Source organism: Pezoporus flaviventris, unplaced genomic scaffold (genome assembly GCF_033815535.1).
Source record: "Pezoporus flaviventris isolate CSIRO_AGI_PZ_B2104156 unplaced genomic scaffold, CSIRO_AGI_Pfla_v1 ptg000063l, whole genome shotgun sequence".
Classification (NCBI taxonomy): domain Eukaryota; kingdom Metazoa; phylum Chordata; class Aves; order Psittaciformes; family Psittacidae; genus Pezoporus; species Pezoporus flaviventris.
Window position 1 is genome coordinate 11,976,245 of NW_026892611.1, and position 139,007 is coordinate 12,115,251.

General features: G+C 54.0%; 4 protein-coding genes and 1 pseudogene across 15 annotated transcripts; 3 read left to right on the top strand and 2 right to left on the bottom strand.

The window, feature by feature from the left end:
• The first annotated feature begins 16,098 nt into the window (after positions 1-16,098).
• Positions 16,099-38,635, top strand: ELN (elastin). Of its 7 annotated transcripts, none has more exons than XM_061470664.1 (32): positions 16,100-16,291; positions 22,135-22,188; positions 22,611-22,637; positions 22,799-22,831; positions 24,216-24,260; positions 24,805-24,897; positions 25,280-25,339; positions 25,454-25,519; positions 25,610-25,657; positions 26,727-26,798; positions 27,041-27,067; positions 27,264-27,335; positions 30,288-30,314; positions 30,776-30,844; positions 31,121-31,165; positions 31,290-31,364; positions 31,446-31,505; positions 32,351-32,449; positions 32,536-32,583; positions 33,752-33,901; positions 33,982-34,041; positions 34,190-34,327; positions 34,433-34,492; positions 34,941-35,063; positions 35,238-35,291; positions 35,493-35,627; positions 35,811-35,858; positions 36,270-36,311; positions 37,136-37,473; positions 37,685-37,714; positions 37,833-37,883; positions 38,031-38,635. In XM_061470664.1, the coding sequence occupies exons 1-32, from the start codon at positions 16,213-16,215 to the stop codon at positions 38,106-38,108; spliced, it is 2,406 nt and encodes an 801-aa protein (XP_061326648.1). In that variant the 5' UTR covers positions 16,100-16,212; the 3' UTR covers positions 38,109-38,635. The 7 variants fall into 7 exon arrangements, with proteins under 7 accessions (XP_061326645.1, XP_061326646.1, XP_061326647.1 ...); XM_061470667.1 differs by having other exon boundaries at positions 37,432-37,473; XM_061470661.1 differs by lacking the exons at positions 37,685-37,714; positions 37,833-37,883; positions 38,031-38,635 and having other exon boundaries at positions 16,099-16,291; positions 37,136-37,652.
• A 729-nt stretch (positions 38,636-39,364) lies between these two features.
• LIMK1 (LIM domain kinase 1) lies at positions 39,365-48,620 on the top strand. 2 transcript variants are annotated; one of them, XM_061470669.1, is made up of 16 exons: positions 39,365-39,607; positions 41,480-41,576; positions 43,364-43,502; positions 43,876-43,985; positions 44,069-44,260; positions 45,195-45,300; positions 45,376-45,560; positions 45,645-45,828; positions 45,944-46,030; positions 46,259-46,390; positions 46,490-46,549; positions 46,633-46,698; positions 46,796-46,952; positions 47,065-47,120; positions 47,254-47,411; positions 47,499-48,620. In XM_061470669.1, exons 1-16 carry the CDS (start codon positions 39,550-39,552, stop codon positions 47,650-47,652), a joined length of 1,941 nt encoding a protein of 646 aa, XP_061326653.1. In that variant the 5' UTR covers positions 39,365-39,549; the 3' UTR covers positions 47,653-48,620. The 2 variants fall into 2 exon arrangements, with proteins under 2 accessions (XP_061326653.1, XP_061326654.1); XM_061470670.1 differs by lacking the exons at positions 39,365-39,607; positions 41,480-41,576 and adding an exon at positions 41,958-42,090.
• A 4,243-nt stretch (positions 48,621-52,863) lies between these two features.
• LOC133278158 (septin-4-like) lies at positions 52,864-68,735 on the top strand. Of its 5 annotated transcripts, none has more exons than XM_061470673.1 (12): positions 52,864-52,974; positions 61,813-62,106; positions 62,352-62,445; positions 62,574-62,660; positions 64,220-64,343; positions 64,493-64,627; positions 64,716-64,833; positions 65,147-65,248; positions 65,626-65,722; positions 65,860-66,022; positions 68,185-68,284; positions 68,555-68,735. In XM_061470673.1, the coding sequence occupies exons 1-12, from the start codon at positions 52,879-52,881 to the stop codon at positions 68,612-68,614; spliced, it is 1,470 nt and encodes a 489-aa protein (XP_061326657.1). In that variant the 5' UTR covers positions 52,864-52,878; the 3' UTR covers positions 68,615-68,735. The 5 variants fall into 5 exon arrangements, with proteins under 5 accessions (XP_061326657.1, XP_061326660.1, XP_061326659.1 ...); XM_061470676.1 differs by lacking the exon at positions 52,864-52,974 and adding an exon at positions 56,228-56,354; XM_061470675.1 differs by lacking the exon at positions 52,864-52,974 and adding an exon at positions 56,897-57,042.
• Positions 68,736-73,430: 4,695 nt separating this feature from the next.
• LOC133278214 (coiled-coil domain-containing protein 183-like) lies at positions 73,431-78,260 on the bottom strand. Its single transcript, XM_061470740.1, has 14 exons — positions 78,194-78,260; positions 77,971-78,092; positions 77,607-77,804; positions 77,199-77,360; positions 76,971-77,075; positions 76,669-76,791; positions 76,140-76,268; positions 75,939-75,999; positions 75,758-75,858; positions 75,407-75,471; positions 74,761-74,920; positions 74,351-74,620; positions 74,156-74,252; positions 73,431-73,540 (listed from the first exon to the last, which is right to left on the bottom strand). The coding sequence occupies exons 1-14, from the start codon at positions 78,258-78,260 to the stop codon at positions 73,431-73,433; spliced, it is 1,770 nt and encodes a 589-aa protein (XP_061326724.1).
• Positions 78,261-85,193: 6,933 nt separating this feature from the next.
• On the bottom strand, positions 85,194-86,890 carry LOC133277769 (olfactory receptor 14A16-like; annotated as a pseudogene).
• Positions 86,891-139,007: the final 52,117 nt, after the last annotated feature.

Here is a 139,007-nt window from a genome sequence, read left to right on the forward strand (position 1 = left end):
GGCTCATCAGCCACCCCCAGCTCTGAGACAGGTCTCCCTGGAGGTCTAGGAGCTTCCCATCACTGTGAGAAGCACCTTCTGCAGGTGGTGCAAAGAGCACCACTGCATGGTGCAAAGGGCAGAATTCTCACTGGGAGAAGAGCAGGGAGGATTTTTAACATATTTTCTCAGTTGAGAAAGGCAATTAGGGGAAAAGTTGGGGCAGGAGAGCAGCACAGTGGGATGTTGGCTAATTGCACATGACTACGTGACAGCAGCAGGTACAGGAAGAATTAGGGCAGAGGGAAACAGCAGTGAATTGTATCAGGGGTTTGTGTGGAGCTGTTCCGGAAGGTGTGATGTCTGACTTAAGAGCTCTGCACTCCATCAGACATGGATGGGACCACCAAGAAAGAGATTGCTCCCCGCAAAGACTTGGGAGACTGGGGGATCATGGCTTATTGCAGAGGATAGGGGAGATCAGGCTCCAATCTGATCACAGCAGCAAGCAGGTGGGCTCTGCAGCACCTAGAGGATGCTGGTGGAGGGGGCAGAGAAGGGTTGAAGCTGGTGAAGGACACCTCTCTGCTGCCTCAGGACTAGGGGCAAGGAGTGGAACAGACCTTCCAGGAGAGCAGTGGAAATAGGGAGGACCGTAAGATGGAGTGAGCGTGGTTTACGAGATACTGATGCTGCTGGGAGTCAGCAAGCTCTGCGCCATGAGACTGTGGTCCTTATAGTGTGAATAAAGCCACAGGTGCTACAGTTTTTAGAGGTTTTAGTAGTGTGGATTTTCCCCATAGGTCACATGGAGGAGCCATTCTGAAGGAGCCAGCCAGTAATGAGTTTTAACTGTTAAGGCAATAAACAGGGATACTTGCACGTCCTCTGGAAATTCAGGCATTGCCAGGAGCAATGTACATGCTGGGAGGAGGAAATCTCTTTTCATTGTGCAGCACGAGGCTGAATCCTTGCTCTAGTTGTAAAGGAGGAGGACCAGGAGGTGAATCTGCCCCTTCTCCTCTTGGACCAGGCTCAGCTTAGCTCTGTCCCCAGCTCTCAGCTCTGTCCTTCCAGCACACCAGCAGGGCTTTTCAGTTTAGCAAGACCGTCACTGCTCTCCTACCACAGCTCTGCTGTGGGACTTGGCCCTGAAGTCTTCAGCCCTTAGCAGAGCAGAGCTTGCACCAGGGTCCAGGCTTAGTCCCATGTGGCCCTGTACACATGCACATTGCCTCCAAGGAATGTGCTTGCTGAGTGGAAACTGTGTCATCGGAGAACTATTCCATATTTTTGTTCATTCGCATTCCCCAAATGAAAAATGAATCGTAATGTCTCATAAATAAGGGGCCAAGTTTCTCATTTACATATTTCTGTGGTTGTTGGAGCAGGGGTGGCTGTGGCCCTGCCAACCATGTCCTAAGCCTTCCTCTCATGCACCTTCACTCCTGCTGGCAGCTGCCTGCACTGCCTGGAACACGGTGCCCTGAGATCTGTGTGCTCAGATGGGCTCTGCATCTCTTAGGTCACCCTGACTCCTGCCAAGCACCTTGTGCAGCTACAGGCTGCTGGCACAAGCATGATGGGGAAAGCATGGGTATGTGGGAGCTTCAGGGGAATCCCAGCCCCAAGAAGGTTTTGGGGATTCAAAGAGGGGTTTGCAGAGGCCTGGAAGGTGTGATGGAGAGGGGAAACCCCACAGCCTGACTCTGGAGCCACGGCACTGGGATGATGACAGACAGCAGATATGGAAGGGGTGGCTGGAGAAGCACAAGTGGAAGAGGGTAGGAAACTGTAGGGGAGAAGGAGGTGAGTGAAGGGAAAAGGGAAGATGGGACAGTCAGGCACAGTCCAAAGCAGGAGGCAGATAAGCACAGGCTGATGTGGCTCTGCCTTCGCACTGGAAACATATGGCTGTCCCATGGCTCCCTCCTGGGGCACAGCCAGCCACTCTGCCCTTGCTCACTATGTCCAGCTACACCAAGTCTCTATCTTCGCCCCTCACTCTGACCCTTTCCATGCTTCATGGCCAGGGCCAATTTGCAATTTGCCTTCTCCCTCCTTCTTGCCTTCCCAGTGGGGACCCTGCACCCTTAGGGTCAGATGTGGCACCCTTGCCAAGTGCCTTCTCTTGAGGCACTTGACATGAGTAGAGTGGAGAGAGGAGCAGGATCTTTGGGTATCCCTTGTGGATCTCCTAAAAGTGTTCGTAGCCAGGTGTGTTGGGACTTATATTGGGGGCATGTTTTCCTTTCAGTTCCTCCAAAGAGATCTGTAGGTTCTCAAGGGGGTCCAGTTGGTGCAGGGCACCAGGACCTCTTCTGGGTGCTCAGCGGGACCATCCCAGGGCATGCCAGGGCTGAGAGCCCTTCTGGACTGGGAAATGCATCTCTCCTTTGGGATGCTGCTGTCAGCAAGCTGTGCACTCCAGTGGCCTGACCTTGTCTTGGTGCACACTTGGGCTCGGGCATGGATGGGTTTGATAGGTGGAGATGCTGCACAGATGCTAGCTGTGGCCATAGCTGTCTTCTGGACCTGGTTTGGGGTTTCAGGTGGGACACTGTTTGCCAGGGGGGAAGGGTCTGGTTTGTGCCACCCAAGGGTTAATGGTTATAAACTGTGCTGCTAAAGCCATCTTCTGGTTTCAATTTAACTTTGCATTTGCGTGTGGATTAGTCTCAGGGATGTTCATGTTCACTTAATAATCTCCTCACTTAGGCACTGCAGAGATGAGCACTTAGCTGCCGGAGCCAGGGGAGGAAGTGGAATGTTTTACCCTTTTCTCCCTGAAGGTGACCCCACTTTCCCAGGCCTCAGCAAGCAAAGACTGCCAGACACCTGGCCATTAAGATATTAACAGTGATCAAGGGGCAGACATGAACTTGGCAGACCCCTCATGCAAGAGTTCAGGAGAGATGCACCCTTGAGCTCTCCATCTCACTCTTCCAAGGGTGCATCAAGAGTAAGGGACATGGGGTGGCCACAGTCTCCCTGTCCTCCTGCAGACCTCCATCCAGCAGATCACGATAGGATTCCCTGAGCCCTGGCAATGCCATGTGCGAGGTGGTGATTATCCAAATCCACTGGGAGAGGATCAAGCCAACCCTACTAAGCCCAGGGCAGCCCAATGCCAGCATTGCTTATGCTGTCTGCCTGGCCCAGGCACACAGAGCCCAGGACTTTGCTTTGGCTTCTGGCTGCTCCTCTCTTGTCAGACTTCAGAGTTGTGCTGGAAAAAGATGTTTTTTGGAAAGGGAGCTAGTGTGTCCTGCAAAGTTGTCTAAACATAGCACAGGGAAACAGGAATGCAGGGCAAGGCTCTGAGCACAGCAAAAAAGCCACGGGGCTCACTGCTTGCAGTTCAGCATCCTTGACTTTTCTGCAGCCAGCTCCCAGGGATGCTGAAGGGGCAAAGCATGTCAGGGCTGTCCTGCAGTGAGAAAGCATGCCAGGTGCCCAAAAGAGCAGGGTCATAGTCTACAGCTCTCCCCAAGCCTCCTCTGCTGTGCTGGGGCTGAGGACACCACTGTGGATTCGGAAATCCATATCAAAAGGGTTTGCAATGACATCAGGAATGTGCTGGGGCTCTGCTTGGCTCCTTGTCTCTCTGCACATCTTCCCAGCAGGACTGGTGCTGTCACTGACCCTGTCACTGGAGGAGGGCAACTGGTAAACCCACTTGTCCAGAGTCCTCCCCAGCAGACCTGTACTAGGGACATTCTTGTAGACACCGATCATGGTCCTCATGCTACATCAAAGGGAAGTCTTGGTGCCAGAGGATGTTGTCCTGGCCTTTCTGAAGTATCCCATGCTACAGCTCCTCTCCACTATCCATCTTAGCATTGGAACCTGGACATTTTCCAAGTCATGGACACAGAACAATGGACACAGTCTGTGGACAACTTCTGCTAGGTGACCTTCATTAAGCAGGAGGTTGGACAAGAATCATAGGATGGCTTGGGTTTGAAGGGAACTTAAATATCACCTTTGTTCCCAAATAAGGCCTGGAGAATGGCATATGGGCAAATCTGATGTGAAAGGAGATCAGGACATGCTCCTTATTGGGACTCTTCACAGACTCACAGAGTGGTTTGTGCTGGCAAGGACCTTAAAGCTCATCCAGCTCCAACCCCGGCCACAGGCAGGGACACCTTCCACTTGAGCAGCTTGCTCCAAGCCCCCGTGTCCAACCTGGCCTTGAACACTGCCAGGGATGGGGCAGCCACAGCTTCTCTGGGCACCCTGTGCCAGCGCCTCAGCACCCTCACAGGGAAGAAGCTAGGACCTATAGAGGTCCCTGAAACCTCAACCAGCCTGTGATTCAGTCTTTCCCTCTCTTCAGCTATTGAACATGATCTTCTTGGCTCTATCTTCATCGTTCAAGACCAAGTTCCTGACCAGCAGGTGGTTCCTATCTCCCCATCCCTCAGTGATTGCTCAGAGGACACAGGGGCTATGTGGCCTGTGGGCCAAGGCAGCCCTGCTGTTGAGCTCGGCATAATACAGGTGAATATCCACAAGTCTGGGCTTCTTGGAGCAGCACATTGGCTTTCAGGATGATGCAGGGTCTCCTTCTGCAGCCCCATAGCTCTCCTGCTCATTAGTCATGCACAACCCCGTGGCTCCTTGCCAACAGCTGAACTCCATCTCCTGTTCAAATCTGGGCTTGATGGCAGCCTGGATACACCCTGTGCCAAAAAGCACCTGATCAGATTAGGTGGTCCTCACCTCCCTGTTTGAGACTCTTTAAAGAAAGTGAAAAGAAGAAAAAGGGAGCTTTTAACATAAAACATCTGGCATGTTATTCTGTCTTGCACATTAGGATGCGAAAGAAACGTCCTCCAGGCAGAAGGGAGGAAACAGGAGGTCTCTGGGTCTATGCAGTAACTGGTACAAGAGCAGCTGGACCTACCACCTCCAAGTGGGCACTGCCCTGCTCCTGCATCCCCCCAGGATGTGGTCAAAGCTGCAGTTCAGGAACTTGCCCACCACCTCACATGCCTCAGGGGAGGGCAGGCTGCAGGGTTCACAGCCATCTGGAAGAACCTGAAACCATCTTAAGACCAAAACCAGGGACAGACCTCCTCACCACTACCACAAGCCGACATCAGGCAAGGTCCCAAATTTCCTCTGGGAGATGGAAACTTAGTGCCTGGAGAAGGCGGGAGCCTGGATTGTTAAGCAGGGACAGGCAGGCTGTAGGAGGGTGTTAGAGAACAAGCCATGGCTGAGAGAGTGCTGTAAAATACTTGGGAGTCTGTCAAGCAGGCTGGTGAGAAAGTGATTTTAACATCACTTCCACCTGGTCTGAGCATGGCCCAGAAGAGCGAGGAAGTATTTGAAGCTGAGCTGAGATCAGAGCCTCACAGTGACCCAGACCAATGCTGCCATTTATCACCCGGCTTTAAACACCCACTTTTATGATGTGTGAGAAAGGGGAATCTGGTTCTCTAATTAATTCAGGAGTGATGAGTTGTGAAGTGCTGCAAGAAAAAACAGCTACCACAGAGATAGCAGAGTGCACCATGCCAGCACAGCCCGCTCCTGCTGCTAGGCAGCCCCGCTCAGCGTGGGGCAAGATGACTTCGCCTGAGGGCACTGCCTGCTCCAGTACTGCCTGCTCCAGCTCTGGGCACTGCCTGCTCCAGCTCTGGGCACTGCCTGCTCCAGTACTGCCTGCTCCAGCTCTGGGCACTGCCTGCTTCATCACTGCCTGCTCTGGCTCTGGGCACTGCCTGCTCTGGGCACTGCCTGCTCCATCGTGGCCTGCTCCAGGCACTGCCTGCTCTGTGCACTGGCTGCTCCAGCACTGCCTTCTCCAGCACTGCCTGCTTGGGCACTGCCTTCTCCATCACTGCCTGCTCCAGCTCTGGGCACTGGCTGCTCCAGCACTGGCTGCTCCAGCACTGGCTGAATTTGGGTTTGAAGTGCCTGCTTGGGCACTGCCTGCTTGGGCACTGCCTGCTCCAGCTCTGGGCACTGGCTGCTGTGGCACTGCCTGCTCGGGCACTGCCTGCTCTGGGCACTGCCTGCTGTGTCACTGCCTGCTCCCGCACTGCCTGCCCTGGGCACTGCCTGCTGCTGGCAGTTCGTATCCAGAGGGTCTCAGCTAGCCATTCCCCAAGTGAAACATTTGCCTTCGAATGTACCACCTGAAAACCTCTGTCTGATGAAGATGGTTGGGGTCGGAGCAATCCCAGGCACTGCTACAGGTTGGGCAGAGAAGAGATTCAGAGCTTCACTGCGAAGAAGGACTTGAGGGTGTTGGTTGATGAGAAATGAACATGAGGCGGCTTCAGTGTGTGTTCGCAGCCCAGAAAGGCAACCATGTCCTGGGCTGCATCAAAAGGAGTGTGACCAGCAGGTCGAAGGAGATGATCCTGCCCCTCTACTCTGCTCTTGTGAGACCTCACTTGCAGCACTGGGTGCAGTTCTGGTGTCCTCAACATAAGAAGGACATGGAACTGTTGGAGCAAGTCCAGAGGAGGCCACGAGGATGCTCAGGGGCTGGAGCACCTCCCATTTGGACACAGGTGAAGAAAGTTGGGGCTGTTCAGCCTGGAGAAGAGAAGGCTGCGTGGAGACCTCAAAGCAGCTTCCAGTGTCTGAAGGCGTCTACAAGGATGCTGGAGAGGGACTCTTCATCAGGGCCTGTAGGGACAGGACAAGAGGTGATGGGTTCAAACTGAAACGGGGGAAGTTTAGCTTAGATATAATGAAGAAGTTCTTCCTTGTGAGGGTGCTGAGGAACTGGCACAGGGTGTCCAAAGAAGTGGCAAATGCTCCATTTCTGGCAGCCTTCAAGGCCAGGTGGGACAGAGTCTTTGGTGACATCGTTTAGTGTGAGGTGTCCCTGCCCATGTCGGGGGTGGTTAGAACTTGATGATCGTAGGTCCTTTCCTAACTATTCTATGATTCTATGATGTTGACACAGAGGATGTTCTAACACAGTAGGGCCCTGGGAATTTCACAGTATGGCTGTTTCTTCCTTTGTCTCATTTTGCTGGGACTTTGCTCTTCCCTTTTGCATTTGGATGCTTATTGGACTTGCATGATCTTGTTAACACACAACAGCAGCTGGCCCTATGGCATCTGCTCTGGTGGCCTCTCACTCATCACATCAGCAGGCGTGGTGCTGGTCGGCACCTTCCTGAACCCACTGCAGAATTCACCTGCTCATGCTGGGGCTCCCCATACCAGGCACTGGGGCACCTCTGGGACTGGAAAACACCTTTGGCATTTCCAAGAGAGCTAAAAGCCCGATGTTAATCTGTTTTACCTAAAGACAGTACTTCTGTGCTTTCTATTCCTGAAATCAAAACTAAATCCTTAATGAATTTGGATTCAAAGCAAAATGCCTGTTTCAGTCTGAAATGTGATATCTGGGTTTGCTTTGTATGTTCAGCCATGAAATATAACCCAGTCCCATGCTAGAGTGAAAAATGCTCCAAATTTTGCATTGAAGTTGTGAAAGATTTGTCAGTGTTCTCTTTGAAACCCCTTCAGTGAGCAGCTCACCTGGCCTGAGGCAATGCTCTGCAGTAGAACCACAGAATGGTTAGGGTTGGAAAGGACCTTCAGGTCATCCAGTTCCAACCCCCTGCCATGGCAGGGACGTTAATTAAACTGAAGTGCTATCCAAGTGCTGGTTACAAATGATGTCTTATTTGGCCAAGTTAAGCTAGAGCAATACTATGAGCAATGGGATCTGGGTGGCAGAGCAGAAGTAATCTTAAAAGCCATTCAAGAGCTTCAACAATGCACATCCCTGAGGCAAATGGCCCCTGGCATGTGGCTGACGCCTGGGCAGTGGTGCCATTGGGAGCGAGTGTACCAATCAGCTCTCAGGAGCACATGGCAGGAAGAATTGTCTCTGTTCAGACCCTGCTCCTGGGAATGAAAGAGATGAAGACAGTGAAGCCCCTGTTGGCTCAATGGAAGTTAAAGACTTGAGGAATGGAGACACCAATGCTTGAAGTGACAGGTGAAACTTTGAGGCTGGGAGGAAAATTTAGTAATGGTTGTGACCCTGAGCAGAGGGAGAGTTGGGAGCTAATGCATTGTTTGTAGCTGAAAGTGAGGAAATTTTGTCCCTAGAATAAAGCCCCAAACCCCAGGGGCTGCTGATGGATGCTGGTGAATGACCAAGGCACAGATCCCAAAATCTGGAGGAGGAGATGAGCCACATGGTCAGCACCAGGACCCACTGGCATCAGTTCCCACTCATGTTTGGTGAGGGTTATCACTGGCATTTTCCAGCTGCCGAAGCCAGCCCAGTGCCCTCCATTACTCCTCTTCCCCTGCACTGCCTGCGCTGCCGGCTCCTCTCATGTCCTCATCTGACTCTTTTTGGCCAGCCTGCCGGGAGGAAACAGCGTGCATTGGTGGAGGGCCAGCGCTCCACTTGTGCTGGAGCTCGCTGCCAGACTGCAGTGATCGGCTGATGCCCCTGGGGGGCTGCGCTCTGGGGCTCACTCCTCAGCCCAGACAGGCCAATGAGAACCAAAGGATGCTGCGACCTGCCAGGTCTGGGCAGCAGCTCACAGGGCTTTCAGCAGGGGAGCCAAACCCCAACAGTCAGACAAAATCATGGCTTCCCCTGGGAAGCCGAGACCTGTAGTGGGGCTTGTTGGAAAGAGAGAAGCAATTCATACAAACAGCCCCCCAAAAATGCAATGAGTGCTGCCCAAGCTGCCCGTCACTCCAAACCAGGGGTCTAGTAGTGTTTCTCACCACCATCTCCAGGAGAAGGTAGCAAGAGGAAGCTCTAGATTATCCTTCATACATCCCTGGGAGAGATTCAGGGGCAGCATCTCAGTGTGATCCCTTCCAGGTGTGCCAGGCATCAGTGGTGGTCTGGAGACATGGGGGTCTGCAGGTTGATGGTAAACTGGCTGGGCTCCCCCTTCCCATCCCGACACTCAGAGGGAAGCATGGGTTGGGGACCTCTGGGAAGGAATGTTTCCAGCATGGTCACTGGCTGGAGAAGAGTGGAACCATTGCACAGCAATAGGGAATGGCAGCCAGGCTGGGCTAGGCAGAGCCTGTCTGCAGGAAGATCTGATTACTGCTGTTGCTGCTCAGAAAGACTGAAGAACAGCATTGAATGGGCCAGAGAATGGCCAGGAATGCTCTAGAAGAGTCTACAGGGATGTAGTTCTGGCGAAGCCACAGGTGAGAAGCCCTCACGCCTTTCCAGGAGGTGTGAGGAAGTCCTGGCTGGTACTGGATTGAAGCATACCCCTGGTCCCAGCAGGGACTTCCATACCTCCTCTGCCCTCTCGCAGCTCCCATCCCTGATATCTTTAAACCCAGCTCAGCTCTTGCAGGAACTGCTGGGCCCCCTTCCCACCATCACCTTGGTGTCACCAGCTCTCGCTCAGACCCTGACCCTACTGCTGTCTCTGGCACATTGCCTCCTTATGGAAAGGTCTGAGCCCTTCTTGCTCCCCCCAGAGCTGGACCCTTTCATCCTTCATGGTGTTTGTCCTCTCCTCTTCACCCTTCACTCTTCATCTTGGGCCAGACCCCTATCTCCTCCTTGGCCACTGCTCTGCCACACTGGACCATAAATCTCTCTTCTCATCCCTTCATAGTGGTCTCCATCTTTCCCCTAATTTTGGCCCCTGGTTGCCCTCAGACACCTTCTCATCCCACCCATTGGTCCCTTCTGTCCTCTCCTCTTGCCCCCCACAGCTATATCGTTGTGGAACCCCCCAGCATGACTGTCCCATAGACCCATGGCCTCCTCCATCACTTCTCCAGGTTCCTCAGTGTGTTATTTTGATAGAGCCATCAAACCCCAGACACATTTCCAGTTGCCCAGGCAGAGGTGGACCAGCTGTGGGTGACCACCCTGCACAGCAGCAGGAGCTTTCCAAAGGGAAAAATGATGGGAAACCCTCCATGGGGGAGCTACAGATTCTTGAGCAGCCCAGGGAGGGTGGCAGAGGGACCAAGTCACCAGCCTGCACATACAGAGCCAGATGCAGCCCTGCTGGAAAGCATACTTTTAGCTTTTTGGAGGAGCTCTGCAATTTCCCAGCAAGGAGATTATGAAATGCCAGATCTCAGGATCGCAGGGCTTTTAATCACACATGTGTAGCCTCTCTGGGAGTCAGACAAGAAGGCTGGAGATTACTGCTGAACCAAATCCCCCCCTTTGTCAAGTGTTTTGGCATGGGGAACTTATCCCAAGGTCACCCCATGGCTGAGCTCGTCTGTCCCAGCGCTCAGGTCACCTCGAAGCAGGACAGACCGGTGTCATCCAGACTCTGGGGGGAGGTACAGTCCCTTCAAGGGGACATTCTGCGAAAGGAAATCCCCAGGCACTGACTCTGTGGGTCCATCAGCAAATTCATCACTCACCTTGCAGGTTTTTTAAACCCCACCTCCCAGAGATATGAGCCTGAGGGATATTCAGATTTCACTTTGCTAAAAGGTAAATGCTAAGCCCTTCTGGATGCATGGAAAAGCTGGAGGCTTAAACCTCATGGTTTAAAAAGCAGAACACAAGAAACTATACCCAGTATGTGTTTTTTGGTTTTGTTGTTTTTTTTTAATAATTTCCTAATTCGAAGCTCTGCTCTTGATTTTTGGGCTCTGACTCATGCTCAGAATTATCAAGGCTCAGGGAGCCATGGACTGGCATTTGCAGGATACATTGGGAGGGGAGGGATACAGCCTAGCCCTGCCTGCTATGTTTCCCCTGAACACCACAAGTATCTGGCTGCAAGGTAATAGAGCTCCACCGCCTTTTCCTTAGGGCCCCTCTGTGCTACAGACACAAAGTGGAGCACAGGCAGTATCTAAAGTTCATGTTCTGGCTGAGTGTTACCAGTTACATCTCTGTGCTCAGCTGCCCACAACTTGCTTCAGCTTTCCCCTCTCTGGGTCGATATTTTCCAAACTCGTTCTTTGCACAAAGGCGATTTGAAAGTCTCTTTGAACACTCTTTGGCCATTTCAGAGTACACAGGCAGTGAAAAGCAGTATCTCCATAATAAACATGCTCCCTCTTCTTTTTTTCTTTGAAGAATACAAAACAATCTTCAAATTTTTAAGCGGCTCTACTGCTGAAACTGCTGGGGGTCAGAGCTGACATCTGGCAGGGAATCAGTCCTGGCCGAAAACAACCATGGTGCATTCCTGTAAACACTGAGTTTCAGTTGTTGAAAGCTATGTCCACCCAGGCACAGCACATTTTGCAGTGATGGTACCTTTTAATCAACACTTGGAATGCTCGCAAGCAGTCTGGAGAACAAAAACAGACTCTTGAATGATGTGACTGAAAGTTGAAGGCAGTGGGGATGGACGGATGGATGCAGGCAGAGGACAGGTTTCACACCCAAGGTGGGAGTGGGACAACAGCACAGCCTGGGGTTACCTACAGGCAGCAGATGAGCAGCTGTCCTTGAGAAGAGCAACATGAATGAGATGTGTGCAGTCAGGACCACTAAATCCCACCTTGGCCAGAATCAGGCTATAATGGTTCAGTGATACATCACTGAAGGCTTCCCAGAACTACATAAATACCATAGAGAATTTGATATAAATTACGAAAGGATTTATGTTGGGAGGGATGTCTGTAGGTGTCCAGACCAGCCCCTGAGCAGGTTAGCACTCCAAAGCTGGGTCAGGCTGCTCAGGGCCTTGTCCAGACATGTTCTGAACATGTCCAAGGATAGAGATCCCACCTTGCTGTCCCAAGGTTGTGCCAAAGATGCAATCCAAGCCTCACAGATGCTGCACATCCATGTATCCTCAGCACAAGGAGAGCTGGTTAGCTGCAGAGGAAGGGAAGAGAAGAGGATGAGAAAGAAAGGCAAAGCCTGCAGAGAAGACACCATCACAAACACCACCTGGCTTATGCATGGCAGAAACCAGAAAACTGGGTTGGGTGTCTATAAACTAGGGGCTGGTGATGGCGTCACCCCTTCTCTCCCTGAAGGGACTCCAGTGACACATATTCCCCAGAGATCTTGAGGTCCCTCTGTGGCCATGGAACAACGACACTGTTTCTGTCAGTCATGCCAAGAAGAGCATTCCACCACTGCATGTGGCTGCAGCTCTAGCACTGGTCCCACTGAGCAGCATCCTTGTGTTGGCAAAACCTCTTCCCATAACAACTAGGAGAAGGGACTGACAGAGAAGGAAGAGCTGATGGAAAGTTAAGATTGGGAGGGGGTACAGCTGGGGTCACACTCAAACCCAACAGACACACGTACAATGGGACCTGACAGTGCTCTGTGGCTGGCCAGGAGAGGCTGCCTAAGCCCCTGTGGTCTCCAAAGAGTCCCTGCAATGCTGCCAACCCCCCTCCGGCTTCGAGAAACATTCCAGCACCAAGCGTACAGAGACAGCTGAGAAGATCTTGACCACGATGCTGAGTTTGGTTTCTGTGGTGGCTTCCAGACTCGTGCCAGGGACAGAATGGCTGCCTCAGCTGCCAAAGGGATGTCCTGTGGAGCTGTGCCATGGACTACAAGCAGGGTGGTTCAATGTTTGTCCAAGGAAATGTGCATGGCTGCAGCAATGGGATGCATGGATGGAGACCACCTCTGCCAGCCATGCGCAGAGGACCCAGCAGTCCTCAAAATCCCTTTCAATGTTTTAGCAGCCACCCATCCGGCCCTGTCTCAGCACCAAATCTGTGACCCTTGTGTGGTTGATATGAGCAGGGGGTTGATGCTCCCCTGCTCCAGAGCTCCGACCGTGCACCAGCCCAAGCACATGCTCCAGTCTGGACTCCCACTGGTGCCCTCCTGTTGGGCTGTCCAAGGGATTGTCCAGAGTTTTGGCAAGAAAACACGAGAGCTACAACCGCAGCCACATGCTGGGGTGTTGCCTTGTCACCTCGCTGCTACCCACTGCTTGGACCTGGCTGCAGATGTCAGAGCTAGCTCAGCAGGGAGCCATGGAAACAACTGAGAGATGGTGAAAATGCCTCTGAATACAGGACTTGACAAGCCTGAAGGTTTTGCTTGCAAAAAGTAAGACTGAGAAGAGACTTGACTTGATTCCCAGGTACTATGAGCCCCATCTGTGACTCATAACCTACCTCTCCCCCACCCCATGCCCTGGAAGGCATTTATCTGGGATTCTGTAGCAGGCAGACCTACAGAGGTCTCTATTTCAGACAGCCTCTTCAGTGCTTTTTTCTTTTGCAGCATCTACAGGGGTGATAATGCATCAGTTAACAATGAACTGCTGCTGAACAAAGGCAGGAAGACATAAGGATGTTCAACCATGGGAAGGAGCAGCTTGCCTGTCCCTTGGTGCTTTGGATGAAAGGCTGTGAGCCAATCTGGAAGACGCACTGTAGCCAAACATGAGGCACTTGCACAGCAGGTGACATGAGAAGTTTAGCTCACATGCTGCCCAGTCACCAACCCCCAGAGCAGCCTCAGCTTCCCCGAGACCATGACAAGCTCGAGCCCTCCCTGTGACCTGCCCCTCACACATATCTTTCTTCTGAGCCCACGCCACACAGGCACCATAAAGCCCCATCACACCCTGTTAGCATTGGTCTCCTATGACAATGCTGTCAACAGTGCATGGGGCAGGGTTGGGGTCCCAGCCTGGGACATGTAGCTATAGCAAAGGGGTGTTTACTTGTGTGTTTTGTGTGTGAGTGATACCCGTGGGACAGCTCTGTGTGTGTGGCACAGGGGGTACGTATCTGGCATCTCCCCCAGCAACTATGTCAGCATTGAGGGGAACTGTGTGCCACCTGCACCTGCCGGTCACCACAATGGGAGCCGTGCTGGGGATTGGCTGCTGGGACCCTCCTCCATGGAGCTGCCACAGCCTCCAGGAAAGCCCCCAGGCCCTTCACCCTCTGCACCGGTGCTGGATGTAGTCCCTGGTGGTCTCGCTCCTGCCTTCGTTGTGGGTTTCCTCACCTCGGTATTGCACTGTGCAGCAAACACATAGGGCCTCTCATTTTCTACCTTCTCCCTTTCTTGTCGGGCCTTACCCAGATCCGTGCCTTCCCAGCACTGGCCAAATAGCACAGCTTTTCCCCAACACTTTGCAAACTTCAGGGAATGCTTCCAGCTCTTTCCCATGGGCAGCTCATGAAGAGCTTGGCTCTGCCCTGGCCAAATCACAAAGGGCTTGGATCCTGTTCCCCGTCGCAAGTGCCAGGGGTGGGGAGATCTTGCCTCACATATATTCTTTCTAGGTACAAAACATGCTTTCAGAAGTCAGAGCCATTTCTCTGGCAAGGGGCAGAAGCTGCTAGAGACAGTCAGCTGCCCGTTATGATTCCCAGCAAGGTCATTTTCCCAGCCCTGCCCTCTGCATGTTTTGCAGACACACGCACTGAGGATGCATTGCCTGGACACCCAGCCAGACCTGACTGGAGGTCCTCATCCCACGGGCCACAGCATGGCCCTGAGGCCGCTGGAACTGCTGCAAAGCTGCTGGAGCCTTCATCCACGTCGCTCCTCTCAAGCACAGAGCTTGTGTTTAATGACTGCGTGTGTTTTTGCTCAAGCATTACATCATTCAGCAATGCCAGCTGGGCAGATGGGCCAGCTCGGCTGCTCTGCCCTGATGATGCTCACCCCCTCTCCACACCCAGGGGTGCTCTGTGCCCCACAGCCCTCAGTCTTTTGCAAGGATGCAGGTGAGCAGAAAATCAGCATCCACGCAAAAAGCCTACTGAGGAGCTCAGTGCCCCCTCCATCTCTTTGATGTGTCCCAGCGCTAGGTGCAGAGGGCAAAACTCTGTAATTTCCACCTCCCAGATTTCCTGCTCTGTAGCCATTGACACCTTCCCTAAAATAAAGTGGGAGCTGAGTTAAGCCAGACAGCCAGGCTCCGAAATGACTGTCCTGAGCATGGATTTAGCTCACACTTAATTAAGTGGGCGTTCAGGTTTGGGACCTTGCACCTCTTGCAGGCAGAGAGAAACTGACTGGGTGGATTTGCGGATAATCTGCTGCCGATTTCTGTAGCCACGGAAGGAGCATGGGGGGAGCTGCTCACAGAAAGGGGGTTCAGGCAGTGCATGTCCTTGCATGTGATCTCATTCCTTGGGCTGTGGGCCGGGGCTCACAGGAATAGAGCACTGGGATGAGCAGTGAGTTGGTGCCTGGCAGAGTGGAACCCCCCATGTCATAGCTGAAGTGATGGGCTGCAGCGCCGGAGCACGGCCAGTGCCGCAGTGACAAGGGTATTTTGGTCTTGCTTCTCCTTTCCACACACCCCACTCCCCATCCCTCTACCTCCCCCGTTTAACGCGCTGCCTGCTCCAGCAGCTCACCGACACTTGTCCAGAGACACCCGGTGGGAAGGGGGACGAGATGGCATGTGGGGATGCACGGAGCCTAAATTTGCACAAGCATCTGGTTCTGCACTCAGAGCTGACAGGGGGTTGGAGCCCCTGCGGCCCCAAATGAACTGGGGCTGGAAAGAGTGGAACAGCCCAGCACGGCTGCAGGAAGCTCCCCGGGCTCTGGAGGTGGCCAGGGGACGCGGTGGCTGGGCGCTGCGTGTCCCCAGGACACCCCAAGGTCGGGGCCGGGACGCGGACGCACGCTCCCGGGCCCCAGCCGCAGATTTTCCTGCGGGCCGGCCGGCTCTCGCACCGTGCACCCCGCTCCCGCCACCTAACGGCCGCCGCCGGTGGTGCCCCGCTACACCGGGCACCGGCACCGCTACCAGGACCATTCCTTCCCCCACAACCCGGGTGGAGCGGCTCCCCCTTGGCACCTGCCTGCACTCCGGACACCCCCGTTCCTTCTCACCCCCTTCCGCTCGGTGCCACCGGGGATGCGACCCCCCCGGTGTGGGACACACATCCGGAGCACTGCCTCCCCGGCACCACCGGGGACGGGGGGTCCCATCGGGGTGGGCGCAGCGCCCCATTCCCGCTCCCCGGCCCCGCCCCCCCGCAGGCTGCCTTGGCAGATCCCCCCATTCCAGCTTTTTTGGCAGAGGCGAACTCAGATTGGAGAAAGAGGAATTAAACCAGGAAAAAAAAAAAAGGAAAAAGGGAAAAAAAAAACCTCAGCCAGCCCAATCGGCTGGAGAGGCTGGTGTGTGTTTGCCCTTTCCTCATGACGTAGTGTCCTGTGCCTCTCTCCCCCCTTCTCCCTCTCCTTTTCCCCTCCCTCCTTACACACATTCCCCCCTCCTCTTCCCCTCGCATCCTTGGAAGCAACAATTAAGCAGCTCTGGGATAAAACACACAGCCTGCGGGAGCACGAGGGCATTGCTTCAAGAGATGGCAAGGCAGGCAGCTGCACCCCTCCTTCCAGGAGTCCTCCTCCTCTTCTCCATCCTCCCGGCTTCTCAGCAAGGAGGTAAGGAAAGAAAAGACTCCTTCCTCTTTCCCCAGCTCCCTCTTTACACTCCCTCTGCACGGACTCTCCTCGGCTGCTGCCTCCTACAGCCCCCCCAGGTAGCCCCCGCCTGCCCTGGGTGCGTGTCCCCAAGCAGGGACAAGTGCCCCCTGCCCAGCCCTGGGCACCTCCCTGGAGGACTTTCTGTCCCCCAGCCCACCCGGGTGGGGCAGAATGTCCCCAGGGATGGTGGCAGGGCAGCCCAGGAATGGCATCACTGTGCAAAGCACTTGTTGGGAGAAGGCTGCGAGGTGCTATGTCCTAGTGAGAGCCCCTGGGGACACGAGAGGCTAGGGGATACAAGAAACTGAGACCCATGAGGCTCAGGGACCCGCAGGCAGTGTGCAGAGCAGGGCAGCCAAGGGTGTCCTCTAAGCGCCCATGGAGCTTACAAGTGTGAGGGGCCCAGGGGAGCTGGCACCAGTCACCCACCCGGTGTGATGTCGTTGTGAGCTGGAGGGGCAGGGGGGGGTCAGCGTGTTGCATCCTACAGCTGATGTGGGCGAGTGTGTGCAGTGTGTGGCTGCTGCACAGCTGGCTGGACTGGTGCAGCTGCAGAGGGCTCAGCCTGCCTGAACCTGGGCTCTGAGTGCCTGGGGTGTCCCCTTGCACTGTATCACCGGCGCTGGCTCCATCCACCCGTGCATTGCACAGGTCATGGCTCACTGGCTGGTGCCTTGGTTGAAGAGGGGCTGTGCAACACCCCAGCACATGCGCATGCACGTGCAGCAAACACGCTGCTGGTGCAGAGAGGCAAAGCCCGCGTGGACTGCACATCCCACCACGCCGTGGGATGCAGCTTGAGCTGCCAGCGCAGCAGGTGCTGGCTGGCTGGCTGGACGCTTGTGTCTCGTGGTCAGGCCATGACATGCACAGCGAGTAGCTCTGAACACTGAGTTTCAGCCTGCTGTGATGGCCAGACTGGGCAAAGGGCTGCGAGGTGGGGACAGCCTGGTTAGGTATAGGACAGCCCCCTCTGGAGACCTCTCCTGTGTCACACTGTGGAGACTGTGTGGGGGGCAGAGCCACCATCAGTGATGGTGTCAGCGCCAAAGTTGTTGCATGAGGCTTCTCGACCAAAGAGGACTGAGGACCAGAGGAGAGGAGAGGGCAGGGGTTAGGCAGTGCCAGGGCTGTGTATGGCACTTGGCAGCTGCAGCCTGGGCCACCCCTCGCCACAGGCAGAGCACTTAGGGGTCTGCAGGCAGCAGCTCCATCTGCCAGAGCCCTGCAGCTCCCTGCTCTGCCCTGTTTTGGTGGTGGACTCCAGCCAGGGGATGGTCTGCCTCTGTCTGTGCAGGGAGCATGACCCAGAGGGGTGCCCAGCCATACAGCACCTGTAAAGCCGAGCCACGGTCAGTGACTGATCCTGGGTAACTGCTGCTCAGGGTCAAGGTGCTTGATGGGATGCAGCTCAGTAGTGGGCAGTCTCCAACACCAGCAGTGATGCTCCATGCTGCTTGCTGCTACAGTGGCTTTGTGCCCCAGGTCTCAAGCAGTGGCCAGCTGGGACTGTCTTTGGAGGACATTGGTCCCCTGGTGAGATCCTGCAGCAGTTTCTGAGCAGTTTGTGACTGTTGACTGTGACTCAACCTCCAGAGGTGTCTGCTGATTTGGGAAGTAGCTCATAGAGGAGATAGCCATGGCCCAGTGCTGATGGGGACACCGGAGGACGCTTCTCCATAGAGGAATGAGCAGTGTCTCTGCAGCTTGGTGTGCTGTGTGGCACCAGGCAGGTTCAGCCATACCCTTTGCCCTGCCAGCCCTTGTGAACTGTGCTGGGACAGAGGCACAGACAGTGGCATGGGGGGCGGGGCTACCAGCCAGCATCCTCCTCCAGCACCCACTGCCAGTGTGGCTCCAAACCAGCCTGGCAGGAGAGGGACACTTGAGAGATCTCAGGGTCAAGGGGGAAATTGCACACAAATTGCGCACAAATTACACACAAAGCAGTGCTGAGGAGCTGAGTCCCAGGCTTGCAGCAGATGGTGGTACTTGGGAAACTCTCAGTGGCAGGTCAGAATCATCCCCTGCTGCTCTGCACCCTGACAGCAGAGTTGTACTGGGCACTGTGGGAAGGTGTATGGCTGGATCCCATGGGGAACCTGCTGTGTGTTTCCCTAAAGTTGCCAAGTGCAGCGTGTCCCAGCATTTGGAGCAGGGTGTCTGTCCCACAGTGCTTCCATCCATCCATCCATCCATCCATCCATCCATCCATCCATCCATCCATCCATCCATCCATCCATCCATCCATCCCTTATTGCTTCCCATGGTGGAGTACAGGGCAGAAGGAACCAAGAGGACTCTCAGCCCTGCAGTTCTCTGGGACCGCAGGGTGAAGTTTGGGAGGTGCAGGGTACTGGCATCCCAGCATGGGGACACCCAAAGTCCCCGGGGTGCCCCAGGGCCAGCTGTGGGACTCAGGTGGTATTTCCCCCTCCCAGCCAGGCACCTCCCCAGGGCACCATCCTGCTGGGGCTACTCCCTCTGCAAACAACTTGCAGGGTGCAGCTTGTCTGCCAGCACTCTGAGATGAAAGCTAGAGTCTCAGGGGGCTGCAGAGGAAGCTAGGCTGTTGGCAGCAGCCTCCCTGCTCTTCCCGAGCTGCTGCCAGCGAGCTGTGCCAGGGCGTAGTGCAGCTTCAACATTGCTTGGACACTGCATATTTCCAAAACCCATTTTCCCAAGAAAACGCAAGCAGTGGCGTGAGGGAAGAGGGGAAATGCTATAGAAATTCTATGAAATATCAGCGGAGGTTATGTGCTGAGCCTGCCCCAGGAGCCCACAGGCATGTGAAGGGTGGCGATGTACAAGGTTTGGCTGCACAGTGAGGGTCTGAGCTCGCATCCTGTGGTGGATGCTCCAGCCTGGTCTTGGTCATGAAAGCTGTAGAATAGAGAAAACATCTGTACTTCTGGCTTGTAAAGAAAGCTGCAATCAGTGGTACAGGTAGAAATGGTACAGATGACACTGGCTTATCTGTGGGGTGGGTGCTGGGGGCCAGCCCAGTGCTCTGCAGGCTTACAACCAGCCTCGGCTCAGAGATAAGCTGCAAGATAGGAGAAACCCCCCTTCCTGGAGTCTCAGCAGGCTGGGACCAGGGGCAGAGGCAGCACAGAGCTCCTCCTGTACTAAGGGGCTGGTGACTCAGTTTGCTCTTCCCAATGTGCCAGAGGAATGCAGGATGGAGAGGTCAAAGAGGGGCATGCTATGCTGGGGTTATGGGCACTGTCTTCCCACTGGGATGAGCACAGCTCTGCCAGCACCAACACAGTCCAGAAAAGAGCTTCAAGAGAAGTGCAGAGCGGGCTGCCTTTGGCAACATGGTCAGAGAGAGAGCAGCCAGGGGGAGCAGCCTCCTGCAATGCTCCTGAGTGAAAGCCTTGGCTCCCCAAAGTCTCATGGCATCCCCATTTCTGCTATTCTGCTGCCCCCAGCCGTCCAGGCTCCTGCCAGGACTTGGTGACATCCTCCACCTACTGATGTGGGCATGGAGAGGATTGATAAACTGACACATGCCCTGTAATCCTCCAGAAGGTGCAGACCTTCTGTGAGCCACTGGGATGAGCACAGTGCCTTGGCCATGGTATGGTGTCTGGGGGAAGCAGGACCTCCCTTTCAGGGTCCACAGGAGGGTAACAATGCTGAAGGGTGGAGAATAGCAGCATGGCTGTGGGCAGAGGTCTCCAAGCACCCCAGGAAGGCTGTGAGCCATCCAGCCTTGTCCCAGCTTCCTCAGGGGTAGGAGAGCTCAGCCCAGGTTGCCGGGTGCTTAGCATCACCCAGCACGAGGGACCTTGCCTTGGCCATGGGGTCTGAGGCATCACCCTGGGGCTGAGCACTGCAGGGATCCCCCTGCTTGGTGGGGGATGGTCACTAGCCCCAGGCATGGGGGGACCCAGATGAATCTTGGCTGGATCCAGCAGGGCGGGGGGGGGGGGGGGCAGGAGATGTGTGGATGCTTGGAGTCTGTTTAGAAACAGGCAAGAAGCTGAGATTTATTTTTCCAAGCTGGGGGGTGGGGGTGGGGGGGTGGGAGGGGTGGCATGGGTAGGGTTGTGGATAGGGGAGTGTGCAGGGAAAAGAGCCACCCCATAAACCCCTGGCTGGCAGCTGGGCTGGGCTGTGCCATGCTATGCCATGACAGAGGCGTGAGCGGCCGGAGCTATGGCCCAGTGCATGTCCCCAACATTGCAAGAGACACCAGCTGCTCCAGGGCCAGATTTGTCCCCCAGCCCCAGCAGGGCCCTGGGGTTGGCTTTGGGGGCACAGTACTGTGTGACAGGACTTGGCACAGGTCCTCTGTTTGTGTCCCAATGGGTTGGTAGGTGCATGTCTGCCGGTGCGTGTGTCCTGACATCTGTGTGTGCACAGTCTGGCACCCCTCTTGCGCACGTGTGTGTCCTGACACACATGTGGTTGCATCCCAGTACCTGCTCTCTCTGTGGCTGGGCTGAAGTGTCTGTCCTGGCGACATGTGAGCAGGGTTCAGGGAACACCCTCATTCCTGCTGTGTCACAGCAAGCAGCTGTTGGGGTGAAGCAGGGGGCTGTGGGCACAATGAGGGGGGACCCCCAGAGTTTGCACCTCATCTGAAACGGAGATGTGCAGCACAGTGTACCTCTCACCATGGCTGCCAGCTCTGTCCGACACCTGTCTGTGCTGTCCCTGGGTACTGTGCAGCTTGTGGTGCATGCACCCAGCTCCTGGGGGTGCATGGGAGGCCAATGCAGCCTTGGAGCAGGACAGCAGGTCCTCAGGTCCCAGCCATGCCACTGAAGGGTCCACAGTGCCATCCAGCCTGAACTCCATCCCCTCTGTCCAGAGCTGAGTGCAGCTTTGCCGCAGGGATGCTGGCCATGGCAGCCCTGCTCTTGCCTCCAGCAATCCCCAGATCCTCCTGCCAGCCTCGCTGCAAATCCCACTGCAAACCCCATGGCAGCTGCCCTAGTGCCAAAAACATGCTCCAGCCAAAAGCGGAGCATCCCCCAGCACTGCAACCTCCCTGTGCCACCAACCCACCTGCAGGCCCCAGCCATGGCCCTGATGGAGCAGGGTGACCACCCATGGGCCGGCTGCCTGGTGGTATGCAGGACACAGCCCTTTGACAGAGTCCAAACCAGATGGACAGCACTGTGGGGTTGTCTGAGCACAGGCTCCACATGCCCTGGAAAGCAATGAGATCTGTGTGGTTAGATGCTCAGCTCAGCTTCGCAGAGGTGGGCACAGGGGTGCAGGTGGTTTCAGTGGATCATGCCACTGTCCCCCCCAACATCTCAGTACTGTGCCTGAGCTGGCTCTTTCACTGGCAGCGAGGCAGAGCAAGGCAGGGCAGGCAGCATGGGCAGGTGGCAGCCACAGCCAGGCTTGGCTGGGATCAGCATTGCCTGCAGGGTTGAACAGGGACAGCCCCACCCCACCATGACATGGCTGGACAGGTACCCCAGAGCCATGTGGAGCCGGAGATGATGGAGACAGCACTGGTTGTGGTACAGGACAGCCGAGCTGGACACCAACCAGAACTGCTTCACAGTAGCCCCATGTCCTTCCTTCCCATGCAGGACCTGCTGCAACCTCCACCAAGATGCCCCCCCAGCTCCTGTCTGGGGTACCTCCAAGCCCTGTCACCACTGTCACAGTGGGGAAACTGAGGTGTACAAGGACAGGCAGGGGCCTGCCCCAGGGCTCTGCTTCCCACCTCATCTGCAGGGAGCATCTTCCCATCCAAGGAGGTGTTCCCTCCCACCCCACCAGACAGACTTGGATCCCTGGGGGAATTTTAATGAGGGTCTCTTCTCTTGCAGGGGTCCCTGGTGCTATCCCAGGAGGGGGAGTTCCCGGAGGAGGCTTTTTCCCAGGTAAGGGGGTCCAGGCTTGGGTATCACCATGGGGTGCAGGTGCCTGGGGAGGTGCCTGGGGAGCCCCTCGTGCCTGTGAGCCAGCACAGAGGGCTGGGGATCTGCCAACTGGGAGCAGGGGACATGGGGACAGCCTATATGGCTGCTCAGCCCTGGGTGGCTTCCTGGCAGTGTCCACTCTCCAGGGCTGGCACTTAGGGCCTGCCCAGCCCTGGCCACAGGACTTGGTCATAGGTCACAGCCTGTCCCTGTTGTTTCCTCCAAAAGCCTGGGGACATCCCAGGGGGGATGCCCCATCCCCTGGCACCCTTGTGACCCTCTCTGTTTCCCCATGGACACTCTGGGTAGCCTGGCATGGGTGGGTGGGTGGGTGAGTGGGGGATGCTCACTGGGATGGGTGCTAAGACTGTTGCTGCTTGCAGGTGCTGGGATTGGAGGTTTGGGAGCAGGTGAGTGCTGGCACCAATTTGTCCATGGGGGTGCTGGGATGGGGACCCCTAGCAAAGCTGCTTGTGAGGGGAAGGGCATCCCCATCCTGCACCATATCCCCCCTTTGGGGGATGCTTGGAGGAAGGATGGCTCTGATCCCTCTCCACTCACTCTCCCCCAGGACTCGGAGCTGCAGGAAAACCTCTCAAACCAGGTAAGAAGCCTTTCCCTGGTGCTCTTGCCATTGCCAGCCATGCCAGGGGACAAGATATTTCCTGACCCCTGTTGCCCTCTTGTTTATTTCACATAGCCAAGGGATTCCCTGACCCTGGGCACGTCCATGGCCAAGGCACAGAGTGCTTTCTGCCCTGCCCTGGTACACTGACCCCCGCCAAGTCCCAATAGCGGCAAGGGAGCCTTCCTCCTTGTACCCTGCTTTGGCACACTACCCTGTCCCCTCCAGCCTCCCCAGACCACCTTTTCAGGGTGCTTGCTGCTTGCAAACCTGTGCCAAAGCTCCTCGGGAAGATGCCAGCTAACACTTGCCCTGCCCTGCCAGACACAGTGCCAGTGGGAAGCTGGCAGCTCTGCTGTTTGTGGCCAAGTAGCTTTTGCTGAGCCTCCTGCAGCCCATGCTGGGGTTTCACTGAGCTAGAAATAATGCAGTGAGAGGGTGCTTCACTGGGAGAGTGAGGAGAGGAGGCAGGAGGATGCACAGCCTGAGGGCACAGAGCCTGAGGCATGATGAGGAAGTGCTGGGGCAACAGGTACTGAACGTGCAGGGGCAAAAGTGGTGCCAATGGAGATACACGGTGCTCATCGAGGCACAGGAAGAGATCACAGTATCACAGAATCCCAGACTGGTTTGCGCTGGAAGGAATCTTAAAGCTCATCCAGTTCCAACCCCTGCCACAGACAGGGACCCCTTCCACTAGAGCAGCTTGCTCCAAGCCCCTGTGTCCAACCTGGCTTTGAACACTGCCAGGGATGGGGCAGCCACAGCTTCTCTGGGCACCCTGTGCCAATGCCTCACCCACCAAAGCTCTGCCTGCCCAGGCAGGGGTGCACAGGGGCGCACCGAGCCTCCGGCTCCTGCGCTGGCCTGTCTGTGCGGTGGGAGCGCCAGCCCAAGGCGGGGGCCACAACCTCCGTTTGCTCAGATTTCAGCTCGTGGAAAGGAAAACAAGGCCCTTTATTTCGGCGTAATTAAAACCAAATGTGGGGCGGCTGCGAAAACCCAGCCCCAGCCGTGCAGTGTCCGCGCCCCGAGCCAAAGGCACTGGAATTTATGCCTAGAGGGAACGAGGTCTTGATTAGCCCCAGATGTTGGAAGGCAGCGCTGGCCGCAGACCGGAGACGGAGGGACTCGTTCCTCAGCCATAAACATTACAGCTCCGTCCCCTCGTGGCCTGGTGGGGTGGGGGCAGGCAAAGCAGAAAGTGATGGGGTGGGGAGCCCAGACACTGGCAGCACATTTGCCACCTGTCCTTGTGCCTGTCCCTGGGGCACGCTCTCATCCTGTGGGGATGGGGCAATGGGATGTTTCTGCTTCTCTGGCCCTGGCAGTTCCCCGCAGCTCAACCCACTTCTCTTCCCAGGGGTCGGAGGCCTTGGGGGACTTGGCCCACTCGGCCTACAACCAGGTGAGCACTGACCACTGGCCACCCTTTTCCAGACTGTCCCCAGAGACCCACCCTGGAGACAGCAAGGGGCTTTGTCCCAGTACAGTGCACTCCCTTGGCTCTCTGGTGGGTCTCATCTGGGCTGGGTGCTCTGCGCAGACCTGAGGGACTGGCAGCCACCAACAGGCATCCCTGTGGTCCCACAGCATCATGGCATTGATCCATGGCAGGGTGACCCCAAGGAGTGATAGCTGAGGAAAGACCTGCAGCAGGGGAACCTGGTGTGTGCAGCAGCCAGTGACACTGCCGTGGGCCCTGGGTGGCTGGCAGAGCTGGTGATGCGTGGGATGCAGATGGGAGCATGTGTCTGGGGGGGATGCAGGGAGAAGCTGGTGCAGTACAGGGCAGTGCCTGCTAACCACCACCTTGCCCAGCCTCATTCCAGCCCCTGGCATCACGCTGCAGCCCTGCATGGCTCATCACCTCCTGTGCCCACAGTGGCCAGCATGGAGGGCAGGACCAGGACATGTTTTGGGGATACTCATGCTGGTTATTCTCCCTGCAGGTGCTGCAGGTGTCTTCCCTGGAGGTGCCTTCCCTGGGGCAGCCTTCCCTGGTGCTGCCTCTGCAGCTGCACTCAAGGCAGCTGCAAAAGCTGGTGAGTGCTGGGGGTACCCAACAATGCCAGGCAAGGAGACGCTGGGGCTCCTGGTATCCCCTGAGGTCCTGGGTTGGAAAAGCTTTCCCCGTGGAGCTAGGGGGATGCAAGTGGGGATCGCTGACAGTTCAGAGGCACTCTGTACATGTTGGTGTGCTGGCAAAGGGGTATTGGCCAAACCCAAGCCCCAAGGAGAAAAGACCATCAAGCCACTGGGTCCTTGTGCCCAGCTCTAGGGGACTCATCCGTGGTACTGCCTTAGAGTGTCCCTTGTCTCCTAAGAGCTGCCTTTTGCTTGTCCTTTCCTTTGGCACCACTCCGGCCAACCCTAGCTCAGCAGTGGCATCTCACACTGGTTCATTCCTTTTCCCAATGCCCCCAGGTGCTGGCATTGGTGGCGTGCCTGGAGTTGGTGGTCCTGGTGGCCTCGGGGTCTCTACAGGTAAGGAAATAACCCTCATCCCAAGCATAGCTGAGCCTGGGGCAGACCTGTCCCCATGCCTGCCATGGTGTGCAGGAGCTGATGAGGGGCTCAAGGGATGTCTGCTGCCTGCAGGTGCAGTGGTACCTGGTGTGGTGCAGCCTGGGGCTGGCGCAGCAGTGAAACCCCCAAAAGTACCAGGTAGGTCCATGGCCCCAGAGCTGGGGGCTGGGGAGTGGGGGGGAATGGCTCCTGCCGGCTGCTCATTGTCGCCTTTCTCTTGCCTGGCAGGCGCTGGGATTCCTGGAGCTTTCCCAGGTGGTGTGCTCCCTGGTGCAGGTGAGCTGGGGATCCCCAACCTACCAGCAGCACCCCAACTCCTGAGGGGGTCCCCACCCAGTGCCAGCATTCCAGTTTGAGTCGACAGCCTTGTGGCCAGATGGCCATTGCAGCACATCCCCTGCCTGCCCGGCAGCAGGCTTCCTGCAGCCCCTTGCTGCCCGCATGCTGAGCTCCCTCCCTGCCCCATCACTGCTGCCTGTACTTTCCAAACCCTTTTGCTGGGGCCATAGTGACATTTCCACCGTGCCAAAGGCAGGGGAACCCAGCATCTCCAGTGGTCTCATGTCAAGCTCCATGGGAGGAGGTGGCATCAGCACCGGGAGAGGAGCGGGCACAGCCCATGCCAGGACTGGCTTGCCCAGCAAAAGACTGTGTGGAAAGAAGGGGGAAGTAGGGGGAGGAGGGGGAGGAATTCCTCACTGCAAAGTAATTCGAGGGAGGAAAACTTGTGAAAACAAGATGTTTCAACATTGTCAGAAGAACTGTGTTGCTGGTCAGGAATGTCTTTTCCATGTCTGAAAATGCAAGAGTTATAATGAAAGACATTTGTGAAAGGGGAAAAAAAAACCCACACACCACAAAAAAAAAAAAAAAACAAACCCCAAAGCCCAAACCCCAATCCAAGTGACTGCAAGGCCAAAGCACTGCCTGTTGCCCCTGGAGGCCTGGGGCTTCCTGTGCCCCAAAGAGCCCCAGCTTGCACAAAGGCACTGCAAATCACTGGGCAATGAGCAATGCCCAGGCTTGGCTATACCACAGCATGGGCTAGTGCTTTGCTGTCATGAGTGGGACCTTCTCACAGGTGCCATGTATCCTGCAGGCACCTTGAGCTCCTGTCCAGGCTGCCTGGCCCTACAAAGGAAAGGCAACACCAGGGCTGGAGCAAACCCTTCCTTGGCAGCTCTGCCCTGGGGCTGGCACAGGGGGGGCAGCAAGCCCTTAGTGTATGGGGGTGCCCTGTCTCAGGGTACAAGGGTTGGTGCTGAGCCATGGATGGGTAACAAGGGTTTGGGAGCTGGGTGCAGGGGTCTTGGTTACAAGCAATGCTCTCTGGTCTCTTCCACAGGCGTCCGCTTCCCTGGCGTCGGGGTGCTGCCCGGAGTACCCACTGGTGCTGGAGTCAAGCCAAAAGTTCCAGGTAAGTTCCCTAGATCGCCTGGGGACACTGGGGTGGAGGGTGGGTCCAGGGCTGGCTCCAGCTCTGCCTTCATCCCCATCCTGCCAGGGCTGGCTCCAGCCCATCATTTGGCTCACAGCCCCACAGGGCACATGGGCAAGTGAAGCCAACCTTTGGCTGAGCCTATGTAATCCACGCAGACTAGTTTGGACCACAAGGAACAGCCCAGATGCTCACATGGGTGCTTTTGTGTTTCTGCCTAGGAGCAGGAGCCTTTGCAGGAATCCCTGGTGAGTGTCCTGTCTGTCTCGCCTATCCTTCTCTTCCTTCCCAAGCCTGTTCATCACAGCCATGGCCTTCCCCCGCCAGAAGATGCCTCAGGGCTTCCTGAGCCACCCACTCTCTTCTACCAGGGTGCCCTGGGGCACTCCCCTCTTGCAGTGACTGGTGCGGGCTCCAGGTGAGAGTCTGCTGTTGGCTTTGCAGGACTAGGAGGTTTTGGAGGTCAACAGCCCGGTGTCCCCCTGGGGTATCCCATCAAAGCTCCTAAGCTCCCAGGTAAGCTGCCACAGCCAAAGGGGCTAGGGGTGATAGACCCCCAGCAGTGCCAGGAGGACCCGCCATTCCCCAGGACTGAGCCTGGTGCCACCAGGTCCCCTGGACCTGCTGCTGGTGGTGGCTCTGGGACAGCAGGATAGAGCAAGGGGCAGGTGAGTCCAGCAGCAGCTCCTGCCTATGAGCAGCTGCTTGGATCCTGCTGCTGGTCTTGCCACAGCCCATGAGGATGATGCTGTGCCTCTCTGTGGTTGTTATAAGGTAGGAAAGAGCATGTTCTGGGGACCTGCTTTGGGGTAGACCACCCCAGGCTGTCCTTGGCATGAGATACAGCCCTTGCAAGAGCTGTATAGCTTTCTGTGGCTTGCGGGATTGCACCAGGTATCACTGAGCATTCACCTGGGCTGAATATCCTGGCTTGAGGAGCTATAGCCAAGGCCACCAGCAGCAGGCAGGTGATGGAGATGGAGCTCCAGGAAGGTCTCACCCCCCACTGCCCACCCAGATGAGGATCTGCTCCAGCCCAGGGAAACCTGTGGGTGCTCAGCCCCCATGTGGGGCTGCTCCAGGAACCTTCAACACCCAGCCCTGGGCTGGGTGCCAGCTCTGCCTGCCCCCAGCCAGCCATGCCCAGGCAAGGACAGTGGAGGACAGGCAGTCCTAGGCAGCCAGCACCAGCTGCTGTGCCCTCCAAGGGCCATGCTGCCAGCTTACTGGTCCCAAGATCATTGCCGAAGAGGGGATGCTGGCAGCATGGCCCTGGAGGGCACAACACCCAGTGCTGGCTGGGACCAATAAGCATAAGATCTGGGCAGGCTCCTGCATCCCTGGGGTGTTCAGTAGATCCATGGGCATTTTCCCACTGGCCAAAACAGGTTGGTGCAGGCAGGAAAGCCTTGGTGGGGGGAGCCCATCTGTGGGGAGTGGGTCCCATCCTGGCCCTGGCAGCTCTGCCGACTTCCCCCTGCTGGGGCCCATCACCGCAAATGGCAGCAGAATACTTGGCCTGCTCTAGCTTCCTCCTGTGGAGGCAGTTACGCTCCTTGGGGCGACTTGGCCTTGCTGCCATTGGATACTGCCTGGCTCTGGACGCAGCCCATCCCCAGATCGCCTTTCATGGGGTGCCTGGTGTGGAGAGCAAACAGCCGGTGCATGGAGCAGCCGTGCCTGGCTCCATCCTGCTACAGCCCTGCCAGGGGCCTGCAGCCCAGCCTGATACAGCTGCAGGCTGACCCACTTCATGGGGAGCCTTTGTGAAATAAACCAGGGGAGGTCACTCATTCCCCTGGCCAGGGAGCGCCATCAGTGCATCACATCTTTCACGGGGACCAACAGGACAGAGGTGGTGTCCCCAGCTGTGGTTTCAGCTGCTGGGTGCTACCTGGTGCCCCAGTCCTTCCCAGGACACTGGGGAATGCCAGTTTGTCACCTCTGAGGGCTCAGGACTGGCAGCATCGGGACACTGGGCTGGCTGGCACCCTTCAATGGTGCAGACAGATGCAGGGGCTGCCACACATCCCCATGTCCCCTGTGCTGTGTCACAGCTGAGTTGAGATGGGATGAGGGGACAGTGGGGAAAACATTTTCAGCGGATAGTCTCCTTTTTGGAGAGCTCCTGCTCTGTGCTGTCCCCACTTAACAGGCAGCCCCAGGGCCAGCCTGCTCACTGGGGGCTCAGCCTGAAGCTGCGGCTGAAATCAGGGTCCCAGCTCATGCCATAGGGATGGGGACTGCTCCCCACTACCCAGCCATGCTGGGATGGCACTGATTAGTGCAAAACCCTTTTCACGCCAGTGAGTGTGCCCATTCACCCTGAGCCCCCCCCCCAGCGGTGCTGGTAGCATCCTCATGCTGGTGCAGGAAGGGTGCAGACAGCCCTGGGGTGGGGGCTGCTCTCACATTTGGCTGGGGGTGGTGGGGAGCTGAACTTGGACCCGGCAAAACCCTTGGAGACTTATGACCCTTGGAGTCACCTCCACATGTGTCACCCAGTGCTGGACCTTTCCGCAGCTTTGGGGTGAGTGAGGTACTTAAGAGGATGGCGCAAGGGAGGTTGCCAAGGTGGGGGACACCCAGCACAACTCACAGCTACTACAGCCTGCAATGCATCTGCCACTGTGCTGGCATGGGACATGATGGGACAGCCTGGCAGAGTGGAGGGAAATCTGGAACCACATGCTTGCTGGCTGTAGGGGACAGTGTCCCACACTCAAAGAGACACTTTGCCATGAGCAATACTGTCCTGGCTGCAGACAGCTGCATCCCTCCTATCCCACAAACCCCTCAGCAGGAAGACTGTGTGTGAGACACCCTGCACCCTAAGTGCTGCTCGAGGTGCCCCCACTGGGGTTGTGACAGCCCATCACTCCTCCTCAGGCCACTGCCAGCTGTAATGGGAGCTTGGTGCTGCCCATCCCAAGCACATATTCCCCACTGAGTCACGGGCATCCCTGTGCCATCCTGAGCAGTGGGATCATGCTCTTTCAAAAGGAGACATTTCCCTGGCTCAACATTGCTGCTCATAATCCCTCCCTGTCCCTTCACACCGACCTCCTAAAGAGGTCACATTTCAGCAGAGGCTCCCAAACTGTCATTCCAATAAACCCCCTTCATTTGGAGCTGGCCATGGTGCAGGCAGCTGGGCACAGCTCTTGCCGCAGGGCTCCCAGGGGACCTCCTGCCAAAGTGGGATCATAGAAGGCTCCTGCAAAACTGGCTGAGTGCCACAGCCTTAGCCCCTGACAGTGAGTGGCTGTTTTTAGAGATGCTGCTTCCAAGGTGATGGAGAAAAGCATCTCCTGGCCTGGCTTCATCATGGGAGTCGTATCTTGGAGGATTTACTATCCTGATGGAAGGTGCCCCAAGGGCTGGTGCTGCAGAGAGGGGCTACACTGCGGGGCAGAGGGGTTGCAGCCACTGGCAGACAAGTACTAACCTATCACCTTCTCTCTCCAGGTGGCTATGGATTGCCCTACAGTACTGGTAAGCTGCCCTATGGTGAGTGCTTGTAGCCCTCACTCTGCAGTCATAGTTCTTCAAAGCCCCACTGGCTGCCACCATGGCTTTGTGGTCACCAACCCTCTGGGTGGTATGAGTAGAATCCTGCTCCCAGGGTGAGGTGGTCCCTCCAGGGACCTGTGCCTTGCCCTGCTGTGCTACCTGTGGGCCTAGCTGGGAGCAGCCCAGCTCTCCTGGCATTCCACGGCATGGGGGACACTGGCAGCGGTCAGCTGGCTCTGCCAGGATATGTCTTGAGCTGCAGCCAGCTCCAGGCAGGGATGTTAGAACTGACATCTCAGCTGCAGCAAAGTAGGTTCCAGCACACCACCCACATCCCTGGGCACCGAAGGCAGGGAGATCCTTTGGGCTGAGGGAGCTGTTTCATTGCCCCCTTCCTAGGGCCAGTGCCTGACTCATCTTTGCCTTTCTGTTTGTGATTGCAGGCTTCGGGCCAGGCGGGATAGGAGCTGGCATTGGAGCAGGAGGAAAGGCAGGGTACCCCACCGGGACAGGTATGCTCCCTTTCCAGGCAGCCCTGGGGTGGGGGCCTGGCATGGCCATGGTGGGGGAACTGGGAACTCCAGTCACTTTGCTGGTCCTTAGACAGGGCATTGGACTCTGCCAGTGACAGTGTCACCCCAGGCACAGCCTGGAGGGATCCAATGCCTCCCAAAGGAGAGCGGGGTGGGTGATAACAGGAGGGGCTAGTCCCCAAAGTCCCTGTGGGGTGGGGGAGCTGAGGTGGGAATGGTCTTGGGACCTTAGTGGCTGCCCATGTCCTTCCCCAGGAGTTGGCGCACAGGCAGCAGCAGCGAAAGCAGCAGCAAAATACGGTGAGTCACCCTCCGAGGGCACATCCATCACTCATCTCCCCAGTGGGGTCCCTCCCTCCCAGGCCTGGGGGATGCTGGTGGTGTCCCTGCATCATCAAGCTGATAGTGCCCTTCTCTGTGGCAGGAGCTGGTGTCCTGCCAGGGGCTGGTGGCATCCCAGGAGTGGTACCGGGTGCTGGTATTGTTCCAGGGGTTGGAGGTGAGGCAATGCAGGTTCTGGGGTTCCCTGGGTCACCTCCACCCATCCCACACCCCTGACTCTCTCCCACTACCCTGGCAGTTGGAGGTCCTGCAGCGGCAGCGGCAGCAGCGAAGGCAGCAGCAAAGGCAGGAGCTTTTGGTGAGTTCCCCACTGCCAGGGACAGATCCTGCTGCTGACTGTGCGGCCATGCACTGGGGCCAGGGCTGCTTGGAACCACAACCGGCCACATCACCCCCTGTGCCATCTCCTGGGACGCTCTCCCAGGCACAGACCCCTTCCATGGCTCCAGGGCTGCTTGTTAGAGCTTAGGCAAGGTGAAGCCACTGTGCTGAGCCAGAAGCTTTGGCTGGGGAAGTCAAAAGCTGGTGAAACCTCCCACAAGGCTGCAGAAGGGCTTGACCCCTTTGGGGGCAGGCTCCAGAAGCCTGTTGGGAGAGCACGGCTTGGGCGTCGAAAAGCCTGGATTACAAAACACAGATTTTCCTGCTGCCTGAAACGGTGGTGTGTCCCCATCAGTCATGGTTTCTCCACAAGAGATGTGGTTTTGCTCTGACATGGTGTAGGGACAGGCGGAGTCTGTAACGAGCCTTTAATTGTGAGCAGAGGGACATACCTGGTGATGTAGAGCTCATGTTCACTGCCTTGTTGGCTGCTTTGTGGGGGGAAACTGAGTAGCAAACAAGTGCTCATTCCAATGTATCCAGAAGAAACATGTCAGCCCTGAGAGCAGCTGGAATTTATGACCATGGCCATGGGGGACCCCAGAGGTCTCCAAGCTCCTGGGTGGTCTTGTGGGCTCCAGACCCCTCGGCTGGGGGTAGGAAGCTGGGAATCCCAATCCTGGGAACATTCCAGATCCCCTGAGCAGCTGAGGTGCTCAAAGCCAGGTGCCACGGAACCTCCTGTGACACTGGGAGAAACCACGTCCACACCAGTGGCAGTGGGTGTTTTGGGGGGTGTCTCACAGCTCTGCTTCCCTCCAGGTCCAGGGGTTGGTGGTGTCCCTGGCCTTGTGCCTGGCGTTGGTGGTGTCCCCGGCTTGGTGCCTGGTGTCGGAGGTGTCCCCGGGGTGGCAGGTGACTGTACCCAAGAGCCCTGTACCCATCCCCCGGCTCTGCGGGTTGTGGGGGCTGGTGGCTGAGGGTCCTTCTCTCCCTTATTCCAGGAGTCGGGGGGCCAGCAGCAGCAGCAGCAGCAGCAAAGGCAGCTAAGTACGGTACGTGCTGCATGGTGCAGGGGGCTCCCAGCAGCTCCCTGGGGACCCTGCTGACCCTCTCCACCCTGGCTCTCTGGGTCAGTCTGGTGCCTGCAGGCTCAGCCTCACTGCCTGGGTGGGCAGACATCCCAGGGTCACCACCTTCCAAAAACCTGGCGAGATCTAGCAAATGCATCCAACCTGGCTAGCAAAACCCAGGTACTCAGCAGTCATAACCTCTCCCAGGGGAGCTCGAGCGAGCAGGATCCCGGAGGGGATGAGGGGTGTGGCAAAATAACAGGGAAGCTGTGAGCCCAGGCACAGAGAGGAAGCAAAGCAGCCCCAAAGCTCCACATAGGGGTGTCGGATCCCTATGCTGCTCCAGAAGGCAGTGCCAGAGGTCACATGGGTGGGTCCCAGGACCTTCTCCTGCATTATCACTGCCAAGCCCTGTGAGTCCCCTTGGAGCAGCCATGCTCAATGGCAGCTTTCACAGAATCATAGGATAGTATGTATTGGAAGGAGCCTTAAAAATCATCTAGTTCCATTGCTGGCCATTGCTTCCATTTCTCTTCTGCATCATGTAGAAAAAAATCCTGCCATGCGCCCAGGGAAAGATGGGATTTAGGAAGATACCTGGTATTGACAAGTTAATGGGAATGTGTTCTGCACTGGGTGCCAGGCATGGGCCAAGCAGGAGACCACGACACCAGCCCCTCTATCAGCCCTTCCAGAAGTGACGCATTGCCTGTCCCTGTGGCAGTAACGAGTGCCAGTGACTCAGGACTGTCACTGCCCTGGGAAACTTCCCAGCCTGGCCAGTGTGCAGAGTACCCAGCCCTTCCCAGCAGCTACTGGGGACTACCAGCCACATCTCCTATGTGGCTTGTTTGGCTGCAAGGCTTGATGTCCACATGATGAGGACCATCTGGAGCCCCCCATGATGATGGATCATCACAGTCCCCTGTGCTGGTGACTTCCCAGCCACTCTTTTACAACTGCAGATTTACCATCCTCACTGGGGCCTCTTGGGACAAATGGGACCAGTCCCGCCCTTACAGCACTGTGGAAGAGGTGGTGGGGTGCTCTTCCAACCACAGCATGACAATGAGAGCAGACCTATGACAAGGTCCCACCTTTCAACTGTTGCTGAAATGAGATCTAGCTCCCCCTCTCTCATTGCCTGCAGGAGCTGGGGTCGGCGTTCCCGGCATTGGTGGTGTTCCTGGCGTTCCTGGCGTTCCTGGTGTCCCTGGTGTCCCTGGTGTCCCTGGCGTCCCTGGTGTGCCCGGTGTGCCCGGTGTGGCTGGGGTTCCTGGTGTGGTGCCTGGTGTTGGAGGTGAGCAGATGGGCTGGCACTAGCTGATGGGTGGTGCGAGCCTCACTGGTCCCATGACTCTCTTCCTTCTCTCAATGCAGTGGGTGGCCCAGAAGCTGCTGCGGCCGCAGCAAAGGCTGCAGCGAAAGCCGCAGCATTTGGTGAGTGACCATCATCCTTCTCCAGGGAAAGAGGAGGAACAAGGGGTGCTCACAATGAGCAGAATGGGGGGCACCTCCAGCACTGTGGGTGGCAGAAGGCCAGTGCATACAGAGCCTGCTCAGCCACATCCTGAACCTCTCTCTGCAGGAGCAGGGCGTGTGCCTGGTGTTGGTGTCCCCGGTGTTGGTGTGCCCGGTGTCGGCGTGCCCGGTGTCGGCGTGCCTGGAGTTGGCGTCCCTGGAGTTGGTGTGCCTGGTCTGGTGCCTGGGGTGGGAGGCATTCCAGGTGAGGTGGTGTCTAAGGGATGCTTGGCATGTCTCCAGAGGCTGAGGGGTGCTGGTGTGACCACCATGGCCCATCACTGCTCCTCACGCTTCCCCTCTCCCCCAGGAGTTGGAGCCCCAGCAGCTGCCGCTGCTGCCAAAGCAGCCGCCAAAGCAGCCAAGTATGGTAAGATGGGATCTCTCCAGGGTTATCCCACATGTACTGTCTCCTGGCACTTCCTCACCCCAGGTTACTGCCTTTGTTGGAGTTGAGGCCCAGCACTGAACAGGGTCCCTGTGGGTCGGGATGAGGGATGAGCTCTCCACAGGGATGAGGAGATGAGGATGTGGGATGAAGTCATGGCTGTGTCAGCGGGTGCTCTCCAGAAAGCTGGTCTGCATGAAGGTTCCTAGGTTCACCATCCTTACACCTCATACATTAGTCCATCCACCCTCCCTTCTACTCACCCATCCACACCACCAGCCAGCCAACCACCTCAGTATCCTTCTGTCCACTCATCTGTCCATCCATGTGCTCAGCCCAGCCTGCCATGGCTTTTCAGCCAGTTCCTTCCACCACCTCTCTTCCTGAGCTCCTCTTCCACCACCCCTCTTCCTTCCCTCTCTCCTTGCAGGAGCAGGTGGTCTGGCTCCTGGTGTGGGTGGACTTGCACCTGGTGTAGGTGGACTGGCTCCCGGTGTAGGTGGCCTTGCTCCTGGAGTTGGTGGCCTGGTCCCTGGTGTTGGAGGTATCCCAGGTGAGGAGGAGGATGGCAGGTGATGGTGGCAGCCTGTCTGGGGAGGAGAGGCACAAGGAGGACCTCAGTGGTCTCTGTCAGCTCATGGCCACTCCTTGGAGGGATAGGCTCTGCCCAGCATTGCTGGAGAGGACGCCCCAGGGACACTAATGCCCTCTTGATGTCTCTGCTCAGGGGTCGGAGTTCCAGCTGCAGCAGCCAAAGCAGCAGCAAAGGCAGCCAAATTCGGTGAGTCGGCCAGAGGAGCCCATTGCTGGCAGCTCTCGCCACTTGGTGGGCAGCCAAGCTCTCCCCGAGCCCTGCTGTGGCACAGCCTGGCCCCGGGGGAGCCCAGAGGCTTCTGGATGGGCACCGCATGTTGAGCAGATCATGGGAGCATGGGGATCACACGGTGACCTCCCCACGCCACCTCACCCCCTCTCTCTGCAGGTGCTGGCGTTGGAGGGGTGCCTGGTGCAGTGCCTGGTGTTGCTGGGGTGCCAGGAGTGACGCCTGGTGTCGGTGGTGTGCCTGGGCTAGTGCCGGGTGTGGGGGTACCTGGTACTGGCATCCTCCCCGGGGCAGGTACGTGCTTCCTCACACCCCCATGGGGACCTGCCTGGGGGCAGGGGTGGCCAGGGATGCTAAAAGCCACCAAGTCACATTGCAGGGTGGCCGGGGGGGATGCAGGCGGGATGGGGGATGGTGGCATGTGGGAGGGGCACAGGGGGGACCGGCCTAACTGTGGTGTCCTCATTTGCTTTGCAGGCATCCCCCAATTAGGGGTGCAGCCTGGTGCTAAACCTCCGAAATTGGGTAGGTATCTCTGCCACCCGGCCCCAAGGTCCACCCCAGACGGTCACTGGGTACCCTTCTCATGTGGCCATTCAGGGTGCTGTCCTCACTTTGTGTGCCCTGGTGCCACAGTGGAAGGTGGCCCAGGCACTGGAGGTGGCATGCTGGCACCTATGGGTGCAATGTGCCATCTGTGCCCCCTCCCCGTGACTCACTAGGGACATTTTTAACCTCCTTTGCACTGCTTGCAGTGATGCATTACACAGGGGTGAACCCCCTCCAGGTCTTCTTGCTCTGGGTACTGTGATATGGGTGTTGGGGCCACCTAGGATGGGTGTTAGGGCCACCTCAGTGGGTTTAGCACTGTCTGAGGTGCCCAGAGTTGTGGGTGCTGAGCTGTGGGGGGACGAGTTAATGGTGTCTTTCTGGCAGGTGTTCCCGGGGTTGGAGTCCCAGGGATCAGCGGTGTCCCAGGTAGGTGCTAGCAGGAGCTGAACCCAGGCAGTGAGGATGGGGCGGCAGGGGGATGCCCCCCCAGAGGGATAAGAGGGGAGGGATGCTTCCCTACGGCATAGGTGGCTGTCTGATGAAGGACAGGCACACATCAGGCTAGGCCTGTCCCTGCTGGCACTCACTCAGGGTCCCCATTATAGGTGGCCTTGGAGTCGGTGGCCTTGGAGCTGGTGGCCTCGGAGTTGGTGGGCTTGGTGCTGGTGAGTGATGCTGGCCCCTGGCATCAGGGCTCTTCAGGGCTGGGGTCCAGGGAGAGGAGCAGCAGCAGCATGCTGGCAGAGTGCTGGAAAAGGAAGGGTTTGTATGGGATGCAGGGTTTGCAGGGTCACTTTTGTCCCCTCTGGGTCACACCACACACAGTCACTGTGCCCTGTGCCCCATCTTGTGTCTGCTGCCTGCCCTGCTCCCGGGCATCAGAAAGGAATGCTATCACCAATCAGGTACCAAGGGTCATAGCACCAGCGTTGCCATTCCGTGGGGACAGGGGCAGGTACTGCACCGTGTCCCCAATATGCAGAGATGCGGGTCACTGCCCGGTGACCCTCTGGTCTCATAGCAGGGTCTGGCTGCACCACAGCAGCAGGGAGCCCCAGTGAGGGCTGCACTGATGCCCTTCTCTGACACAGGGCTCTTGTATCCAGGAGCTGCTGGGAAACCTCCCAAGCCAGGTAAGAAACAGGAGCTGCTCTGGCCGGGGGGGGTTAAAGTGTGACCCTCATCTCTGTCCCCATCCCCACCCTTGTCCCTACACTCCCCACCCTCAACAGGGTTCTCTCATCCCACAGGTTTTGGTGTCGGGGGGCTGCAGCCAGGTGAGTGCCCATGTTTGGGGTGGGGCGGGAGTATGTTCCCTGCCACATCACACTTGTCCCGACTTGCTGTCCTCACCTGCTGCCATCCCCTGCTGTGCACAGTACTGCCTGGGAGAGCACCTCAAACCCAGATAGGTGCCATGGTGGGGATAGGGGCTTTTGTAGCCGCTTCCGTCCCTCCAAGTGACCCCAGCCAGGGTGCCCCAGTCAGGCAAGGCTGGGGTGGCACTGTTGTCATAACCTGTCACTGGCTATTGCTTTTTCCCCAGGGGTTGGAGTTCCCGGCTTCGGTGTGTCACCAATACTTCCAGGTACCATTCCCAGCTCTGTGCCTCGGCACCTCCCAGGGCACATTTTGTGACAGCTCATGGAGACACGCACAGCCCACGGAACAGGGGGACATGGCCACAGCCTGGGGAGGGATGCAGGGTGGTGGACTGAGCTGGGGGCCCTTGGCTGGGGGGTGTGGGGCAAAGCAATAGGGGTGCCTGGTGACTGCTGAAGGCTCCACTCTCCTTTCAGGTGGGGTTGCTGGTCAGCTGGGATTTGGTGGTGAGTGTCCATCCCCCATATGGGGTATTTTTAGGGTGGAGGGGGTTTATCTATCCCCTGCACCCAGCGGCCGAGCAGGTTGGAGGTCCCACTCACCCCACTCCTCTCCTCCCTGCAGGGAAGCCCCCCAAGACCTATGGAGGAGCCCTCGGTGCCCTGGGCTTTAGAGGTGAGCGCTGCCACTGGTGACCCCCACCACAATGGGGCCGGCTCCTGCACCCGTGCCCTTCACCCCCACCCCCCCACCCCCCGGGGTTGGAGGGTGCAGAGGAAGCCTGACCCTGCGCACATCCCCCTCCCCGCCCCCCACCCCCAGGCGGCGTGGGCTGCGCACAAGGGAAGTACTGCGGGAGGAAGCGGAAGTAACCGCACGTCGTCACCCATGACCTCATGAACTTTGGTGCTACTGCATGGTCCAGAATGTAAATCCCAAGCGAAGCTGAGACACCCCCACCACCCCCCACCCCCCAAAACCCCGGACCCAACGTTCCCAGGAGGGGCCCCGTGCCTCCGGCAGCGCTTGTCCCACCCCCAGCCCCTCCATCCCGGTGGGGAGCGCGGAATAAACTGCGGCGAGCAGCCGTCCCCCTTGGTGCTATTGCTCCCTGCGGGATTTGAGGGGCTCTTGGGGTGTCGCCACCCTACCAGCCTCAGCCCTGTCCCCGGAGGGGGGAGGGCAGGATGAGGGGCACCTCACATTGGAGGGAGGGAAGGAGGGAAGGGGGTCCCAGCAGCGGGGAGCTGCTCGGGGAGGGATGTCCCTGACAGCCCTGGGCTCCCCCCGGTCCCCGCGCTCCAGGGGGGCCGCGGCCAGGAGGGGCTCTGTCCCTTCATGTTACTCACTTTGCTATAACCGGGTGGGACGCCCTATGCAGAGGAACTCACTTCCGACAGACAAATAAAAGACAAGTTTTTAAATGACTCTGGCTCTGTCCTGTGTCCTAGTTCCCCTCCCTGTGGTGGTGGCAGCGGTGGATGCCACCGCCCCATCTCTGTGCCTGTGGCTCTGCCTAAGCCTGGGGACTAGCTGGGTCCGTGGTCGGGGGGATGCCGTGTGCCCCACTCTGTGGTCACAGACCTAGGACACAGCGGGTAGGTGAGGGGAGAGCCTGGGGACGCAGGGGTGTGCCCATGTTTCCACGGTGGCAGCTTGGGGATGGAGGGACATCCATGCCCTGTCCCACAGTGACATCCCCAGGGATGATGGTTGCTCTGCCCCATGGTGACAGCTGAGGGGTGCAGGGACACGTGCATGCCCCGTCCCATGCGGACAGCCTGAGGACCAAGGGGTATGTCCATGCCCCTTGGTGTCAGCCCAGGGGACGAGAACACATCCATGCGCTGCGCCATGGTGACAGCCCGGGGGATAAAGGGGACACCCGTGCCCTCCCCATGGTGACATCCCCAGGAGGATGGGGACGTCCTCCCCCTACCCCGCAGTGGCAGCTGGGGTCCCAGGCCTGCGCCCCGCGGCACGGTGACAGCCGGGCCAGCGCACGGGGCTCCCACGTTGCCCGCCGCGACTGCACGGGCTGCACGGCTCCCACGCCTCCCACGTCAGAGAGCAGAGCTCGCCGGCCCCGCCCCCTTTGGCCCCACCCCCCCCCCCCGACCACGCCCCTCCCGCGGCCGCGCCGGCGCCGTGCTCCCGCCGGGCCATCCCCGCGCGCCGGAGCCGCAGCGGCAGCGGTAGGGCCGGGGCCCGATCGGGCCGGGACCGGAACCGGAACCGGAACCGGAACCGGACCGGACCGGACCCGACCCCGACCGGACCCGACCCGACCCGGGGCGAGGGCGAGGGCAGGGCCTGGCGCGGCGCCGGGCAGTGCGGCTGCATGAGGTTGATGCTGCTGTGCTGCACCTGGAGGGACGAGCCTATGGGAGAGGACGAAGGTGCGTGACCCCCCGCTCTCCCCTCCCCCGCCTGACTCAGCGCTTCCGTCGCCGCTTGGGCCCTGCGACCCCCCCCCCGCCCAGCCTTCGGCCCCGCGCATCCCCTGCTCTCACCGCCCAGACTGCACCCCCTGCACCCTCCTCTGCACTCTCCATCCAGCTTGCACCCCCCCACACCCCCTCCACAATCTTCAGCCAGCCAACGTGCCCCTGCACCCACAGATCACCCTCTGCACTACCCATCCAGCCCGCATTGCACCCTGCCATCCCCCCTGCACCCCTTTTCTAGCCTGCAACTGTCTTGCCCCCCTGCATCTCCCATGCACCCCCTGTTCGGCCTGCATCTGTCCCCTGCTCTACCCATCTAGCCTGCATCCCACCTGCACCCCCACATCCACCCTGCACCCCTCATCCAGCCCACATTGCACCCTGCATCCCCCTGCACCCCCTTTTCAGCCTGAATCCTCAAATCTCCTCCTGCACCCCCTATTTATTCAACCTGTATCCCCACCTTGCATCCCCTTGGTCAACCTGCATCTGCCCTGCACTCTCAAATTTCCCCTTGCACTTCAGCCTTCATCCCCCATGTACCCCCAGATCTCCTTCTGTACCACTTCTTTAGGCTGTAACCCTACTGCATCCCTGCCCACACCCTCCATCCAGCCTGCATCCATCCCTGTACCACAACATCCCCCTACTGCATCCCATCCAACCGGCATCCCTTCTGCAGCATACAAACACCTTGCACCCCCCACATCCCCTCCAGCCTGCATCCCTCCCTGCAGCATACAAACACCTTGCACCTTCCTTCCTGCACCCCAATATCCCTACCCCCCTATGCCTCATGCCTCCTTCCCTGCACCACCACATCCCTGCTGTGCCTTCCATGCACTCTGCACCCTTAGCACATCTCACCCTCCTCACACCCTGAGGATCTCTGCAGCCCCCCCATCTCTCACCTCTTTCCATTCTGCAGACCACCCCCAACACCCATCCTGCACCCCTTGGTGTCTCTGCACTGATCATATACTCCATCCATGCTGCATCCCTCTCTGCCACCCCAGCACCCATCCTGAACCCCTCTGCTGTCCCCCCCCGCACACCGTGCATCCCCCAGCACACATCCTGCACCCCTCTGTCGTCCATTCCCCATTCACTCTACATCCCACAGCACACATCCTGCACCCCTCTGTGTCTCCCCCATGTGCTTTATGTCCCACTGGATCCCTCCTTCACATCCCTTCCAGTCTGACAGTCTTTATCTCCCCCTACACCCATCCTGCATCCCTCCTCTGCCCCCTTCCTGCCGCCTGTCATCCCTCCCGCACCCATCCTGCATCTCAGTATGTGCTCCCGCTCCCATCCCACCCCTCCTGCATGTCCAGCCGCAAGCACTAAGCACCCCTCCCTCCATCTGCTATGTCTCAGTGCACCCCAAGCATCTGTCCTGCTGTCCCCAGCCCCCCATCACCCCTGCACCCCCTTACTTGCCTGTTCCCTATGATGGCTAAGCCCTTGCCTCCCCTTCAGCACCTCTGTGTTGCACCCCTAGGTCCCCGATCCTACCCCGTGCCCCTCAACCACTCTGTGTCCCCCCATCCTATGGGCACCCACGATTAGGTCCCCAGGGTACAGGGGTGGCCTGGCACAGCGGGACCTGACTGGCACTGAGGCCCTGCCCTGTCCCCAGCTCTGGGGACATCGTCACCACGACCTTGTCCCCGTTACAAGATTGATGGGTGGGGGCCAGGGGGGGTGAAATTCATCACCCTGAATGGAGCGACAAGGACAGAGGGACATCCTGGGGGCTGTGCCTGTGGGTAGCTGGCAGGGTGACAGCCGTGTCCCCATTATGTTCCCCCCTCCACGCAGGGACCGACCTCCCGGTGTGTGCGAGCTGCAGGCAGGGCATCTATGATGGGCAGTACCTGCAGGCGCTGAACGTGGATTGGCATGCCGACTGCTTCCGGTAGGAGCGCGCGGTGCAGCCAGGACAGCAGCGGGGACACCGGGATGCTGCCGGGGACAGGAGCAGCAGATCCCACTCCTGCCCTGACGACCACACACAGGAGGCTGTCACATGCACCCGGATGCTGGCGGGAGCGCAGCTGCAGGGTGCAGGCAGGCCTGGCTGGGGGATGCAAAGCCTGGCAGAGGGCCCCACTGCCTGCACCCCACTGCTGTCCCTTCCTGCCCAATGACCCGTGACGGGACGTGTGGGGCTGATGTCACCCATCCTCCTCCCTCCCTCTCTTGTTTCCTCTTTCACTCCCAGTAGCTCAAGCTGTGGGAGCTCTGCAGAGGACGAGGAGGAAGGTCCCAGGTTTGGGGGGCACAAGGGGTGGCTGGGACCTTGCAGGTGTCCCAGTGGGGGTGGGGGTGTCGAGCACAGCAGGGCACGGGGGTGGTCCCCTCCATCACGTCCCGTGGAGGATGCTGGTAGCAGCACTGAGGAAGAGCCACATCCTGAGCTCCGGAGCCAAGTGAGTGGGTCGGGATGGATGCTGCACCCCTATGGCCCTCTGGGAGATGCTTGAGTCCACCCTCCATGGGCTGTCAGTGCAGTGAAACCGCTGTGGGGCCATAGCTGTATCCAGCCCCCCACAACTCCCCGGCTGCCCCATGGGAGACCAGCTTCCGGCAGCACGGGGCTCACTGGTGCAAAAACCTTTCTCCTCTCCTCTCCTTCTCCTCCTCCTCCTCCTCCTCCTCCTCCTCCTCCTCCTCCTCCTCCTCCTCCTCCTCCTCCTCCTCCTCCTCCTCCTCCTCCTGTGCCCACCACCCCGTGGAAGGAAGTGTGGGCCCCAGCCCCATGTCACTCATCATGGGGGGATACGGCTCCTCATCGGGGCACTCGGCAGCGTGGGGGTTAAGAGGGCGGGGCCCAACAGCCGCACCCCTCCCCCATTGCGCCTCTGCTCCGACTCCTGGCGCGGGGGAGGCCTGGATCTGGCGGTAGAGTCCTCTTGCGATGATGTCATGGGGTGGGGAAATTCCCTGTCCTGACGTCACGCCTGATTGGTTGGATACCACCTGAGCGCGGCACCCGCCCCCGCCTGCGGCAGTCCCCGTACACCCCCCCTGCACCCCCCGACTGCCCCCTCTGCACGCCCTGTGCAACCCCTGTGCACCCCCCGACAGCCCCCCCTGCACCCTCCCCTGCACCCCCCAGCGCCTCTAGTCCCCCAGCAAATCCCCTTGAGCACCCCCTTGTACCCCCGATGCAACACAACACTCCTGCACCTGCCTGTGCACTCCCAAAGCTCACAGCCCCCTCTGCATGCCTGGATGCACCCTCCCATCACACAGCCCTGTGCACTCCTGCACCCCCAAGTCGTGGCCCCAGTGCAGCTTCTGCATCCTCACTGTGCATCCCCCTCCATCATGCTAGTAACACGCAGAGTGCTGCACCCTCAAGGCTGGCACATCCCTCTGTCTGTAGCCAGGGTGGCCCATCCCTCTGTGTCTCTATGACCAGGCTGGCACTTTGTTGCAGGGCTGGCATCTCCCTCCCCACACATGTCCCTGCTCCACGTCCTCTGTCCTGTTCAACCCTGTGTCTCTGCAGTGCCAGTCTGCGCTGCTAGTGACACATGGATGTGGTGGCCCTGCAGCAGGGAAAGAAGTGGGAAACAGCTTGCCCAGGGAGCTGTAGGGCTGGTGGGCAGGGGGACACTGGCTTTTCCCTGGGGTGACAATGGAGATATAGTGACAAGGGGGACATGGTGACTAGGGGGTCCTTGTCCCTTGCCACAGGTGCTGTGAGTGTGGGGCCTCCCTGTCCCACCAGTACTACGAGAAGGATGGACGCCTGTACTGTAAGAAGGATTACTGGGTGCGCTTCGGGGAGCTCTGCCATGGCTGTTCTGAACAGATCACCAAGGGGCTTGTCATGGTGAGCGTCAGTGGGGACATCGGGGAGACAGACACAGAGTCCTGACCCACGACTCAGCTCCAGGAAGGGGATGAGGTGGGAAGGATGTGCAGGTTTAGAGGGACCCTGGAGGGTGTGCCACCATGCTGGGGCTGCGGGATGCAGGGTGGAAGGCCCACAGATGGTGGGGAGATGTCCTTGTAGCTGTCCCCAGCCTGGTGGCATAGCCATCCCCAACCTGATGGTACATCTGTCCCCACCACTCCACGGCTCAGCCTGCCCTTCCCTTGGCATGGGTGCAGCCATGGGTGCTGCTAGCACTATCCAAGCCCTGGCATGCACACTGGGTGCCCCAGATACCTGGAATCCCGGGGCTGATGGTGTCTGCTCTCAGGTGGCCGGGGAGCAAAAGTACCACCCCGAGTGCTTCAGCTGCCTCAACTGCCACGTATTCATCGGTGATGGGGACACCTATGCGCTGGTGGAGCGCTCCAAGCTCTACTGGTATGTCCCAGCCTGGGAGGGTGGCTTGGGGGACACACGTCCCCTCACAATCCCCACCCACCGGCCTCCTCTTGGCCCCACAGTGGGCACTGCTACTACCAGATGGTGGTGACACCAGTCATCGAGCAGATCCTGCCAGATTCGCCGGCTTCCCGCATCCCACACACCGTCACGCTCGTCTCCATCCCTGCCTGCTCTGACGGCAAACGTGGATTCTCCGTCTCCATCGACCAAGGCTGTGGCACTGAGCACCCCCACACTGTCCGTGTCCGAGAGTGCGTCTGTGTCCCCTCTGCCACTGTCCCCTCCCCAGGGCTGGGGGTATCCTGTGCCCCTTCTGCTGGTGGGATCCACCCTGCAGAGGTCTTTCGGGGTTGGAGGGTGAGGGATGGGGCTGGAGTGTCCCCATTGGCCAGGGGTGGCCAGTGGGGACCATGGTGGCATGTCCCCAGCTACTGGGCTTGGTTTGTGGGGACTGTGCTGGTGTGTCCCTGACCATCAGGGTGGTTTGGGGTTATGTGCTAGAATTGCTCTGTCTACCAGGGTGACTGTGAGTAGAGGGGTGGCAAATCCCTGTGTCCTTGGGATGGCTTGGAGGTACTCCTGCAGGAGTGGCTCATGGGCGTCATGCCTGCAAGTCCCCATAGAATCAACCAGGCTGGTAAAGACCTTTAGGATCATCAAGTCCAACCGTTAGCCAGCGCTGCCAAGGCCACCACTAAACCATGTCACTAATGGCCTCATCTACTACTGCCCATCTCTCGGGGGTGACTTGTGGGTGCCGTGACTGTGTGTCCCAATCCCAGAGGGGTGATACATGGGTACTGTGACAGCATGACCCCATCAAGCAAGGGTGGTTTGTGGGCAGTGTGCCTGTATTTCCCTTTTTAGCAGGGGTGGCTCATGGGTACTGTGACAGTAATGAATCATAAAATCAGACTGATTTGGGCTGAAGGGACCTTAAAGCTCATCCAGCTCCAGCTCCTGCCATGGGCAGGGACACCTTCCACTAGAGCAGCTTGCTCCAAGCCCCTGTGTCCAGCCTGGCCTTGAACACTGCCGCAAGTGCTCACATCTCACATAAAGTGACTTGCAGAGGATGTGGCAGCTTGTCCCCATTCCCTGGGGGTGGCTCATGGGCTGTGTCCCAGCACATCCCCACCCATGACAGTGTTGGGGGCTGAGCCCTGCTGCCTGTTGGCCCTGCAGGGTGGATCCAGACTGCATCAGCCCTGACATGAAGAACTCCATCCATGTGGGCGACCGCATCCTGGAGATCAATGGCACTCCCATTGGCCATGTGCCCCTGGATGAAGTATGCTCTCCCTTGCCCCAAGCCAGCCCCCCTCCCCGGTGCAAAACTACCACCGCAATCATTCTTTGCCCCCAGATCGACGTGCTGATCCAGGAGACCACGCGCTTGCTCCAGCTGACCATTGAGCATGACCCCCACGAGCCTCCTGCCCGCGAGCCGGGGCTTGCCTGCAGCCCCCTGACTGCCCCATGCAGCCCTCTGCGCTCCCTGGTCCCCCCAGCCTGCGGGGAGCCTGGTGCCATGCGCCAGCGGGCTGTCACGTAAGGCCACCAGTTTGCCCGCCTCTCCTGTTGGGGTACGTCCTTAAAGTTCACCCTCTGACCGTCTGTCCATCCATCCTGCAGGAGGAGCTGCAGCACAGACAAGTCTCCAGGCTCCGGCTCGGTAGGTTCGCCCGCGTCCCAGCACAAGGACATCGGTCGCTCTGAGTCATTGCGCGTCGTCTCCCGCACCCATCGCATCTTCCGCCCTTCTGACCTGATCCATGGCGAGGTGCTAGGCAAGGGCTGCTTCGGCCAGGCCATCAAGGTGGGGCTGGATGGCCAGAAGTGTCATGAGCATGAGGGTCTCGGCTCCCCAGGGATGGAGGGGAGGTATCTTCTCCAGCTTTTCCCCAGTGACTCAGCCCCCATGCGCCCTTCAGGTAACTCATCGGGAGACGGGCGAAGTGATGGTCATGAAGGAGCTGATCCGCTTCGATGAGGAGACGCAAAGGACCTTCCTCAAAGAAGTGAGTGTTCCCTTTCTTTGATCCCCCTAGTCTTGGGGGGACACGGGGGATGAGGCTGTCCCATGTTCTCACCCACCCTGGCACAGGATTCTGGACACACCACCTGAAGCAGGGGTAGCCAGGCACAATGAGGTGCAGGCAGCCCTGCCTGTTCAGTGGAGAACATGTGAGCAGTGGGTCTGTCTGGGTGGGTGCTTGGGGTGTCACAGGATTGGGGTGGTCCTGCAGGTGAAGGTGATGCGCTGCCTGGAGCACCCAAACGTCCTCAAGTTCATCGGGGTGCTGTACAAGGAGAAGAGGCTCAACTTTATCACAGAGTACATCAAGGGGGGCACCTTGAGGGGACTCATTAAGAGCATGGTGAGCACTGTGGGGGCAGGTCAGCCCACCACCACCCCACAGCCCCAGTGGGGCTTGGGAACTCCTTTCTCTTTGGCAAATTCCCCCTCCTGCCCCCAGGACAGCCACTACCCCTGGAGCCAGCGGGTCAGCTTCGCCAAGGACATTGCTGCTGGCATGGTGGGTGCCACCAAGGGATGGGTGGGTGGGTGGGGGAACACAGGGTGGGGATGCGTCCCAGTCTCAGCCCATTCTTTCCACAGGCCTACCTCCACTCCATGAACATCATCCACCGTGACCTCAACTCTCACAATTGCCTTGTGCGGGAGGTGAGTCTTGCCTCAGCAGTGTCATCCCCAGGCCCAGGTGGGGGTCTTGGCCCCCTGTGTGGCTCCCCCCGTGCCTCACCCCTCTCCTTCCACCCAGGACAAGAGTGTGGTAGTGGCTGATTTTGGGCTGGCGCGGCTGATGGTGGATGAGAAGAACCAGCCTGAGCATCTCAAGAACCTGAAGAAACCGGACCGTAAGAAGCGGTATACAGTGGTGGGGAACCCGTACTGGATGGCCCCAGAGATGATCAATGGTGAGGCTGGCAACATGAGGGGACATATGGCCAGCCAGGGCTCTGTCCCCAAGCAGGGGACAGAGGTGCAGGCACAGGACATGCAGCATGGCCTGACCCATCTACCCAACAGGGAGGAGCTACGATGAGAAGGTGGACATCTTCTCTTTTGGCATTGTCCTGTGTGAGGCAAGTACCCCTGGGGCTGGGGTACTCACTTGGGGTTGAGTTCATCCCTTGGGTTGGGAGCCTTATGTTTGGGGTCCCTCCCTTCTTGGAGTTAGGGTGCCCCCTTGGGGCTGAGCCAGCTCCTCTTCCCCAGATCATTGGCCGGGTGAGCGCTGACCCCGACTACCTGCCCCGCACCACTGACTTCGGCCTCAATGTCAGGGGCTTCCTGGACCGCTACTGTCCCCCAGCTTGTCCCCCCAGTTTCTTCCCCATCGCCGTCTGCTGCTGCGATCTGGACCCTGAGAAGCGGTGAGTCCTTGAGGACCTCCCCTGGGGCTAGTGAAGGGTGGGGAACAGACACAGCACGGCTGCGATGTGTCCCCTCTTCTTGCTCAGGCCGTCTTTCAGCAAGCTGGAGCAGTGGCTGGAAACCCTCCATATGCATCTGGAGATCCACCTTCCGCTGAGCTCCCAGCTGGAGCAGCTGGACCGAGCCTTTGGGGAGATGCACCGGCGGAGCGAGGGCGGGCTGCCTGCACCCCCTCGATAGACCCCTGCATCCCCTCTGGAACCACAGGACAAGGAGCTGTGCCCGCCGCCAGCATCTCCTCTGGCTGTCACCATCCCCAGGGCTGGATCCCTGGGGCTCCCCGGATGAGCCCCCCAAGCCTATCTCTGCACGGGCTGCCTGCTGCTGCCCACACTGTCCCTGGGAGCTGGCTCTCCCCGGGGCTGCATGGCCCCTGCACGCTGTAGCTGATACCCCTGGAGAAGCCTGGCCACACCATGGGGACCATCCTTGCGTCTCCCTGGCTTGCTTTGCCTTCGCCCCGCAGGGCTGTGTGGCCATTGGCCCCGCACATGCCCCGTGGGCTGCCCCGAACAGAGCCGCGGCCTCGCGGTGGTGCCTTGGCTTTCCATGAACTTGCACTGCAACACAGGAGGGGACCTCCAAAGGGTTCCTTTGGTGGGGGTACATGGCCCCTTGCCTCCCAGGCTTGTAGCAATGCCCTTGTCCTCGGCCAGCTCCTCTAACGCTGCTCCTTGCTGGCACCCGAGGCTTGGGGGACTGCCAGCACCCTCGGCTGAGCAAGGGACCCATGAGGGATGGGGGGCACCCATCTGGTCGCCACTGCCCTCATGTCCCTGCTACCCATGCTAATCCATGACTGCACATCCCTGGGGACAGCACCAAGTGGTCCAGAGGGGTGCAGGGATGTGGATGCCCTTGACCTGGGGTGGTGGGGGGCTGTACCATGCGGTGCTTTTCATGCTCTTTATTCAGGTTCATTTTTCTGTAAGATATTTAAAGAGAAGAGTTTGTATTATTTTTTCATACGATGTAGCGTTTACCATTTGTCACTGCCTCGGTTCTGCTTTCCCAAAGGGATGAAACTGTGAAGCCTCTCCGTGCACTTTTGCCCGGGAAGTCAAAGGCGATGTCCTCTCCAGAGGCGGGAAGGGAGCTCAAACTGTGATGTACCCCGAGCCGTGAGTCAATAAATCCTTCCCCACTCACTGCCCAGCCTGCTTGGGTATCGCTCGCCTCTGCAGGGGGCTGGGAGCTCTTGGGGAAGTTGAGGCAGGAGGGGACAGTCCCTCTGCTTGGGCTGGTGCAGGGGTACTGGGCTTGGTGGTATCCCCCAGCTTCGTCTCTTCTGTGCTGGCAGCACTGTTGTCCCCCTTTATGCTTTTCCCACCCCTTTGTGAGTCACCTTAAAAACCTGGGGCTGATACCATCCCCACCTGGCCAGCCCCCCCCAGACCCCAAAGCCCTGTGTCCCCTCCCTGGGCCCCATGCGACCATGCTGACTGTCACACCACGCAATGGCAGAGCCTATGGTGGCAACTGGCAGGTTATGGAGCTGCATAACTGTGGAAGCAGCTTTGCCATCGATGTAAAACAAGCCCCAGGGAACAGTGGTGGCCCATGGCTGTCCCATGCTGTCCCTCCACCCTTCTCACCTTCCTAAACCAAACTGGGGTCCGCAGGGTGGGGGATCTCCATTCTTGGGGTGGGGGAGGGAGGTGGTGGTGGAGGGGATTGAGCTTCAGGTAGAAAAACTTGGACCCCAAGGAGCTCATGGAGGGGGTGACATAGAAGGGACTGGGGGTTGTCCCTGAGGATGTCCCTAGCGATGCTGCAGCTAGGAGAGGAAGGGGGGAGACTGCATCCCGAAGGGGTTCCAGGATCTGGGGAACTCTCATGGTTTATTGCTCTGAGGATGCCCGGTCTCAGTGCAGGAGGGGCCAGGACAGGGGGAGGTTGTTAAAGGAGGTGACAGTGGTTCCATTCCCACCCCGGGGTGGCCCCTTTGCCTGTTCCATGTTACTCGGGTGAAGGGACAAGGGCAAACACCCTGCCAGTGTCACAATGCTGCCAATGCGCCCTTGGTGACACCATGCCACGCCGGGTGTGGACACTTGCTCTCCAGAACACCAGGGCAGCGGGAGTCCCCTGTGGCCATTACCCCTTGGATCGTCATGGACCCCAGTACCCTGCCACTACAAGACCCCGGGGGACCCCCATCCCCACAGTGGGAGCCCCCAGCCCCACAGGATCCTCAGTGTCGCTTCAGCCCTGTGCCCAGCTGGGTGGAGCTGCAGAGCAGGGTGTGCATGGTGCACCCCGTGTCATCGGACCGCTTGCTGGTGACCCTGCAGCAGCCTTGTGGTGGTGGGCAGGCGAAGAGCCAGGTGAGAGCTGGCAGCCAGCCACAGCAGGACCTGAGCGGTGGCCACTCTGTCACTCCTGTGACTAACAACGTGCCCGATATTGAGCCACCGGCCGGGAGCTGCCCCTCACCAGGCAGGGGGGTGGCCCCCGCACAGCCCTCGTGGTCCTGCGTGAAACCAAAGCCCCCCAAGGAAGCAGTGCCCAAGTACGACTTTCACTACCACCACCTGCTGCGCTTGCCCCACCAATGTTCCTCCAGGCAGCTGATGGCAGCCTGGCAGAATCCCTCAGCCCCACTGCACCCTTCAGCCCAGCCTGACACCGACACGAGTGGCTCAGTTCCACCAGTCTCAGCGCCCAGCTGTCCCCATTGGTTGTCACCTTTGAGGCAGGTCGTGTTCACCCAGACAAAGCCACAGGTTGCTGACATCTATGTCTGCACCCCATGTGCCTCTTTGGGTCCCACGCCATCCCCAGCTGAAGGGGTCCTGAGGGATGGTCCTGGTGAAGTTCTGACCAAGCTCAAGCCTGGCTTGGCACAGAGGCCCTTGCTGCAGGCAGAGAGCTGGGAGAGCCTATGTCCATCCCCTCTGCTGGCGGGCCAGCAAAGTGCCACCAAGGTGGGGGCCAGTGGCACTGGTGGCTTTGCCAAAGACGTGGCTGAGCCAGTGCTGCTTGGCAGAGCCTCCCCCTGCTCCACCCTCATGCACAAGGCCCAGACAAAGACATCTCGCTGTGACCGCAATGATGAGGATGAGCCGTCGGCCTCTGAGTTTATCTTCATCTGCATGGGTAAATTTTGGGGACAGGGCGGGAAGGACACGGCTTCTCCCCACATATTGGCAGGGTGGGCACTGGTGCCAGAGGGACCCTTCCTGTGGGCAGGGGTGACAGGCAGTGGGGTCCCTATGAGGCTTGAGGAGATACGCAAAGAGAGGAGGCGCTGGTGTCCAGTCAGGGCAACCCAGCTCCATAGGGTTATGTGGAGCTGGGGAAGGGATGCTGGGGTCCCACCAGCTTGCCCAGCTGTAGGGGAAGATGGGGAGCTGGAGTAGGGTCATTGTGGTCTGGCGGGGCCATCCAACTCCACTGGGATATGGGGGACAGGTCTTAATGCTTGGGTGCAGGAAGTCTTGCCCACACTGGAGGATTTCCTGGCAGTAAACGGGAGGTGGGACCTCAGGAGCCCTTCCCAGCAGCATTTCTATGTCTCTGCTCATCCATACTCCAGGGCTGGAGGCTGGATTGGAGATGTCCTGAGATCTCTTCTTTCCTATGTCCATCTGATCCACCATCCTGCTCCCAACTCTGTAGGATCTCTGTCATAGTTGGCACTGCTCCCGGAGTCATTCTGTTGTCCCCTGTGCACAGCATCGATCCTACCAGCTCAGGACTGGGCACTTTGCGTGGTTCGGGAGCAGTTTGAACTGTCTTTCCATGATTTGGGCAGGGAAGTGTTACTGTCACAGCCCCATGTGTCCCTCCAGCAGCCTGGGCTGGAAAGAAGCCACCTCCTTGGGTCATGCATGTGACGAAGTCACCACAGAAACCCTTGCGAGGAGCTGAAGCCAAAGCTAGCGGGTTGGTACCCGCCTGCCTCAGTTTCCCCTTTTCCCAGGGACGCAGGATGGGAGGGTGGGAAGAAGGGGCTGTTGCTCCAGCTCCCTCTCCCCTTGTGGACGGGGCTGGTGAGAGGTACGTGGACAAACTCTGGTCCCGGCCAGGTGAGGCTCCCCTGAGTTAAAGCCATGCAGGGAATCCCATCGGCCACCCAGCCCCACCTCACTTGCAGCTGCTTCTGTTGGATCTACGTAAACATGGCATTTTTAAACCCAGCACCAGGGATATATGGCTTTGCTGTGCTTCCTGCAGCATCATGTCCTTCCCTCATCACCCTCTGTCCCAGCCCCACTCTGCCAACCAGGGACACAAGGCTCCCCTCCCTGGGCCCCATGCGACCATGCTGACTGTCACACCACGCGATGGCAGAGCCTATGGTGGCAACTGGCAGGTTATGGAGCTGCATAACTGTGGAAGCAGCTTTGCCATCGATGTAAAACAAGCCCCAGGGAACAGTGGTGGCCCATGGCTGTCCCATGCTGTCCCTCCACCCTTCTCACCTTCCTAAACCAAACTGGGGTCCGCAGGGTGGGGGATCTCCATTCTTGGGGTGGGGGAGGGAGGTGGTGGTGGAGGGGATTGAGCTTCAGGTAGAAAAACTTGGACCCCAAGGAGCTCATGGAGGGGGTGACATAGAAGGGACTGGGGGTTGTCCCTGAGGATGTCCCTAGTGATGCTGCAGCTAGGAGAGGAAGGGGGGAGACTGCATCCCGAAGGGGTTCCAGGAACTGGGGAACTCTCATGGTTTATTGCTCTGGGGATGCCCGGTCTCAGTGCAGGAGGGGCCAGGACAGGGGGAGGTTGTTAAAGGAGGTGACAGTGGTTCCATTCCCACCCCGGGGTGGCCCCTTTGCCTGTTCCATGTTACTCGGGTGAAGGGACAAGGGCAAACACCCTGCCAGTGTCACAATGCTGCCAATGCGCCCTTGGTGACACCATGCCACGCCGGGTGTGGACACTGTTGCTCTCCAGAACACCAGGGCAACGGGAGTCCCCTGTGGCCATTACCCCTTGGATCGTCATGGACCCCAGTACCCTGCCACTACAAGACCCCGGGGGACCCCCATCCCCACAGTGGGAGCCCCCAGCCCCACAGGATCCTCAGTGTCGCTTCAGCCCTGTGCCCAGCTGGGTGGAGCTGCAGAGCAGGGTGTGCATGGTGCACCCCGTGTCATCGGACCGCTTGCTGGTGACCCTGCAGCAGCCTTGTGGTGGTGCGCATGCACAAGGCCCAGACCAAGACATCTCGCTGTGGCCACAATGATGAGGATGAGCCATCGGCCTCTGGGTTTATCTTCGTCTGCATCGTTACATTTGGGAGACCGGCTGGGAAGAAGAACGCGTCTTCTGCCCACATCTTGGCAGGGTGGGCACCAGTGCTGTGGGGTCCCTCCCTGAGTGACAGTAGCTGCCTGCTGGCAGGGATCCAACGGGGAACAGCCAAGGCTTTGTGGGGTCCCTGGAAAACCTCAGCTTCTAATGGGAAAACTTCTTTCTTCAGATAATTCTTTCTTCTGCTGCTCTCCTCCTCCAGCTCCAGTGCAACCCTTTCCCAGAGAGGCTTCAGAGAAGATGGTAAGCAATGGGCTGGGGCTGTGTGGTGGGAGCTTGGGGAGACACTGGGAAGCTTCTAATTCCCCAGTTCCACCAGGTCCCCAGGCTTGGCACTGAAGATGGGCAGCATGGGCTGGTGAATCCTTTGTAAGTGGTTTGGGGGGAGCTGGTGACGTGATGAGTTGTGGGACAGCTCAGCCAGGGGGGGTCGGTGGACACAGGCAGGGGGCCTGTGAGGGCTTAGGCTGGGACCACCTGGGCTTGTGCATTTGGATGGCTGTGACTCTGTCCCCACTGGTGTGCCACCATCCCATCTCTTAGGGGCTGGCACCAGCCAGACATGGAGACTGTGGCCCCTCACAGTCCCCAGACCTCCCCTGTCCTGCTCAGGGACCAGAGCTGCCTGCAGAGATCCAGCACAAGGATGGGGAGACCCTGGCAAATGGGTTTGGGGTTGCTGGGAGACCCTGGTGAGTGGATTTAGGATTTGGGAGACTCCAGCCCATGAGTCTGGGGATTATTTGCTGCCCTGAAGGGGTCAAGCACAGGGCCCGACCCAGACATGGGCAGCCTGTAAGGCTCTGATCAAGGGAAAGAAGGTAAAAGGCAGGCGTTAAAGCCCAGGTTTTTGGGGTGCATCTTGAGAACAGCCCCTCAGCCCACCTTGACACCATACTCAAGAGGGATGGAGCAGAGCAGAACTCGGGGGGCACTGTGAGCATGCAGGATGTGGCTCATTCTCTCTATGAAATCTTGAGTTTATCTCGAGCTTGGAGGTTGTTTGGCTGCTTCAGAGACTGGGAAGTGCAACCTCCCTGCCTGACTGTCACCTCTGCGTGTCCTTTGGGGTGACTTTTGTGATGGACCCTTCAGGGATTTCTTCCTGGGACATGTATGTGGAGCAGCAGTGAGGTGCTCCCCTCTGGCTGGCATTCCTTGCCCCAGCCACTGCACTGGGGAGGACCCAAAACTGGACCCACTGCAACTGGAATAGCTAAAAATAAGCAGTTTCTCACATTGATGCAGAAAAGCATCCAAACATGTGGCCTCTGAACCCGCCAGCAGCTGAGGACAGGACTGACCCTCAGCCCCATCCCATGTCTGGCAGACACTCTGCGACCTCTACAACACCAAGTCTTCCCCTACTGAACCTCCCCTTTGAAGCTCCCCTGGTGCAAGCAAAGCCACAAGGACTACCTTGATGCTGGGGTGATGCAGGCTGCAGGCTGGGAGTGCAGGCAGTCCCCCCACTGCGGGCAGCAAGGAGGCAAGGGGTTAACCTTCCTCCACCCAGATGCAGCATCCTGGGCTGGGTTATTTCCATCTTGTTTTGGTTTGGAGGAATAACAGCTTTGGCAGCAGCATAGTGGCTTCCCAAAATAACTCAGCCTCCAATGGTAATTACAGAGCTCTGGTCCCTGGTAGTGGATTGTGGTGGCTTTCCGGCCTGTCCATGCTGTGCTGGGACCCGCTAACGTTGCTGCCAGCCAGGGTAAGGGAGACTGAGGTGCCTCAGGGACCTTGGGACCTCTCAAGCAGCACCAGCCTCCCTCAGTGTCATCCCTGCTCCCCTTGTGTCATCCCCTGGCCAAGGAAATGCAGCCCCTTGCATTCCCCCCTCCCGCTTCACAGCTCATCCCTTCAGCTTTTAATGTTCTAAAGCCTGGGTTGCAGCTTGCCAGCCTCAAAGTGACTGTGCTACTGGAGCAAGCTGGTGGCAGCTCCAGGTTTTGCTGCTGGCATGGCTGAGAACGCCCACAGCTCATCACAGCGATGTTCAGTCTGCCCTGAGGGGCTCAGCTCTGCTCTTGAAGGGCAGGGAAAGATGGGGCTGAGCACCTGAGCCTGTAATCCCTAATAATCCTGGAGAAAAGCACTCTCTGTGGTGACTGGAGATGCAAACAACAGCCCTCCCCTGCCTGCCCCTGGCTTGCTGCCTGGCCACCCCAGATGGATGGGGTCTGAGTGGCCACTGGGACTTTGCTGTGTTCTGCTTGCTAATCCTGCATTGGTTGTTTATGGGAATGAAGGGAACACAAAGCCATCTGGCAGCACCCTGACCCTGTAGCAGGGTGGGGAACAAGGCCCTGGGCAGTGACAAAGTTGGGGACCACGCTGAGATGGTCCCTGTGGAGCCACCCAGACTTGGTGGGAATCTTAGATTTGGTTTTTCCTGCTGGGAAGTTACCACCAGTTTTGTTTTAGGGGTAAGGAAACTGAGGCAGGAAGAGCTGCCCATGAGAGGAATGCTCTGGGAGTGCTTGTGGCCTTGTCACCTCCCCAGCATGGGGTGTGATGAAGGGGATGAGGACAGCCCCGGTGGGCAGCTGAAACAGGAGGCTGAAATTCGGGGATGGCTAAGCCGCTGCCAGCTACACACCATAGGAACGGCCACAACTGGCCAGTACTCCCCCAGCCCCTTTCATGGCCAGGAACACAAGCACCCCATGTTGCCCCAGCCGCTGTGCCAGTGTCCTCTCCTGCCCTTGCTGGGAACAAGGGGCTACAGCCGCTTGCCACTGGCACTCACTGCTTGTGAAAGCATGGGCCTGGGGCCAGGGCATCCCGGGAAGGGGCTGAAATCCCTGGCATGGGATAGGGATGGGGGCAGGGTGACAGCCTGCGGGGTTCCCCCTGCCAGATTTCCAGCCTGCCAGCCGGTCGCAACCAAGTCAAGGCAGGGCCACTGGCAGAATTGCCTGACATCAGCCCTGGGAAAGGCTCAGAAGGCTGGGATTTTGCAGGGAGACCACGGGGGAAGGCTAGGATCTGGTGCCTCATGCCCAGTGCAGGGCCTGGTCCCTGGTACCCAATATGTGAGGTGCATTGCCAGCGTGTTTGCTTGGTGCTCAGTTCCTGGCACACTGTTTCCGGTACTCAACTCTGTTAAAGTGCTCCGCATACCCTGTGGCTGGTGTGCAGCATCTGGTGCCTCCTGGTAGCCACTGTGCAGTGCCAGGGGCTGCTGCTCACTGCCCGGGAGTCACTCCCTGCTGCACTGGGTACAAGGGTAGCCAACGCCAGGAGCTGAAGCCTTGTACCTGGGGCAGGACCCTGCCCCTAGTGCACAGTGGGTGCAGGTCCTGGTACCCAGTGCCAATGCCCAGTCCTGGGTGCAGGTACTCGGTGCCAAAGCCTTCTCTCCAATGCCCTGTCCCTGCTGCAGATCCCGGTACCCAAAGCTCTGCACCAAGGCCCTGGTGCTGGTGCCTTGTCCCAGCGCGTCAGACCCGCCGGGCACTGCCCGGTGCTGGTGGTGCCGAGTGCCGCGCCCCGCCCCGCCCCGCCCCGGGCCGCCCCCGCCCCCGCCCCCGCCGGCTTCTATTTCTGCTAATCCCGGCGGCGGGGCCCGGCCGCTCGGCAGCCGCCGCTCCCGGACGGTGCCCGGCTCCGCAACCATGGTAAGGCCGAAAGGCGGCGGGGCGGGGCAGGCCAGGCCGGGCTGCCCGGCATCGCCCCGCGCCTCCACGGGGAGCTGGGCCCGCTCCCGCATCCCGGTGCCCTCTGTGAAGGTGACGGCGCGGCGTGCGCGGAGCGGGCCGGGGCTCGCCGGTGCCGCAGATGGGCGGAAGGGGGGTGGTGTCCGTATGTCAGCGAGGCAGCACCTGCCCGCAACCGGCCACGGGGAAAGATGAAGGGGGAAACGAGACCGCCTACTGACACCGACCCTCAGTGTGGCATCGCCACGGGCGGCCCCCCACCTCCTTCCGGAAAGGCGACGCTGCTTCTGAGCGGCACCTGCAACTGTCCCCGAGACCTGTGAGTGTCCCTGCGTAGAGGCGGGGGCTGTCCTCGGCTGGCTCCGAGCTCAGCAGCCGTCACACAGCTGTACCTTTGCCAGGTCCCCAGGCTGCGGTCCCACCGGTGGTGCCAGGCTGGACTGGCCTTGCTCTGGGGACTGTCATGCACCCGGAGCCCAACTGCACTTTGGAGCCATTTCTGCAGGTACCTGCAAGGTCCGGAGCTGCCGCCAGCCTTCCTCCCTTGGCAGGAGCATCACTTGTCCTGCCTCGATTGTGGCAGGTCCCCAGGAGCTGCTCGCTGGAGCCACATCCTCACAGGGACCTTGAGGTGTTGGTCATGACCAGGGTGAATGGTGATGGAGAGTTGTGGCTGTGGTTCACATGGCACCAGGGTTGTGGCCACTGGAACAGTTGCCCTTGTTGGGGACCATCCTGGCCATCCTTCCCTGGCAGCTGCCGTGGGAGTGGGACAGGTACATTCCTCTGGAGTGGAGCAGGATGCAGTGAAACCAGATAGGAGGGTGGCTGGCGGCGTGTGTTGTGTCACAACTGGCTCCCTTGAGTGCCTTCCCCAAAGGCTCCAAACTGTGGCTTTGGGGATAGATAGATCTGGGCTTAGAAACATCTGTTGGGTGAGGACAGCAGCCACAGCCAGGTTTGAGAGGGGAGTTGAGCTCCCTTCTCCATTCACGTGGGGTTAGCTGGGGCTGGAGATGGGTGTGGATACTACCAGAATGACTGGTGGAGATGAAGCTGGTGCCCCTGACACCGGTGCTGCATCCTTCTGTCCCCAAAGGAGTCCACAGATTATCCAGAGAAGTGCCTGTTCCCATGTGACCCTGCTTCCAGCATGGGCAGGCCCTGTTGTCACTTCCCAGCTGTGAAAAGCCACTGTACATTGTTCCATATCAGGGTCCCTGTGCAAGAGCTCGGAGGTCTTCCAAGCTGGAGGATTCCCTCCAGGAATGGGTCTGGAGCTGCTGTGCAGAGGGCTGTGTTGGGAAGGCTCTTGTCCCACATGCTCACCTGCTTGGTGCTGCCACCCTGCCTAGCCTGAGAACCTGCACTGCTGCCTGGCCCTGCATTCATTGGGTGCCCAGCACCCTGCTCCTGTTAAAGTTGTTGGTAGACTCAGTTTCCCAATTGGGATGCTTTTGATGGCGTGGGAGGGGAGAGCTGTTTGTAAGAAACTCTGATTGTAGCATGTTGGCATGAGCATCCCATGTATCTGGGGGCAGGTTGGAGCAGGAACAGCCCTGGGGAAGAGCTGGGCTCCCCAGGCTGATCCTGGCAGAGTTGGGCTTTGATGGGGGCCACTGTGCCCTTGCCCCCTATGGAGTTTGTTCCTTTGGGACAGGGTGTTTGTGCTTGGTTTACCCAGCCGTTACACTACAGTAGAGCCACACTGTATTGTGGGTGGCACATCTAGACAGAAATCACAAGATGATTTGGATTGGAAGGGAACTTAAAGACCACGTAGTTCCAGCCCTCTTGCCAAGGATGTCACCTTTAAGTGAGTTTGGGGATGCCTTGGCCAGCCTAAATACAAGAACAGCCCCTCTCTGCGATGTTCCCTTCCTTTTCCTGTAGAAACAGGCTGGGAAAACCAACCCCATGGGAATGTGGTGCCAGGCAGAAAGATGCTAAAGGGGAGCCAGTGGCTTTCCTAGCTCAGACTTCTGTCTCTTGCTGCCTCTGCCACAGCCCTGGGTCTGGCATTGTGTGGGAAGTTGTGATGCAGTGTGACAAGGCAGCGTGTGTGTCACCTTGCTGGAGCTGCTGGGCCGGTGAGAGCTGAGTGCCAGCGTGTATGCAGCCAGGCGCATAATCTGCTTATGGGAGCACCAGCGCAGCCTCAGCCTCCTGCTGTGGTAAATCCCCGCTCCTGCTGGGAGCATGGAGTGGGATGGTTGGAAAATGGTGGGTGTTGTAGGAGAGCTGTGCTATACCAGGCAAGGGGAATTGGAGGGGCACTGCTGATGGAGTGCAGGGCCTGGTCAGGCTGGTGGGATTGTGGTGGGGTGCTGCAGACTGTGATGGGTGGGGAAAGGGGCTGCAAGGCCTTGGGGAAGCTCCTTAGGGAGGTGCAGTGTCAGCTGGGAATGGTGACCTTGCTCCCCTGGGACTAGGCTGCGCAGGGACAGCTGAGGCTGGTGGAAACAGCATAGTCTCCACTGCTAGTGTTGAGTGGCCTCAAAGCTGTGTGAGGGGAGACCTAGCGCTGGGGTGAGGAACTTGGCTGGGACCTAGGGATGCTGGGGATGGACACAGAAGGATCCAAGCCCTGCTTTCTGCCTGGTAGTCCTGTGGTTCATCACGCCTGTCCCAGCACTAGCCGATGCTTCAGTACTCTTCAGCGTTCTCCTGGCAAATGCAGCCCTTCCACAGCTGAGCAGCTGCAGTTCTGTGCCTGAGCTGCTCTGATTCATTTTGACATATATCAAGGTGAATTACCATTCCTGGTGACCCCTGACATCGAGAGCTGGGGACTCTGCTGGCACCCGAAGCTCCTCTTGAGGCACTGTTAACCCTTTGCTTCCCTAAAGATGAGCTGGGGAGGCCAAGGCAGGACTGCTGAAGCTTCTGCCAGATATCCTGTGGTGGGCATCATCCTTGCTTCTCCCAGCCCAGAGCTGGGCCCTTCCCAGCCAGACCCATCATGCCCAGCCAAAACAACAACATGGAGCTGTGCAGGGAAGCTTTGATTGTGAGGCACAAAAGTGTTTTGCTTTCAAAGAGTGTTTCATGGAAAACTGGGTTTCTCCCATCAAAGAGGCTGTGGAGCCCTGCTGGGGTGGCTCTAGGGTAGGAAGCAGGAGAGGACTGGTGTGCACTGGGATGAAGAAGGTTTTTGTCCTAGGGTGGAGGTGTTTCCATGGGCTGAACATCCCCCTGGGCTGCAGCCAAGATCTGCCCAGGGGGGCTGCTGGTGATGATGATAATGGTCATGGTGATGCAGCCCTCCAAGGACTTACCTTGCCATCTCCTTGGCTAATGATGGTCCTTGACATCTTGACAACTTGGCAGAAGCTGGACTTGGCTGTGCCCTGGGGCTCCCTCTCCTCTCCTTTGACCCCCTCTCTGGTCCCGCCCCAAAGGGGCTGTGCCTGGGTGCTGTGGGAGCCCCAGCCGTGGTGCCTGCCCAGGGTGGAGTTATGCTAATGCTACTCCCCATCCCTCTGCACAGCTGGTGCCACTTAGCATCCTCTCCTGGACCCGGGTGACATCAGCTCTGCCATGGCCACCTGCCCAGATCTGCAGCCTGGGCAAGAGGTACGGAGACAGTGTCCCCCCTCCCCAGCGGAGCGAGAGGGGACACATGGGGATGGGGGACCCAGAGCACCCAGAATTATGGGAAGGTGCCACAGCAGTGCTCCATTCCTGGGACAGCCTTCCTGGGGGATGCACTTGCTGCAGGACTCCTGAGGATGTGGTGCAAATGCTATCCATGCCACAGCATTGCCGAGGTCATCGGTTTCTCTGGGGGTGGAGAACAAGGGACAGCCCCAAAGGGCTGGAGCACCGAGGGATGGAGCAACAACAGAGCTGGGAGTGCTTGGTGGTGATGGTGGCATTATCTCCCATCTCTGTGTGGCCCATGGCTGGGCTGTGCTGTGGTGGGGGCTGATGCTGAGCCCCCCAGGTCAAGGTCAGTGGGAAAGAGGATGCTGTGATCACAGAGTCCCACTGCTGCTATCAACCTGCTGAGGGAGAGGAGGGTATAGAGGCACCGGTTGCCCTGCAAGCCTGTCCTCATGGCCTCTGTGCTGCTGGGTGCACCTTGGGGGGGGGGGGGGGGGGGGGGGGGGGGGGAGGAGGGGGGCAGGCGTGTGAGCACACAGCCCCTGCAGTGCCCTGACCTTGTTTCCAGCCCAGTAATTCAGTGCATCTTGCCTTGCCGCAGGCACTGCTGCCCGCCCCACCAATGGAGCAGGGATACGGAACAGGAGAGGACGTGTCCCCATGGAGGGCTCTTACTTTGAGGCGCTGACTGACGGGGCACTGGCCCCTGGGCGTGAGCCTGCAGCGTTGTGCCCCCCACCCCGACTCTGTGTGCCGTCCATTTGAGGATCTCCCTGCTCACGAGGCTAGGGTTTCCTGGCAGTTGCTGCGGTGGGGTGTCGGGGACCCTGTTGCCTACTGGCAGGAGGGCTTGTTCCCACAGGAGCTGCTGCCAGACATGCCTCCTCCCGTCAGCGCTTGTAAACAGGATGTGGAGCTGTCCTAGTCCCAGCATCCCTGTCTCTTGTCCCAGCCCCACTACCTCATGGGGCCTTCAGCTCGGACACCACTGTGCCCAGCCCCTGCCTGGCTTTGCTGCTGGCACCAGCTGCAGCATGGGCAGATCTGGGTCAAGGCGATGTTGGGGTCCTGGTGCATGCGAGGGGACAGCCTGAGTGGGTGTCCTGGGTTTAGCTGTAGCAGTCATTTTTTTTCCTTCTTAATAGCTGGTGTAGTGCTGTGGTTTTGACTTTAGCCTGAGAACAGTGCTGTTTCGTAGTCCCTTTGCACAACAGGTTGTGCTGCCCCGACCCTTTTGAATGTGGGCTTGGTGACAGCTGTGGGTCAGGCCCCCTGCCCTTGCTGTCTCCTGGGATTCAGGGATGGGAGCCCCTTGTGCCATTATGTGTACTGAGTGGGCAGGCAGGGGGCACAGGCAGACCCCTGCCACCATCTGCCTCCCCCCTGGGTGCAGCCCCACTGCCAGTTCCTCAGCCACCACTGTTCATCTCTTCTTGGTGTCTCTTCCTCCTCCCCGTCCTCCCGGCAGGCCATGGGGTGTGTGGGGCTCCTGGTTATCCCAGAAGACACCAAGGAGCAGCAGGGTGCTCAGGGGGAATGTCCCCATCCCTGTTCCCAGGAGTGCCAGGAGCTAGCTGCTGTCCCGGTGCCACAAGCTGTAAGCGCCTGGATGCATGGGAGCATGGCTGTCCTCACTGCCATCCCCATGGCTGTCCCCAGGGTGGTGGCCATGTTCCCATTCTCCTCCTATCCCTTTCATTCTTAGGTGCATGTGTATGGCTGCTGCAGCCTAGGGGCTCATGTTGCCAAGCTGGGTGATGCCACCTTGGGCTGGCAATGCCACCCCAGTGTCACCTGCTCTCTTGGTCCACAGATAAAGCGTTTCCTGAAGGAGGACTCTGAGGAGGCTGAGCTGAGCCAGCTCCTGCAGGATTGCCCACCGGTTGACAGCCCCAGGAAGGTGGAGCCCCCGGAGAGCTGGCAGGAGCCCGGCCGCCCCCTCTGTGGCATGGGCAGGCTCCCCCCTGACATCGATGAGAGGGATGCCAGGATCTTCTCCCGATCTCAGCCCCTGGATGTCCAGCAGCACATCGCAGCTCCCGCACCCCTGAGCCCCAACCGGCCCCGGAGCCCTTGGGGGCAGCTCGACCCCTATGACTCCTCTGAGGTGCAGGACACGTCGGGGGGGGGAGGGGGGGGGGGGGGGGACGGGGACAAAGGGCTGCAGGAGTCACAATGGAGGACATCCTCACTTTCCACAGCCAAAGGGTTTGGGCAGGCATGGCCTTATCCCACAGTGCTCCAACCCTGGGGGGCCTACTGGGGGGACAGGAGGAAGGGGGTGTCGTGCTGGGGTGGGGAAGAGGGGGTAGGATGGTGGTATCCCCTGTACCACGTCCCCTCTGCCTGCAGGATGACAAGGAGTACGTGGGCTTTGCCACACTGCCCAATCAGGTTCATAGGAAGTCAGTGAAGAAAGGCTTTGACTTCACCCTCATGGTGACAGGTATGGGGGGCAGGGGGTGTCCAAGCCTGAAAGCTGACCCTGCTCTGCATCCCAAAAGCCATGAAGTGGGTGGGAGGGAGTGTGGGAGCATACCAGCTGCCCCCCTTACCCTTGTCCCTCTTTCCCAGGGGAATCTGGACTGGGCAAGTCTACCCTAATCAACAGCCTCTTCCTGATGGACATGTACAGAGACCGCAAGCTGCTAAATGCTGAAGGTGAGGATAGGAGCAGTCCAGAGATGGGGTATTCTGAGTCTTTTGTGGGGGGGGGGGTGGGGGGGTGGCAGAGCCCTGTGCCACTCCTGGGGAGCTGCAGCCCCTCCCCCTACCCATCAGGGCTCCTCCAGGTCTCCAATGCTGCCTGCAGCACGCTGCCAGCTGCCCATTGATGCTGGGGATGACTCCATGGCAGCAGGGACCCCCCTGCCTGGCACAGGCACCCCCACAGGGGCTTTGTCCTCACTGGGGAAACAAGCACCAGCTTCTATGGACTGGCTGGAACTGCAGTAAATCCAGGAGCTGTGGACAGTCGGGGTCCAGGGCACGGGGCCATTTCAGCTGCAGCCAGTCTTTGGCATAAAATTGCCCAAACTTGCCCAAATCCACAGGGGTTCGAGGGGGTTGTTTGATTTGTTTCCATTGCTTGGAGTGAAAACCAAAATGCATGTGGCTACAAAATGCAACAGCAACATCCTTTGGGACGCAGCGACATGGAAGGGTCCTAGGAGTAGAGAGGCATAGAATCATAGAATCTCTCAATTTGGAAAAGACCATTAAGATCATGAAGTCCAACCATTAATCCAGGACTGCCAAGTTCACCATTAAACCATGTCCCCTAAATGCCACACAGAATCATAGGATCACAGAATCAGACTGCTTTGGGTTGGAAGGGATCTTAAATCTCATCCAGTTCCAATGCCTGCCATGGGCAGGGACACTAGAGCAGCTTGCTCCAAGCCCCTGTGTCCAGCCTGGCCTTGAACACTGCCAGGGATGGGGCAGCCACAGCTTCTCTGGGCACCCTGTGCCTGCGCCTCAGCACCCTCACAGGGAAGAGCTTCTGCCTAGGAGCTCATCTCAGTCTCCCCTCTGGCAGGTTAAAGCCATTCCCCATGGCCTGTCCCTGCAGGCCATTGTCCAAAGCCACTCTCCAGGTTTCCTGCAGCCCCTTCAGGCACTGGAGCTGCTCTGAGGTCTCCCCTTGAGGAGCCTTCTCTTCTCCAGGCTGACCCAGCCCAGCTCTCTCAGCCTGGCTCCAGAGCAGAGCTGCTCCAGCCTTTGCAGCACCTCTGTGGCCTCCTCTGACCTTGCACCAGCAGCTCCACATGCCTCTTGTGTTGGGGGCCCATTTACACATCTTTAAAACACATCCAGGGACAGTGACTCCACCACTGCCCTGGATAGCCTGTTCCAATGCTATGCACAGTCCTGAAACTGTGGGGTCATGCATAGGGGTTACAGGGAGCTAAAAATGCTCCCATAGTGATGCCTGGACCCAGCAGTCCCCTCTGCTTATGGAACTGGGGTGTCGAGATGGCACAGCCACCATGGGGTGGGTATACATTCATATGGATGCCAGGGGCCATGGCATGGTGCATCAAATCTTGGCTATGTCCCCCGGTGCACATAAGGGCTGATCCTGCAAAGCTGTCCCTGACTTACAGGGTGAGGGGTGACACCCGAGGGGCTGCAGCATCTCCCTGCATCACCCCCATTGCCTCTCACCCGAGGTGCCCTCCCCACTACCACTGTTCATGTGTCTCCTGCTGCTGCAGAGCGCATCACACAGACAGTGGAGATCATCAAGCACATAGTGGACATTGAGGAGAAGGGTGTCAAGCTGCGCCTGACCATTGTGGACACGCCAGGCTTTGGTGATGCCGTCAACAACACTGAGTGGTACGTGCTGTGGTGGGTCTCCCCAGGGATTGCCTCTGAACGTGGGATGCCCAAGGGTCATCAGGCTGCAATGTTTGAGCCATGGGATGCATTGAGCTGGGGGTTAAGGGAACCCTGAAGATCCCATGGTCACCTCCATGTCCCTACAGCTGGAAGCCGGTGGCTGACTACATTGACCAGCAGTTTGAGCAGTATTTCCGTGATGAAAGTGGCCTCAACAGGAAGAACATCCAGGACAATCGTGTCCACTGCTGCATCTACTTCATCTCACCCTATGGCCATGGGTACAAGCAGCCCCTGCCCACGCAGATGAGGTAGGGGTGCTCGGGAAGGGACTTGGTGGAATGGTGCTCACTTAATTCCTCCCCACAGGCTTCGGCCCCTGGATGTGGAGTTCATGAGAGCCCTGCACCAACGGGTGAACATTGTGCCTGTGCTGGCCAAGGCTGACACCCTGACTCCAACAGAGGTGCAGCGCATGAAGAACAAGGTGAGGGGAGGTCAGCCCAACAGGTCCCTGGGGAAGGGGCTGCACTGGGGCTGGTGGCCCTGCCTCGCTCAGCTGGGGTCTTTCTTAGTCCCCTGCCCAGACGTTGACATGGAGGATCCTCCATGCTCGCAGCATTGTAGAGGACTCTGTTGCCCATATGGCCATCAAGGACACATCTCCTTGGAGCTCAGCTGCAGGCTGGAAGGGTTTGGGTGGAACAGGGTCTTATATTTGCTTGTGGGACACTGGTGGTGCTTCTCACACTGTTTCCGAGGGCCAGAGCCTTGCCCTCAGCAGGGCTGTCTGCCTCCAGATCCGTGAGGACACTGAACACTATGGCATCCAACTCTACCAGTTCCCCGAGTGTGACTCGGATGAGGATGAGGAATTCAAGCTGCAGGACCAGGCACTGAAGGTGGGTTTGGTTCCACCAGCTCCATTCTTGGAGGGGCAGAGCCCCAAGGCCAGGAGGAGATGTCAACCTGGGGTACCCTTAACACTCTCTGGGGCAATGCAAGCTCTCCAGCACCCCAACATGATGGGGTCGGTACATGTTGCACTATCGGGATGCATCACCAAGACCCCACATGTGCCACCTGCAGCTTGGTGGGATGAGGCTGGGGTGGAGAAACCCATTGTTGCAACTCTTGCCGTCCCACCTGGGGCTCTCTGTAGTCGGGGCTCTGGGGTATCTTGGCAAATGGGTTCTGTATACTGCTGAGAAGCATGTGGAGGGTTGTGGGCTGTGGTAGACAGGACCAAGCCCCGCTAACCCCTGCCATCCTCCTGCAGGAGAGCATTCCCTTTGCTGTCATTGGCAGCAACACGGTGGTGGAAGCCAAAGGCCGGCGCATCCGTGGGCGCCTCTACCCCTGGGGCATTGTGGAAGGTAATGCTGCGCTGTGTCCCCAGTGTCCCACTGGGGATGGGGACATGGCGTGCACCATCTCCACGTTGCTCAGTCCCAGAGCCTTTGGGGGAATGTGGGGGACTGGCTGTGACCCCTGACCTCGGGCTCCCCTGCAGTGGAGAACCCATCCCACTCTGATTTCGTGAAGCTGCGGACAATGCTGGTGAGGACCCACATGCAGGACCTCAAGGATGTGACGCAGGACATCCACTATGAGAATTACCGCAGGCAGTGCATCCAGAGCATGACCCGCATGGTAGTGAAGGAGAGGAACCGCAAGTAAGGGATCAGGAGTGGGGTGCTGGGGTGGGGGTGGCATCTCATGTCTTTGGGGTGACCCCCGCCCATTGCAAGTGGTGATCTTGATGGGTTGGGTTTTTGTGTGGGTCCACTGGGCAGCATGGAAGGCTGGGTAAGAAAGCCTATTGGCGTTGTGGGGAACCCCAGTGTATTGGGGGACCCTTCCTGTGCCACTTGGCTGAGTCTGGCTGGGGGAGGATGCTCTGGCAGTGGGATCTTGTGTCCCCCTTAAGGCTGGGTCTATCTTAGGGGGATGCTTCAGTAGTGAGGGGAAACCCCATAGGGATGGCTTGGGGGGAATGCTATGGCAGTGGTGGGGGGACCCTACACACCTCCCAGGGCTGGGGGAATCCTCCAGCAGCAAATGGGAACCTATGTCCCCTGTGGCTGGTTGTGTCTTGGGGTTGCTTCAGCAGTGAGGGGGACCCTGCATCCCACTTCTGAAGAGCCAGGCAATCAGCTGGTTCTGGGTTCATGTCATTTGCACCCTCTTTAGCCACCCCTTGGCTGGAGGGTCCCACGAGGGACCCTGCTTTGCAGGGCTGGAGCAGTGTGGGAGCAAGTGGAGGCTCTGTGGGTTGTGGGGGGCTGAAGCAGCGGTGGGAGGCTGGCGGTGGCTGCAGGTGCCTCTAAGCTGGTCTCTCCATATGTGCCGCCGGAGAAGGCAGCATCCCTCAGCACTGAGGCTGTGCTGCACCGACTGCTCTGCTGACTGAGCCACTCTGGGCCCCCGCTGCCCTCCCCCATGTCCACCCCTCTGGCTTCTATATAAAGTACTTGCTGGTACCCAATGCTGTCTTGGTCCTTCTGTGCCCATGTAAGGGCCAGGCAGCTCTCGGGGTAAGGCAGCCCTGTGGCCACCCACCTGCTGCCCACACAAATTGCCCCTGGGGTGCAAGCACCCCCGGGGATGCTGGGAGGACTCTGTGTGCTGGTGGCATTACCCTGTTTCACCCAGGCAAGGTAGGGTTGGGAGGATGTGTTACTGTCTGGTGGCACCTAGCTTTTCCCAGCCAAAGGCTGTCCAAGGGAAGGGCTGCAGGGCTGGTACCCCAGTGTTCTAACCTCCTGTAGGGGTGTGATTTTGGGGTGCAGGAGGCAGTGGTAGACAGTCTGCCCTGGGCTGGTGAAGCTACTTGTCCCATTGTCAGTGCCCAGGTCAAGCCTTGCCTTGCTGTCAGGGATAGAAGGAGCATGATGTGCTCTGCTGGGTCCCCCCGTGGTGAGGAGCCGTGACAACAGGCAGTGACTTCCAAAGCAGCTCAAACCACAGCCAAGCCCCCTTCCTTGCTGTGGACATGCTGGCACAGTCCTCCCAGCACAACGGGACCTTGCAGGGCTGGGGTTGCCCACCCACCCAGCAACGTCCGCTGTGTCCATCACTGCCTTGCACCAGCAGTGGCACGTGGCAGTGGCATGTGATGGCATGCGTGATTCTTGCCAGCCGCTACAATGGTGTCCCACCCATGTTGTCACCCGCTGAGGTAGCACGTGACATCCACAGGGATTCATCTGAGAGAGCTGGTCCCTCCCCATTGCTGTTAACATGGGAGAAGCTATTGATTGTGCTGGCTGCAGTCCTGCGCAATGGGGTTGTCCCAGGTGGATGCTAACAGCTTCCTCCAGCAGCGATGGGCTGATGGGAGCTGATGCTTGGGAAAAGGGGTTTTGAGCATCCCTGGGGCTGGCTGGGCAGTGGGGTGCCATGGGAGCCCATCCTGGGCAGGGCTGGGGCTGTGGGAGAGAAGGGAGATGCCAAGTTGAAGATGCTTTAAAAGCAGCGGTGGAAATACTGGGTAAGGAGAGTCTGACCCCAGCTTGAACACCCAGCAGGATCCTTCCCAAATTGAGAGAGCATGGAGAAAGATCCATGCCTTAGGTGGTCCCTGGCACCCACTGCTGTAGTGGTGCCTCCTAAACTGGTGCATGGCAGGTCAGGGTAATGCTGAGGTCTGGGGGGAATGCATGAAACTGCTCCTATTGCCCCTGCCTGGAAAATGACCCAGTGTGATGCTGGCTGGGGGCTCAGGGTCTGCGTAAGTGAGTACTGGGTACCTGCAACGTTTGGGATCTCCATGGTTGCAGCGCCTATGGTGGAATGTCCATGTGGCAGCATCCTTACCTCCTTTCTCTGCCTGCAGCAAGCTGACACGGGAGAGCGGGACAGATTTCCCCATACCTGTCATCTCCTCGGTGCCAGATGCAGAGACGGAGAAGCTCATTCGGGAGAAGGATGAGGAGGTGAGCGTGGGGTAGGACTGAGGCCCCCTGATCACTCCACGTCCCTATCCCCAGTAATGGCATAGCTGCGAGGCGCCACCCTTTCTGCAGCAACCCAGCAGCTGCTGCTCTTCAGGCCAGGATGAGGAGGTGAAGCAGTAGCACCCTTCCTCATCCCTTCCCCCCCCCGCCCCAGTTCTTGATGATCCCAATCTGGTTTTTGCATGGGAGCTGGCGTAGCTGGGAGGGGTACCAACGCCACCCACCGATCCCTTCTCTGCTCCCTTCCAGCTGCGGCGCATGCAGGAGATGCTCCAGAAGATCCAGAAGCAGATGAAGGACTCACACTAACTCCTCTTGCCTCTTCTTCCTCCTCCTCGTGCCCCAAATCAGAAACATTTGCATCACTCTCCATCCTACCCTGACCCTGCTGCAAAACGCAGTACAACACTGACTGCATCTGCCACCTTAAGCTGTTGTGGTATTGCCTTATCCAACCAACCAGCACCCATCCCATGGGGACAGTGAGGGGACAATGAACGCAGTCTGGAGGTCCCCTGGCCTGGCCAGGTTGCTGCTCACCTTGCCTCAGGCTGGGGACAACTTTGTCTCCTGAGCTTTGGCTTTCCCTGTTTCCCCCACAGCTTTGGGGAGAGACACCAGCTCCTCATGTTATGTCTGTCCCTTGTCCCTGTGTCACCTCCAGCCTCTCTGCTTACAGCCTTCATGCTAAGCTTGGCCCAGGCTTCAGAGAAGAGGAGGTGGATGGGGTTGACTCAGCTGCCATGCTGAGGGGAGGACAGGGTTGCTTCCCCCTGACTTTGGCTGGAGCAGAGGGTCAGCAGTTCCTGAGGACTGCAGGTGACCAAGGGGGTAAAGGAGCAGCCACTGTCCTGGCCTGGGTGGCAGCCGGCACTCAGATGCCTTTGGCTGCCTCCCATCCAACACTGGTGCAAGGATGAACTGAAGCTCAGCAGTGTCCAGCCCTATGTCATTGGCAGGGACCTTGTCCCCTCTGAGCACTGCCCCTTGGGAGCATCCCGTGTCCCTTGGTGTCGGAAAGGGCCATGGATGGAGAGCACTGGGGAATCACAGTCCCCAGAGAAAGTTCCTAGAACCCTAAATCAGAGGCCAGGTCCCCAGTGATGTTTGCCCTGTAAAGCAATAATGACTGTCCTGGTGATGTTTCCGGACCTGCAGCAACAGCATCGTCCCTCACTGGTGTTTTAGCCCCTGGTGCCACCTCTTTGTCTGCAGTGTCCCTGTGTGGCCTTAGGATGACCCTGTCCCAGCTGCTTCCTGGCAGAGCATCACTGCCCAAGGATGTCCCCATTAATATTGCTTTTCAGGAAATCACTGCTGTGTGTCCCCATCTGTGTTTCTTTTCCACAGAGTACTAATGTTAGGTGCCTATGTCCCCCCAGGATGTCCTCACCTGTGTTGCTGCTCTGCAGAGCCCTGTATCTTGTCCCTGTGTTCCCCCCAGGATGTCTATATCTGCACTGCTCTCTGGCAAAGCACCGCTCTGTGGCCCCAGTGTGAGCCCTGGCCAGTAACTGTGGAGATGGACCTGAATCCTCCCTGCCAGCCTTCTGCTCTCTCCCCCTGGGTAGAGGGAGAGATGAAAGGGGATGGTGAGGCTGGAGAGCAGAGGCAGAACCGCGAGCAGTGGGATTGCTGGGGTCCCCTGGGTGGGTTCACCCCAGGGCATGGGGTTTGCACCCAGGCAGCTTGGCTGAGGGGGGCTCTGTCTGGTCAAGGCTCAAAGTGGATACTGCAGGATGTTGATGCAGCATCCGGCATGTGACACCCATGTCCCTGTGCCACTGGAGGGTCCCTTGATCGCCTTGGGCAGGGCCCCACAGGGTCTATTAGCACTTTCCTTTTTTTAATCTTGCTATTTTCTTACAGAAGTACCTACCTTCGCATGATGGTCATAGAGGCATTTATTAAAGGATAAGCAGAGTATAGGTTTATAAATTCTTATAGAGCTAGTGGAAATATTTTTATCCCTCCACAACCATTCTCAATAAATATGGCTGACCCACCTTGTCTGACACCTTAAGTTGCTTCCATGTGGATGCTGGGCACCCTATGGCCCCAGGCAGGCAGGCAAGGATGAGGGCTGATGGTGGCCAGTGATGTGGCCTCTTGCTCCTGGCTCCTGTTTCCCTGGCAAAGGCTCAACATGGGTACTGGAGGGGGCATATGCTGCACCCACTGGGGTACCCAGCTTGGTGTGGGAGACCTTTTGGGACCCAGCTCTGCAGGTGAAAGGGGAACAAAAGGATGAGGTTCCCTGCCTGCATGCTGCTGGTTCATCACCTTCTCATACACGGCCTTGGGGTCACATGGCCCTGGGTATCGCTGGTTTTGGGCTGTGATGGGAATTGGCGTGGGGGGATCGGAGGGGTGGTGGTGGATGGGGGTCCAGAGCCTGACCCGCGGATTGAATTGCCCTACACATGCTGCCCCTCAGCATCCCTGCAACCTCACGCTGAGATGAGCCCTGCTGGGGGACATGCAGGCACTAGGCCCTGTGAGTACCAATGCCCAGTTACCCTAGTGTGGTTTCACTGGGAGGTTGGGCAGAGTGGCACCGGGGTGGATGAGCTACTTTCCAGTGGGTATCACCCCATTATTCCTCCCTGCACCCTGTTTTCCTGGCCTGCATACCCCCTGCACCCCACTATCTTGCGCACAGTGCTGTTGAATTGAGCTGGCACCGGACAGAGTACCTGATGCCTCTTCTTGGGACCCCCAAATCCTAAGCAGCAGTGGGGAGGGTGCACAGGAGTGGGGCTCTCAGTTTGGGAGGGCACCAGCACTCATGTAGGGCTGGGTCTAGCACAGGGCAGTGTGTTGGGGTGATCCTGGGTGCTTGTTGTGACACCCCACACAGGGCATGGGGCTGGACCTGCCCCCAGCACCCTGCAGGGCTGGGCTGTGTGGTGCTGGGCACATCACTGAGCTCTCAGGGCCCCCCAGGACATCCCATGGACATCTCTGGCCCTGATGCCTTCATCACCATGAGCATCCTGACCTGACACTCTAGGTAAGCTCAACAGCCCAGGTGCTGTGGGTATGTTCAGCCCAGCCTTGTCCTGTGTGCCCACTACTTGTGTTTCTGGCTACCCCTTAGGCTTTGTTTTACTTCCATGCAATGGACTGAAAAACCAGCCTTCCTCCCACCATGGAGGCATGCTCAGTCCCCTGTGCCTCCCCTCATCCATCATGGATGGATGGGAGTGCCACCCTGCAAAGAACTGCAGAATACTGGTGGGTGACAAATGGGGCATGACCCATCAGTGTGCGCTTGCAGCCCAGAAAGCCAAGTGTCTCCTGGGTTGCATCACCAGCTGCGTGAGCAGCAGGCCGAGGCAGGGAATGGTCCCCCTCTGCTCTCCTCTCCTGAGACCCCCTGGAGTTCTGCGTCCATCTTGGGGTTCTCCAACACAAAGCACACACGGACCTGGTGGAGTGGATCCAGAGGAGCCCACGAAAAAGGCCTAAGGGCTGGGACAGCTCTGCTGTGGAGAAAAGCTGCCTTACGGGGAGCTACCAGACCCATCTGCTGCCTGGTTCACTTTCTCCCCTTGCTGTGGGTCAGAGCTGGGACAGGAAACCACCCCAAGGGGTTAGTCCCGCCTTTACCAGAATTGCCTCAGTCCCACCTAGCTCCATCAACTTCACGAAGATGCTGAAATGCACCTGTGGCCAGTGATGCCAACACTGGCTGTTCACTGGGCCTCAAATCATCATCACAAACATTAGCCCTTTTAACATCAACATGGAGAATGTTTGTGCTTCTTTTGGTGGTGCTGGGATGGGTGAACCTGCCTCATCCCACATCTTACCCTCACAGTTTGCAGCATGCCAGCATAGATCTCCATGCTGGTGGCCTTCCCTGCAGCTCCCCTCCAAGAACAGCCAGTAGAGCCTCTGAGCCCAGGCTGACTGATTTAGCCTGGTTCTCCTTCCTCCTGGAGGACAAAACCCTGCGCTGATGCTCTGATGATAGTCTCAGCCTGTGCCTACCCTTCGTTGTGCTCCATTTCATGTGATTTTGATCACATATTTGAAACTAAAAACCCCCAAACCCACTCAAGCCCAGCCTTCCCATGGCACACAGATTCTGCATTGCAAATACTCCAGTGCAAACTCTCCCATGGCCTATTTTAGGTTCCTTGCCAGCGCCAGCACTGGCTGCAGACATTGCAGACTGTGGAGCCTTTGGCATTAGTTGCAGTAGAAGGAAATAAGGGTTTCGTAGGGCAGAAAAGGAAAACTCTCCCCTCCTTTCCTGAGCTGTGCCCCATAAGGAAACCCCCAATGGCATCAGCCCTTCCTTCATTTTCCTGTATTTCTTCTTTTATTCCTTATATTATTCATATAATCCTAGAATGGTTTGGGTCAGAAGAGACCTTAAAGCTTATCCAGCTCCAGCCCCCTGCCACAGGCATGGGCACCTTCCACTGGAGCAGCTTGCTCCAAGCCCATCTGTCCAGCCTGGCCTTGAACACTACCAGGGATGGGACAGCCACAGCTTCTCTGGGCACCCTGTGCAGTGCCTCAGGACCCTCACAGGGAAGAGCTTCTGCCTCAGAGCTCATCTCAATCTCTCCTCTGGCAGGTTAAAGCCATATTTTTCTATGCTAGAGAGCCCCATGCAGCCCCAGCTCTTTTTCCAGAATTTGGGGTGAGGCCCAGATTGGCACTCCCCAATATGGTTCTCCTGCCCCATGGTCTCTGTGTGGTGGGGGCAGGAGAACCATGTCCCATTCAGCTCCCCTGCTCCACTGCAGGGACCCCCCATACAGCTCAGGGGTCACTGTGGCAGGAAGATACCTGCTGCCGCTTTCCTGGGGTACCCCATGGTTCATTGTTTCTTTCTAAATCCAGGAACCAATGTACTGCCATTGGTATCTTCTGCCTGCCTCTTGTACCTCTTTGCCACTTGTCACATCCCCAACACTGCCTTGTCCAGGGCCGGGTGCAGCAGCAGCAGTTTGAGCCCCATGTGTTCTAGGTGACAAGTCACCTGAGACCCCTTGTTTCAGCTCTACCACAGGCATGGGAGGAAGGAAAAGCATCTGCTCTATTACATCGAAGGGGAAAAGGGTACAACAGATGGTCTGAAGCATCCAGAGGTCTCAGGGAGCAACCGCTACTTCCTCTTGCTTTTCTTCTTGCTTTCGATCAAGTCCAGCCCTTGCTTCTTGATGGCTTCTCTGGTGAGGACAAGACCACTGTGGTTGTCAGGGATATCAAAATCGTCTGGAGGAGAGAGCGGAGAGGAGCGGGCTGGGGAGGGTCTGTGGGGCTGCCTCTGCTGTGCCTGTGTCCCCAGGAGGAGCCGGCAGGCACATTTTGGAGGGCTGCTGGCATCGTGGAGAGCGCTCAGGACAGGCACTGCCGATTGGCTGTCCCACACCAGCAGCCCAGGGGGACCTGCAGGACCTGCTATGGCCTGTCTCAACCCTGCTGGGGCTTCCCATAAAGCTCTGGGTCCTGCTTTGTTAAGAAAAGGTGGTAAGGTACCAGAAGCTCCCACAGGAGGAGGCCACTGGCAGAGCCAAGCCCTGGCTGTGAAGAAGATTCACAGCCAAGTGATTTTGAAGACGAGGCTCTCCCGCTTGCACCACAGCATCCCCCCTTGCTCCTGTGATGCTTCTACGCTCAAGTCACCATCTGCTTCCAGTCTCCCACATGCACACAGAAAACCAGCACTATGCTCAAAGGCCTGGAGCCAAGCGCGGTCAGCCCCAACGCCTGCAGCAACTCCTGGGTTGGGCTCTGCTGGGACAGTGGGAGATGGGCAAGGACAGCCAGAAATGCCAGGAGGCAGGGGCTGGCTGGGGCAGTTGCCGTGGGATGTGTCCCCTTTCCTACCTTGGAGCCCCACGCCCGTGTCCTCCAAGGAAACCTTCCGGTTCCGTGGATCGGCCATGAGGGTTTCCTCCAGCAGCTGCCTGACCTTCACAAAAGTCTGTGAAAGAGAGGCTGTGTTCATAGCTGAAGGGGAGGCGGGTGTTACAAGCAAAGGGGTGCCCAAGCTCCATGTGCCCCTGGTAGGGAACACCCCACAGAGCCCGGGGCCACCTGGGCCTGAGCTGCTCCGTGGCTCTTCCCTCGAGCACCTCCATCCTCCAGCTGGGAGGATGGCTTGGCACGGGCCACCCGGGAAAGCCTGTGCGGGTCCCCAAAGAGCGCAGCAGGGATGGAGCCGCCGTGCACCTCATCATCCTCGCTGTGGCTGGAGGGGGGCAGGTCAGCCACCCGCTGCACCAGGTACTGCAGCTTCTGCTCACACTGCCGGAGCTTCTCGTCCACTGCCATGGCCTTGACAGGATGCTCCTGGAGTCAGAGAGGGAACAGCCTTGGTGGGGAGAACGAGCCCCTTGGGGTGATGGTCGCTGCACCAAGTGTCACCACACGGTGCCGTTGCAGCACCAAGCAGAGCCTGGGCTCTGCTCAGCCCAGCGTTGGGCGGGTACCTGGCCAGGCGCGGTGATGCCCCGCAGCCGGACGAAGAGGTTGTCAAGTGCGTTTTCAAAGTCCAGCAGCGTCTCCTGGCTCCTCAGCAGCTGGGCTCGCCCCTGTTCCAGCCGAGCCTCTTCCCGCTGCAGCCTCGTCCTCAGCTCCTCCACCAGCCCCCTGGAGCCAACCACGGTCACATCCATACAACGGCACAGGGGTGCAGACACCCCAAAGCTGTTGCAAAAGCTGCTGCCCAGCTTCTCCCCTGCCCCCAAGCGCAGAGCAGAGATGCTGCCTGCAACTCAACCCCACGCTGCTGCTGCTCCCACTTCCCATGCCAGGCAAGGAGCAAGGCTCCTCCTGCTGCCAGCGCAGGAGCTTTGCGTGCTCTGCCAGCACCAGAGCTGGGGCAGCACTCTGCTCAGAAAGCCTCCCAGTGCGGGAGGGGTGGGCAGCCGCAGGGTGACAAAGGAAGGGCTGCCCTCTTGGGACACCTGCCATGCACGTGTCCCCCTGCCCCTAAGGGTGCCGGCCCCTTTGGCATGAGTGTCCGGAGGCCAGCAGCACCTGCTTGTGTCTGGGGGCCGGCGAAACTTCAGCTCATCGCGCTGCATCTCCAGCTCCTTCACTGCCTTCTCCAGCTCCTGCTTCTTCTCCTTGCACCTTGTGAGGTACTGCTCCATTTCCAGCAGGGACTTCTGCTGTGCCTGGAGCCTGATGGGGATGTCCTGGCCGGGGAAGAGCACAGGGACTCAGCCCAGGGCACTCCTGCAGGGTACAGGATCTGGGCCGTGCTCCTGGGGAGGTTTCTGCACCAGGAACCACAGGAAGCACTGCAAGTTCATGGCGTGGAGCAAAGCAGTTCCAGCCCTGCCTGTACAAGAGGGGCCCTGGGGGGCTCTGGGGACAGAGGAGAGCAGATAACCCTGCCATGGAACAAGGTGAGCAGACCAGGCTCAGCTCCGTGGGGCTGGAGCAGCCCCAGCTTCTACCAGAGATGGCTTTTCACCTCACCCAGAGGCGGGAGCACTGCACCACATCCTTGGCCTCCTCTATCTTCTCCCTCACATAGGCCTCCCGCTGCAGCTGGTACTTGGTGGCCTCCAGTTTGGCAGCTGCGGTGGAAAGGTTGTGGCAGGGAAGGATGCCTGCGGCTGCGCCTGCATCCCCCCCCTGCACCCTGACAGGCACTCACCCACCACTGGGTCCTCTGCGGGCAGGCTCAGGAAGTCCCTTCTGAGGTCATGCTTGGCTTGCTGCAAGGATGTTCATCGTCACCCCTGAGCTGCTGGCAGCCTGGGGGAGCTGGCCCTGCAGCCCCTCACCCATGGCAGGCTGGGCACTGACGCCCGCCCTATGCCTGCAACCCTGCCTGTGCTGGGGCCCCCCAGCTCACCGTTTTCAGAGCCCTTTCTTTTGCTTCCTTGAGCCAGCCTCCGTCTGTGGGCTCTTTCTGAGCAGCCTGGGTGCGGAGCCTGAGCTCCCTCTCTGCAAGGACCTGGGTTTTCGTCCTGACCATGTGCTCCTGGAGCAGAGCAGAGAAGAGCAGAGCAGAAGAGAAGTGGCTCCCAAAGCTCCAGTGGACCTCTGTGAGCTTCTAAGCCTGGCATGGCCAGCATCAAGAATGCCACCCCCTAACCCCTGTAAACAGCCTGGGAAGGAAAGTGAGCAAGGACAGCTAGAGAACGGAGAACGCCACCTTCCCCGTGGCCAGGGCTTCAGGCAGCTGTCCCCAGCTCAGGGCAGCCCGGCCCAAGAGCCAGACACAGGAGGAGCTATGGAGGCATCTGGGTGCTGCGGGGAAGCCAAGCTCAGTCTTGCTTTTTCTTGAAGGAAGGAAGACTCAGCAGCACGGCCGTCTGGTGCCATGTGTGGGCTCTGGAGGGCAGGAAAGCACCCTGAGGTGCCCTGGACGATGGTCTCACCTCGGCTCCACGAGCAGCTCTGAGCCCACGCGAGGCCATGAGCTCCATGTCCTCCACCTCCCTATGCTGCAGCTCGGCCGTCTCACTCAGGAGGTCCAGGTGCAGAGGCAGGTGGGCCAGCTCCTGGGACACGGGGAGCCGGAGCCCACTGAGTCCCAGGGGTGCCCTGTGCTGGGACAGAAGGTGGAGGGGAGCAGGAGGACCTCCTGCAGGAGGGTGTCCCACCAGCACAGCCCCTTGGGCCCTTCAGTGCCTTTGCAGGGGGAGCGGGTGAGACAACGGCACGGTGAGGATGAGCTCACCTTCCTCAGGGCATCCCGCACCGCCACGTACAGGGCAGTCACCTTCTGCCCAGCGCGGACTTTTGTTTGCATCTTCTCTATGTTGCCCTCCAGGGTACGAACCACCTGGGGCAGAGAAGGTTGGAGACAAGGGGTGAGCCCATCTACTGAGACCAGTGCCCACCCAGGGGGGCAGGGTTGACTGAAACCCCCCACGGGTGCTGCCACCCCAGGGAGGGGCCCTGGCACCTGTGCCTGCTGCTGCTTTTCGGCCCTCTGGACATCCTGCAGCTGCTGCAGCCGCCTCTGCAGCCGCTCCTTGGCCCGGCTCCGCTGCTCCACCAAGTACAGCAGCATGTTGCATGTGTTCACCTGGCGACAGACTTCAGCCCGGAGCTTCTCCTGGGCCACCTGCATGGGATGTGAGCATTTGCCAGGCTGGAGGCAGGGCACGCTGGGCACCCACGGGAGAAGGGGTCCTGCCTGCAAAACTCATTGCTGGGGATGGGGGATGCTGGGACCTGCTCACTCCCTTGGCAGGACAGGAGCTCTGCTGGGGCAAAGGACCTGCTCAGGGAGCTAAGGGAGGACACTGATGGGTCCTGCAGTGCAAAGGTCCCACGGGACCACTCATGGACGCCCCGTGTCTCACTGCACCAGCCCTGCGGGGCTGTCGTGGTGCTGGCACCAGCTGCCTGTTCCCTCCAACCGCTCCTTCTGAGCATCCCCTGAACCCCAGCCCACTGCCAGCAGCCCGGGCCCGCTGGACTCTGCTATTACCTCCAACGGCTTACTGGCCAAAGCAATGCCCAAGGGCTGCTCCGCTCCGCAAGCCTCAGCGATGGTGAGCTCATGCTGTGGGCAGAAGAAGGGCAGAGAACACATCACTGCCAGCCTGGGGATGGTCCCAGCCTCCTGCTGCCCTGCACTCCCTGCTCCTGGACAGGACCAGTGGAGAAGCTAGCTCTGCACGTCCAGCAGGGTCACAGTCACGGAGGCAGCAAATGGGACCTGCCGGTACCTTGCGGGCAAGGCCCAGGACATAGATATCCTCCTGCACCGCCTCTCGCAGCTGGGGCAGCCGCTCCAGGTTCTGCGTGAACTTCTCTTCCTGTGGCTTGCTGTACAAGTTCCTTGCTTGCCCTGCAGGACATTGAGGAGCTGTTGGTACCATGCAGGATGATGCGGGGACCAAAAGCCCCCTACTTGGCCCAGCCCATAACGCAAAGCCAACGGGGCAGCACCTTGCAAGGCTATGCTGGCACGCATCTCACGGATGCGCTTGCTGAGGTTCGTCTTCTGGCCCAGCATGATGCCGCTGCTCCTGCCTCGGCTCTCCAGCCCCGCTGTGTACGCAGCAGCCACTGCAGTTCTACTGCCCGCTGCAAGGGTCACAGATCTGTGGCCAAGCCAACGGAGCTGAGCAACCTACGTCCTCATAACTGTCGCAGGGCTGTAACCACAACATGGAGCTGAGCTCCCTACGCCCTGGGAACTGTTGCCGGGCCGTAACCACAGCAACGGAGCAAGAGCAGCCTCTTGCTGCCTGGACATGTCCCTTTGGAAAGGTCAGCTCATTGGTCAGGAAACAGCCGCGCAGGGAGTTACGCTCCTGTTGACACGGGCAAGAACCAACCAGCTCTCAATATTGATATTTATTTGGGTGCTCACCATATGCTCTTGCTCACCTACAAACGGGACATGAAATGCAAGCACATACAGTTGTTTGTTGGTCAATACCATCAAGCTCCTTGAAGCTGTGAAGTCTTGGTGAGCAGGTGAGACAGAGATGTAGTGAGTGGGTAGGATCCATCTCCCCCTGCATGCTGAAAGGGACCTGGTCTTGGTAAGAAGCTGGAGTCATAGGCAAGGTGAACATGTCTCAGTCCTTCCCCCAGGATTTTTTCCAGCATTTCCTGCCTAGAAATTGCTCTGCACTGAAATGGGAACAAGGAAACCATGCTGGCTGCAGGACACAGTCCTTTCCTGTGCATGGAGGAGCAGGGTCACCCTTCTTGCATACCCATCAAGAACACTAACCGCCTTTGACACCACGGAGGCATACTTGTGCCCAAGCTCTTAGCAAGCAGAAAATCCTCCCCTCTGCAACACAGCTTAAAGCACTACTGTCAAGAGTGCAGGATCTACAGAAACCCCATTGTCCCCAGTTTTCTCTTGTCTGAACCTAGATATTCAAAGGAGGATAGAAAATTGATTGGAGATCTCAAAGGAGAGGAAAACAAAGAAGATTGGGTTCAGATACCTGATGGGAGAATTATAATCCCCTAACCAACTCTGGACGCTAGTTCAGAAGGAACATAATAAAACTCATTGAGGTAGCAAGTCTTTGTATAAATACTTAGATGAACAAATTGCAGGAAGGAATCTATGTATCATAGTTCAATTAGTGACAATATCAGCTCTGTCTCAAGAAAATAGAAATCAAATTGGTACAACTGACAGCACTGGCAAATGAATTTTTCTGAATTACCGAGACCAATATCTGTTGGTGTTAACAAATACTTTCTTAGGGCGGCCAGAAGCATTCCCTTGTAGAATAAATAATGAAAGACAAGTAATTGGAACATTGTTAAACAGTATACCTTGTTTTGGAGTACCAGAGACAATTTCTTCCGACCGAGGCTCGCCCTTCAGTGCAAAATAGTTACAAGAAATTAGCCAAAATTAGAGTTTGATTGGCAACTACATGTTCCGTATAGGCCTCAGGCCAGGGGGAAGTAGAAAAGGTGATCAAACAACAGATTAGTAACATATGTTGATACCAAGGTTTACCACTGGCTCTATTAAGAATTTGAACTAAACCTCGGTCGAAAGAAGAGGCTATCCCATGTAAAATTTTATATGGAAGACCATATCAGTCCCAGGTCAAAGGAGAAAGTCTTCTGGAAGTGGGAGAAGGTTCTCTCCTAGAGTTTCTGATCAATCTGGGAAAGTAATTAGAGGAAATAAGAGAATACTGGGGACAAGAGCGAGAGGCATCGGTTATCTGACTCACCCTTTTAGATCCAGAGACTGGGTTTATGTTAAGAATTTTTCAGGAGATTGTCTACAGGAGAAGTGGAGCGGACTTCACCAGATAATGGAACAACCTTTCTTCAAAAATGAAGAAAGCACCAGAACCAGAGAAGACATGGCGGATTGAACCTTCAGGACCTTCACATATGAAATTGTATCAGTCGTAGCTTGGATTTATGTGATAATTGACATACCAGCTTGGGACCAATACTTATACCTGATTAATATTAATTGTTTCAGTATTGATTACTTGTGGTATAACAAAATTTTCTTCCTGAAATTGTAAATGATCTATGATAAATTATGGAGATTGGAAAAAAGAAATGAAATTTAACTATCAAGTAGAAACAGGAAACTATTTCAAAAAGAATCTAGATGGCAATGGCAGTATATAAAATGTTGCAGGAGAATTTTCAAAAGGACAGAAAAAGGGGGCATAATAGACATTTGTTGGTACTAACAGGCACCTTTTCAGATTGGCCAGAAGCCTTTCCAACTAGAAGCTCACAAGCCCCCGGAGGTTGCAGGATGGTTGTGGGGATTTTGAAAGTATGTGCTGCATGAACTTATCTGACTATTCTGAGTCAATTCATGCTAAGCTGCGAAAATTGCAGGAAAATATGCAAGAGCTTAGAATTGTTGGAGGTGGAATGGATGACTGGCTAAATAACCTAGGACTTACTGGATGGTTCAGAGAAACACTTCAACAAGGCCTTCTAATCTTAACTATAGGACTACTCATTTTAATGATTGTACCTTGCATAATATAGTGTATATCAAAATCACTCCATAAATCCATAGAAGGAACGTGGATAGCTCTGTCATAAATAATATAGTAAAAGAATTTACTCATTTTATAGAAAAAAGGGGGGATTGATACAGGGTTAACCAATGTACAGGGGGGTTGTACAGGGGGGTTGTACAAGGGGGGTTAGAGGAATTTGCCTGCTTAAATAAAAGTATTGTCTGTACCTATCATGCCTACTAAGCAGAACAAAGGCACTAACCATTGACAAGGAAAAGCAGACACCTGGTTCTATTGACAAGGAAAAGCAGACTGATTCTACTGATAAGCAGCTGTTGATAAGGAAAAGCAGACACCTGAAGGGGGAGAAGCAGGTGGTTTATGGCTGGGACACCCACTGAACCCTAAGGCCCTACATGAAGACTAAAAGGTGAAAAGTTCAAGAAGGGGGAGACTCATTTACTTCATCTTGAAGACCCCTCCCCACAGGAGGAAGACTCAGTTACTTCATCTTGAGGACCTGCCCATGACCAGAGGGGGCACTGCACAGGAGAAAAGGACCTTCTAACTCATTATAATACAAAGCGGGGATAGGACATGAATATGTATAGGCGTATTGTGCAACCTTATGAATACATATAACTTTAGAGAATAAATGTAGAGAGAAACAACACTGAGGTACGCATGACTTTGAGGAATTACCCCTGTGCGTCTCAGCACTGAATAAAAAGCATACCTACTTTACAACTTTAACGAGTTGTGGAGTCTACCCGTGTATCAGGAATGAGGGCATTCTTTGCTAAAAATCCATCCACAAGTCCCCACTCCACCACCTACAAAAAGAGATTGTGTCAGGATTGGAATGATTTATACAGGACTGGACTCAAGTGATTTATACAGCATTGAACTGAAACCATGTGTATAGAAATTGCAAATACAAAGGAATAAGGGAGACCGTCTCGTTGAGTCACGAGGTTCAGACTGGACCCTTTTACTTTCTAAACTCCCTCTCCAAGAGCAGTCTGGGTGCTGCTGGATTCCACCTTAGTCTCAGTCCTGGTATTCATGTAAAGGTTCACAAATGTCAGCTAGCAGCAGTTTGCATTTTTAAACTGAATCACAGGATTTCTAACAGCACTTGATCACTGAAGCTAATATACATGCACTTGCAATTAAATATCTAACCTAACACAACACACTGAGATGGAGCTAGATGGCTGTATACACATCTAGATGCATACCTGTGCTAAAGCTGCCCTCGGTGCAGTGAAAAGTAAAAGCAGAGTACAATACTCACATCAGCTTTAGCAGCACTCCTCAGGAGGCGAAGGGCTGAGTGTCAGTGAGCAGCAGGAACAGCCCAGGCAGATGATCCCCAAGACAAAGAGGCACAAAATGAAATATGGACCTTTGTAAATAAGTAGGATCAATTTTAAGTAATGTTAAGTTTGATGGCTTTGTAAAAGCAGCAATGGAAAATAACTGAGGTGCATGATTCACAGAGAAAAAAAGTAGAGTGCTGCTAGAGAACATCCTGAGAATTCCTGTATAAGGTAAACCCTTGTAGTTGGCATAGCTTTAGGTCCTTATGACCTTAGTACAAAATAAGAAAAACAGGATAGAAAAACAGGATGTGGCCATGGGGAGTATCTGGGACTAGCAGATGTCCAAAATGGGGTGCAGTTAAACTAACTGGTAAGTAGAAGGCATACTGTGATACTGTGATACTGTGAACACCCACATGTCTCAACCTGTCTTCATTGGAGATGAGCTCCAGCTCTCAGAATGATGCAAAGGGTTAACAAATGTACAGGGGGTTAGGATTGAGCCACTTGCTTAACAATGTTACTGCTTGCTCATGCTTATCCTACTTGCAGGGTACAAGGGGATAGATCAGGACGCTTGCTTAACAATATCGTTGCTCACTGTGAGTTACATCAGGGTGATTCGTGTCAGCAACTCAGGGGTCCTACTGATCATTGTACTTTGTGGGGAGATGGAATCTCTTGTGATCACTGTGCTATGTGCAAAGGTTATAAGTGTCCCTGTCAATAGCACAGTGAGGAGGAAGAAGAAACAAGGGAATAATTCCCCTGGATCAATCGCAATATTGTGCAAAGAAATATTTTGTTCATTGTTTAAATTGCATGAATGTTCTTAGAAAAGGGGGGGGGGGGGAGTAGGTAACTTAGAGATATGTCCTGTTACAGAATGTTGTGAAATCTGTGCGCTGAGCAGATAAACACATAAGGAGTGGAATTTATGGTAGCTAAGATGGCGATCAGACTTGTGATAGACATAGTATTTCTTCACCCAGAGACAAGACCCCAGCAACAGGTGGAGAAGCCTGGGAAAAGAAGACAACAGGATTGGCTGAAACCCAAGACCAAAAAGTATAAGAGATTAACCCCAGAAGTTCCCCTTCGTGCTTCTTGGGCGGAGTGGAGACTCCCCGGCGCACCCAGCGCTGCTTGCTTATTGCCTCCTGATATTAATTACAATAAAAATCAATTAAAACAGATTGGCGATATTAGGCTTTTATAACACTCACTCATGATTATGCTAGGACAAGATATAAGGACATAGCTACTGTCAAGAAGTAGAGACTGTGTCTTGATTCCCGTCCTTTGGACACCTCCATGTACGCTAGAACTAGATAAGGACATAGCTATTGTTAAGAAATAGGGACCATGACTTGATTCCAGTCCTTTGGATGCCTAGGCCGGCTGAAATTGGCTCTGTGCTTTGGACAAAGACCAAGCCTCCAGGCACCATGTGTAACAACCAGAGGTGAAAAGTTCAGGCTCGAGGAAGACTCATTTACTTCATCTCGAGATCCTCGCTCACGACCATAGGAGGCACTGTGCATGCACAAAGGACTTCTTAGCTCATTATAATACGAGGTGGGAATAGGACATGAGTATGTATAGGCGTGTTGTGCAACGTCATGCATATGTATAACTTTAGAGGATAAATGTAAAAGGGAAGCAACGCTGAGGTGAGCATGCTTTTGGAGGGGTTATCCCCCATGCACCTCAGCACTGAATAAAAGCATACCTACTTTACAACTTCAACGAGTTGTGGAGTCAATCTGCGCATCAAGAGCATCTTTGTGGCCCTTCATAAGCCCATCACTGTAGGATCATAAGAGAACAGTGGTTGGAAGGGACTGCAGGAGGTCTCAAGTCTAATGCATCAGGAGCAAGGTCAGAACATGTGCTTCAAGGCTTGATTCAGTCCGAGTTGGAAATCCCCAAGGCCAGAGACTGCACAGCCTCTCTGGGTGACCTGATGCAGCACTTGCCTGAGCCTATGGGAATAAGGTTTCCTTCTGTCCTGGCTCAACCTCTCCTCTGTCACTATCCCCCATTGCCTTTTGTCCTCCCACCAGGCACCATGGTGAGGAGCCTGGCTCTGTATTCTCCATGTCCTCCTTGCCGGTACAGGCAGCCAGTCCCCAACAGCCTTCCCTTCCCAAGATCTCAGGTCCCCATCAGCCTTCACTTTTCCAGGCTGGACAAGCCCAGTTCCCCCAGCCTCTCCCTGAGGGCCAGTTGCTAAACCTACTCCTGCTTGCCAATGGCCTTCCTGAACTGGGGATCTGAAACCTGGATGGAGTATCCCAGAGCATCCTTTCCCTTGTTCTCCTGCTGTGCTCCTGCTCATACAGCCCACGATGCTGCTGTCCTCCCTTGCTGCCAGGGCACACTCTGCCTCCTGTCCAGCTCCTGCCCAGTGAAGAGTGGGGTTGATTGAAGAATAGGGTTGTAAATATGTAACCTCAAGAACGTTAGGCTTTGTTAGCAACTATAGAGAAAACAAAATTACTAAGATAAGCTTTGCCAGAACCACCTGGTGGTTACTGATATGACAATGATCCTAAAACAAAGTGATGAAGAAATAACCACCCGGGGTCCGAAAGCCCACTACCACATATGCATACAGGAGGCATTGTCTAAGAAGTATGATGTAATGTATGTAATCTAATGAATATGTATGTTTAAGGACAAGATAATCACAGCCTGGTTGATGCCTGGAGGAGACACGCTTGGCGGAGCTATCCCCTGTGTCTCCCGGTACCGCAATAAAGAATACCTGCTTGTCAACTTAAAACTTTGTTGGTGAGTTCCTGGAGTTTTCTCCAAATCACCCCCCATACCTTTCCCATGGGCTGCTCCCAGCCAGGCATCCCCAGCCTGTGCCATTGCAGGGGAGTCCCCTGCTCTGCTGCCCAGGACACCCTGAGAGGTCTGCAGCCTCCCCATGCCATCCCATCTCCCCACACCAGCACAAGAGCTCCAGCCCTTGGGCTCCTCAAGAGCTCTTCCTGCTCCAGGAAGCCATCAGAGCAGCCATCCCAGAGCTGGAGCAGCCAGAAAGCTGTTTTCATTCCCCTTCATTCCTGCCATGTGATGATATATCACAGAAAAGGTGTTGCTGCAGGATCATTTATTTGCCTTAAATAAAGTGAGAGACCACCACTGACACAAAGTCTGTGCGTCACACAACACAAGTGGCTACTTAAGTGGGAGGAGATGAAAACTGACATTTCTATGAAGACAACAACATCAGAAATTGAAACAGGAAAACAAATGTAAAGCAGCAAAGACAGATGTGGCCTGTCAGAACCTACACTGGGAGCCCTTTGCAGAGGACAGCAAACAATGTATGACTGCTGAAACACATCCAGTCACCAGCTTCTTCACAGCATCTTTGAGCTCCTTGTTCCTCAGGCTGTAGATGAGGGGGTTCAATACTGGAGGCACCACCAAGTACAGCACTGACACCACCTGATCCAGGGATGGGGAGGAGATGGTGCGGGGCTTCAGGTAGGCAAAGATACCAGTGCTGACAAGCAGGGAAAGCACGGGCAGGTGAGGGAGTGTTCTGGGTCCAGCAGTAGCAGTCATATTTTTCTCCTTCTTAGTAGCTGGCACAGTGCTGTGGTTTTTTCACTTTTGGCCTGGGAACAGCACTGATAACACTGATGTTTTTAGTTACTGCTCAAATGTTTTGTCTGACCAAGGACTTTCTGAGTCTCATGCTCTGCCAGGGAGGAGGGAAAGCCGGCAGGAAGCAGAGATAGGACACCTGACCCAAACTAGCCATAGAGGTATTCCGTACCACACCACGTCATGCCCAGGATGTAGAACTGGGTACAATTACCCAGAAGGGTTAGTTCACTGCTCAGTCAGGCTGGGTATTATTGGTCGGCGGGTGGTATTGTATTCTCTTCCCTTGTTATTTCCCTTATCATTATTATTCTTGGTGGTAGTAGTAGTGGTTTGTGTTATACCTGAGTTACTGGACTGTTCTTATCTCAACCCGTGGGAGTTACATTCTTTTGATTCTCCTCCCCATCCCTCCAGGAGTGGGGGAAGGAAATGGGGGGGAAGTGAGAGAGCAACTGCATGATTTACGGCTGAGCTTAAACCACGACAGGGAGGCACATGGAAAAAGCTTTGTGGCATCCCTGCTCAGAGGGGATCCTCAGCACAGCCATGAAGATCTGCACACAGGACCCCACAATGAACACAAACCATCCACATGATAAACAGACACCAACCATAAGAAGCCCGACTTCCCTGAGGTAGGAATGTGAGCAGGAGAGCTTGAGGATCTGGGGGATTTCACAGAAGAACTGCTCCGCAGCATTGCCTCGGCAGAAGGGTAGTGAAAATGTATTTACTGTGTGTAGCAGAGCATTGAGAAACCCAGTGCCCCAGGCAGCTGCTGCCATGTGGACACAAGATCTGCTGCCTGGGAGGGTCCCATAGTGCAGGGGCTTGCAGATGACTAGGTAGCCATTGTAGGATGTGACAGTGAGGAGAAAATACTCTGCTGAAATGAATAAGAGAAAGACAAAGGCCTGTGCCGCACAAGCTGTGTAGGAGATGGCCCTGGTGTCCCAGAGGGAATTGGCCATGGATTTGAGGACAGTGGTGGAGATGCAGCCCAGGTCCAGCAGGGAGAGGCTGAGGAGGAAGAAGTACCTGGGGGTGTGGAGGTGCTGGTTGCAGGCTGTGCTAGTGATGATGAGGCCATTGCCCAGGAGCACAGGCAGCGAGATGCCCAGGAAGAGTCAGAAGTGGCAGAGCTGCAGCTCCTGCGTGTCTGCGAATGGCAGGAGGAGCTGGGTGATGGAGCTGCCATTGGACATCTGATGCCTCTGGGCATGGTGACTGTTCAAACAAGAAAAGGACAGGCGAAAACTACGACAGACTCCTCTGAGCAAATCCACTGCATTTCTCATAGAAATGCCCCCAACTGAAATGCATTTCCTTTCTCTGGTTTGTGCTGCCTGAGGGTGCTGTGAGGAGCAGGACCTCTGCCCATGTGCTGCCATGGAGTTAGCTTTGCTATGAAGCAGTGCTTTCTCCGGCTCTGATATTCAGAAGGGATGTCTGAAATCTGAATTGATTGTAAAGTTCAGTACTAGCACTCATGACTCGGGTGAGTTTGGGCTGCACAAGACAGGCTCAGCATGGCCTCAGAATCATTTTGACTGTGTTATTTATTTACTGGCATAACACTGCTGAGGGTTTTTATTTGGGGTATAAACCATTCTTTGTATGACTGAAAAACTGAAGAGTATTGACGCAGGGAGAAGTTCTCAGCTCTTTACAGCTTAGTGCAGAGCCAGGAGAGCTGCAGTGTCTATCAGGCCTTTCCTGTTTGCCCTGTGCTTACACTTGCACTGCCTGTAAGTTGCCTTCACACACAAATTTTTCTTAAGAACCCCCGCAAACATCTGTCCTGCGCTGAGAGCAGGGGAGCACGGTTTCAAAGGGCAGATCATGGAGCTCTCATGGGGAGAAGCAAAGGATTGTGCCCAGCAGAGCATGGCCAGCAGCCACCTCCAGCGCCAGACACCAAGCGAGCTGCCTGAACGCACCCTCCCCAGGCTGGGCTGCACTTTCCCCCCACTCCCGGCCCATGTCTCTGCTGCCTGGAGCTGTCCATGCCAGGAGCTGCTGCTCTGTGCCCAGCTCTCCTCCCTCTCAGTGCTCCCGGAGCCCATCCCATGGGCTGTGTGCTCAGCTCTGCCCTGCACACCCCTCCCAGCAGCAGCACTCTGCCCAGGGGCATCTCTGCCTGTGCAGGGGCTCAGGAGCAGCTCAAACAAGTCCTCACAAGACTCTCCATGCCTTCTTCAAAGCAGAGAAGTAAATTCCCAGCTCCCACTGCCCAACCTGACTACCAAGAGTGAAAAACATCAAAGCTCAGGATCCTTCCCTATCAGGTAAATGCTGCCTCAGTGTCTTTCAGAAGGACCCTCTGAAGAACTGCTCAGAGTGGAGATTGGAGCAGCGTCACCCCCCCAGCACTTCCCTTCCCTGCCAGGGGTTACTCCTTTCCCCTCAGTTCCCCCACCCGAGCTCCATGGGAAGCTCCTGGGCAGGCTGAGTGCTGACCCTGGCAGGCAGCAAAGTCCCTGCCCCTGCACACAGCCCCTGCTCGCAAGGACAGCGCTGGGCACCCCTGGCTGCACACCCACATTCACACCCTGCAGCCAACCCCAGGACAAGGGACCTGCCTTGTCCTGTCCCTTGCATGGTGCAGAGGGAAGCCCTGCTCTGCAGCACATCCTCCTCCTTATCTACACAGAGAAACCAAGAGAGTGCTCCTGACAGATTCCATGGACTGTCCGAGGCAGCAGCTTGAGGAGATCCCTCCAGGAGCTGCAGCTGCATTGCCCGGCACCCAGAGCCTTACCGTGCACAGGGCTGGGAAGGTTTCTCCTGCAGGGAGCTCTGAGCATCCTCCACTGCCAAGTGCCTTTAAGCTCTCTGAGGCTCGCAAGCCTTCCCTGGGTGCCTGCAGGCAGTGACCCAGCCCTGCTCCTGGGCAGAGCTGCCTCTCTGCCGTGCTACCCGCTTGCCAACATCTATCTGCGTCCCAGGAGCCCTGCCCAAATCAGCAGCAGAGGCCCAGCCCAAGGTGACTCTGCCTTTGCCCCACTGGGCTCCCTCCAGGGCTCCCTGGGGCTCCAGGGGAACCGCATGGGAAACAGCTTGCAGCAAGCACTGATGTTCCCTCCCTCAGCTGGGCACACATTGCCTTCCTGCAGTGTCATTTCTGTGATGAGAGAGTTTGGTCTCAACATCAGCTTTTCTTAGAATTACAGAATCATTTAGATTGGAAAAGACCCTTAAGAACATCAGATCCAACCAATAGCCAAACACTGTCAAGTCCACCACTGAGCCATGCCTGTAAGTGCCACACCTACATGTCTTTTAAATACCTCCAGGTATATAAAAGGTCTTTTTATATACCTGAGAGGTCTTTTATATACCTCCAGGGATGGTGACACATCAACACCTGTGGGCAGCCTGTTTCTTGCCCCGTCATCAGACAGGCCAGCCAGCCCAGGCCAGGCTGGGATCTCCTTTACCCCTGCTGAGCGAAGGGATTCAGCCCGGTTAGCTGAGGCATCTCATCCTGGGATTGTAGCCCTGGGGCTGGAAGGGGACTCAGCTCCCTCCCATGAATACCACAAACCCACAGGAGGTCTCACTTCCTCAGAAGGTGAAATTGTACCATTATATAGATGATATCCTAATCAGAGGAGATTCCCCCACAGAGGCAGGGGAAGCAGTAACAGCAGTGTGGGAAGCACTACATGATGTCAAAGTTCCACCTGAGCAATGTCAGAAACCACGTGGAAACCAGCAGATCAATGCTCATACCCAACTTGGTGTTGTCCGCAAATTTACATATCCCAGTATGGAGCAGTACAGAGCAATTTGCACCAGTACAGACCAATATAGGCCACTATGGCCCCAGATACTGCTGGCGTTCCAATATACCAATGCTCCCAGTCCCTGCCGCAGGTCTTCCCACTTGCAGCCGTGCTCAACTCCCAATCCCTCCCAGTGCTCCCACTACCTGCTGCAGGTGCTCCCAGTCCCTCTCAGTCCTTCACAGTCACTTCCAGTGTTACCAGTCCCTGCCACAGGTTCTCCTGCTCATCCCCCACATGACCTCCTTGGGGGCAGTCTTTTTCTGGGCCTGCCAGGTGCTTGTGCAGAGCCAAGAGCCTCTTGAGGTGCTTCTTGTGCAGCTCCTTCAGGTCCCTGCACTGCTGCTACAGCAGCTTCATGTCGGCCTTGTGCTGGTGCTGCTGCAGCTCCTACAACAAGGGGGGGTGGGGGGGTGGGGGGGTGGGGGGTGCAGGGGCCAAAGCTGGCCAGGGGCAGGAATCTGGGGGACCCCATGTTCCTCAGTGGAGGCACTTTTGTCCCTTGGCACCCTGAGACTCACCAGATGCCCTGTGTTTCCCCATGGCAGTAAGTGGGGGGAATTTGAGGGTTCAGAGGAAGACTTGGGGATTCATGGGAGTTTTGGGGTTCAGGGAGGTCCCCAAGACTCTCTGGGGGGTGCAAGGATTTGGGGGGACACCCCATCTCCTGAAAATGGAGAATTAGGGTTAGGGGTTAGGGTTAAGGGTTAGGGTCAGGGGTTATGGTTTGGGTTAGGGTTAGGGTTACCCTTAGGTTTAGTGTTAGGGTGTGTCATTTGAATCCAATCTAGTGCAGCAGCATACTAGAGCAGAAACACTCTGCTCCCACAGCCGAAGGGGCAGGACAAAAAACTGGTGCTGGGCATCTTCAGCATACAGTGAGATTTGCAGCTGTGATGTACACATTGTTGTCCGTCCTCGATTTATCTTCTAAAAGTCCATTTGAATCCCACCTCTGCTTTGCCTGCTCTAGGCTGAGCAGCAGCCGAGTGATTTTAGCACAAATGTTTAAATCTGCTCTCACATTCGAAAAGCCAGGACAGTAGTGCTGTGAATCCTCAGCACCCAGTGAGCCAGGACAGAAAGCTCGTGTTGTGATTCTTCCGCACACAGTGAGCTTTGCAATGGTGACATACACATTGCTGTCCCTCTTCGCTTTATCTCCTGAAAGTCCCTTTGAATCCAACATGTCCTGTGCTTGCTTTAGTCTGAGCAGGAGCAGAATAGAGCACGAACATTTGGTCTCTGCTTCCACCGCCGAAGAGCCAGGACAGAAAGCAGGTGTTGGACATCTTCAGCACACAGTCAACTTTGTAAAGGTGAGACACACACTGCTGTTGCTCCTCTCTTTGAGTCCTAAAAGTCCATTTCAATACAAAATGTCCTGTGCCCGCTCTCGGCTGAGCAGCAGCAGAGTTGAGCACGAACATTTGAACTCTGCTCTCACAGCCGAAGAGCCAGGACAGAAAGCTGGGCATTTTGAGCACACAGTGAGCTTTGCAACTGTGACACACATATTGTTGTCACTCCTCGATTTATCTTTTAAAAGTCCCTTTGAATCCAGCCTCTCCTGTGCCTGCTCTAGGGTGAGCAGCAGCAGAGTCAGTTCAGCACAAACGTTTTAATCTGCTCTCACATCTGAAGAGGCAGGACAGAAAGCTAGTGCTGGGCATCTTTAGCACACACTGAGCGCTTCAACGGTGACACACACATTGCTTTAGCTCCTCTACCTCCTAAAAGAGCATTTGAATCCAACATCTCATGTGCCTGATTTTGGCTGAGCAGCAGCAGAGTAGAGCACGAACATTTGGACTCTGCTCCCACCGCCGAAGAGGCAGGACAGAAAGCTGGTGATGGGTATCTTCAGCACACAGTGAGCTTTGCAATGGTGACACACACATTGCTGTCCCTCTTCGCTTTATCTCCTAAAAATCCATTTCAATACAACATCTCCTGTGCTTGCTTTAGTCTGAGCAGGAGCAGAGTAGAGCACGAACATTTGGACTCTGCTTCCACCGCCAAAGAGCCAGGACAGAAAGCAGGTGCTGGGCACCTTCAGCACACAGTGAGCTTTGCAACTGTGTCACACACATTGCTGTCGCTCCTCACTATATCTCCTAAAAGTCCATTTCAATCCAATATCTCCTGTGCTCGCTCTCAGCTGAGCAGCAGCAGAGTGAGTTGAGCATGAACCTTTGGACTCTGCTCTCACAGCCGAAGAGCCAGGACAGAAAGCAGGTGCTGGGATTCTTCAGCACACACTGAGCTTTGCAATGGTGACATACACATTGCTGTCCATCCTCACTTTATCTCCTGAAAGTCCCTTTGAATCCAACATCTCCTGTGCCTTCTCTAGGCTGAGCAGCAGCAGAGTGAGTTCAGCACAAAGGTTTTGAATCTGCCCTCACATCTGAGAAGCCAGGACAGAAAGCTGATGCTGGGCATCTTCAGCACACAGTGAACTTTATAAAGGTGACACACACACTGCTCTCGCTCCTCTCCTTATGTCTTTAAACTCCATTTCAAGGCAACATCTCCTGTGACAACTCATGACTGCTCAGCAGCAGAGTGAGTAGAGCACAAACATTTGAATCTACTCCCACAGCTGAAGAGCCAGGATATAAAGCTGGTGCTGGGCAACTTCAGCACAAAGAGAGCTTTGAAACGGTGACACACACATTCCTGTCGCTCCTCGCTTTATCTCCTAAAAGTCCATTTGAATCCAAAATCGCCTGTGCCTTATTTAGTCTGAGCAGCAGCAGAGGAGAGCAGGAACATTTGGACTCTGCTCCCTCAGCTGAAGAGCAAGGACAGAAAGCTGGTGTGGGCATCTTCAGCACATAGTGAGGCTTCTAAAGGTGACACACACAATGCTCTCAGTCCTCACTTTATCTCCTAAAAGTTCATTTCAATACAATATCTCCAGTGCAGGCTCTAGGCTGAGCAGCAGGAGTGAGTTGAGCAGGAACATTTGGACTCTGCTCCCTCAGTCTATGCAAGGCCAGGGAAGGCCAGGCAAGGCAAGGCAAGGCAAGGCAAGGCAAGGCAAGGCAAGGCCCGTCCAGGAGAGGCAATGCAGGCCAGGTAAGGCCAGGTAAGTAAAGGCCAGGCCAGCCCAGTCCAGGCAAGTTCAGGCAAGGACAAGGCAATCAAAGCCAGCCAGGGCAAGGCCAGGCAAGGCCAGGCAAGGCAAGGTCAGGCTGGGCAATTCCACACTATGCAAGGCTAGGCCAGGCCATGTAAGGCCAAGCAGGTCAAATACAGGCCAGGCCAGGCCAATCAAGGCAATGCAAGGCCAGTAAAGGACAGTGAAGGGAAGGCCACGCCAGGCCAGGCCAGGCCAGGCAAGTCAAGGCCAGGCAAGGCCAGGGAATTCAAAGCCAGGCCAGGCCAGGGAATTCAAAGCCAGGCCAGGCCAGGCAATGCCAGGCAATGCAGTGAAATGCAAGGCAAGGCCAGGGGAGGGCAGGCCAAGCCAAGAAATGCAAGCCCGGGAAAGGCAAGGCCAGGCCAGTCCAGGCAGGGCAAGGCAATGCAATGGAAGGCAAGGCAAGGTAAGGCAAGACAAGGCAAAGCCAGGCCAGGCAGGGCAAGGCCAGACAAATGAAGGCAAGGCAATGTAAGGCAAACTGTTGCAGAATGACTCTAAGAGCAGGACCATAGAGCCCTGGAGGACTGTGCGAGCAAGGCAGGGGGTGGCCCCCACAGGTAACCGGAAACCGGACATGGGAGGAGAATGTGGAGGAAGCTGTGTGGGGCTAACCAATACTGTTGTGCCAAAGAGGAGTGGCTGAATACCACTCCTATATATGTGTGAACTGCATCACAAATAAAGTAGAAGTTTGCTTATCACCCGTATTGGGTTGGCCTGTCTGCTTCTCCTCACCGCTTACAAATGGCACCCGAACAGGGACGCGGACTACAGGGCCCTGGTCACTGGGGACCTGGATACAGGGCCCCGACTAGCGGGGACCCGGATTACAGGGCCCCGGTTAACGGGGACCTGGATTACAGGGCCCCGGTAAACAGGGACCTGGATACAGGGCCCCGGTTAACGGGGACCCGGATTACAGGGCCCCGGGTTAACGGGGACCCGGATTACAGGGCCCCGGTTAACGGGGACCTGGGTTACAGGGCCCCGGTTAACGGGGACCTGGAACGGCGAGTGAGCGGCGCCGGCGGCAGCGGCTGGGGAGCGCGGGCAATGCTGCTGCGGTGGCGTGACGGACCCGGGTGCTTGGACTAACCGAAAGGAGTCCGCCGCTGGGGCGAGCCAGACACTGCTGTGTCAGGAGGCCGATCCGGAGACCGAGGTTACAGGACAATCCAGAAGAAGACGATCCGGAAAAGGCTGGCCATGAAAATGGACCTAGAGGTAGCCCTGGACTTATTACAATGCTTTTTATAAAAGTGGGGAATTGAGCCCTGAATTTATTACAGTGCTTTTTATAAAAGCAGGGAATTGAGCCCTGAACTTATTACAGTGCTTTTTATAAAAGCGGGGAATTGAGCCTGAGACTCTAAAGCAGCTAGCAGGTCTAGTGACTATAGGGAAGGCTAAGGGACTTTTTGTAGATCCTAATACAGTTTTTGAGGAGAGTGAGTGGCGAAAGTTTGGTGATGAACTATTTGACTCAATGCTTAATGATGATAAAACGGCAAAGAAACTCGGTAAACCACGGAGAGAAGTAATAAACTGTATAAAAAGATACAAGGTGGAAAAGAAAACTGCCGCAGTAGCAACGGAGAAACTAGGAACAGACGTCCCTGGTCGGTTGAAACCAGGGAAGATTACAACTCGTTTCCCCCAACTCGTGGGAGCACAGGGTTTCCCCCCCCTTCCTTTTCTCCCCCTCCATCAGAAGGTGCCGCGGAGGAGGTGTAACCCCCTGCTCCCCCACCACCCCAGTTCCGAAAGTAGGGACTTTGAAAAGGACAGAGAAAGTATATTAGAAGGTACACGCATGATAAATGTCGAGGAATCTGAAAGAAAGAGGGCGGTGCCTTGGCGCCGGATTGATTGCGGCGCCATTTTGAAGCACGCAGTAGAAAATAGAGATCATACGCTAGCGGGAGATTTAAATGAACTGAGAGCCTCTCCAACCCACTATGCCCTAGAGTGAAAAAATTTTTAACTCAGTTACGGAGGAGCCAGGTCTGCAGATGGCCACATACCGAACAAGAGACATCTGATAAGAAAGACACAGCTGCGAACAACGGAGACCCTGAGTTCGGCCCAGGATCAGCCCCCGAATCCCCTGAATCTGAGCCAGATTTATATCCTCTGCTTCCAGACCCTGACTCTTCATCTCCCGGGTCGGTCTAGCTCAGATTTACTGGCTCTGGAGACGCTCAGTTGTAACAATGGGTAACCAAGGATGCGATCATTACTGGTGAATTTTCTGCAATGGGCATCTCTGCATATCCTGTGTTACTACACAGCAGGGGGCTAAAGAGTGGGAAGCTCTTGATCTCAAAATAGTTAAGGAGGCCTGACAAACAGAGACCACATATGCGTTAAAATCCTCGTACACTCAAGCTGTATATATTATGATTTTTTCTTGCAATTGACAGGGGGAGCCCATACAGTTTCTCTGTGATACTCATGTACTAGAAGTTGGTAAATATAAGTATGTCCAGGTTTCTATCAACCCTTGGAGACCTCTGTAGATACTGCTGGCCACTTCTTCCAGCACAGGCTGGCCACCTGTGTCGGAATGAGTGTGCATTTTGGTCAGTATAAAAGCCCAAGCCTCATACGATGTGGGGGAGGCAGAGCCTCTGCGGGGACGCCCGCTAAGGTTGAGCCTGCCACCTCGCACTGCAATGATGCTTCTCGGAGCTGGTTTGCTGTTAATCTCCACAGGGTCCTTGTGCCACGTTCTGTACGTGGGACTGTAGTGGGAGTAATGATTGTCTGGATTTTGTGCTTCAAATATTGTAGTTGTGTGGCGTGTGCTTGTGGGACCCCATACGTGTGTGTGTGTGTGTGTGCTGAGGGCAGATGGTGTTCTGTGTATTTTTCTTGTTGTTGGGTTCATGTAAAAGCTTTCAACGGGTAGTTGTTTAACATTTCAGGCATGAAAGGGTTAACGTAAAGGTGCGGTTGCTGGCGGGTATTTATGGTTGCTGCTGAAGCAGGCAGGCCGCTATAGTTGCTGCCCAGCAGGACGGTTTTTGCAAAAAAAAAAAAAAAAAAAAAGGGGGGGGGAGAGAGTAATGATGCTGCATCTAACCTGTCTACTTCTCAAGAACTGAAGAACTGATAACCTGGGGGAGGGGGTATATTTGTGCCCTCCTGCCTACAGGTCCATGGCGACTGCCTGCAAAGTTTGTGAAGCCTTGCCATGAACTGGACAGACGAATGGAAAAACTTGATGCCTCAGCTACAGGAGCTGACCGTGATTACCCCAAGCAAAATGAGATAGAGGAAGAGAAAGAACGAATAACTGCAAAACATCACTTGGGGACAACTGAAAAGTAACATCCTGAATATGTGTGCTTGTAAAGTAGCTATTATTAGAGGTTGTGATTTTGTGTATAAAACCACCTGTATTTACCAGCTAGTTGCTAATAGGAAACTGCACCTTGTATTGTATAGATCTGTCACTTGTAAAAGAGATGTTAGAGTATGGAAATTTGCAGTAGCTGCTAGAAAATGTTAAGACAAAAGCTAGAAAGATTTTAATACAATGGTAGTGTTATAAAGCAGGTAATGGAACAAATTAAGAGGGTGGGAGAATTCGACTGGTGAGAAATTTCTTTGGCTAGTCCCTCACTGCTATCATCATCTTCAACATGCTGCTGCACCCTGTAATAGTTACTCTGCTAATGTAAATTTGTGTGTGCCTTGCTGTAGTAGCGACTTGTTACTGGATGAAGCAGGTGAAACTGTGCTTTGACAACAAGGTGCAAGGACTGAGGCTGACCAAATGCCTGCTACCACAATCAAGGGCAAGACTGGGTTGGCTTCTGTGTTTGCCACCAAGAAGAACCTTTAGCTCTGCTGTTGGCTGCAACCCAGCAGGCGTGGAGCGGTGGGGACACATGCCATGCCAGACCTTGATGTGAAGGATCAGAGAGCTATACAGCCTGTTACCAGAGAGCCATACAGCAGAAAAAAGGGGCAGGCCCAGCAGCCTGTAGTTGGCATATGTTGGAGATACAATCTAGCCCAGATCCCCTGCTCAAGTAGGGTCACCCAAACCATATATAAAACATAAAGGGGGAAGATGTGGAGGCAAGGCAAGGCAAGGCAAGGCAAGGCAATGCAAGGACAGTCCAGGACAGGCAATGCAAGGCCAGGTAAGGCCAGGTAAGCCAAGGCATAGAAAAGCCAGGCCAGGCCAGGCAAGGCAAGGCAAGGCAAGGCAATGCCAGTGAAGCCAGGCGAGGCCAGGACAGGTCATGCAAGGCAAGGCAAGGTCAGGCAAGCCAAGGTAAAGCTAGGCAAGGCAAGGCCAGTCCACGACTGGACAGTCCATACAAGGCCAGGTGAGGTCAGGTAAGGCCAGGCAAAGCCAGGTAAGGCCAGGTTATAAGGTCCAGGGAAGGCCAGCAAGGCAAGGCAAGGCAAGGCTAGGAAAGGGAAGGCCTGGCAAGGTAAGGTAAGGCTAGACAAGGCAAGGCCAGTCCAGGACTGGCCAGTCCATGCAAGGCCAGGCAAGGCCCAAGAAGGCCTGCAAGGCAAGGCAAGGCAAAGCAAGGCAAGGCAAGGCCAGTCCAAGACAGGCAAGGCAAGGCCAGGCCAGTCCAAGACAAGGCCAGGCCAGTCCAAGACAGGCAATGCAAGGCAAGGTAAGGCAAGGCCAGGTCAGGCCAGTCAAGGGCAGGCCAAGGCCAGGCCAGTCCAAGACAGGCAATGCAAGGCAAGGTAAGGCAAGGCCAGGCCAGGCCAGTCAAGGCCAGGCAAGCCCAGGATAGACAAGGCCAGGACAGACAAGCCAGGACAGGCCAGACAAATCCAGGCCAATCCATGTCAGGCCAGGCCAGGATAGGCCAGGCGAGTCCAAGCAAGGGAAAGCAAGTCCAGTCAAGGCAAGGCAAGTCAAGATAAGGCAAGTCAAGGCAAGGCAAGTCCAGCAAAGGAAATGCAATGCCAGGTAAGGAAAGGTAAGGCAAGGCCAGTCCAGGTAAGGCAAGACCAGGCCGGGCCAGGCCATGCAAGGGAAGGCAAGGCAAGGCAGGGAAAAGCAAGGCAAGGCAAGTCAAGGCAAGCTTAGGCAAGTCAAGGAAAGGAAAGGCAAGGCAAGTCAAGATAAGGCAAGACAAAGCAAGGCAAGGCAAGTCAAGATAAGGCAAGGCAAGGCAAGATAAGGCAAGACAAGGCAAGGCAAAGCAAGGCCAGTCCAGGCCAGACCAGACCAGCCAAGGCCTGGAAGGCAAGGCAAGGCAAGGCCAGGCAAGAAAAGGCAAGGCAAGGCAAGGCAAGGGAAGGCCAGGCAATGCCAGGCACGGCCAGGCCAGGGCAGGGAACTCGAGGCTAGGCCAGGCCAGGCCTGGCTGGGCAAGTCAAGTCAAGGCAAGGAGAGGCCAGGAAAGGCCAAGAAAGGCCAGTAAAGGCAAGGCAAGTTAAGACAAGTAAAGGCCAGGCCAGGCAAGGAAAAGTAATGCAATGCAAGGAAAGGCAAGGCAAGGCAAGGCCAGACCAAGCCAGGCCAGGCCATGCCTGCCAAGTCAAGGCATGGCAAAGCCATACAAGGCAAGGCCAGGCCAGGAAAGGAAAAGTAAAGCAATGCAAGGCAAGGCAAGGCAACGAAAGGAAAGGCATGGCCAGGCCAGGCCAGGTCACGCCAGTGAAGGCAAAGTAAGGCAATGCAAGGCAAGGCAAGGCAAGGCCAAGCCAGGCCAGGCCAGGCCAGGCCAGTTAAGGCAAGGCCAGGCCAGGCAAGGCAAGGCCAGGCCAGGCAAGGCAAGGCAAGGCAAGGCCAGGCAATGTTTGGCAAAGCAAGGCAAGGAAAGGCCAGGCAAAATCAGGAAAGGCAAGTCAAGGCTAGGCAATGCCAGACCAGGCCAGGGGAGGCCAAGCTAGCTCAAGCCAGACCTGTCAAGGCAAGGCAATGCCAAGCAAGTCAAGTCCAATCAAGTCAAGGCAAGGCAAGTCAGGGCAAGGCAAGGCTAGGAAAGGCAAGGCAAGGCAAAATCAGGTAAGGCCAGGCAAAATCAGGCAAGGCAATGCAAGACAAGGGCAGGCAATGTCAGGCAAGGCAAGGCAAGGCAAAGATAGCAAGGCAAGGCAAGACAGGCAAAATCAGGGAAGGGAATGCAAGGCAAGGCAAGGCAAAGCCAGGCCAGCCAAGGTCAGGCCAGTCAAGGCAAGGCAATTCCAGGAAAGGCAAGGACAGGCAAGGCAAGGCAAGTCAAAGCAAGGCAAGGCAAGAAAATTCAATGCAAGGCAAGACAAGGCAAGGCAAGGCAAAGCAATGCAAAGCAAGAAAAGGCAAGGCAAGGCAAAGCCAGGCCAGGCCAAGCCAGGTAAGGCAACGCAAGGCCAGGCCAGGCCAGGCGAAGCCATGCCATGCCATGCCAGGCAAGGCAAGGCAAGGCCAGGGAAAGCAAGTCCAAGGAAGGCAAGGCAAGGCAAGACAAGGCAAGGCAACGCAATGCAAAACAATGCAAGTAAAGGCAAGGCAGAGGTAGGCAAGGCAATGCAAGGGAATTCAAAGCAAGGCAAGGCAATGCCAGTCAAGTCAAGGCCAGGCAAGGCAAGGCAAGGACAGGGCAGGCCAGGCTGTCCTGGGTTTAGCAGTAGCAGTCAATTTTTCTCCTTCTTGGTAGCTGGTGCAGCACTGTGTTTTGACTTCCAGCCTGAGAACAGTGCTGGTGATACCGATGTTTTCGGTTGTTGCTAAGTGGTGCTTACCCTGACCAAGGACTTTGTGAAGCTCATGCTCTGCCAGGGAGGAGGGGAAACCAGGAGGAAGCAGAGATGGGATGCCTGACCCAGGCTTGCCAAAGATGTATTCCATACCACAGCACGTCATGCCCAGGGTGGGGGGTAACTGGGAGTTACCCAGAAGGACACAGGTTTCTGGGTCGGACTCATTTCTTGGCGGGTGGTATTGTATTCTCTTCCCTTGTTATTTTCTCTTATCATTGTCATTGGTGGTAGCAATGGTGATTTGTGTTGTGCATTGGTTGCTGGACTGTTCTTGTCTCAACCCGTGGGAGTTGCACTCTTTTGATCCTCCTCCCCATTTCTCTGGGAGCGGGGAAGGGGAGAGTCCCGGGGGACGTGGGCCTCGATTGCTTCCAGCACGGTACCACTCACTGGGAGTGAGTGAACAAGCTGTCTGGCTAGGGTTTAAACCACGACAGTTCTTTGTGGTGCCCAACGTGGGGCACAAGGGGTTGAGATAACGACAGATCTGACCAGATTAATAATCACTCCTCACAATGCTGATTTATTGGCTCTCAAGGTTGTTCCTCTTGATCTCACAGTTTCAGTGTATCGTACCTTACTTCCATCCAGTATTTGCTGTATTAGTGTTTTTCAAGTGTGGGGCTTGGGGTAAGGTTTTTGTCTCATTGTACTTTATGGTAATGACTTGTAATGCAATAGAATCATTGATCATGAAACTGATCTGGCTTATGTTCCCAGTGTGGTCACCACCTTTATACTTTGGGAGGTATATAATAGAAGTGCTTAGCAATTACACATCTTTTTTCTCCTTCTCGGGTGGTCAACCTGTGAAGGTGACATTCTTTTACCCTCCCAGTCCTCCCACCAGACCATTTACATCTGAGAGTTTTGAAGTTTTTGAATGACCTTTTAATGCTGTTGAGACTTGTTTGCTGATCGTGATGGGGATGACCATGTTGGCAGGTATACAGAGTGTGTTTTGCCCACAGCCGATTTCAAGAGTAAAGCAGAGTCAGGTTTGGGACTTGTCTGGGGTCAAACAACGATATAGGAGGACCAAGAGATTTTCCCTGAGGCTGGACAGCCATGAGTGGCAGGGTGTGTGGGATAGTATGGGCAAGTGTCTAGGTCAGTGGGCCCCTCCAGTACTTTGGAATTTCACCACGGAACAACTGCAAAATCCAGAAGAATTAGTAAAACACTTAAATGAGGTGTGTGGTCATTCTGGCCATACCAGAGATGGACAAATCATGGCAACGTGCTGGGGCTTGGCCTATGCTTACAGGGCCTTGTTCAACACTATCCAGCACCTTCAAAAGGAAAAGAATGTCGGTGGATCTGAGGGCAAAGCAACAGTCAGCACAGCTCCTCCAGCTCCAAGCACAGCAGCTTCACCAACCCCAGCAACAAGTACAGTCGCTACTCAAACTTTGTCTTCAATGAACAGTGCAGCTACCCCAGTGGCAAGTACAGCAGCTGCTCAAACTTTGACTGCAACAGACAGCATGGCTACCCCAGCTCCAAGCACAGCAGCTACACAACCCCCAGCAACAAGTACAGTTGCTACTCAAACCACAGTGATAATCACTGCACCCAAACCAGAGGACCAATGCATACCAATATTGGTTGCCACTGTACGCAAGAGAACAAGCGAAAAAGAGGCAAGAAGGGTGAAGCAAGATGAAGAAACAATGTATTCACCACCTGGTCTAGCATCTGATCAGGAGTCATCATCATATGACGAAGAAGAAGAAGAGGTAACTTCACCTCGGATCTCAACCGAGCTACGGAATATGCGAAAAGATTTTACCCGTCAACCAGGGGAGCACATCATCACCTGGTTACTCTGATGCTGGGACAATGGGGCCAATGGTCACGAACTAGAAGGTACAGAAGCCAAGCAGCTGGGATCACTTGCTAGAGAAGGGGGAATTGACAAAGCAGTCGCAAGACAGAAAAAGTCCCTCAGTCTTTGGAAGCGGCTCTTGGCAGCTGTGAAAGAAAGGTTTCCAACCAAGGATGATGTTATGAGTCGTTTGGCCAAGTGGACTACTACAGACAAAGGCATCCAGCCTTTGAGGGAATCAGCCATTGTAGAGATGATCTATCATATCAAGCCGAATAATGGGGATATACCTATAGATCCAGATGAAGTTGAATGTACATGACCCGTGTGGCCAAAACTTACAAGGAATGCACCGTCATCATATGCCCATTCATTGGCAACAGTAACCTGGAATGACATAGTACCACTAACAGTGGATGAAATGGTTCATAAACTCCGAGAGTTTGAAGACAATCTCACCCCTCCTATCATCTCAGCTGTGCAAAAACTGTTCCAGGACTTCAAACAATTGAGGGACGTTCTATCTGATTTATCCACCTCCTCACGTGTACCAACACATGTCTCAGCTATTAACAAAAGGAGTCCTATTGTTCGAGAGAGGAGATACAGGAGGTATACGCTACTGGCTACCCTATGGTTTTACCTGCGGGATCACGGAGGAGACATGACAAAGTGGGATGGAAAACCTACTTCAGCTTTGGAAGAACGGGTGAGTGAATTGAAGAGGGAAGCAAGGGCCAAGACTGATCATCCCATGAGAGCTACAGCTTCAGTCTCTGGTGAGCAGTTTCCCAGATGGAGTGGAAGAGCTGATTTTACTCCAGCTCCTGTGATAACGAAGAATAATCCCTTTTACCAAGACTTAAGTGTCCAAAGCTGTGATGACCATTAGAGGGGCCCTGCCTCCAGCCAGGTGGAGGTAGGGGACAATTGGGTTTACTGGACTGTGTGAATCAGAGGGCCTGGCACATCAGTCCCACAGAAGTATAAGGCTCTAGATACCAGTGCACAGTGTACCCTGGTGCCACCAAGCTGTCAAGGGGTAGAACCCATCTATATTTCTGGAGTGACATGAGGATCCCAAGAGTTGACTGTGCTGGAGGCTGAAGTCAGCCTGAGTGGGAGGGAATGGCAAAAGAACCCTATTATGACTGGTCCAGAGGCTCCATGCATCCTCGGCATAGACTGCCTCAAGAGAGGGTACTTCAAAGACCCAAAAGGGTACCGATGGGCTTTCGGTATTGCTGCTTTGGAAACTGAGGAAATTGAGCAGCTGTCCACCTTGCCTGTCTCTCAGAGGATCCTTCTGTTGTGGGGTTGCTGAAAGTCGAAGAACAACAAGTGCCAATTGCGACCACAACAGTGCACCGGTGGCAATATCGCACCAAGGCTGGTGCGGGGCATCTTCAGCACAGAGTCAGCTTTCCAACGGAGTCACCATCAGTGCTGCCGCTACTCGGTTTCATACCTAAAAGACCATTTGAATGCAACATTGGCAGAGCCTGCTCTCAGCCGCCCAGCAGCACAGTGATTAGAGGACGAACGTTTGGCTTCTGCTCTCACAGCCGAAGAGCCAGGTGGTGCTGGGAAACTTCAGCGAACAGCCACCTTTTCAACAGTGTGACCATCATGCCTGTCATTTCTCGGTTTCATTCGTAAAAGTCCATTTGAATGCAATATCTCCGGAGATCACTCTAAGGGGCCCAGCAGCACCGTGAATGAGCATGAATTTTTGGCCCCTGTTCCCACAGCAGAAGAGCCAGGAGGGAAAGATGATGCTGGGCCTCTTCAGCACATAGTCAGCTTTTCAAGGGTGACAGCATCATTCCTGTAGCTCCTCGGTTTCATAATTAAAAGTCCATTTAAATCGTACCTCTCCGGAGCCTGCTCTATAAGGCCCAGCAGCACAATGAGTAGAACACAAACTTTTGGCTTTTGTTTCCACAGCCAAAGAGCCAGGAGGGAAAGCTGGTGCTGGGCAGCTTCAGCACACAGCCAGGTTTTCAACGGTGCCTCCATCATTGCTGTCGCTCCTCACTTTCATACCTAAAAGTCCATTTGAATACAACATCTCTGGAGCATGCTTTTAGCTGCCCAGCAGCACAGCGCGTAGAGCACAAACGTTTGGCTTCTCCTCCCACAGCCGAAGAGCCAGGAGGAAATACTGCTGATTGGCATCTTCAGCACACAGTCAGCTTTTCAACGGTGTCATAATCAGTGCTGTTGCCCATTGGTTTCATAAGTAGAAGTCGATATGAATGCACACTATCCAAAGCTTGATCTCGGCTGCCCAGCAGTAAAAGTGAGCAGAGCATGAACGTTTGGCCTCTGCTCCCACAGCAGAAGAGCCAGGAGGGAAAGCTCGTACTTTGCAGCTTCAGCACACAGCCAGGTTTTCAACGGTGTCTCCATCATTTCTGTCACTGCTCACTTTCATACCTGAAAGTGCATTTGAATGCAACCTCTCCGGAGGTTGCTCTCGGCGGCCCAGCAGCCCAGAGAGAAGAGCACGAACTTTCAGCCTCTGCTCCCACAGCCAGAGAGGCAGGAGGGAAAACTGGTGCTGGGCAACTTCAGCACACAGCCAGCTTTTCAAAGGGGCCTCAATCATTGCAGTTACTCCTCGCTTTCATACCTGAAACTGCATTTGAATGAAACCTTTTCACAGCTTGCTCTCTCCTACCTAGCAGCACAGTGAATAGAGCATGAGCATTTGGTTTCTGCTCCCACAGTCGAAGAGCCAGAAGGGAAAGCTGGTGCTGGGAATCTTCAGCATACAGTCACCTTTACAACGATGTCACCGTAATTCCTGTCACTGCTCACTTTCAGATAAAGTCCATTAGAATTGTATTGCTCGGGAGCTTGCTCTAGGGGGCCCAGCAGCACAGTGAGTAGAGCAAAAACGGCTGGGCTCTACTCCCACAGCTGACGAGCCAGGAGGGAAAGCTAGCAGTAGTGATCCTCAGCACACAGTCAGCTTTGCAACGGTGCCTCCATCATTGCTGTCGCTCCTCAATTTCATGCCTGAAAGAACATTTGAATGCAACATCTCCAGAGCCTGCTCTTGGCTGCACAGCATCACAGTGAGTTGAGTACGAACGTTTGGCCTCTGCTCCCACAGCCGAAGAGCCACGAGGGAAATCTGGTGCTGGGCCTCTTCAGCACACAGTCAGCTTTGCAACGGTGTCACCATCATTGCAGTCTCTCCTCGGTTTCATACCTAAAAGTCCATTTGAATACTAATTCTCGGGTGATCGCTCGCAGCTGCCCAGCAGCACAGTGAGTACAGCACGAACGTCGCTCATCGATTTCATGACTAAAAGTCCATCTGAATGCAAACTATCCAGAAGTTGGCCTCTGCTGCACAAAAGTGATCAGAGCATGAACGTTTGGCCTCTGCTCCCACAGCTGAAGAGCCAGGAGGGAAAGTTGGTGCGGGGATCTTCAGCAGTCAGTCAGCCTTGCAACATTGTCACCATCAGTGCTGAGGCTCCTCGTCAGCACACAACTTTGCAATGGTGTCACCATCATTGCTGTCGCTCCTCACTTTCAAACCTAACAGTCCATTTGCGTGCAACCTATCCGAAGCTTGTTCTCTGATGCCCAGAAAAAAAAGTGAGCTGAGCATGAACGTTTGGATTCTGCTCCCAATGCCGAAGAGCCAGCAGGGAAAGTTGGTGCTGGGAATATTCAGCCCATAGTCAGCTTTGCAACTTTGTCACCGTCAGTGCTGGGGCTCCTCGGTTTCACAGCTGAAAGCCCATTTGAGTCGTTCCTCTCTGGAGCTTGCTCTAGAGCTGCCGCACAGCACAGTGAGCAGAGCATGAACGTTTGGTCTCTGCTCCCACAGCCGAAGAGACAGAAGGGAAAGCTGGTGCTACTGATCTTCAGCACACCGTCAGCTTTGCAACGGTGCTTCCATCATTGCTGTCACTGCTCACTTTCATGCCTAAAAGCGCATTTGAATGCAACCTCTTCAGAGCTTGCTGGCTGCCACCAGGATCTCACTGAGTAGAGCACAAACGTTTGGCCTTTGTTCTCACAGCTGAAGAGCCAGGAGGGAAAGCTGGTGCTGGGAATCCTCAGTACGGAGACAGCTTTGCAACAGTGTTACCATCATTGCAGTCTCTCCTCGATTTCACACCTAAAAGTTCATTTGAATGCAACTTCTCCAGAGCCTGCTCTAAGCTGCCCAGATGCACAGTGAGAAGAGCATGATCGTCTGGCCTCTGCTCCCACAGTGGAAGAGCCAGGAGGGAAAGCTGGTGCAGGGCCTCTTCAGCACATAGTCAGCTTTGCAACGGTGTCACCATCATTGCAGTCTCTAGTTGGTTTAATACCTAAATGTCCATTTGAATACAAATTCTTGGGTGGTCGCTCTCAGCTGCCCAGCAGCACAGTGAGTAGAGCACAAACGTTTGGCCTCTGCTCCAACGGCAGAAGAGCCAGGAGGGAAAGCTGATGCTGGGCCTCTTAAGCACACACTCACCTTTGCATCGGTGCCTCCATCATTGCTTTCACTGCTCACTTTCATGCATGAAAAGCATTTGATTGCAATCAGTCCAGAGCCTGCTCTCTGCTGCGCAGCAACACAGTCAGCAGAGAATGAACGTTTGGCCTCTGCTCCCACAGCAGAAGAGCCAGGAGGCAAATATGGTGTTGGGCCTGTTCAGCACACAGTCAGCTTTGCAACGGTGTCACCATCATTGCAGCCTCTCCTCGGTTTCATACCTAAAAGTCCATTTGAATACAAATTCTCGGGTGGTCGCCCTCAGCTGCCAGGCAGCACAGTGAGTAGAGCACGAACGTTTGGCCTCTGCTCCCACAGCAGAAGAGCCAGGAGGGAAAGCTAGTGCTGGGCCTCTTCAGCACACAGGCAGCTTTGCAACGGTGCCTCCATCATTGCTTTCACTGCTCACTGTCATAAATGAAAGTGCATTTGAATGCAACCTATCCGGAGCCGGCACTCTGCTGCCCAGCAACACACTGAGTAGAGCATGAATGTTTGGCCTCTGCTCCCACAGCAAAAGAGCCACGAGGGAAAGCTGGTGCTGGGATTCTTCAGCTCACAGTCAGCTTTCAAGTGTGTCACCATCATTGCTGTCACCGTTCACCTTCATACCTGAAAGAGCATTTGAATACAACTTTCTGAAGCCTGCACTATGCTGCCCAGAAGAACAGTGAGTAGAATATGAGCGGTCGTTCTTTACTGAAACAGCAGAAGAGCCAGGAGGGAAAGCTGGTGCTGGGATTCTTCAGCACACAGGCAGCTTTACAACGGTGTCACCATCCTTCCTGACCCTGCTCACTTTCATATGTGAAAGTCCAGTTGAATTGTACCTCTCCGGGGCTTGCTCTAGGGGGCCCAGCAGCACAGTGAGAAGAGCACAAATGTTTGCCCTCTACTTCCAAAGCTGAAGAGCCAGGAGGGAAAGCTGCTGCGAGTGATCTTCAGCACACAGTCAGCTTCCCAACGGTGCCTCGATCATTGCTCTCACTGCTCACTTTCATATCTGAGAGTGCATTTGAATGCAACATCTGCGGAGCTTGCTCTCGCCTACCCAGCAGCACAGTGCGTAGAGCATGAATGTTTGTTCTTTACTCCCACAGCAGAAGAGCCAGGAGGGAAAGCTGGTGCTGGGAATCTTCAGCACACAGTCAGCTTTGCAACTCTTTCAACATTAATCCTGTCGCTCCTCGGTTTCATACCTACAAGTCCATTTGAATGCAACCGATCCAGAGCTTGTTCTCTGCTGCCCGGAAGTAAAAGTGAGAAGAGCATGATCGCGTGGCTTCTGCTCACACAGCAGAAGAGCCAGGAGGGAAACGTGTGCTAGTGATTCTCAGCACACAGCCAGCTTTGCAAAGGTGCCTCCATCGTTGCTCTCACTGCTCACTGTCATACATGAAAAATATTTGAATGCAATCTCTCCGGAGCCTGTTCTCTCCTGCGCAGCAACACAGTCAGCAGAGAATGAACGTTTGGCATCTGCTCCCAAAGCAGAAGAGCCAGGAGGCAAATCTGGTGCTGGGCCTCTTCAGCACACAGTCAGCTTTGCAACGGTGTCACCATCATTGCAGTCTCTCCTAGGTTTCATACCTAAAAGGCCATTTGAAAACAAATTCTCAGGGGGTCGCTCTCAGCTGCCCAGCAGCACGGTGAGTACAGCATGAACGTTTGGTCTCTGCTCCCACAGCAGAAGAGCCAGGAGGGAAAGCTGATGCTGAGCCTCTTCAGCACACACTCACCTTTGCAACGGTGCCTTCATCATTGCTCTCACTGCTCACTTTCATATCTGAGAGTGCATTTGAATGCAACATCTGCGGAGCTTTCTCTCGCCTACCCAGCAGCACAGTGAGTAGAGCATGAACGTTTGTTCTTTACTGCCACAGCAGAAGAGCCAGGAGGGAAAGCTGGTGCTGGGAATCTTCAGAACACAGTCAGCTTTGCAACTCTTTCAACATCAATCTTGTCGCTCCTCGGTTTCATACCTAAAAGACCATTTGAATGCAACCTATCCAGAGCTTGTTCTCTGCTGCCCGGAAGTTAAAGTGAGCAGAGCATGATCACATAGCCTCTGCTCCCACAGCCGAAGAGCCAGGAGGGAAACTTGTGCTAGTAATCCTCAGCACACAGTCAGATTTGCAAAGGTGCCTCCATCATTGCTTTCACTGCTCACTGTCATACATGAAAAACATTTGAATGCAATCTCTCCGGAGCCTGCTCACTGCTGCGCAGCAACACAGTCAGCACAGAATGAACTTTTCGCCTCTGCTCCCACAGAAGAAGAGCCAGGAGGCAAATCTGGTGCTGGGCCTCTTCAGCACACAGTCAGCTTTGCAACGGTGTCACCATCATTGTAGTCTCTCCTCGGTTTCATACCTAAAAGTCCATTTGAATACAAATTCTCGGGTGGTTGCCCTCAGCTACCAGGCAGCACAGTGAGTATAGCACGAACGTCTGGCCTCTGCTCCCACAGCAGAAGAGCCACGAGGGAAATCTGGTGCAGGGCCTCTTCAGCACACAGTCAGCTTTGCAACGGTGTCACCATCATTGCAGTCTCTCCTCGCTTTCATACCTAAAAGTCCATTTGAATACTAATTCTCGGGTGATCGCTCGCAGCTGCCCAGCAGCACAGTGAGTACAGCACGAACGTCTGGCCTCTGCTCCCACAGCAGAAGAGCCAGGAGGGAAAGCTGGTGCTGGGCCTCTTCAGCACACAATCACCTTTGCATCGGTGCCTCCATCATTGCTTTCACTGCTCACTTTCATACAGGAAAAGCATTTGAATGCAATCAGTCCAGAGCCTGCTCTCTGCTTCGCAGCAACACAGTCAGCACAGAATAAATGTTTGGCCTCTGCTCCCACAGCAGAAGAGCCAGGAGGCAAATCTGGTGCTGGGCCTCTTCAGCACACACTCACCTTTGCATCGGTGCCTCCATCATTGCTTTCACTGCTCACTTTCATACACGAAAAGCATTTGAACGGAATCAGCCCAGAGCCTGCTCTCTGCTTCGCAGCAATAAAGTCAGCACAGAATAAATATTTGGCCTCTGCTCCCACAGCAGAAGAGCCAGGAGGCAAATCTGGTGCTGGGCCTGTTCAGCACCCAGTCAGCTTTGCAGCGGTGTCACCATCATTGCCGTCTCTCCTCGGTTTCATACCTAAAAGTCCATTTGAATCCAAATTCTCGGCTGGTCGCTCTCAGCTGCCCAGCAGCGCAGTGAGTAGCGCACGAATGTTTGGCCTCTGCTCCCACAGCAGAAGAGCCAGGAGGGAAAGCTGGTGCTGGGCCTCTTCAGCACACACTCACCTTTGCATCGGTGCCCCCATCATTGCTTTCACTGCTCACTGTCATACACAGAAAGCATTTGAATGGAATCAGTCCAGAGCCTGCTCTCTGCTTCGCAGCAACACAGCACAGAATGAATGTTTGGCCTCTGCTCCTACAGCAGAGGAGCCAGGAGGGAAAGCTGGTGCTGGGAATCTTCAGCACAAGGTCAGCTGTGCAAAGGTGCCTCCATCATTGCTTTCACTGCTCACTGTCATACATGAAAAGCATTTGAATGCAATCTCTCTGGAGCCTGCTCACTGCTGCGCAGCAACACAAGCACAGAATGAACGTTTGGCCTCTGCTCCCACAGCAGAAGAGCCAGGAGCCAAATCTTGTGCTGAGCCTGTTCAGCACACAGTCAGCTTTGCACCCGTGTCACCATCATTGCAGTCTCTCCTCGGTTTCATACCTAAAAGTCCATTTGAATACAAATTCTTGGGTGGTCGCTCTCAGCTGCCCAGCAGCATAGTGAGTACAGCACGAACGTTTGGCCTCTGCTCCCACAGCAGAAGAGCCACGAGGGAAAGCTGGTGCTGGGCCTGTTAAGCACACACTCAACTTTGCAACGGTGCCTTCATCATTGCTTTCACTGCTCACATTCATACATGAAAAGCATTTGAATGCAATCAGTCCAGAACCTGCCCTCTGCTTCTCAGCAACACAGTCAGCAGAGAATGAATGTTTGGCCTCTGCTCCCACAGCAGAAGAGCCAGGAGGGAAAGCTGGCGTGGTGCCTGTAAAGCACGCAATCACCTTTTCTTCAGATCCTCCATCATTGCTTTCCCTGCTTACTTTAATCCATGAAAATCATTTGAATGCAGTCAGTCCAGAACCTGCTCTCTGCTGTGCAGCAACACAGTCAGCACAGAATGAACGTTTGGCATCTGCTCCCACAGCAGAAGGGCCAGCAGGGAAAGCTTTTGCTGGGCCTCTTCAGCACAGAGTCAGCTTTGCAACGGTGTCACCATCATTGCCGTCTCTCCTCGGTTTCATACCTAAAAGTCCATTTGAATACAAATTCTCGGGTGGTCACTCTCAGCTGCCCAGCAGCACAGTGAGTATATCACGAACGCTTGGCATCAGCTCCCACAGCAGAAGAGCCAGGAGGGAAAGCTGGTGCTGGGCCTGTGCAGCACACAATCACCTTTGCATCGGTGCCTCCATCATTGCTTTCACTGCTCACTTTCATACAGGAAAAGCATTTGAATGGAATCAGTCCAGAGCCTGCTCTCTGCTTCGCAGCAACAGTCAGCACAGCATGAACGTTTGGCCTCTGCTCCCACGGCAGAAGAGCCACGAGGGAAAGCTGGTGCTGGGATTCTTCAGCTCACAGTCAGCTTTCAAGTGTGTAAACATCATTGCTGTCACCGTTCACTTTAATACCTCAAAGAGCATTTGAATACAACCTCACTGAAGCCTGCACTCTGCTTCCCAGCAGCACAGTGAGTAGAGCATGAGCGGTCGTTCTTTACTGCCACAGCAGAAGAGCCAGGAGGGTAAGCTGGTGCTGGGAATCTTCAGCACACAGTCAGCTTTGCAAAGGTGCCTCCATCATTGCTTTCACTGCTCACGGTCATACATGAAAAGCATTTGAATGCAATCTCTTTGGAGCCTGCTCTCTGCTGTACAGAAACACAGTCAACGAAGAAGGAACGTTTGGCCTCTGCTCCCACAGCAGAAGAGCCAGGAGGGAAAGCTGGTGCTGGGCCTCTTCAGCACACAATCACCTTTGCATCGGTGCCTCCATCATTGCTTTCACTGCTCACTTTCATACATGAAAAGCATTTGAATGCAATCAGTCCAGAACCTGCTCTCTGCTGCGCAGCAACACAGTCAGCACAGAATGAACTTTTGGCATCTGCTCCCACAGCAGAAAAGCCAGCAGGGAAAGCTGGTGCTGGGCCTCTTCAGCACACAGTCAGCTTTGCAACGGTGTCACCATCATTGCAATCTCTCCTCGGTTTCATACCTAAAAGTCCATTTGAATATAAATTCTCAGGTGGTCGCTCTCAACTGCCCAGCAGCACTGTGAGTAGAGCACGAACGTTTATCCTGTGCTTCCACAGCCGAAGAGCCAGAAGGGAAAGCTGGTGCTCGGCCTGTTCATCACACCATCACCTTTGCATCGGTGCCTCCATCATTGCTTTCACTGCTCACTTTCATACAGGAAAAGCACTTGAATGCAATCTCTCCGGAGCGTGCTCTCTGCTGCAGAGCAACACAGTCAGCACAGAATGAACGTTTGGCCTCTGCTCCCACAGCAGAAGAGCCAGGAGCCAAATCACGTGCTGGGCCGCTTTAGCACACAGTCAGCTTTGCAACGGTGTCACCATCATTTCAGTCTCTCCTCGGTTTCATACCTAAAAGTCCATTTGAATACAAAGTCTCGGGTGGTCGCTCTCAGCTGCCCAGCAACACACTGAGTACAGCATGAACATTTGGCCTCTGCTCCCACAGCAGAAGAGCCAGGAGGGAAAGCTGTTGCTGGGCAGGTTCAGCACATAATCACCTTTGCATCGGTGCTTCCATCATTGCTTTCACTGCTCACTTTCATACAGGAAAAGCATTTGAATGGAATCTGTATAGAACCTGCTCTCTGCTGCGCAGCAACGCAGTCAGCACAGAATGAACGTTTGGCATCTGCTCCCATGGCAGAAAAGCCAGCAGGGAAAGCTGGTGCTGGGCCTCTTCAGCACACAGTCAGCTTTGCAAAGGTGTCACCATCATTGCAGTCTCTCCTCGGTTTCATACCTAAAAGTCCATTTGAATACAAATTCTCAGGTGTTACCCTCAGCTGCCTAGGCAGCACAGTGAGTACAGCACAAACGTTTGGCCTCTGCTCCCACAGCAGAAGAGCCAGGAGGGAAAGCTGGTGCTGGGCCTGTTCAGCACACAATCACCTTTGCATCGGTGCCTCCATCATTGCTTTCGCTGCTCACTGCCATACACAAAAATCATTTGAATGGAATCAGTCCAGAGCCTGCTCTCTGCTGCACAGCAACACAGTCAGCACAGAATGAACGTTTGGCCTCTGCCCCCACAGCAGAAGAGCCAGGAGGCAAATCTGGTGCTGGGCCTCTTCAGCACACAGTCAGCTTTGCAACGGTGTCACCATCATTGCAGTCTCTCCTCCGTTTCATCCCTAAAAGTCCATTTGAATACAAATTCTCAGGTGGTCACCCTCAGCTGCTAGGCAGCACAGTGAGTATAGTACGAACGTTTGGCCTCTGCTCCCACAGCAGAAGAGCCACGAGGGAAAGCTGGTGCTGGGCCTGTTCAGCACACAATCACCTTTACATCCGTGCCTCCATCGTTGCTTTCACTGCTCACGGTCATACATGAAAAGCATTTGAACGCTTTCAGTCCAGAACCTACTCTCTTCTGCGGAGCAACACAGCACAGAATGAACGTTTGGCATCTGCTCCGACAGCAGAAGGGCCAGCAGGGAAAGCTGGTGCTGGGCCTGTTCAGCACACCATCACCTTTGCATCGGTGTGTCCTGGGTTCAGCAGTAGCAGTCGTGTTTTTCCTTTGTGTTAGCTGGTGCAGTGCTGTGTTTTGACTTCTAGCTTGAGAACAGTGTTGGTGAAGCCGATGTTTTCGGTTGTTGCTAAGTGATGTTTACCCTGACCAAGGACTCTGTGAGGCTCATGCTCTGCCAGGGAGAAGGGGAAGCTGTGAGGAAGCAGAGACGGGGCGCCTGACCCGGGCTAGCCGGGGAGGTATTCCATACCACAGCACGTCATGCCCGGGGTGGGGGGTAACTGGGAGTTACCCGGAAGGACAGGGACTTCCGGGTGGAACTCGCTTTCTTGGCCGGTGGTATCGTATTCTCTTCCCTTGTTATTTTCCCTTATCATTGTTTTAGCTGATAGTAGCGGTGGTGATTTGTTGCTGGACTGTTCTTGTCTCAACCCGTAGGAGTTGCACTCTCTCGATCCCCCTCCCCGTTCCTCCGGGAGCGGGGAAGGGGAGAGCCCCGGTGCAGGGTGGGGGAGACGGACACGGACCTCGATTGTTGTCAGCTCAGCACCACTCACTGGGAGTGAGTGAACAAGTTACCTAACTGGGTTTAAACCACGACACGGTGCCTCCATCATTGCTTTCACTGCTCACTGTCATACACGAAAAGCATTTGAATGCAATCTCTCCGGAGCCTGCTCTCTGCTACCCAGCAGCACAGTCAGCACAGAATGAACGTTTGGCCTCTGCTCCCACAGCAGAAGAGCCAGGAGGCAAATCTGGTGCTGGGCCTCTTCAGCACACAGTCAGCTTTGGAACGGTGTCACCATCATTGCAGTCTCTCCTCGGTTTCATACCTAAAAGTCCATTTGAATACAAATTCTCAGGTGGGCACTCTAAGCTGCCCAGCAGCACTGTGAGTACAGCATGAACGTTTGGCCTCTGCTTCCACAGCCGAAGAGCCACAGAGAAAGCTGGTGCTGGGAAAGTAAGGAGCGACACCAATCTCGGTGGCACCGTAGCAAAGCTCACTGTGTGCTGAAGATGCCCAGCACCAGCTTTCTAGCCTGGTTCTTTGGCTATGGGAGAAGAGGATTAGGGTTACGGGTTAGGATGGATTAAAGTTAGGGTAAGGTTTAGGGTTAGAGTCAGGGGTTAGGGTTAGGGTTTAGGGTAAGGTTTAGCGGTAGGGTAAGTGTGAGGATGTGTTAGGCTTAGGTGTTAGGGTATGTATTAGGGATTAGTGTGAGGTATATGCTTAGGATGGCTTTTAGATAGCGTTAGGATCAGGGGTTAGGGTTAACGTGGCAGCCATTACAGTTAGGAGTTAGAAATAAGAGCTATAGTAAGGGTTAAGGTTATGGGTTATGCTTAGCTTTAGGGTAAGGGTTAGGTTTAGGATGTGTGAGGTTTAGTTGTTAGGGTAAGGTTTAGGGTTATTATATGTTACTCTTATGATTAGGCTCATGGTTAGGGTTAAGGGTAAGGGTTAGGCCTGGTTTAGCCTAGCCTGTCTTATATAAGCCTAGGCTACCCTAGATCTGTCTGGGTTACATTACATTGCCCTAAACTAGCCTAGCTCTTCCTGCCTTAGATTAGAATAGCCTACCCTAGCCTGTGTTAGCCTAGCCTCGGTTAGATTTTCATAGCCTAGCTCTGCTAGTTTAGATGAGACTAGCCTAGCCTAGTCTGGCTTAGATTAGCCTAGCCTGGCTTAGATTAGCCTAGCCTCATCTGGTTTACCCTAGCCTGGGTTAGAGTAGCCTAGCCTTGCCTACTCTGCCTGCATTAGATTAGATCAGGCTATCCTTGCCTAGCCTGGGTTAGCCCTGCCCAACCAAGCCTGGGTTAGCCTAGCCTGGGTTAGATCAGATTAGCCTAATTTAGCCGGTGAGAGGCCAAACATTTGTGCTCTACTCCCTCTGCAGCTGGGCAGCCGAGACCTACCACCAAAGAAGTTGGATTCAAATGGACTTTAGGTGGGAAAGTGAGGAGCGACACCTATGTGGGTGGCACCGTAGCAAAGCTCATTGTGTGCTGAAGATGCCTAGCACCAGGTTTCGGGCCTGCTTCTTTGGCTATGGGTGTAGAAGGTTAAGGTTAGGAGTTAGGGTTAGGGTGGAGGAGGCTTAGGGTAAGGTTTAAGTTTAGGGTTATGGATTACAGTTAGCGGGTAGGGTTAGGGTTTAAAATTAGTCTTACAGTTAAGGATTATGGTTACCGTTAGGGGTTATAGCTAAGGGGTTAGGGTTAGTGTTAGGGTTAGGGTTTAGGGTAAATGTTAGGGTAAGGTTTATGATGTGTTAGGCTTAGTTTTAGGGTTAGGTGTTAAGGTAAGTATTAGGGGTTATGCTTAGGTGTATTGTTAGGGTTGGTTATATTTAGTGTAAGGGTAGGTGTTTAGGGTTAAGTTAGCACCCATTAGCTTTAGGGGTTACGGTTAGGGTTAGGGATAGGCCTGGTTTACCCTAGCCTGCCTTAGATTAGCCTAGCCTACCCTGGCTCTGCCTGGGTTAGACTAGGTTAGACTATCTTAGCCTAGCCCACCCGAGTCAGGGTTGTGGTAGATTACATTAGCCTGGCTTAGACAAACATTCATGCTCTACTCACTCTGCTGTTGGGCAGCCGAGAGCTACCACCAAAGACATTGATATCAAATGGACTTTTAGGTGGGAACGTGAGGAGTGACACCAATCTCGCCGACACCGTAGCAAAGCTCACTGTGTGCTGAAGATGCCCAGCACCAGCTTTCTAGCCTGGTTCTTTGGCTTTGGGAGTTCAGGGTTAGGGTTATGGGTTAGCATGGATTAAGGTTAGGGTAACGGTTAGGGTTAGACTTAGGGGTTAGGTTTAGGGTTTAGGGTAAGGGTTAGTGGTAGGGCAAGTGTTAAGATGCATTAGGCTTAGGTTTAGGGTTAGGTGTTAGGGTAAGTATTAGGGGTTAGGTTTAGGTGTATGGTTCGGATGGGTTATGGCTAGTGTTAGGGTCAGGGGGTTGGGTTAAGGTGGCAGCCATTAGAGTTAGGGGTTAGAAATAAGAGTTAGAGTAAGGGTTAAGGTTATGGGTTATGGTTAGGTTTAGGGCAAGGGGCAGGTTTAGGATGGGTTAGTGTTAAGGGTTCGGGTAATGGTTATGTGTTACTCTTATGATTAGGGTAATGGTTAGGCTTAAGTGTTAGGTTTATGGTTAGGGGTTACACTTAGGTTGAAGACATTGGGGTTAGGGGTAAGAGTTAGGGGTAAGGTTAGGCCTGCTTTAGCCTAGCCTGCCTTAGATTAGCCTAGCCTACCCTAGCTCTGCCTGGGTTAGGTTACATTACATTAGCCTAACCTAGCCTAGTTTGGCTTAGATTAGCCTAGCTCTGCCTGCCTTAGATTACAATAGCCTAGCCTAGCATTTATTAGCATAGCCTCGGTTAGATTACCATAGCCTAGCGTGGCTAGACCAGCCGAGTCCGCCTTGGGTTACATTAGATTAGTCTACTTTAGCCTGTGAGAGGCCAAACATTCGTGCTCTACTCCCTCTGTTGCTGGGCAGCCGAGACCTACCACCAAAGAGGTTGGATTCAAATGGACTTCTAGATGGGAAAGTAAGGAGCGACACCAATCTCGGTGGCACCGTAGCAAAGCTCACTGTGTGCTGAAGATGCCCAGCACCAGCTTTCTAGCCTGGTTCTTTGGCTATGGGAGAAGAGGATTAGGGTTACGGGTTAGGATGGATTAAAGTTAGGGTAAGGTTTAGGGTTAGAGTCAGGGGTTAGGGTTAGGGTTTAGGGTAAGGTTTAGCGGTAGGGTAAGTGTGAGGATGTGTTAGGCTTAGGTGTTAGGGTATGTATTAGGGATTAGTGTGAGGTATATGCTTAGGATGGCTTTTAGATAGCGTTAGGATCAGGGGTTAGGGTTAACGTGGCAGCCATTACAGTTAGGAGTTAGAAATAAGAGCTATAGTAAGGGTTAAGGTTATGGGTTATGCTTAGCTTTAGGGTAAGGGTTAGGTTTAGGATGTGTGAGGTTTAGTTGTTAGGGTAAGGTTTAGGGTTATTATATGTTACTCTTATGATTAGGCTCATGGTTAGGGTTAAGGGTAAGGGTTAGGCCTGGTTTAGCCTAGCCTGTCTTATATAAGCCTAGGCTACCCTAGATCTGTCTGGGTTACATTACATTGCCCTAAACTAGCCTAGCTCTTCCTGCCTTAGATTAGAATAGCCTACCCTAGCCTGTGTTAGCCTAGCCTCGGTTAGATTTTCATAGCCTAGCTCTGCTAGTTTAGATGAGACTAGCCTAGCCTAGTCTGGCTTAGATTAGCCTAGCCTGGCTTAGATTAGCCTAGCCTCGTCTGGTTTACCCTAGCCTGGGTTAGAGTAGCCTAGCCTTGCCTACTCTGCCTGCATTAGATTAGATCAGGCTATCCTTGCCTAGCCTGGGTTAGCCCTGCCCAACCAAGCCTGGGTTAGCCTAGCCTGGGTTAGATCAGATTAGCCTAATTTAGCCGGTGAGAGGCCAAACATTCGTGCTCTACTCCCTCTGCAGCTGGGCAGCCGAGACCTACCACCAAAGAAGTTGGATTCAAATGGACTTTAGGTGGGAAAGTGAGGAGCGACACCTATGTGGGTGGCACCGTAGCAAAGCTCATTGTGTGCTGAAGATGCCTAGCACCAGGTTTCGGGCCTGCTTCTTTGGCTATGGGTGTAGAAGGTTAAGGTTAGGAGTTAGGGTTAGGGTGGAGTAGGCTTAGGGTAAGGTTTAAGTTTAGGGTTATGGATTACAGTTAGCGGGTAGGGTTAGGGTTTAAAATTAGTCTTACAGTTAAGGATTATGGTTACCGTTAGGGGTTATAGCTAAGGGGTTAGGGTTAGTGTTAGGGTTAGGGTTTAGGGTAAATGTTAGGGTAAGGTTTATGATGTGTTAGGCTTAGTTTTAGGGTTAGGTGTTAAGATAAGTATTAGGGGTTATGCTTAGGTGTATCGTTAGGTTTGGTTATATTTAGTGTAAGGGTAGGTGTTTAGGGATAAGTTAGCACCCATTAGGTTTAGGGGTTAGGGTTAAGAGATAGGGTAAATATCAAGGTTATGGGTTAAGCTTAGGTTTAGGGTAAGGTTTAGGTTAAATTCTGGATGGGTTAGTGTTAGTGGTTAGGGTAAGTGTTAGGGTTTTTATGGGTACCCTTATGGTTAGGGTCATGTTTAGGGTTAAGTGTAGGGGTTAGGGTCAGGGTGAGGCCTGGTTTAGTCTAGCCTGCCTTAGATTAGCCTAGCTGACCATAGCTCTGGCTGGGTTAGATTACATTAGCCTAACCTAGACCAGCTAAGGGTTAGGGTTAGACTTAGGGGTTATGGTTACGGTTTAGGGTAAGGGTTAGTGGTAGGGCAAGTGTTAAGATGTGTTAGGCTTAGGTTTAGGGTTAGGTGTTAGGGGTTAGGTTTAGGTGTATGGTTCGGATGGGTTATGGCTAGTGTTAGGGTCAGGGGATTCTGTTAAGGTGGCAGCCATTAGAGTTAGGGGTTAGAAATAAGAGTTAGAGTAAGGGTTAAGGTTATGGGTTATGGTTAGGTTTAGGGCAAGGGGCAGGTTTAGAATGGGTTAGTGTTAAGGGTTAGGGTAGGGTTAGGGTTATTATGAATTGCTCTTACAATTAGGGTCATTGTTATGGTTAAGTTTACCATTAGGAGTGACAGTTAGGGTGAAGACATTGCGGTTAGGGGTAAGGGTTAGGGGTAAATTTAGGCATGGTTTAGCCTAGCCTGCCTTAGATTAGCCTAGCCTACCCTAGCTCTGCCTGGCTTAGATTACTTTAGCCAAACCTAGCCTAACTTGGGTTAGATTAGCCTAGCTCTGCGTGTCTTAGATTACAATAGCCTAGCCTAGCATTTATTAGCATAGCCTTGGTTAGATTATCCTCATTTAGGTCTGGTAGGTTAGACTAGAATATCCTAGCCTAGGGTGGATTAGCCCATTTTAACCTAGGCTGGATCAGCCTAGCCTGGGTTAGATTAGCCGTGTGTAGACTAGCTCTGTCTGGGTTAGATTAGGTTAGACTATCCTAGCCTTACCTCTTTTCGCCTAGCCCACCTGAGTCTGGGTTGGGTTACAGTAGATTAATCTAGTTTGGCCTGTGAGACCAAACATGCCTGCTCTACTCACTCTGCTGCTGGGCAGCCGAGAGCAACCACCAAAGAGGTTGGATTCAAATGGAGTTTTAGGTGGGAAAGTGAAGAGTGACATCAATGTGGGTGCCAGCATAGCAAAGCTTTCTGTGTGCTGAAGATGCCCAGCACCAGCTTTCTAGCCTGGTTATTTGGCTATGGGAGTTCAGGGTTCGGGTTATGGCTTAGGATGGTTAGGGTAAGTGTTAGGGTTAGAGTTAGGGCTTACGGTAAGTGTTAGTGGTATGGTAAGGGTTAAGATGCGTTCGGCTTAGGTTTAGGGTTAGGTGTTAGGGTAAGTATTACGGGTTAGGTTTAGGTGTATGGTTCGGATGGGTTATGGCTAGTGTTAGGGTCAGGAGTTAGGGTGGCAGTCATTAGAGTTAGGGGTTAGGGTTAAGAGTTAGGGTAAAGGTTTAAGGTTTCGTGTTATGGTTAGGTTTAGTGTAAGGGTTATGTTTACGGTGGGTTAGTGTTAGGGATTACAGTAAGGGTTAGGGTTATTATGTGTTACTCTGAGTACAGTAAGGGTTAGGTATATTATGTGTTACTCTTACGATTAGCGTCATGGTTATGGTTAAGGGTTACAGTTAGGTTGCCGATATTAGGGTTACAGGTAAGGGACAGGGTCAGGGCATAGGGGTAATGTGGCAGCTTTTAGAGTTATGGGTTAGGGTTTAGAGTTAGGGTAAGGGTTAAGGTTATGAGTTTGTGTTAGGTTAAGCGTTAGGTTTAGGTTGGGTTAGTGTAAGGGGTAAGGGGTTAGGGTTATTATGGGTTACTCTTATGGTTACGGTCATGGTTAGAGTTAAGGGGTAGCTTTAGGGTTAGGGGTTACGGTTAGGTTGCAGACAGTAGGGTTCAGGGTAACGGTTAGGGGCAGGTGTAAGGTTAGGCCTGCTTTAGCCTAGCCTGCCTTAGATTAGCGTAGCCTTTCTTAGTTTTGGTGGGTTAGAGTAGATTAACCTAACCTAGAGTACTTTGGGTTAGATTAGCCTAGCTCTGCCTGCCTTAAATTACAACAGCCTAGACTAGCATTTATTAGCATAGCCTCAGTTAGATTACTATAGCCTCGCGCTGCTAGGTTAGATTAGAGTAGCCTAGCCCAGTCTGGATTATCCTAGCCTAGTCTGTATTAGCCTAGCCTGGGTTATATTAGCCAAGCCTAGCTGTGCCTGGCTTAGATTAGGTTAGGTTAGACTAGCCTAGCCTAGCCTGGGTTAGCCTAGGCCAGCTGAGTCTGCGTTGGGTTACTTTAGATTAGTCTAGTTTAGCCTGTGAGAGGACAAATATTCCTGCTCTATTTAATCTGCTGTTGGGCAGCCGAGAGACACCACCAAAGAGGTTGGATTCAAATGGAGTTTTAGGTGGGAAAGTGAGGAGTGGCACCAATGTGGCTGGCACGGCAGCAAAGCTCAGTATGTGTTTAAGATGCCAGGCATCACCTTTGTAGCCTGGTTCCTTGGCTATGGAATTAGAGGGTTAGGGTTATGGGTTAGGGTTAGGATAGATTAGGGTTTAGGGTAACGTTTAAGTTTAGGTTTAGCGGTTAGAGTTAGCGTGTCAGGGTTAGGGTTTAGGATTAGGGTTACGGTTAGGTGTTATAATTACGGTTAAGGGTTATAGCTAGGGGTTTAGGGTTACGGTGTAGCATTAGTGTTATGGTAAGGGTTAGGATGTGTTAGGCTTAGGTTTAGGGTCAGGTGTTATGGTAAGTATTAGAGGGTAGGGTTTGGAGTATGGTAAGGATGGCTTATGTCTTGTGTTAGGGTCAGGGTTTAATGTTCAGGTGTCAGCTATTAGGGTTAGGATTTGTGGTTATGAGTTAGAATAAGGATTAATGTTATGAGTTAGGGTTATATTTTGGGTAACAGTTAGGTTTAGGATCCATTACGGTTAAGATAGGTTACCCTTAGGTTTAGGGTCATAGTTAGTGTTAAGGACCTTGTTTAGTGTTAGGGGTTTTGGTTAGATTGCAGACATTAGTGGTAAGGGTTAGGCTCAGGAATAAGTTTAGCCTGGTTCAGCCTAGCCTGCCTTATATTAGCCTAGTCTGCATTAGATTAGCCTAGCCTACCCTAACTGTGCCTGGATTAGACTAGATTAAGCTAACCTAGACTACCTTGACTTAAATTAGCCTAGCTGTGTTTGGGTTAGATTAGAATAGTTTAGCCTAGCCTGGTTAGTGTAGCCTGGGTTAGATTATCATAGCCTGGGTTAGACTACCATAGCCTTGCTCTGCTAGGTTAGATTACAGTAGCCTAGACTAACCTGGGTTAGATTAGGTTTAGGGTTAGCCTAGCCTAGTCTGGTTTAGTCTATTTTGGGTTAGATTAGCGTAGCCTAATTTAACTGTGCCTGCATTAGATTAGATTACACTACCCTAGCCTAGTCTGGGTTAGATTACAATAGCACAATTTACCTTGTGATAGGCCAAACATTCATGCTCTACTCACTCTCCTGCTGGGCTGCCAGGATCTACCATTGAAGTGGTTGGATTCACGTGGACTTTTAGGTTGGAAAGTGAGGAGTGACACCAATGTGGGTGGCACCGTAGCAAAGCTGAATATGTTCTGAAGATGCTAAGCACCAGATTTTTATCCTGGTTCTTTAGCGATGGAAGGAGACATTCAGGGTTATGGATTAGGGTTAGAATGGATTAAGGTTAGGGTAAGGGTTACTGTTACGGTAAGAGTTACAGAATTATGGTTAGAGTTTAGGATTAGAGTTAGGAGTTATGGTTAAGGTTAGGGGTTATAGTTAATGTTAGTATTACGGGTTAGGGTTACAGTTTAAGATTAGGGTATGGGTTTGTGTAAGGTTAAGATTTAGGGTTAGGGTTACCCTGATTGTTAGCGTTTAGAGTAAGGGGTTATGGTTAGGGTAAAGACATTAGGATGATGTGTAACGGTTACAGTTAGGGTTTGGGTTGGTTTAGCCCAGGTCTGCCTGGGTTAGATTTGATTAGCCTAGGATAGACTTGGTTGTCTTAGATTAGACTAGTGTATGTTAGCATTGAGGGTTTGGGAGACCTTTTTTGTTAGGGCTACTATTTTGGGATTAGGTTTATGGTTAGGATTAGGGTACCAGTTAGGGTCAGAATATCCCGGGGTCGGATTTTCCCGGGTCGGATTTTCCCGGGTCAGATTTTCCCAGGTCAAATTATATAGCTTGGTTAGAATGGATAAATTCTCAGTTGAAACACTAAATTATGCATTAAAATGTTAGGTTGTGAAATACAAGAGTAGGTTCTACATTAACATTGGGCATTGAAACACTAAGTTGTCCGATGAAACATTAAGCTCTGAAATAAACAAACTCTCCATTGAAATGTTCAGTTTAATATAGAAACACTGAGGTCTGCACTGAAATACTAAATTCTATATTCACACGCTAAATTCAGCATTCAAATGCTAAAATCTGCATTGAAATGCTATGTCCTGCTTTGAAATGCTCCACTCCCCAGTGAAACGCTAAGTTCTCCATTGAAACGATACATTCTCCAATTAGACACAAGGTTCTCCAATCACAGACTAGGATCATCTATTAGATACCAAGTTCTCCTTTGAGACAGTACATTCTCCAATTAGACGCTAATTTCTAAAACTTTTAAGTTCTAAAAGCATCCAAGCTCTAAAAACATGTTAAATTGACAACCCACATTCAATGGCAAGAGAAAAGCCCAAATGCAAGAATTGCCCACACATGCTTGCACGAATCTATATAGGCTCAGATACATACCAAATGCATTCCCCTGCCACCGGCATCACGGGCCCAAAACCTGCCTCTGCTCTTCCCTACTGACACGTACCCCTGCCTTGATGAGAATAAATACACAGGCACCCCTGTCCCAGGAACATCCTGAACACCCTGCGTATCAAAACTCCGTCCGTGCAGCAAACATTGCTGAAACATAGGCATTGACAAATGGTGCCACGCAGACCGGCTGGGACTGGGAAAAAAATTCCCTGGCTGGAGAGGGAGAAAAACAATATCCACCATCTGTGATTTTTTGTTTCTAAATATCTGAAAATCCAAAAAGGAAAAGACATTTTAAATCGACAGTCCACCTCACACGCATACACACAAGCCCTAAACCGACAACAACCCACAAACTAACATTGACATGCATTCTAAAACTCATACCATGATTCTGATACTAAGATCAGCATTCTAAGTCATACTTTCTAAGACAGACATGCACCCTAAGACTAACACCAGAAGTCTAAGATGAACACCAACATTCTGAGATTAGGACATGGATTTTAAGACTAAGAGCAGCATTTTAGCACTAAGACTTTCATTTTAAGACTAACACCAGAATTCTAGGACTAAGACATTCATTTTAAGTTGAACAGCAACTTTCCAAGACTAGCAGTGCCATTCTTTCCCTAACACCAGCATTCTAAGGGCAATATCATTAACATTTACCTTACATGAACCTAATTAGTAGCATCATACATTTCATTTAAATGCATTTACATACATAAATGACACAGTTCACTTTTTACAGTTCATCCTTAGAAAATCAGCAAGGCTTTACCACTTACACAAAACGCTCGACAGGTAGCATGCTTTGTCAGATAACCATCAGATGTCCTTATACACACAGCAATGCAGCCTTCCATTTGACATGGATAGGTTTCCTGTCTCCATCTGAAATTTTCTACATGTTGCAAGCAGCCATCCAGAACAGATGGAGCTCCTCTGGAATCTACAGGTTCTCAACATAATAACCTGCAAACAGAAACACATTTCTATCAATATCATTACAATATGACCTCTAAACATCCTCCCCTCCATTTATTTACCCATATGTCTATAAAGCTATATATTTGTACCCAACCGACAGCACTCACTGCACCAAAACATAGTTCACCGCCACCTACACCCATATATGAAACTTAAAGGCTGCCACACCAACTGTGATATGTTCTTTCCTAATACAAAACAACACCCCCCCCCCCCCCCCCCCAGCCTGGATTCAGGAATTCTCAGCAACTAAATTCCCTGAAGCCTCAAAATTACCCTACCTGAAAACACCTTATGTGCACCGACCCCTGCTCAACCATAGGTGGTGACGAACATCACCTTGGTGACTGGCTGGAAGCACTAAAAAAAGCCTAAATGGGGGAGGAAAAGAAAAAAAAGCCCATGTCTGCTATTTTAGTTTCTAAACATCTAAAGACCTGAAAAGAAAAAATATTTAAAATCGACAAGCCATGTCCCATGAACACACACAAGCCCTAAGTGTAGAACCACCCTCACACGCTTCCACTTATCTACATCCGGTCACTCGCTTGGCAAATGCAGCAGCCTGATGCCTTTCACACAGGCTCAAACTATACCTCCACTAGTCCCCGACAAGAACACCTCTGCATTGCTAGAATAAATTTGCGGGAAACATATTCCCAGGAACTTAGTAAGAAACCTGGGGGCCAAAACTATGTCGCTGCAAAGACTGTTGCTCAAAGATAAGCCATGAGAAATGTTGTCCGTCATAGAAATGATTAAAGGTACAAAACTATACTGTAATTATAAAATACCACCACAGATGTTCAAAAGTTGAAAAATTCCAGGTGACAAAAAAACAGACAAAAATATAGAACTGTCAACAAGCTTAACAGTACCAGAAAATTTTCAAATATCGCAAGATAAGCAATACCAAACACTACTACTAAAAGCATTGAATATATTTTACTCAATTCTAACCTATCTCAGACACATACAAACCCCTTACCTCCTCACAGCCCTCCCCACTTGGCCCCTTCACCTCCCCCGACTTACCTGCGGCACCTGAAACACAAAGGCAAACAGACAAACCCTGAGAGAGGGTTCAAAGTCACACCCTCCCCTCCAGAAGCCCCTGCTCCCTCTCCCGTTACTCTGCTACTCCTCCGCTGGCCTTTGCTCCGCTTCCCTCCTCTTCTTGGAGCCCGCGCACCGCCTGCAGAACACAACAGGAAGAGCTGGTTTTCATTTCACAAAAGCTTCAAGACGCTCACTCACTCACTCACTCGCTGCTGCAGTCTGCTAAGCGGAACTCACCGAGTCCAGGACAGCTCTGGGGCACCCAGCTCCGCTTCGCACCTCGCTCCGCACCTACCGATCTAAAAACACACAACCAGGCATAAAGATAAGCACCCCCAGGAGAATCAACTGGAACTGGCTGCTGACACCACAAAGTGACTCACTTGGAACCTTCACTCAGCTCAACCCTCCTCCATCAGCCTCTCACACGGGGCTAACCACCAAGCCATCTGCAAGAACAACCGGGCCTTCTTCACAGCAACGCCAAGCAAAAGCTTATTCTGCCTCTAAGTCTCAGCCCAAGCTCATGCCGACCCGCAGGTTTGACAGGCATACACAGACTCATATTCAGACAATCTCAACACAGACCCTCACACCCTCTCGCTCAGACACTCACTTGACATAGACTATCACGCCCACTCCCACGCAGACTCTCCGGCCCCAACTCATTAACTACAAGCTTATTCTCAGAGCTCTCCTGTCCATTCACACAGCTCATCAAGAGGAGAGAACTACACTGTCAATATAAAACCCCAACACCTACCTTCCACACTTCAAGAATTCCAGCTGACAGAAAACCAGAGACAAGCAGAAAACTCACAGCTAGCTTATTAATACAGAAAACTATACAGATAGCAAAGCATGCTTCTCAGGGTTCCTTATCTTACCAACCCCAAGGACCCCGGGAAGACCATCGGCAAAACCAGCTCTGACAATCGTCATGGCAGTGTCAGGTGGCAGGCCCAACCTTAGCGGGCATCCCTGCTCAGGCAACCTTCACCTGCCTGGGATGAGCTTCTGCCTCCCTCACACAGCATGAGGCTCGGGCTTTCATACTCACAAAAACGCACGCTCATTGCTACGCAGAGGGCCAGCCCGCGTCGCAAGAAGCGGCCAACCGTATCTAGGAAGGTCTCCCAGGGTCAGGACTTCTCCAGGCAGTTCTAAAGCACAACTCTCTGCCTAGGAACCAAAGCTGGACTTCGCCTGAAGCAGCCACAGCGCAACTCTCTGCGAGGAGCCAAAGGCAACAAACACGACTTTCCCACCCTTGCCTGCTTCACCAAGGACCGTTACCTACTGCCCCTGACACAACACCCCAGACTTAAGCCCCACAAACGGCGCCTTCTCATCCTGGCATTTAACTCCCAGGCACTACCTACGCTGAAACTGACCATTCCCCTCCCAGGCACCTCCCAAGCGTCTTCTCAGACATTCTGCTTCACATGCTACACGGGAAGGCTACGTCTCAAAGCCCTTCCTGCCATTCTGACACTGTGCCCCAGCCCCTCGCCTCACAAAAGAGTCCCTCTACTTAGTGTGCATAGTCCCACGTGTCTCGAGGCAACCTCACTGCTCACAAATCTTACGGCAGACGCCAGCCATAATGCAGACCTTGACAAGTTCCTCTTCATCATCTGCCAGAAACAAACCAAAACCACGGAACAGCCTGTGGTGGCCCTCACCTCCACTCCCCCCAGCCATCCTGCCGGCCTGTTCCTTACCAACCCTCAGGCTCCTCCAAAGCTCCTCAACACTGGCCTCGCCTGCCCCAAAGCCATTCCACAGTCTGATTCCAAGCGTCTCCTGCTCTCCATGCCCTACAAGAGCAAAAAAATCCAATGGCCACGGTTCTTGCAAAAGTCACCGAGCCCGCAATCCTTCTCCTTAGCTCCCTGACTCACCACAAGCTCTCAGCTGACTCCAGAGGTCCAGGGCAAGACCTGCAATACCAAACACAAATACTAAAAGCACTGAAGACCTTCTTCTCAATTCTAAGCTACCGCACACGCACACAATCCCCTTACCTCCTCACAGCCCTCCCCACTTGGCCCCTTCACCTCCCCAGACTTACCTGCGGCACCTGAAACACAAAGGCAAACAGACAAACCCTGAGAGAGGGTTCAAAGTCACACCCTCCCCTCCAGAAGCCCCCGCTCCCTCTCCCGTCTCTCTGCTACTCCTCCGCTGGCCTTTGCTCCGCTTCCCTCCTCTTCTTGGAGCCCGCGCACCGCCTGCAGAACACAACATGAAGAGCTGGTTTTCATTTCACAAAAGCTTCAAGACGCTCACTCACTCACTCACTCGCTGCTGCAGACTGATAGAGCAGAACTCACCGAGTCCAGGACAGCTCTGGGGCACCCAGCTCCGCTTCCCTCCTCGCTCCGCACCTACCGATTTAAAAACACACAACCAGGCATAAGATAAGCACCCCCAGGAGAATCAACTGGAACTGGCTGCTGACACCACAAAGTGACTCACTTGGAACCTTCACTCAGCTCAACCCTCCTCCATCAGCCTCTCACACGGGGCTAACCACCAAGCCATCTGTGAGAACAACTGGGCCTTCTTCACAGCAACGCCAAGCAAAAGCTTATTCTGCCTCTAAGTCTCAGCCCAAGCTCATGCCGACCTGCAGGTTTGACAGGCATACACAGACTCATATTCAGACAATCTCAACACAGACCCTCACACCCTCTCGCTCAGACACTCACTTGACATAGACTATCACGCCCACTCCCAAGCAGACTCTCCGGCCCCGACTCATTAACTACAAGCTTATTCTCAGAGCTCTCCTGTCCATTCACACAGCTCATCAAGAGGAGAGAACTACACTGTCAATATAAAACCCCAACACCTACCTTCCACACTTCAAGAATTCCAGCTGACAGAAAACCAGAGACAAGCAGAAAACTCACAGCTAGCTTATTAATACAGAAAACTATACAGATAGCAAAGCATGCTTCTCAGGGTTCCTTATCTTACCAACCCCAAGGACCCCGGGAAGACCATCGGCAAAACCAGCTCTGACAATCGTCATGGCAGTGCCAGGTGGCAGGCCCAACCTTAGCGGGCATCCCTGCTCAGGCAACCTTCACCTGCCTGGGATGAGCTTCTGCCTCCCTCACACAGCATGAGGCTCGGGCTTTCATACTCACAAAAACGCATGCTCATTGCTACGCAGGGGGCCAGCCCGCGTCGCAAGAAGCGGCCAACCGTATCTAGGAAGGTCTCCCAGGGTCAGGACTTCTCCAGGCAGTTCTAAAGCACAACTCTCTGCCTAGGAACCAAAGCTGGAATTTTTGGGGAGCAGCCAAAGCAGAACACTTCAAGAAGGAGCCAAAGAGGACAAACAGTACTTTCTATCTTTGTGTGTTTCACCAAGGACCGTTACCTATAGTCCCTGACATGACACCCCAGACTTGAGCGCCACAAACGGCACCTTTTCATCCTGGCATTTAACTCTCAGGCACTACCTATGCTAAAACTGACCATTCCCCTCCCAGGCACCTCCAAGCATCTTCTCAGACATTCTGGCTCAAATACTACATTGGAATGCTACATCTCAAATCCTTCGTGACATTCTGACATTGTCCCCCACCCCTTCGCCTCCTAAAGGAGTCACTCTACTCAGCGTCCATAGTGCCATGGGTCTCGAGGCAGCCTCCCTGCTCACAACTCCCACGGCAGACACCAGCCATGTTTCAGCCACTGCCAAGTTCCTCTTTATCATCTGCCAGAAACAAAGAAATAAAGGGTAACATGCTGCGCAGGCCGTCATCTCCACCACCCCAGCCATCGATGCCAGCCTCTTCTGTAACTCTACTTTGCTTTCTTAGTATTATGTTCACCTTCTACTAATCTACTGCAAAATACGATGCTGGGCTTCTCCTCCCCTCCAGGACCTAGGAGTACAATAGAGAGAATCGACCATGGTGCTTGCAAAGAGTGACGGACCCCCAAAACCACTATTGTTACCTCTCTGCCTCACCTCAAACACTCATCTCACTTCAGAGATAGAAGGGAGGACCTGCAATAACAAACATAAGCACTGAACCCTTTGCCATGTTATTCTCAGCTCTGAGGCACCACTCACGCAAACAAGCCTTCTACCTTCTCCCAGCCCTCCGCAGTTGGCAGCTTGACCTCTCTCGGGTTACTTGTGGCACCTAAAAACAAAATTGAAACAAGCACACACAGAGAGAAAAATAGAAGCTGCAGCTGACCCTGAAATAAGTTACTACTTGGGTGTTTCAAGCATAGCTCACCTTGACTGAGTCCTCTGAATGTTAGTTTTCAACTAGACAGTGAGAGTGAGTTTGAGCCAGGGAGCCTTATCCAAGTAGTTTGAACCAGAACTTCTGTGATACAGTCAGTAAGAGATTTATGTGGATGTATGAGCCAGTCAGTGTCAGACTGAGCCTAAGTGAGTGTGAGGCAAAATCTGAGCCAGAGGGTGTCTGTGCAATTTAAACGCCAGTATGAGTGTGAACCAGTCTGTGTGAGAAGGAACCTGCGTGGTCTCCAAGTCTTGAATGTGAGTTAAACCACAGAAAGAAAGTCAGAAAATGAAAGCTGGGGAGCATCCAATGAACCTGAGGCAGGTAAAATAAGACCCAGCTGTGGATTGTTAGGGTGTTTGTATCCCAGCTGGGGGTTTGCCCCACCCCTAACTCAGGGCACTAAGGGAAGGGTTGTGGGGGACATCCTCACTCCATAACACAGTCAAGCTGTAGCAGCCCTACCCATGTAAGCTCATGCTGCAAAGTAACCCCCTGTCTTCCCCTCAGCCCCATGCTACACTTCAAACCCCTTCCTGCCCTCCTGACCTTGTCTCTCACTCTCCAGTCCCAAGCAGCAATCCTTCTACTTAACTTCCATAGTGCCATGGGTCTCATGGATGCTCAGGACACCCACATCGAAGTCTTGGGATCTTGCCACAGCTACCAAGTTCCTCTGTCTAACCTGCAACAAACAAAGGAACCAACAGGAACACCCTGTGCTGGCCATCATCATCACCACCACCCCACCCACCAATACTGACCTAGTCTGTAACAGCCCTCTTCTTCCTTCAAAGCTCCTCAACATTATGTTTTCCTGTTCCAATCCCATAGTAGAGTCCAACACTGAGCCTCTCCTTCTCTCCAGGTCCTAGGAGTACAATAGAAACAAATGACCACAGTGCTTAGAAAAAGTGCCCAACCTCACAACCCTTCTCCTTGCCTCCCTGACTCACCTCAAGCACTCATCTGACTCCAATGGAAGAAGGCAGGCCCTGCAACACCAAATACAAATATTGAACCCCTTCGCCATGCTGTTCTCAAATCTAAATCACCAAACACACCCAGACAACCCCCTTACCTTCTCACAGCCCTCCTCAGTTTGCAGCTTCACCTCTCTGGAGTTATCTGCAACACCTACAAAAGAAATGGAAACAAGGACACACAAAGAAATATAGAGGCTGCACCCTTGCCTCAGCAACTATCATTTCTCTCTCCTGTCATTTCACTACTCATCCACTAAACTTCAAAGGTTTTCCATCCCTTTATTCTAACATGTACACCCCTTAGAAAACACTAACAAGAAGTAAAAACAACAGTTTTATGAAAATGACAAGACCATGAAATAAGTTGTTACTTGGGTGTTCTAAGCATGGCTGACCCTGGCTAAATAACCTCAATGTCTTTTTTCACTTAAAGTCTGAAAGCAAGTCTGAGCCAGGGAGTCTGTGTTAGTCTCAATGTATGACTTGTATGAATGTGTGAGTCAGTGAATGTCAGGTTGAGCCCAAGTCTCAGCTGGAGTGTCTGTGCAGTTTAAACACATGAGACTGAACCAGCCTGTGTGGAAAGAAACCCATGTGAGTCTGAGCCCCAAAATCTGAGACAAAAAAACCCTATGTGGTCTGAAACCAAATATAATTCAAAATCTAACAGAATAAAAGTGAAGCTATGTAGTTTGCAAATTCTGAATGCAAATTTAAAGAAAAAAAATTAAGCCAAAAAAGTTCAAACCACAAAGCAACCAAGAAACAAAACCCAGATTAGAAAGATCCAGCTGTACCTTGTCAGGCTGTTTTTATCCTAGCTGGTAATTTGCCCCACCCCTGAGCCAGGGAATTGAGGGAGGGGTTCTGGGTAGGGCCTGGGGTATATAAGGCACAGCTTTGAATCAAAGGGGCTTTTTCAAAGTTGGGCTCTTGCTATGGTAAGGTTTCTGGGGTGTTTTGTGTTTTTAAAGTTTTCTGTTTTTTGTAATTTTTAACAATGTTTTTTTTTTAGGTCTATATTTTAAGCTGCCAGACTATTTAGGTGTGTATGTGCCGCTAAACTTTTTTGTGCTGTGCTTTTCTTTGAGATGTTATTGGTTGTACTAAGCTAAGTGTTTTTTTTCTGTTGTTTTCAGCTACAGAAATAATCGCAGAAGTTGGTTTTGGTTTATGTTCTCATTAATGGTAGATTGTTTCTGTGCTTTTTTGCATGTTATAGTTACTGAATAAATATGCAGGTTACGTGACTAAGAGTTTTTATAAGAGTGCTTTTGGGTCTGTGGAATTATAAAAGCTAAGTTCAATGCTTAGGTTTACAGAACACTAAAAGGGAATACTATTATTGTTTTGCGATGAGGCTCTTAAATGGTGGTATTTGGTAGAGAAAGGTCTAAGAATGGTTTATAGTCAGCTCTTTCATTATGTTAAAAGTCTAAAGCATAGGAGAGGCTAGTTCTTTACAGTCTGCATGTAGTTAAGATTTCAGAGTATTTCTCTTTATTTGTTTGCTTTTAAAATCTTATATGGCTACAATGTTGTTTTTATTTTTTCCTGTTGTTATGGCAGATGAGAGAAATGAATTGGGTGGATGCTGTAAACACTCAGGTGTCTAGTATGGGACCCCTGAGCAATAAGTATTATTTGAGACTTAGGTTGTTAGAAAATCTAAGCAGAAAGACTACTTTTTGGCAGAAGAGGGATGGGGAACAGCATCAGAATAGCAGGAATAGGTCTGAAATGCGCCATAAAGATGACAAAAATGAAATGGGATTTTTTATAGCACCATCTCATAGTGGGCAGGGTAGTACAGCTTGACAGTTTCAATGAGTGCATTTGATTGTGATCTGTGTTGTCACTTCCACATCACTACTAAAGCTAAACATGGTAAGCCTGTTGTTTGGACTTGTTCTTCATATTCTGCTTGATTACATTGGCTATTTAAAAGTGGGCTATGTATTTCTTTTCAGTACTTACAAGAGTTCAGAAAAGAACAGATTTTGCTTCAAACGACTCAGCAATTGTCTTCTGGGGCACTGCTCCAGTTTCCTTTTCCGGTTGTGAAAAGGTGAGGGTTTGTTTTAGAGTGCAGTGACTCAGTGTTCAGAAGAACACAGCAAAGGACTTCAGTTTTGTGTTAGATATTGCAGGTCTTGCCCTGGATATTTTGAATCAGATAAATGCTTGTGGTAAGTCAGGGAAATAAGGAAAAGGATTGCGGGCTCGGTGACTTTTGCAAGAACCATGGCCATTGGATTTTTTTGCTCTTGTAGGGCATGGAGAGCAGGAGACGCTTGGAATCAGACTGTGGAATGGCTTTGGGGCAGGCGAGGCCAGTGTTGAGGAGCTTTGGAGGAGCCCGAGGGTTGGTAAGGAACAGGCCGGCAGGATGGCTGGGGGGAGTGGAGGTGAGGGCCACCACAGGCTGTTCCGTGGTTTTGGTTTGTTTCTGGCAGATGACGAAGAGGAACTTGTCAAGGTCTGCATTATGGCTGGCGTCTGCCGTAAGATTTGTGAGCAGTGAGGTTGCCTCGAGACACGTGGGACTATGCACGCTAAGTAGAGGGACTCTTTTGTGAGGCGAGGGGCTGGGGCACAGTGTCAGAATGGCAGGAAGGGCTTTGAGACGTAGCCTTCCCGTGTAGCATGTGAAGCAGAATGTCTGAGAAGACGCTTGGGAGGTGCCTGGGAGGGGAATGGTCAGTTTCAGCGTAGGTAGTGCCTGGGAGTTAAATGCCAGGATGAGAAGGCGCCGTTTGTGGGGCTTAAGTCTGGGGTGTTGTGTCAGGGGCAGTAGGTAACGGTCCTTGGTGAAGCAGGCAAGGGTGGGAAAGTCGTGTTTGTTGCCTTTGGCTCCTCGCAGAGAGTTGCGCTGTGGCTGCTTCAGGCGAAGTCCAGCTTTGGTTCCTAGGCAGAGAGTTGTGCTTTAGAACTGCCTGGAGAAGTCCTGACCCTGGGAGACCTTCCTAGATACGGTTGGCCGCTTCTTGCGACGCGGGCTGGCCCTCTGCGTAGCAATGAGCGTGCGTTTTTGTGAGTATGAAAGCCCGAGCCTCATGCTGTGTGAGGGAGGCAGAAGCTCATCCCAGGCAGGTGAAGGTTGCCTGAGCAGGGATGCCCGCTAAGGTTGGGCCTGCCACCTGACACTGCCATGACGATTGTCAGAGCTGGTTTTGCTGATGGTCTTCCCGGGGTCCTTGGGGTTGGTAAGATAAGGAACCCTGAGAAGCATGCTTTGCTATCTGTATAGTTTTCTGTATTAATAAGCTAGCTGTGAGTTTTCTGCTTGTCTCTGGTTTTCTGTCAGCTGGAATTCTTGAAGTGTGGAAGGTAGGTGGTGGGGTTTTATATTGACAGTGTAGTTCTCTCCTCTTGATGAGCTGTGTGAATGGACAGGAGAGCTCTGAGAATAAGCTTGTAGTTAATGAGTTGGGGCCGGAGAGTCTGCGTGGGAGTGGGCGTGATAGTCTATGTCAAGTGAGTGTCTGAGCGAGAGGGTGTGAGGGTCTGTGTTGAGATTGTCTGAATATGAGTCTGTGTATGCCTGTCAAACCTGCGGGTCGGCATGAGCTTGGGCTGAGACTTAGAGGCAGAATAAGCTTTTGCTTGGCGTTGCTGTGAAGAAGGCCCGGTTGTTCTTGCAGATGGCTTGGTGGTTAGCCCCGTGTGAGAGGCTGATGGAGGAGGGTTGAGCTGAGTGAAGGTTCCAAGTGAGTCACTTTGTGGTGTCAGCAGCCTGTTCCAGTTGATTCTCCTGGGGGTGCTTATCTTTATGCCTGGTTGTGTGTTTTTAGATCGGTAGGTGCGGAGCGAGGTGCGAAGCGGAGCTGGGTGCCCCAGAGCTGTCCTGGACTCGGTGAGTTCCGCTTAGCAGACTGCAGCAGCGAGTGAGTGAGTGAGTGAGCGTCTTGAAGCTTTTGTGAAATGAAAACCAGCTCTTCCTGTTGTGTTCTGCAGGCGGTGCGCGGGCTCCAAGAAGAGGAGGGAAGCGGAGCAAAGGCCAGCGGAGGAGTAGCAGAGTAACGGGAGAGGGAGCGGGGGCTTCCGGAGGGGAGGGTGTGACTTTGAACCCTCTCTCAGGGTTTGTCTGTTTGCCTTTGTGTTTCAGGTGCCGCAGGTAAGTCGGGGGAGGTGAAGGGGCCAAGTGGGGAGGGCTGTGAGGAGGTAAGGGGTTTGTATGTGTCTGAGATAGGTTAGAATTGAGTAAAATATATTCAATGCTTTTAGTAGTAGTGTTTGGTATTGCTTATCTTGCGATATTTGAAAATTTTCTGGTACTGTTAAGCTTGTTGACAGTTCTATATTTTTGTCTGTTTTTTTGTCACCTGGAATTTTTCAACTTTTGAACATCTGTGGTGGTATTTTATAATTACAGTATAGTTTTGTACCTTTAATCATTTCTATGACGGACAACATTTCTCATGGCTTATCTTTGAGCAACAGTCTTTGCAGCGACATAGTTTTGGCCCCCAGGTTTCTTACTAAGTTCCTGGGAATATGTTTCCCGCAAATTTATTCTAGCAATGCAGAGGTGTTCTTGTCGGGGACTAGTGGAGGTATAGTTTGAGCCTGTGTGAAAGGCATCAGGCTGCTGCATTTGCCAAGCGAGTGACCGGATGTAGATAAGTGGAAGCGTGTGAGGGTGGTTCTACACTTAGGGCTTGTGTGTGTTCATGGGACATGGCTTGTCGATTTTAAATATTTTTTCTTTTCAGGTCTTTAGATGTTTAGAAACTAAAATAGCAGACATGGGCTTTTTTTTCTTTTCCTCCCCCATTTAGGCTTTTTTTAGTGCTTCCAGCCAGTCACCAAGGTGATGTTCGTCACCACCTATGGTTGAGCAGGGGTCGGTGCACATAAGGTGTTTTCAGGTAGGGTAATTTTGAGGCTTCAGGGAATTTAGTTGCTGAGAATTCCTGAATCCAGGCTGGGGGGGGGGGTGTTGTTTTGTATTAGGAAAGAACATATCACAGTTGGTGTGGCAGCCTTTAAGTTTCATATATGGGTGTAGGTGGCGGTGAACTATGTTTTGGTGCAGTGAGTGCTGTCGGTTGGGTACAAATATATAGCTTTATAGACATATGGGTAAATAAATGGAGGGGAGGATGTTTAGAGGTCATATTGTAATGATATTGATAGAAATGTGTTTCTGTTTGCAGGTTATTATGTTGAGAACCTGTAGATTCCAGAGGAGCTCCATCTGTTCTGGATGGCTGCTTGCAACATGTAGAAAATTTCAGATGGAGACAGGAAACCTATCCATGTCAAATGGAAGGCTGCATTGCTGTGTGTATAAGGACATCTGATGGTTATCTGACAAAGCATGCTACCTGTCGAGCGTTTTGTGTAAGTGGTAAAGCCTTGCTGATTTTCTAAGGATGAACTGTAAAAAGTGAACTGTGTCATTTATGTATGTAAATGCATTTAAATGAAATGTATGATGCTACTAATTAGGTTCATGTAAGGTAAATGTTAATGATATTGCCCTTAGAATGCTGGTGTTAGGGAAAGAATGGCACTGCTAGTCTTGGAAAGTTGCTGTTCAACTTAAAATGAATGTCTTAGTCCTAGAATTCTGGTGTTAGTCTTAAAATGAAAGTCTTAGTGCTAAAATGCTGCTCTTAGTCTTAAAATCCATGTCCTAATCTCAGAATGTTGGTGTTCATCTTAGACTTCTGGTGTTAGTCTTAGGGTGCATGTCTGTCTTAGAAAGTATGACTTAGAATGCTGATCTTAGTATCAGAATCATGGTATGAGTTTTAGAATGCATGTCAATGTTAGTTTGTGGGTTGTTGTCGGTTTAGGGCTTGTGTGTATGCGTGTGAGGTGGACTGTCGATTTAAAATGTCTTTTCCTTTTTGGATTTTCAGATATTTAGAAACAAAAAATCACAGATGGTGGATATTGTTTTTCTCCCTCTCCAGCCAGGGAATTTTTTTCCCAGTCCCAGCCGGTCTGCGTGGCACCATTTGTCAATGCCTATGTTTCAGCAATGTTTGCTGCACGGACGGAGTTTTGATACGCAGGGTGTTCAGGATGTTCCTGGGACAGGGGTGCCTGTGTATTTATTCTCATCAAGGCAGGGGTACGTGTCAGTAGGGAAGAGCAGAGGCAGGTTTTGGGCCCGTGATGCCGGTGGCAGGGGAATGCATTTGGTATGTATCTGAGCCTATATAGATTCGTGCAAGCATGTGTGGGCAATTCTTGCATTTGGGCTTTTCTCTTGCCATTGAATGTGGGTTGTCAATTTAACATGTTTTTAGAGCTTGGATGCTTTTAGAACTTAAAAGTTTTAGAAATTAGCGTCTAATTGGAGAATGTACTGTCTCAAAGGAGAACTTGGTATCTAATAGATGATCCTAGTCTGTGATTGGAGAACCTTGTGTCTAATTGGAGAATGTATCGTTTCAATGGAGAACTTAGCGTTTCACTGGGGAGTGGAGCATTTCAAAGCAGGACATAGCATTTCAATGCAGATTTTAGCATTTGAATGCTGAATTTAGCGTGTGAATATAGAATTTAGTATTTCAGTGCAGACCTCAGTGTTTCTATATTAAACTGAACATTTCAATGGAGAGTTTGTTTATTTCAGAGCTTAATGTTTCATCGGACAACTTAGTGTTTCAATGCCCAATGTTAATGTAGAACCTACTCTTGTATTTCACAACCTAACATTTTAATGCATAATTTAGTGTTTCAACTGAGAATTTATCCATTCTAACCAAGCTATATAATTTGACCTGGGAAAATCTGACCCGGGAAAATCCGACCCGGGAAAATCCGACCCCGGGATATTCTGACCCTAACTGGTACCCTAATCCTAACCATAAACCTAATCCCAAAATAGTAGCCCTAACAAAAAAGGTCTCCCAAACCCTCAATGCTAACATACACTAGTCTAATCTAAGACAACCAAGTCTATCCTAGGCTAATCAAATCTAACCCAGGCAGACCTGGGCTAAACCAACCCAAACCCTAACTGTAACCGTTACACATCATCCTAATGTCTTTACCCTAACCATAACCCCTTACTCTAAACGCTAACAATCAGGGTAACCCTAACCCTAAATCTTAACCTTACACAAACCCATACCCTAATCTTAAACTGTAACCCTAACCCGTAATACTAACATTAACTATAACCCCTAACCTTAACCATAACTCCTAACTCTAATCCTAAACTCTAACCATAATTCTGTAACTCTTACCGTAACAGTAACCCTTACCCTAACCTTAATCCATTCTAACCCTAATCCATAACCCTGAATGTCTCCTTCCATCGCTAAAGAACCAGGATAAAAATCTGGTGCTTAGCATCTTCAGAACATATTCAGCTTTGCTACGGTGCCACCCACATTGGTGTCACTCCTCACTTTCCAACCTAAAAGTCCACGTGAATCCAACCACTTCAATGGTAGATCCTGGCAGCCCAGCAGGAGAGTGAGTAGAGCATGAATGTTTGGCCTATCACAAGGTAAATTGTGCTATTGTAATCTAACCCAGACTAGGCTAGGGTAGTGTAATCTAATCTAATGCAGGCACAGTTAAATTAGGCTACGCTAATCTAACCCAAAATAGACTAAACCAGACTAGGCTAGGCTAACCCTAAACCTAATCTAACCCAGGTTAGTCTAGGCTACTGTAATCTAACCTAGCAGAGCAAGGCTATGGTAGTCTAACCCAGGCTATGATAATCTAACCCAGGCTACACTAACCAGGCTAGGCTAAACTATTCTAATCTAACCCAAACACAGCTAGGCTAATTTAAGTCAAGGTAGTCTAGGTTAGCTTAATCTAGTCTAATCCAGGCACAGTTAGGGTAGGCTAGGCTAATCTAATGCAGACTAGGCTAATATAAGGCAGGCTAGGCTGAACCAGGCTAAACTTATTCCTGAGCCTAACCCTTACCACTAATGTCTGCAATCTAACCAAAACCCCTAACACTAAACAAGGTCCTTAACACTAACTATGACCCTAAACCTAAGGGTAACCTATCTTAACCGTAATGGATCCTAAACCTAACTGTTACCCAAAATATAACCCTAACTCATAACATTAATCCTTATTCTAACTCATAACCACAAATCCTAACCCTAATAGCTGACACCTGAACATTAAACCCTGACCCTAACACAAGACATAAGCCATCCTTACCATACTCCAAACCCTACCCTCTAATACTTACCATAACACCTGACCCTAAACCTAAGCCTAACACATCCTAACCCTTACCATAACACTAATGCTACACCGTAACCCTAAACCCCTAGCTATAACCCTTAACCGTAATTATAACACCTAACCGTAACCCTAATCCTAAACCCTAACCCTGACACGCTAACTCTAACCGCTAAACCTAAACTTAAACGTTACCCTAAACCCTAATCTATCCTAACCCTAACCCATAACCCTAACCCTCTAATTCCATAGCCAAGGAACCAGGCTACAAAGGTGATGCCTGGCATCTTAAACACATACTGAGCTTTGCTGCCGTGCCAGCCACATTGGTGCCACTCCTCACTTTCCCACCTAAAACTCCATTTGAATTCAACCTCTTTGGTGGTGTCTCTCGGCTGCCCAACAGCAGATTAAATAGAGCAGGAATATTTGTCCTCTCACAGGCTAAACTAGACTAATCTAAAGTAACCCAACGCAGACTCAGCTGGCCTAGGCTAACCCAGGCTAGGCTAGGCTAGTCTAACCTAACCTAATCTAAGCCAGGCACAGCTAGGCTTGGCTAATATAACCCAGGCTAGGCTAATACAGACTAGGCTAGGATAATCCAGACTGGGCTAGGCTACTCTAATCTAACCTAGCAGCGCGAGGCTATAGTAATCTAACTGAGGCTATGCTAATAAATGCTAGTCTAGGCTGTTGTAATTTAAGGCAGGCAGAGCTAGGCTAATCTAACCCAAAGTACTCTAGGTTAGGTTAATCTACTCTAACCCACCAAAACTAAGAAAGGCTACGCTAATCTAAGGCAGGCTAGGCTAAAGCAGGCCTAACCTTACACCTGCCCCTAACCGTTACCCTGAACCCTACTGTCTGCAACCTAACCGTAACCCCTAACCCTAAAGCTACCCCTTAACTCTAACCATGACCGTAACCATAAGAGTAACCCATAATAACCCTAACCCCTTACCCCTTACACTAACCCAACCTAAACCTAACGCTTAACCTAACACAAACTCATAACCTTAACCCTTACCCTAACTCTAAACCCTAACCCATAACTCTAAAAGCTGCCACATTACCCCTATGCCCTGACCCTGTCCCTTACCTGTAACCCTAATATCGGCAACCTAACTG

Coding starts and splice junctions, on each gene's coding strand:
- ELN (XM_061470661.1), top strand. CDS start 16,213: ATGGCAAGGCAGGCAGCTGCACCCCTCCTTCCAGGAGTCCTCCTCCTC. Junction 27,336..30,287: donor CAAAGCTCCTAAGCTCCCAG/GTAAGCTGCCAC, acceptor TTCTCTCTCCAG/GTGGCTATGGATTGCCCTAC. Junction 35,064..35,237: donor TGGTGTTGGAGGTATCCCAG/GTGAGGAGGAGG, acceptor GTCTCTGCTCAG/GGGTCGGAGTTCCAGCTGCA.
- LIMK1 (XM_061470669.1), top strand. CDS start 39,550: ATGAGGTTGATGCTGCTGTGCTGCACCTGGAGGGACGAGCCTATGGGA. Junction 45,301..45,375: donor GCCATGTGCCCCTGGATGAA/GTATGCTCTCCC, acceptor CTTTGCCCCCAG/ATCGACGTGCTGATCCAGGA. Junction 47,412..47,498: donor GATCTGGACCCTGAGAAGCG/GTGAGTCCTTGA, acceptor CTTCTTGCTCAG/GCCGTCTTTCAGCAAGCTGG.
- LOC133278158 (XM_061470672.1), top strand. CDS start 61,471: ATGGGGTGTGTGGGGCTCCTGGTTATCCCAGAAGACACCAAGGAGCAG. Junction 61,597..61,812: donor CTGTCCCGGTGCCACAAGCT/GTAAGCGCCTGG, acceptor CTTGGTCCACAG/ATAAAGCGTTTCCTGAAGGA. Junction 64,628..64,715: donor ATCTCACCCTATGGCCATGG/GTACAAGCAGCC, acceptor TCCTCCCCACAG/GCTTCGGCCCCTGGATGTGG.
- LOC133278214 (XM_061470740.1), bottom strand. CDS start 78,260: ATGCTGGGCCAGAAGACGAACCTCAGCAAGCGCATCCGTGAGATGCGT. Junction 74,621..74,760: donor GCATCACCGCGCCTGGCCAG/GTACCCGCCCAA, acceptor CTCTGACTCCAG/GAGCATCCTGTCAAGGCCAT. Junction 73,541..74,155: donor CACGGGCGTGGGGCTCCAAG/GTAGGAAAGGGG, acceptor TCTCTCCTCCAG/ACGATTTTGATATCCCTGAC.